At 42.7% G+C, this 104,973-nt stretch overlaps 1 protein-coding gene across 1 annotated transcript; it reads left to right on the plus strand.

Annotated features, from left to right (window-relative positions):
• Positions 1-942: 942 nt before the first annotated feature.
• On the plus strand, positions 943-84,049 carry APCDD1 (APC down-regulated 1). Its single transcript, XM_073679034.1, has 5 exons — positions 943-1,249; positions 51,798-51,981; positions 62,383-62,914; positions 82,095-82,416; positions 83,288-84,049. Exons 1-5 carry the CDS (start codon positions 1,186-1,188, stop codon positions 83,734-83,736), a joined length of 1,551 nt encoding a protein of 516 aa, XP_073535135.1. The 5' UTR covers positions 943-1,185; the 3' UTR covers positions 83,737-84,049.
• The last annotated feature ends 20,924 nt before the right edge of the window (positions 84,050-104,973 follow it).

A 104,973-nucleotide genomic window follows, 5' to 3' on the forward strand; every position in this document is an offset into this window, starting at 1 on the left:
TTTTTCCTCTATTTTTTCATGCAATGCTCTTCATGTTATTTTACATGCACCTGTGTTCCTGCAAGGTCTGGTTCCCTGCTTATCCCCTGCATTAAAGGGAGTATCTGTGGATGGTGCCAAGACACACCTTTGCTGCATATCACTAACAATTTTTCCTAACAACTTTACAAAAAATAAAGAATGGGATTTAAACATCTTACAATAGGACCTTCTCCCAATGATCCAAGAGCAATATGATGAACAATGTTTTTTCCAGAATGATGGAGACCATGTCACACGGCAAAAGTGATAAATAAGTTGCTCAGCGAACAAAACATTTTTTGCATCAAAGTCCAGGAAACTAACCAGATCTCAATCTCAATGAGAACCTGTGGTCACTCCTCAAAAATCTGATGGACAAACACAAACAGAGAAATTGTGATAAACTACAAGCACTGATTAGATGAGAATATGTTACCATCTGTCAGGATTTGGCCCAGAAGCTGATATCCAGCAGCCAGGGCGAATTGTAGAAGTCTTGAAAAATCAGGGACAACTCTGTAAATACTGAGTCTTTCCATAAACTTGATGTCTTTGTCAATAAAAAGGTAAAAACTTATGAAATGCTTACAATTGTGCTTCAGTAACCGTAGAAACATCTAATAGATTTAAAACACTGAATCAAACCAAAAGTTTGTGTCAGTGTCAAAACTTCTGGCCAAGACTGCAGATCGATAGATAACTACGAATATCCGCTATGAATTGGAAACACATTAGTATTTAACACACGAATCAAACCTGCAGGCGACCTGCTGAAATCTGTGTTCTGGCTAAAAGAACAACTTCACATTGGTATCTCCTCTATCACACAGAGAAGAGCAGGACAGCAGCAGTTTATCAGGGCTCTCCTGTAGACATGCCTGAGATGTCAGACTCCCCTCCCCCTATACGCCCCTCCATTTATATAGCAGTGCATAGGAAGGAGCTCAGTCAGTGAGAGGAGACAAGCTCATCCCTGCAGTAGTCTGTGCACACAGGAGGGAGTGAGGCTGGGGTGGGCTTTATAGAGCCAGTGTATGGATGGCTGGGAGTGATCTACACTGAGCCCTGGACATTGATTTCTCTCACCCAGGGGACTCCACTGCTGGATTATAATCTACATGCTTGGATTGTAAAGTGTCCACAGCTCAGTGAATGTGAGGAGCCATGGAGACCCCATGTCTATGGCTTGCAGCGCTCGCCTGTTTGCTCCCAGCGCTCATCGTGTCTGGTATGTGTGTGTATTCCTGGCTGCTGCACTTGTGTTACTTTGTTGTACATTAGAAATATTGTCTGACTTTTCATATATGTATCCCAATGTCTTGCGACATGTACCATGGCTCGGAGAATATTGTCAGTGGTGTCGAAGATACTGGTGCTACTAGTGGTCATGATAGATCAAAACAGGTTCTGATAAAGTGCAACTAACTCACTATGTGGTTATCACAGTAATATCCAAAAATGCAGGGGGATTGCCATATTACGACCAAACACGCATCTATTTACACACATCGCAATATGGGAACTAAGGCTTACAGCCAGGTGGTCCTGTGAAAGTTTATGTAGTCTGGAGAAATAACCTTGTTTACACTGGACTACAAGTTGCCCAATTTCGGTGTGCCCATCTGCCAGCAACAAGGTGACCCCATTATAGATGAGAACCTAAACTATCAAATTTACCTCTCCTGGTCAATTTTATCTTCTTGTATCTATCTAATTTATCAGTATATCTGTCCTATTTACCTATATTTGTATTGAAACCCCAATTTTGTTTTTATATCTTTCTGTCTATCTAAAAATGGAAAAAATGAAGCAGCACTTTTCCAAATACTATGGGTATGTTCACATGTGGCATTTTTGCTGCATATTTTAAGCAGTGTATTTTGTGTGGAAAATACGCAGCGTGATCCATGTAATTACTGAAATCTCCTGCACATTCTGCTTTTTTTCCGTACGTATTTTGAGTTCTGCCTCACACAGTATGTCATTTCTTTCAGCGTATTTGCAGAGCCTTTCTTCCACTCAACTGAATGGGTAAAAAACATAAGTAAAAACGCTGTGAAAATGCACGTAAAAATACTTCAAAAATGCGCGCATTGTATGCAGCGTTTTTCCTGTCATCATTTTGGTTTTTGGTACACTACAAATACGCAAAGTGTGAACATACCTTGATGGGTACAATGCCTCCAAGGTTGTCACCAAACACCTCTATAAACATAACAAACAAAAATAGGGGCAGCTTTCCAGAATTAAGTAACAAAAATACATACTTTAGTCCATGCAGCGACGGTTTGGTTCAAAGTATTGCAGGCTTTCTCAAGCAATTGATCTATCTCTATTTTATTTGGCTATAGATCTGTCTATATTCTACAGAGAAACATTGTGTTGCAATGAGTAATCTAAAACAGAGCATGAATACATCCATACTCCATACATATACCAGATCCTAGAAGAGATAATGGAACAGAGTGATTTGACAATTGGAAGGAATACTGCACTGTTGAAGTGTATGTCTAGAAAAGTTGATCAGAAATGTGAATTTTCTGTGTCTGCTGGTCCCTCTTTGTCTTCTTTCCTTAGAATTACCTTTTATAACCATTATTAGATCATTGCTGCATGTGTTTCGGCTATTTCAGATTATCATGTTTGAAAGATGATCCGTCTCTCAGTGTTCTTAGTACATTTTACTTATAATAGATTATACTAGTTTTATTAGGGTTTATTACTCATGCTGTAGTCATTGGTCCAGGAAGGCTGCTTTGAAGTTGAATTTAGAACATTATTGTCAGTTAGTTGTGGACTTGAGCTGTATGCCATCATATACAGGATTAAGAGGCTGAAATGGTATTAAACAGTATAAAATGCAAAATAATCCACATAACAAATAGATAGAATATTGATGTAATGCAGAATTACCATGCCTTTATTCCTTGTAATATTCATGCTTGTCCACCAACTGGTCCAAGTAATATTTGCCTTAGATGATATAAATAAAACAAAAATAACCTATCCAGCTAATCGATTATTACACTATGAATTGTATACAAATCATTACTTGTAGTATTTATACCAGAAGAAATACAGAAAAGTGACCTAAACTGTATGCAAACACTGCTAAGGTGAAGCAATAATTTGATATCCAAAGAACAATAATATATGACAGTTATTTGCTTTGAAATATAGAAGACCTTATAAAAAAGACGATTTGTAAGTGTGATTGACATGTCTCTCTTTAGAATATCCGTAAAGATACATTTATCATCTACACAGAGGTGACAAGTGCCTGATCACTGGGGGCCCCAACTGCAGGACCACAGTGAGTTCTATTCAAGGAATAAAACTGTCAGATGTTTTTTACCAGCCCTCTAGGTGTTAATGTTTACAACCTTATCATGTGGATAGGTGATAAATGTCAATTCTGGATGAACCTCTTTAAAGGACTAATATCTAGTGCTTTGACTTACTAATAAATATTTTGTTTTTTAGTGTTACCCTTAGTCCCTCACATCAGTACATGGGGGACAAATATTAAACACGAACGTCAGCTGCTAATATGTGTAAGGCTAATATTAAAACGCCATTATGTTCTAGTATAATTCACATACATTTATGTAAAACTTTCAGGAGGGTTAACAACTGGAAATATGTGTCATAAAGTAGACAACATGGGGGCAGACATTTTTCTAGATTTCCTGTCCAGAAATTGAAGATCAATTTGGTCAGCCCTTCTTCAGCCTAAAATGATGGCGTCCAGGCACAAATTGATGACATTCAACTATACAGTAAATAGAGATATACTCAAAGCTTCTAGCACCACCTCAGTATTTTTTTTATTATTTTACAGCTGGACTGGTGATTCTAATGTAAGGTCCTTGCCCCCCCAGCATTATACTTACCAGACACTGTCTTCATCTTTTATCAGCGCTGCTCCCATCAGTCTCCAGCAGTTTGTGAACTGCCGGATCGCTCTAGTGTTTTCTGGAGCGATCCGGAAGTCACAACTCAATGTAAGTGAGAGCCAGAAAGAGGTCAGAACGAGGTTCTCATAGACTTAGATGGTGGAGCAGTGCCGGAAAGAGCTGAAGACGACAGGTGGTGAGAATAATATCAGGTGCAGAGATCTTCCATTAGTAGCACCACTCCAGAGCTGAAATAAAAAAAATCCACTGGCGTAGTGTTTTAAAGGCCCCCCATACACAATAGACAGCTATCTCTCCTGACTACTCCATACACAGGAACACTCAACTCGGCTGAGCTCTCCTATATTCTCTATGAGACTCCTCTGGCAGCGACTTTTATTCAGGCAGAACAAAACATTCACCATTGAAATTCCATTGTGCCAATCCTTCTCAGGTGATATTGGTCAATCCAGCCAAGATCAGCTACACTTGCAGATCGCCAGTCGACTATCCAATGTATTTTGGGGGCCTCACAATTCTCCCCCAACAGATGATGTAGTGTTGGGGGAGAGAAGGAGCAAGCTTGTTCAATTTTTTTTCAACTCCTGATCCTTTTGTTCTTCTAAGAGATAGGCACTGCCCGAGGTGTCAATTATCGGCTTACTCCACTCTCCTTATGGAAAACACTTGCATGACCCGCTTTACCAAGTGTGCACGTCTATGGGGGAAGTCGACAAAGATTGCTGTCGATGGACAGTTATGTAGTCTTTATGTGTCCCAAATTAGAAAGATAACGGTGGCTCAGTGGTTAGCACTGCAGCCTTGCAGCGTTGGGGTACTGGGTTCAAATCTCACCAAGGACAACATCTGCAAGGAGTTTGTATGTTCTCCCCGTGTTTGCGTGGGTTTTCTTCGGGTTCTCCGGTTTCCTCCCACACTCCAAAGACCAAAAGATAGGGAATTTAGATTGTGAGCCCCAATGAGGACAGTGATGATGGTGTCTGTAAAGCGCTGTGGAATTAATGGCGATATCCTAGCTAGTATCTTCGAGACTCTTTCCCAACCAGCTCATTGCTTAGTCTTTAGAACACATGTTGTGCCTGCAGTGATCTATAGACGTATGGCATCATTTAGAAAATAGAAAGCATCCAGGGTAGATTTCAGAAAGTCTTTCCACATCACAATGTAATAACACATTTCCATGATGTAAATATTGAGCTCACGATAGATTGATAGAAGAAAAACTTGAGCGTAATCCCCTTGCTTGGTGCATTAGTATTCCCTGTGTAAGAGCGGGCTTACAGACCCTTAATAATGTTTTCTTAGGAAACCCTGTGTTGAGCCGCTGCATTGCTCCCATTGTCATTCCTCAATGACTTGATTTCCCTCAGTGTTTAGTGGAGTGAAAGAAATTTTGTCTCAGTATCTCACAAAACAAGTCAAGCATTTCTCACATGAGTCTAAAGGTAAAGTTCCCTGTGTCAGTTTGTTTGCAGTCTTTTCTTTGTAGTCATTGGGTTCAGTCAACACATATTTAGCAGCGTTTGAATGAAGAATATGATTTCAGTGAGAGCCATGAGAATCTCTGCTTGCCAGGAGCATGCTGTTTGACTTCACTTGTGCATTAATCCCGGCTGTTTATTCTCTGCTTTGTGATATCCAATCAATCTAGCAGGAACCTGTTTGCCAGAAACCGGTTCCAAATCTTTTTTTTTTCTGAACTTTGTGAAGTTTTCGTCTGTGCGTTTAGCTAATTCAGATCTCACAATTTGTTTTTCTTTTACTCTCTAGAAAAGTTATCTTGAGAAAATGTCCAGAAAGTTGTCTGAAAGAGATCAGATGTGCACGTGGGAACTGTGTCAGATTTATAACCTAGTAATGTCTGCTGTCCCCTTGTCCGTTGTTCACAGCAGAAGGCCAGATAAAAACATTATGTCTTCAGAGAGTTTTCATTTGTTCACACACAGGGCTGGCTAGGACCTAAACCCTTCTGATTGTTGCATACAGTATACTACAGGTGGCTCTTGAGTGCTGCATGCAATCCGTTTAGTCCAAAAAAGCAAATTGGTACAGCCATGGCCACTTGTCAAAACTAACAATGACTTCTGTGAATTATGGCAATTTTTCTTAATGTGTGTGTGTAAGCTAAAAAACAAAAAAAATACATCTGTCCTTATGGTGAGCATCACACACTGTACTGCACTTGAGGACAATGCCGATAGACACATTGTGCATCTCCTATTTTACACATTCTGCAACTTGGGAATCTAAGCTTTAAAGGGAATGTATAGTTAGAAAATGACTTAGCAAGTTTTTATGTTACATGTTGTTGTTATCGTTAACAATTTTATTATATCACAGTCTGTATTTAAAAGTAAAAAAGATAGTAATCTTGCAATATTTACACTTGCCTTTGAGGCTTTTGTAAGGGGATGAAGAAATGAAGAGACACACACAATAGTGCTTAAGTCAAGTATCTCCAAGTAAATATCGCCATCTCCTGATCAAAGATGATACAGAAAGTGAAACCAGAGAGAATTTCATTAGTAGGAACCCAACAGTGAAGTGCATGTTCCCTCAGGGAAGAGATTAGATAAGACACTGGATCTGCTGATAGCTGTGGCGCAGTTAGTAATTATAAAAGGCCCAGTAGAGCAGTGAAGGGGAGGAGTTGGTACACAAACCTGTAGCAGGACAGATGTGCGGTACAGCGAGTTAGCTTATAGCCATGATTATGAGAGTTCAAATGCTAGTGAAGAGCCGACCCGAGTAGTCAGATGTGAGTGAAGAACTGAGGGTCTAAATCCAGGTGATCAGAGGCCAGAGACGAGAGACCAGATCCATGAGAACTGAGCCGAGTGGGCAGAGACAAGAGACCAGATCCGTGAGATCTAAGTCGAGGGGGCCGAGTCGAAGCCAGAGACAAAATATCAGATCTGGGAGATCCAAATTGAGTGGGCCGAACCGAGGTCAGGGAGCAGAAACCAGATCAAGGAGAAATGAACCGAGCCAGCCGATTCTGGGCTGAGAGAGAGATTTGGCTGCAGAGAAAGGATGTTTCGTGTGAGCCATTAGTTTCTGCGTAGACGTACGGTAGTGGAGACCAGGGCAGGGCTTCAGGGAACGAAGGCGGCCAGTGTGACGAGCGGACAGTATACCATGTAACTCACCTATCTGGGACTTGCAGGCCTCATGTTAGGGCCTGTGTGACGTTGTGAGCCACCCAGAAGAAAGACATTAGTGATGGGCCCAGTAGTGAGAGTGACGCCCGTGTGCATATATTTATATTGTTGTATAGATATGTTGTTTAATTGTATTACTGTGTTCTGATTGTGCCATATTTTACTGTACTGTCATTGTTCAGTGTTACCCTTGACACCGTGCCTACATATATATAGATATTTGTGTTAGTTAAATAAATAGTTGTTTGTTAAGTACCACTGTCTCCGTATTGTCTGCATTGTTGCATCCATGTACCTGTTAACATTTGTTTTAGATTCATTATTCCTGTCCTTTCCGGAAGAGTTTTCAGCATTTTCATTATCATCAGAGACAGGATTATAATGACAGGTAACACCAGTTATTGTTGATAGCACAAGATCCACCAATCACAATACAGGTTCCTCTTTGTTCACAATGACCTTTGCTCATTAGATGCTTCAATACTAAAGATAGAATCTGGGTCAGCTAATGTCTCTATGTATTTCCTGAAACAGGATGTGCGCGTCTAAAATAGCCCCAGTGGCCAATGTGAAAATTGCAAGATTTGGATTTTAATAATAATCTAATAATAATCTTTATTTTTATATAGCCCTAACATATTTCACAGTGCTTTACATGCATTATCACCGCTGTCCTCATTGCGGCTCAATCTAAATTCCCTATCAGTATGTCTTTGGAGTGTGGGAGGAAACCGGAGAACCCGGCGGAAACCCACGCAAACACAGATTTTTTTTTTTAATACAGATTGTGATATGAAAAAAATATTATTCTTTTTAAAGAAGGTGTGAGTAACAGAATCACTGGAGTATAAAAACAGTATTTTTATTTTTGCATATTTAACTGCAAATAACTAATTTCTTAGCCTACACCTATTTGATGTTACTTTTTTTTAGGACACAAAGTTATTAATTTTGAAAGAAAAAAAAAACTTTTTATCCCATTCTTATACATTTTGAATTTTTTTTTAGCTGTAAGAAAAAAACTTGAGAAGAAATGTTTTTTTCTTTACCCTTGTATAAATAAAAAAAAGTGCAAAAAAAGTCTACATGTGAAAAATAATAAATATATATTTAGGCAGACAGATTAAAATGTATCTATATAAAACACGTCTTGTTGCATCTGTCGCTAATCTATATAAAACACGTCCTGTTGTATCTGTTGCTAATAAATTATTGGCAGATATTTTAAGTCCTATAAATTCCAAGTTGCCTCTATTGATTAGATTGAGATTGATTCCCATAATGCACACTGTGTCTGCTGGCTCGTCTTCTTCCCATTACATCCTGGAGCCATCTTTTCAACAGGTAACTTACCATATGGTGTAAAAAAGACAACATGATTCATCAGACCAGACCACCTATTCTTGCACCACATTTATTATACAGTACTTTAGACATGTTTTTGCAACATTTGAACCAACGTTTTCTGGGAGTAAAAAATGGTGCCAAAATTTGTCATAACTGTGTGGATCAAAGTGTGCCAACAAATTGTATAAACTTGTATATCTAGACTAAACAGTCTAGATATGCGTGAGATTTATCAATCAGCATGAGCTACTTTGAAAAATTTGGTGCAATTTAAGACTGTCAGTAAATCAGCCCAGTGTCTTTACTAGTAGACAGTAATGTGTTTGAATAATCATTCGGTTAGATGTCACATACAGTAACTATGGCAGTATATAAACAGTATATAGTAACTGAGCAATCAAAAAAAAATCCATATCATAAATATTGTGTCATAGAAAAACTATATAAATCAAAAATTGATACCCCTATAACCAGAGTCCTGGTGGGATAATCAAAGCATGAACACTACAAAAAATCTTGTCAAATATAAATTTTATTAGAACACTAAAATAACAATTATAAAATCAAGGTGCCTCAAATGCCTCAGGGCTCGCATTTCGTCAACACTTCCTCAGGGTGCGCCCTGAGGAAGTGTTAATGAAACGCGCATCAGGGTAGAGAGACGTCACATGTCTTCATGTCTTATTGAGCTGTTTTCTTTATCATTGACAGTGTCTCTGCAGTGTTAAAGGAATTCTATGGGATTACATCCAGTTGCCTTTGCACACTTAGTTTCCCCTTTGCTATAGGTATATTGTCTATGTTAATAATTTATCTATGCACTAGCATCTTTATGAAATTAGTGACTACTTGAGCTATTTATTTATGCAGCTTGCACTTTTTGTTGGAATTATTAATCCATGTGACCGTAAGCACTGTCACTTTATCTAACATAGGCTGATTAGAAAAATATCTGGGACAGCCCATTGGTAATTATACAAGCATATGCACTATTTTCACTTTAAATTGCCACCTGAGCTTTTATTAAAGATGAAATTTATTGCTATGCTTTTATATATTCACACTATATATTTATTTACAATAATGGGGTATTATATGGCTATTATGTTTACTGTGCCTATGTAGGGTATTGAATTTGTTCGTCCCTCACATTTGAGGCACCTTGATTTTATAATTGTTATTTTAGTGTTGTAATAAAATGTATATTTGACAAGATCTTTTGTAGTGTTCATGCTTTGATTATCCCACCAGGACTCTGGTTATAGGGGTATCTTGCTAGAATGGTGTAAAAGTGGGGATCTGCTTATGTTAGTACACAGAAGCAATGTTAGCCACAAACTTCTGTTCATTAAAAACCTGTCAAGTGACAGTGACATATATGCCAGCGCCTCCATATATACAGAGAGCTGAACAATGTGTGTATTCATGGGCTCTATGATTATGGCGACATGCTACAGAGACAGCGTTTACACTGCTTTTAAAGGTGAATTAACAGCAAATGTAAAGTGGAACTCACCATCATATGTGACTGCGGATTCAACAAATGTTTTATTTTTCATTCAAATTTTCATATGTCTTCTGAACAGATATAATATACTTGGCCATTGATGAGGAAGTGCGATATATGCCCAACAGTTTTCCACATCAATTCGGTTTATTAAACTTGCAGGAACCTGTACTACGTTCATTTACAACTAACAAATAAAGTAGCACTCTGCAATGCTAAGTATGCAAACATGAAATATATGACATTTGAATAGCATTATTGCTCTAGAAAATAGTAATAAATGAGAGATCTTAGCACATAAATTGGCCAATTCATGTGTACCTGGTAGCCACGGTAAGGTGTTTCTCGTTATACCAGGACCCTGCCAATGTGAACTCCTCTCTAAGAGACAAAAGTCTGCTTGTGTGTGGGAAAGCAAGATCCTCCTGCAATTAAAACCACCTGTGCATAGGCGGATTATAATGAGGGCAATCTGGGCTACCGCCCCGGGCCCGGGACTCCGGGGGCCCTTGGCCAGATTGCCCTCATTATAATATGTGCGGCGCATCGACGCCAATGTGGCAGACACCGGCAGACAGAGGCGGGCTCAGCCAGACACCGGCAGGCTCCCCCAGCAGCGGCGCAGGGCCGCTGATTCTTCTTCGGCCGGGCCAGCACTGCACCTATTAACCTCCCTGTGTGCTTGTGCTGGCCCAGCCGCGTCACAGCTAGGAGACACGGCCCTGTGCGCGGCCGTGTCTACTAGTGTGACGTCACACAGTGTGCGCCCTGCACTGCTGCACCGAAGAGGAGCCAGGGGATGGTGAGTGACGTGAGTTTGTGTGTGTGTGTGTGTGTGCGTGCGTGTCACAGTGTGTGTGTGCGTGCAGGCAGATATCATTGTGTGATGTCTTTATATGTATTTTTGTGTTTCAAATGTGTTTATGCGTGTATGTATATGTCTGTATATGTTTGTGTGTGTGTCCGTGACTGCGTGCAGCCTCCTCCCACTGTATCTGGGGGTTGCTGTGCGGCCTCCTCCTGCTGTATCTGGGGAGCGCCGTGCGGCCTCCTCCCGCTGTATCTGGGGGGCGCCATGCGGCCTCCTCCCGCTGTATCTGGGGGGTGCCGTGCAGCCTAATTCCGCTGTATCCGGGGGGCGCCGTGCGGCCTCCTCCCGCTGTATCTGGGGGGCGCTGTGCGGCCTCCTCCTGCTGTGTATAGATGGCGCCGTTCGGCCTCCCGCTGTGTATAGATGGCTACATGCAGCCTCCCGCTGAGTATAGATGGCACCGTGCGGCCTCCCGCTGAGTATAGATGGCTACGTGCGGCCTCCCGCTGAGTACAGATGGCTACGTGCGGCCTCCCGCTGAGTATAGATGGCTATGTGCGGCCTCCCACTGAGTATAGATGTCTACGTGTGGCCTCCCGCTGAGTATAGATGGCTACGTGCGGCCTCCCACTGAGTATAGATGGCTACGTGCGGCCTCCCGCTGTGTATAGATGGCTACGTGCGGCCTCCCGCTGTGTATAGATGGCTACGTGTGGCCTCCTGCTGTGTATAGATGGCGCCGTGCGGCCTCCTGCTGTGTATAGATGGCGCCGTGCGGCCTCCTGCTGTGTACAGATGGCTACATGCGGCCTCCCGCTGTGTATAGATGGCTACGTGCGGCCCCCTGCTGTGTATAGATGGCTACGTGCAGCCTCCTGCTGTGTATAGGAGGATTATGTGGCAGCTCATATTGTGTGTAGGGTCTCATACTGTATATAGGGGATGTCAGCATACTTAATTGTGCTCAATATTAAATCATACAATTAATGTAAAAAAATGATTATAATATATTAACATTGTGAAAAATTAATTTCATGTGAACTAACACATGATCTATCACATGTCACATGATACATCAGGCGTGTGTGTGTGAGGGGGGGCCCACGCCTTCTAAACTGCCCGGGGCCCTTGCTACTCTTAATCCATCCCTGCACCTGTGGCCTAGAGGCGGAGTGCTCAGTCAAAACTTATACATAGAAAAAACTGACAGGCACTTCCAAAACAAGAAATAGGTGTGTACAGGATGTGCCGGTCATTTTCTGTTTATATGTTCATTTGAAACCCCCCATAAAAGGGAACCAGACAGCTGATTTATACAGCCCGAACCACTGGCGGCATGAATCAGACACTGGCTCCATGATTTCAGACAAGTATGTTTTCTCTGAAGCGCTGTGGCATTTCAGAAAAAAACATACATTTAAAAACTAGCTGTGGGGCATGCGGCTCTGGTTACTACTCCAGGAGGCAAGTCCCCAGCCAGCGTTTCAGAGTAAAACACAGAGACAGAGTCTAATTCATGCCTCAGGTGGTTCGGGCAGCATTAATCAATTGTCTTTCCAAGTATATAGAAATTTAAGAGAAATTTAAAAGAAAATAAAAATGTGCGTCCTGAAGAGTCTGTCATTTCTTCTTCTGCAGTGAGAATATATTCCCAGGCAGTCTTCTCATTATCTAGCGTACATGCTAGTGCAATGCAGTTACTGCAACCTGTTCCTATAGATTGATTTCATTTTGCTAGAAGTTACTTGTCAATTTAGGTTTTTTTGCACTGTACACTTGAGACTAAGCGACTGCTTCCATATTTAGCTGAACATCCCTCCTATTTTCTAGAACTGTTTTTAATTAGGATCCTACCAGCCCATCGGTAAATCAGTTAGTGTAATTTCCCATCTAAATATATGAGCCCATCCCAGCCTTGTCACTGGCAGATGGGCTCATATATTTGATGACATTTTGCTAGGAGGTGCTTGCCAGTTTAGTTTCTTGCAGTCGTCTCATCAACTTCACATGGAGGATTACAATTAAAGGTATCATCAGGCTATGTGCCCACGTTGCGGACCTGAAGCATATTTTTTACGCCTCTCCCTGGCGGGAAAATCGCATGCGGATATTACATGCGGTTTTCCCGCCAGGTAGAAGCGTTTGTGAGGCGTCTTTGCATGCATTTCCGCATGCGGGTTTTCAAGCACTTCTCCAAGCATCACTTGGAAAAGTGCTTGACAACTTGTTCAGAATGGTAAAAATTAAAAAAATAAACTTTATACTCACCTTCCGATGCATTCTCTGCCCCGTCCGGAGTCTTGAGCGGCTCACGCTGTTGTGTGCAGGACCTGCGGTGATGTCATTGAGTCATGTGGTGGGTCACATGACTCAATGACGTGGCAGGTCCTTCAGACAACAGCGCGACGGAGGGAAAACATCAGAAGATAAGTATAAACTTTATTTTATTCTTTTTTTTCCTTTTTCTTTGGTACCCAGGTCTGGATGAGAGTCTCCTCTCCTCCAGACCTGGGTACCATCCGCACATTGATTCCGCTGCGCTTCCGCAAAATTAATGAACATGCTGCGGATTTTTGACTGCCGCATATACGCTGCGGAAAAATCCGCAGCATGGGCATTGACATTGCGGAATGCCATTGGGGACCATGGGGTGCGGATATACATGCGTTTTTCAAGCGTTTACGCTGCGGAAATTCCGCAGCATATACGCTTGAAAAACGCTACGTGGGCACGCAGCCTCACTATTATAAACCTTAAGGCAGATAATTCATCATTGTCAAAAGGTGAGGGACGCAGCACATATTCTTCCACCCCCTGACTCCTCTGTGAAGGTCCTAAAGTAAGATCACGAAACTCTTCCAGAGGATCAGGAAAAAAATAACGCAGGTCTGCAAGGGTAAAATTGTTTGAAAAGTAACAGGTGATTTTTATATACTTTCGATCACTGAACTCTGTAAAAATGTAAAAAAAATTCCATCACGTACAGTTTTTTCACAAACACTGCCTCCATAGGCTGTATCTTGCACCATACTTTGACCCCTTTGCATGACCTTTGGTGGATGATTTTGGTGTCATTAGATTGCTTCTGTACCATAAAAAAACATTTCTAACCAGAGAAAAGGAATTCCTTCCATACTTTTCTAAAGATGGTGCTCTTGTGTATTGCAGTGATGTTTCTGGGCTGATGGAAAATGTAACATTAAGTACAATGTGAGCGAGTGGAGACTCTTGAAATTTTCAAAAAAAAGTCTGAAAGCTGTGCTGCAGCACAATTACTGCAAGTATGCTTCAGTGCCTATAGGGCAATCTGTGGACTTGAAGGAAAGCTATGAAAATTTAGACTTTATTCTCAAGAAACAGAACTATGAGGATCAAGGATGGTCAATATGTGATGATCTGAAAGTTCTCTGTTTGCGCCTTGGGTAGCAAGGAAGATACACGAAGTACCCATGCTTTTTGTGTGAATGGGACAGCTGGGATAGGACTCATCACTTTAGCCAAAAAAGTTGGCCAACGAGAACATCTTTGCAACCTGGAATCAAGAACATAGTTAAGGAAAGTTTAGTTGATCCCACTAAGGTTCTGATACCACCACTCCACAGTAAGCTTGGACTGATGAAGCAGTTTGTAAAAGCTCTGCCGAAAAAAGGAGAGACTTTTAAGTGCCTGTGTACAAAGTTTCAGGGACTGTACGTAGCAAAACTGAAGGAAGGCATTTTTGTGGGTCCAGATATTTGGAAACTCATGAAGTACCATGTATTCGAAATAAAAATGAAAGCTGTTGAGAAAAGGGCTTGGGATTCTTTTAAAGAAGTCAGGAAGAAACTTCTAGGTAACAACAAAGATCCAAAATTTAAGTCCGTCTTGGAGAACATGCTGAAACGTTTCAAAGCCTTGGGTTGTCTGATGAATTTGAAGTTACATTTTTTACATTCCGATTTGGGCTACTTATCAAAAAACCTTGGCGCTGTTAGCGAACAGCAAGGAAAAAGATTTCATCAAGATACCAAGGTAGATGGAACGTGAACATAATAGGGGACTACTGCTGGATGCTTCACAGAGAAGATCCGTGGGCCTTCTATAAGAGAAAAGGTATCAAGAGAAGCTTTGACGAGAAAAGGAAAAAAAACACAAGAAAAATTTCCAATAAAGTTGCAGAATGAATGTTAAATAAATTTTTATATATAATATTGTGTACATTTTTGGCTACAATAAAGATTTTTCTTCTTCATCTCGCTTGTACGTAATTTCACGTGCGTTTTATGCAAAATACATAGGTGATGGTTAAAAAAAGTGTTTTTTGAAATCAGGATATAAGAATCAGTCATTGGATTTGAAACAGTTTTCAGAAATCCAAATTTTGCATACATGTGTAATTAGAAAAAAAGAATGTGTTTCAATATTTGGTTTTAATTAATACATCCCTTTAATGAGAACTTGATACTATAATTGCTCTCCTTAAAGACTATGAACATCATTAATTTCTACATATGTAAGTCGTTATTTTAAGTTTCACTGTACAATCTAAGTTCCCTAAACCCCCCCCTATCTTTTGGAGTGAAAACTCGAGTACATTTTTGGAAACCCATGCATCCCAGTAATACAGATCGATGTGAGCAATGTTTGTCTAGGATATAGTTGTCTTTTCTAGCAGTTATGTAATAGTAAGGCTGTGTGCCCACGATGCGTTTTTTAAGCTTTTTCGCAGCGGCAAAAACGCTGCAGAAACGCTTAAAAAACACATGGTAGAAAGCCTGACATGTTCCCCAATGATAATCCGCATGTGCTGTGCACATGCTGCGGAAATTTCCGCTGCGGATTATCATTGCGGAAAAAAACGCAGCACTACCAATTATTTTGCGGAAGTGCTGCATTTTCGCCGCCATTGACTTGCATTAGAATGCGCCAATTCCGTAAGACTGCATCTGTACTTGCGTAATTGGCGCGTTCTAATGTGCGGATGGTACCCAGGTGTAGAGGAAAGGAGACTGTCCTGCACACCCAGGTACCATTAAAAGCTGTAAAAAAAAGAATAAAATAAAAAATAAAGATTATATTCACCTTCCGACGGCCCCCGGACTCCTTCCCCGTGCTTGCCAATAGATCGCGCAGGACTGAAGGACCTGCGGTGATGTCAGTCATGTGACAGCAGGTCCTTCAGTACAGCGTACTGCGATCTGCCGGCAGCCAGTACAGGAGCGCAACAAGACAGCGCGGGTCATCGGAGGGTAAGTATACATTTATTTTTTATTTTTTGACATTCTCTCGGGTCACACTATATAAATTCATGCCGTTTGCATGGATTTATATAGTGTGACCGAGTTGTCAAGCACTTTCCAAGTGATGCTAAAATCGCTTGGAAAGAGCTTGACACCCGCATGCGGAAATGCAAGTGAAGAACGCTTCATTTCCGCATGTCCCTGGCAGGAAAAACGCATGTACAATCCGCATGTGTTTTTTTCTGCCAGGGAGATGCAGAAACGCTCAGGAAAAAATCCTGAGCATTTCTGCATTGTGGGCACATAGCCTTAAGATATATTTCTTCACTGTTTTTACCTGGTCTTCATCTTACTTGCCCTGCAATCTGGCATGGATGCCATTTTTCCTCTGTACACATAAAATCACCTTGTGTGATTTACCCCTCCCCGCAGACTTCTGATTTTGTTATTCTCCCTTATCTAAACTCTGATGCAGAGCAACTTGTGTGATCTGCTTTTGTGAAGACTTGGATACTTTCTTCCCTCTCCACACTCATATTTGCTTTGTACAATCTCTTTCTTTTCCCTTCTGGTACCTCTAACAATGATCTACTAAGAAAGCCATGAGCATTATCAAAAGCACCAGCATTGCTAGCTATGGAAAGGAGTTACTCAGACACTAAGGCTGCAAAATAATAGGAACATTTTTAAATGTGTAATTGACGCGCCCCCTGGGCCAGTGTTGTTTGGGGGATACCCGGAGCCGGATCAGATGGGGGTTGTAGTCTCCAAGTGGCGGTGACCCGGTCCGTGCCCAGGGTGTCAAGCTCAGTGTGTGGCAGTCCTTATAGATGTTACTAGATGTTCTTTTATGTCGACTACGCCACCCGTTGAATTGCGGTCAATACGGCCGCCGCTGCAGCAGGGTCCGCTGAGGCTGGTGATGTGTGTGCAGCTCAGGTAGTATAACCCCCAACGGGAGGGGTATAGCCTCAGGGGGTCAGGTGTAGAGGATGGTGGTTGTGGAGGTGCAGGGAGGATGGTAATGAGACTCAGAGTCGGGCTGTGCAGTTCAGGGTCTTTACTTACTGCTGTTGTTCTGGTCACTCCGGCCTTGAGTGACCGCCCGAGCCGTGCTACGTCCACCAGGTCCTGGACTCGGCCAACTCCCAAGTAATTCTGGAGCGTGATCCTGAGCTCCCTTTCTGACGTTCCTTCTCTCTGGCCTTCCCCACCAGGGATCCACCTAAGTCCGGCTCCCTCGGGCCTCTTGTTGGTAAACCCTTGTCTCTGGGTTCCCTGACCCTATTCTTGGTCTGCCTTCCGGGTGGATTTAGTGGGTGGTCGTGGCAGATCCTGCCCACGACCTCCGGTCTCTGGCTGAGGATTAGTGCCCTCCACCAGCTTGGGATCCGGTACCCTTGTGCCAACTCTTCACCCGCTGATCTAATCCTGGGTTCTTGGAGTTCTCTCTTCTCCCCCTCTGGGTCCTTCTTTCTCCTCTCTCTCTCTGGGCCTTGGAGCTGCTCTTCTCCTCTGCTCTCTTCCTCTGACTCTGCACAAAGACTTCTCTACAAAAGACCCTGTCCTAAGATGGTTCCCACCTTATATACTCCCTCTATGTGTGAGCTCAGGTGACCAGCACCCAATGAGCTCCTAGCATTACCCAGACTGCTCCCCCTATCTGCCCCTACACTACTGGGATGTTCCACCCCCCTCCCACTCCAGCCAGGGACAGACACTGTCGTACCTGCACATTTCTCTAGTGGGAGTACCATTGGTCTGTCCCCCGGAAATGGGATGTATGTAGTGCATGCAGCCTACTGAGCTCAGTTCCACACTCCATCCTTACCCGGGAGTGGAATACCACACCTCTGGCTGAGGTGCAATACCCCTGCAGCAGCCGAATCCTCAGGGTGCTACATAATAGTTAAAGAGTAGCTTGATTTTGCATTTAGAAAACAAAGGGTATGTCCACACTGTTTTTTTTCTTTTCTGCACTTTTTGGTACAGAAACTCTCAAAAAACTCTCAAAAAACCATGAAGAGTACAAAAACTATAGGTTTTGATTAGACAGTTGGAGATTTTCTGCTACAAAAACTTCTGAAAAAACTCAGTGTAATCATACCCTTAGGCTATGTCACCACAATAAGTATTTGGTGAGTTTTTGATGCTCCCGAATTTCTGCACCTGTTATTTAAATTAGGTTATTTGTGTTTTTTCATTGTGTTTTTGTGTGCGTTTTTTAACGTGTTTTTATCGCATTTTTTGTCTCTTGTTGGTGTGCCATGCTTTAAATAAAGCTGCTTTATTTTTGAAGCTTCCTGGTATTTTGCTTTGATTAAACTTTATTAACAAACAGTGGGGAAAAAAGTATTTAGTCAGCCACCAATTGTGCAAGTTCTTCCTCTTTAAAAAGATGACAGAGGCCTGTAATTGACATCATAGGTAGACCTCAACTATGTGAGACAAAATGAGGAAACAAATCCTGAAAATCACATTGTCTGATATAGTAAGTAAGTACGGTAAGTATAAGTATTTGGTCAATTACCAACAAGCAAGATTTCTGGCTCTCACAGACCTGTAACTTCTTCTTTAAGGCTGCGTGCACACGATGCGTTTTTCATGCGTTTATGCTGTGGAATTTCCGCAGCGGAAACGCATCAAAAACGCATGGTAATCCGCACCCCATGGTCCCCAATGGCATTCCGCAATGTCAATGCACATCCTGCGGATTTTTCCGCAGCGTTTCTGCAGCGCTCATAAATCCGCAGCATGTTCATTAATTTTGCGGAAGCGCCGCCATTGACTTGCATTGAGACGCATAGAATCCGTGTCTGTACATTTGTACAAGCGGATTATATGCGGTTCAATGTGCGGATGGTACCCAGTTCTGGAGGAGAGGAGACTCTCATCCAGACCTGGGTACCATTGTACCTGTGAAAAAAAAATAAATAAATTAAAAATAAAGTTTATATTTACCTGTCCGGCGGCCCCTGCAGCGCTTCTCCTTCCAGGACCTGAGATGACGTCGCGGTCATGTGATCGCAGGCTGTCTCGCGAGATGCCGGCAAGCCAGGAAGGAACCAGGGAGGAGCGCGACAGCACACGCGGCGGCATCGGAGGTAAGTATAGCTTTTATTTTTTTATTTTTACGGTCACACGGTATAAATCCATGCCGTTTGCATGGATTTATACAGTGTGACCTAGTTGTCCAGCACTTTCCAAGTGATGCTATCGCCTGGAAAGTGCTTGTCAGTCCGCATGCGGAAACACATGCGTTAACGCATGTCGATACGCATGTGAATCCGCATGTATTCCGCATGTATTCTGCAGGAAAAATGCATGCACAATCTGCATGCGTTTTTTCTGCCAGGGAGATGCAGAAATGCTGCAGAAATTTTCTGCTTCATTTCTTCATCGTGGGCACATAGCCTAAGAGGCTCCTCCGTCTTTCACTCATTACCTGTAATACTGGCACCTGTATGGCTAACTATGATGTCAATTACAGGCCTCTCTCATCATTTTAAGTGGGAGAACTTGCACAATTGGTGGCTGACTAAATACTTTTTTCCCCACTAGGTACGGATTACATGCGGTTTTGATGTGTTTCCTCTGCAGAAACACACTTAAAACACATGTGTGGTTTTTGCCTGCGGAATTTCCAAACCTAATGCAAGTCAATGGCGAAAATCCACACAGAAAACTCAGCGTACCCGCAAGAGAAGTTGGCATGCTGTGGATTTGAAACACGCACCACAGGTCAGTTTACGCTGAGTAAACAATAAAAGCACAGTGGGCATGAAAATTCTTTAAACCCCATCCAATATGTTGGAACTGTAAGATGCTGTGATTCTGACGCGGAAAAAACACCCAGCGTCAAAAACTCACCAAAAGCTCATCTTGGGAACGTAGCCTTAGAGGTGCTTACAGCCTTTATATTAGAAATTTAGTGTGATATCTTAATAGAGCTACTGTATATCATGCTAGTGAGTGGAATTACATCCACTCAACTGCCCTAAAGTGCAAAATGGGCTGCAAGAAGGAACTTCCTGGCTCAGCACATTCGCAGACGGTAAATTACACCATCCAGATCCTCTTACAAGTGTAAACGAATGATTTCTGCTACTGTGCAAGTCACTAACAATCAGACCAGTGCAATAGAAGCATCTTCTAACTAGTGTTGAGCCACCCCCGTAGTGTTCGAGTTCGGTTCGTCGAACACCCGTGTGTTCGCCGAACTGTTCGTCGAACTGTTCGTCGAACACCTTCGAACACCGTTAAAACCAATGGCAGGCAAACAAAAACACATAGAAACACATAGAAAACATCTTCAAAGGTGTCCAAAAGCTGACAAACTGCTCAGAAGACACAACTAACACATGGAAAAGTGACAAGTACATATAGTCATGCGAAAAGAAAAGAGGTGGAGGAGTAAAAGGAGGGGGAGACACAGATATAGGCATGTCATGCCCTTCTAAAATCCAAAAAGTGAGAAGCCGACACGTTCAGTCCGCTCCTGCCCGTGCCACCTCCGTGTCGCCGGGTTTGTGCCAGAGCCGCGGTGAACCCTGACGGCCAGCCCCCCTCTCCCAATACTGGTGCCTGTCCGCTGGTGGGTCGAGCGAGCCCCCCTGTGGTGGAGGCAGCTCTAAGCTTTTTAATTTAAATTGTCTCTCTAATTTGAATGAATACACTTTAAATCCATTTACAAGGATCTATTGGAGGGCAAGTCTCATGCCAGCAGCCGCGTAATTCCAGCTCCAGTAGCGTCCACTAAAGCTGCTGCAGTTAAAAAGCTTTTATAAGGATCGAGCTCGGCTGTCCACCGCAAGGCATCCTACTGCCAGTCCCAGCCCCTATGCCTTGGGGTGCCTCCTGATGCTCTTCACTGAGTATTCCGTGGTCCCGAAGCATTTCCTTTGAAAAAATTAAGTGTCCAAACTACAGGTGGTGTAGCTTGCTTAACAGCCGGGATAATCCGCTGACTAGCAGACACTGCTACTAGGCACAAAGTATTTCCTGGGCTAGATGCAGTTAAAAATTTGTAATTAGATACTCTCGTTGGATGCTGAGAAAGCATTCCATAGAGTCTCCTGGCACGCCATATATGATTCTCTTAAAAAGCTTGGGGTAGGGGTCTAGGGGACCCTTTTATAGCCAAAATCACAGCCCTGTATCACAATACGTCACCTAGGCTGAAGATAAATGGAACTGTAGCACCCTGGGGGCTCGGTTGCTACAGAGGTATTGCACCTCACCCAGAGGTGTGATATCTCACTCTCAGGTAAGGATGGAGTGTGGATCAGGACCCGACACCTGCATGCATTACACCACATTGCCGTGGGGCAGGGCGACCAATATGCCTCTGAGATGGGCACGACAGTCCCTGTCCCTGGCTGGAGTGGGGGGAGGGAACACTGAGGAAGGGGAACCCTGTAGTGCAGGAGCAGGGAGGAAGCAGTTCCTGGGTGCATTGAGAAGGGAGTATAAAAGGTGGGCACCATCTTAGTTCAGTGCAGAGAAGTCTGAGCAGAAGTGGCAGGGAGCAGGGGCTCTGCATGAGCTCTGCTCCGGAGGCGGGCCTAGTAACAGAGGCCCAGGCCTGGAAGAGGGAGAAGGAAGGAAGAGGAGCGGAGAAGGCTCCAGGAACGAGGAATGAAGGGATCCCAGGGGTGCGGACGGGCGAGTCGCCACCGCACGCCCGAATCCACCTGCGTGGAGGGGTCAGGCCAAAGGGGGAGACCGGTCCCCGAAACTAGTGGAGGCAGGAAATGACCCTCAGCTAGAAACCGGAGGCTGTGACATTTTATGTGGCGCAGCCCCTCGCTACACCCGCTAGGAAGGCACCACATAGGGTCAGGGAAACTGGCGCCAAGTTTACCAAGAGGAGGCCCGAGGCAGCCGGACAGAAGGGTTGGTAAGAAAGGCCAGACAAAGGACACACAAAGGGGGTCCTGTGAAGCGCTCCAAAGTTATCTGGGAGTTGTCTGAGCCCCTCACCTGGTGAGCACAGTACGACGTGGGCAGCCGTTACCTGCAGACGTGGTCTGGATAATAAGAACTGTGAGTAAAGGCCCTGGACTGCATCACTGACTCCGTGTCATTACTGCTGCTGCCCTGCACCATCACCCCCATCCTCTGCATACACTGCCCTGAGGCTATACTCCTCCCGTGGGGAGTTATGCTACGCTCTGCTGCACCCACAACACCAGCCTCAGCGGTCTGCCCTGCAGCGGCGGTTCACTCTGACCGCAATCCACGGGTGGCGTAGTCGGACATTTAAACATCAAAACCACATAAATAGTTCCGCCACTGGTTTGACCACCCTGAGCCACGGAACCGGGTCGCCGCCACGAAGACTACAACCACCAGCATCCACCAAAAAGGGTCCGGCTCCGGGTGTCCCAAGGCCCAGGGGGTGCATCAGAACATTTTCATCACCTTTCACAATCACCAATGGGACAAGGCAGGGATGTCCTCTGTCCCCTCTCTTATACATCCTAGTGACGGAGCACCTGCTCTCATCAATTCGCCATAACCCCAATATTAGGTGGATTGAGGTGGGAGGCACCGAGTACAAGTGCTCTCTATTTGCTGATGATGTCCTAGTATATATCACTCAATCACATATATCCATCCATGCTGTTATGGCTGAAATAGATCACTTTGTTACATGGTCAAATTTTAAAATCAATGCAGCGAAGTCTGAGGCCCTCGATGTCTCCCTCCCCAAATCCATATAGGATTCCATCCAGTCCAACTTTCCCTTTGCCTGGCCCTCACAGGGTATCAAATACTTAGGAATTCCTATTCATAGAGACCTCTCCCATCTATGTTATCTTAATTTTGGGCCCTTTATTGAACAACTCCATACAGACCACGGTTGGCAAGTTAGAACTGTAAGATTCACTACGTGAACCACTGGTGTTTTGTGGAAAAGCACATGTACACTGTGTTCCAAATTATTATGCAAAATGTGTTTAGGAGTGATAAGGGAAGAATTTGTTTGTTTGTCAGTTAAACTCATTGATGGTGATGTGTGTCAGGGCTCTTTATATCACTGTAAGCAATTGCAGACACCTGTGCTAATTAGTTTGGCAGGTGTGTCCAATGAAAGGCAAGACTACTTAAGAAGGCTGTCTCACATTATTAAGCAGCCTACATTTTCTGCCAAAATGGGAAAGAAAAAGGATGTGTCGGCTGCTGAGAAGCAACAAATTGTGGAGTGTTTAGGTCAAGGCATGACTACAATCAACATTGTGCGATGATCAGGATGAAGTGTCTTGGCAATCAAGAAGTATGTAGCTGATTCACAGTACACACGTGTGCGTGCTGATAAGGGCAAATTGAGGACTCTTTCCTACAGGCAATTACGTCAGGTTAAAAGAGCAGCGGCAAAAAAGCCTTGTCATAGCAGCAGACAAGTTTTTGAAGCTGCTGGTGCCTCCAACGTAACCCGAACAACAAGATGCAGGGTCCTTCAGAGGTTTGCAGCTGTGCATACGCCATCCTGTCGACCTCCTCTATCCACTTCACACAAGCAGAAACGGCTCCAGTGGGCCAAACATTACATGAAGACTGATTTCAAAACTGTTTTGTTCACGGATGAGTGCTGTGCAGCGCTCGATGGTCCAGATGGATGGAGTGGAGGATGGCTGGTTGATGGACACCCCACGCAAACACGGCTACAGCGCCAACAAGGAGGAGGTGGAGTAATGTTTTGGGCTGGAATCATGGGGAGAGAGATTGTCGGCCCCTTTAGGATCCCTGAAGGCGCTAAAGATGAACTCCATAATGTATGTGGATTTTCTCAAACAGCACTTCCTGCCATGGTTCAAGAAGAAGAACCGTGTATTTCACAGCAAGATCATTTTTTTGCATGATAATCTCATGCTGCACATAAAACATCTGCATCTCTGGCTGATATGGGCATAAAAGGGGACAAACTTATGGTGTGACCCCCATGCTCCCCTGACCTCTACCCCATTCAGAACCTCTGGAGCATCATCAAAAGGAGTGTCTATGATGGCGGGAGGCAGTTCACATCTAAGCAACAGCTCTGGGAGGGTATTCTGTCCTCATGCAAAACAATTGAAGCAGAAACCATCCAAAACCTGACAAATTCAATGGACGAGAGTGTTCAGAAGCTCCTTTAGAACAAGGGGTCCTATGTGAAAATGTAACATCACCTAGAATAAAGTTTTGAGTTGAAAACTGTTTGATTTCAGTTTCTAATAACCTGCTAATGCTTATAATTTCAAAAATGACCATTTTTTTGGTCTTTATTAAAATGAAAAGGTTGATCGAAAAGTTTGGGGGATCTAAGAGTGTGGCAACCCAGTAGCCATGATTACTTCGAATTCTGACAATATGAGGGTCATGTTGCAGGTAGTGCAGCAAGAAGGCACTTATGTGTCTTGCGCATCTCGGAGCCCCAAAATTATTTTCCGGGCTAGATGCAGCTAAAAAATTATTATTAATTTTAAATCTGGTGGAGCTTAGTATAGATGGCCTAATAGGATCAGTGCTGCACACTGCTACAAAGCCCAAATTATTTTCCAGCCAAGATACAGATAAACATGATTAGTAATTTGAAAGCTTAAAACGGTTGGTAGGGTGATTTTAACCAATCATCAAGCTTTTACTCTCCCCAGGATGACACAGGGGTAGAAAAGTCGTTTCGGATCCATGATTTGTTCATCTTTATGAACGTGAGTCTGTCTACATTATCAGTGGAGAGCCGCGTGCGCTTATCTGTCTGCACACCACCAGCAGCGCTGAACACACGTTCAGACAGAACGCTGGCTGCGGGGCATGACAAGATCTCCAAGGCGTAAGTGGCTAGCTCCGGCCATTTATCCAGATTGGAAGCCCAAAAAGAGCAAGGGTCCAGTGACACAGTCATGGCTTCAATGTTTACTTGGAGATACTCCTGTACCATCGTCTCTAGGCGTTGACTATGTGTCAGACTTCTTGTCTCCTGTGGCCTTGCAAAGGATGGGCTAAAAAAGTGGTGAAATGATTCCGCAAAATTGATGTTACCAGCAGATACTGTGGTTCTGTTACGGTTTGAGTGCTGAACACTTGACGGTCCCACGGTTGGCAAGTTGGAACTGTGAGATTCACTACGTGCACCACTGGTGTTTTGTGGAAAAGCACATGTAAGATTCTGCAACAGTCTCTGCTGATACTCCTGCATGCGTGCATCCCTTTCTATGGCAGGAATAATTTCTGCAAATTTACTGTTGTACCGGGGATCTAACAGTGTGGCAACCCAGTAGTCAGGATTATTTCTAATTCTCACAATTCGAGGGTCATGTTGCAGGTAGTGCAGCAAGAAGGCACTCATGTGTGTTGCGCATCCAGGAGCACCAAGTCCCTGTTGTGTTGGTGGCGAGGTAACAATCATGCTTCCTTCCTCTGTCCTCTCCCCCCAACCTCGCACAACAGAAATGTGATCAAGGTCTCCCTCATCTGATGAGTCTTCCATCAGTTCGTCCTCCACTTCTTCCTGGGCTCCTGCACCTTCCTCACTAGTTTGACTGCTACCATGCGCCCTGGTAAAACCATCTCCCCCACCCTCACATGCCTGCCGCCTTGGTGCTGCCGACCGTCTGGACCTTGCAGATGTTAGCCCTTCCACATACAACTCCTCCTCCTCTACTTCCTCCACCTCCTCTTGTGCCACCACCTGACTCCGAATTCTGTTTAACATGTGCTCCAGCATGTAAATCACCGGAATAGTCATGCTGATAATGGCATCGTCAGCACTAAACATCTTCGTCGCCATTTCAAAACTGTGCAGAAGGGTGCATAGGTCCCTGATCTGAGACCACTCCTCCAGCGTGATTTGCCCCACCTCTGGATCTCGTTGGCCCAGGCTATACATCAGAACGTATTGAACCAGGGCTTGTCGGTGCTGCCACAGTCGCTGCAACATGTGCAGAGTTGAATTCCACCGGGTAGGCACATCGCATTTTAGCCGGTGAAGTGGCAGGCCCAACAACTTCTGTAGAGATGTAAGTCGCTGAGCTGCGGGATGCGAACGGCGGAAGTGAGCACACAGCGACCGTGCCCTCTGCAGAAGGCCATCTAGTCTGGGATAGTGGGCTAAAAATTGCTGGACAACCAGGTTCAACACGTGAGCCATACAAGGCACGTGTGTGACATTGCCCCGGCGAAGGGCCGCACCCAGGTTTGCAGCATTGTCGCACACGGCCTTCCCTGGTTTCAGGTCCAGTGGAGACAACCATTCATGAAATTGGTTCTCCAGAGCTGACCACAACTCCTCAGCTGTGTGACTCACATTTCCCAGACATTTCAAAGTAAAAACCGCCTGATGACGTTGAGCCCTACTGACAGCATAGTAAGGAGGTGTGCAGGATCCCTTCTGCGCAGTTAGAAAGCTTGTGGCATGACCAGACAGGCTTTGGGTGCAGGTGGAAGACCGAGAGGAGGTTGAGGAGGCAGAAGCAGTGGAGGAACTTTGACATAAAGAGGATTGACGCACAACTCGTGGGGACGGCAAGACTTGGACAGCAGCCCCTTGTCCTGCTGTCACCATAGTTACCCAGTGCCCAGTCAGCGACATGTAATGCCCCTGTCCATGCCTACTCGTCCAAGTGTCTGTGGTGAAATGCACCCTGTCACACACAGAGTTTCTCAAAGAAGCGGTGATGTGTGCGACATGCTGGTGGAGCGCAGGCACACCTTTCTTTGAGAAGTAGTGCCGACTGGGCATCTGGTACTGGGGCACTGCGACGGACATAAGGTCTCGAAAATCCTCTGTGTCCACCAGGCGGAAAGGCAGCATTTCTGTAGCCAAGAGCTTGCAGATGGTGAAATTCAACCTCTTAGCTTTCTCATGGCTAGGAGGAAATGGTCTTTTACTTGTCCACATCTGAGGGACCGAGGGCTGGCTATTGTGCTTAGACGGGGTTGATAAGGGTGTCCCCGGCAAACTGCCGGTCTGTGAGGAAGATGCAGGCGGACATGTTAGGTTGCCTTGATCCAAAGGTGGTGCTATCGATGTCGGACAGCGCTCAACACCAGCTGGTGTTACCACCTCCAAAGAAAATGATGACCTGCCAATCACACTGGCTGTTGCGGGTAAAGAGGTGGCAGGTCTGCGCCCCAAAACAGGTGTGACTGCTGTCCCCCCAGTCACAGAGGATGAAGAGGCCGCGGATGCACAAGATATGGCAGATGGTGGTTGGCCCGGCCGGCTAGGCCGCATTGTAGCACACTGAGCTTCCCACTGCAACTTATGCTTCATGTCCATGTGCCGGTTCATGCATGAAGTACTCAAACTATGTATTTTTTGGCCTCTACTTAGCTTTTGCTGACAAATGTTACAGATAACACGAGTTGGGTCATCTTTATCGATCTGAAAAAATGCCCAGGCTATGCAAGGCTTAGCACCCATGCGACCTGAAGAGCCACCACGACTTGTGGTGAGAGGCAGAGTTGTGTTTGAGGATGCAGTTGTTGACGTGCTTCCAGTACTACGTCTCTGTCCAGGAAGGCGCAACCTGACCTCGTCGTCACTAGCATCTTCCTCCACCTCCTCTGCTGACCTCATCTCTTGGCTGACTGTGGGTTGACAGTAAGTGGGATCTCCAACCTCATCATCATCACCCTGTGCGTTATCACACCCGTCGTCCTCAGAGCCAACCTGTTCCTGCCCTGACAAAAAACTAAAGTTGTCGCTCCAATCAGGTATTTGAGTCTCATCATCGTCTTCCTCATTGTCTCCACCAACAGGAGTTACAGTTTGGGAATGAGGGTCTACATTATGGTCAGAACCTTCTGCGTCTGGTCCTGGATCCGACTCATAAAGATTCTGGGCATCAGTGCAGATCATTTCCTCGTCTGGATTCACAGAAGCGCTGGAGTCGACCTCTGATTCCCAGGCTATAGTATGAGTAAACAGCTCTGCAGACTCAACCATCTGTTCTACCTCATACTCAGACGGGCAGCTGGAGATTTGGGAGCTGTGAGGAAGCAAGTGCGATTGGGGTGACACCTTTGAGGACTGGAGTATTTGTGATTTTGAAGTTGATGTGGAGGAGAGCCCACTTAAAGGAGCACCTGATATCCGTTGAAGCACCTGCTGTTTTTGTGCCTCATCTGGAATTTGTAGCGATTGGCGTGGCCGTAAGAAAGGGATCTTATCACATTGTCCGCTAAAAGAAGTAGACATTTTAGTTTGGCTGGAAGATGGTCTTTCTTCTGCAGATGTTACTGTTGCTTTAACACCTACCCCACAGACACAACCTTTTTTCCCCTTCCCAACACACCTATTCCCCTTTCCACTCATTTTGGTGGTTAACTAATTCACAACTCTGGAGTTGTTTGCACAAAAAAACAATGGATGGGAACCGAGCAGAGCTGAGTGGCCAAACTGTGGTATTAGGCCAAAACAATTGGCTGGGTTAGATGCAGAAAAAAATTATATTCAATTTGCAACCTGATGGAGGTCAGTATAGATGGACTAATAGAACAAGTCCCACACACAGCTAGAAGGCCAAATATTTTTTCAGAGGTAGATGCAGAAAAAAAATATATTCAGTTTGCAACCTGATGGAGGTCAGTATAGATGGACTAATAGAGAAAGTCCCACACACTGCTAGAAGGCCAAATATTTTTTCAGAGCTAGATGCAGACAAAAAATTATTTTTAATTTGCAACCTGATGGAGGTCAGTATAGATGGACTAATAGAGAAAGTCCCACACACTGCTAGAAGGCCAAATATTTTTTCAGAGCTAGATGCAGAAACAGCGGTGCCGTCTAACACGCAGCTGCAGCAGTGAGAAAATGGTGGTGACGGGGAAAATGGCTTGGTCTTATAGGGCAAGGACATGTGACATACATTGCCAATGACACATGCCCTTGCTTGTGTGAAAAAAAGCACTTCGCTCCGTGTGTGCGCTGCTGATAGGCTGACAGATTGCACCTCCCCACTGTAAATGCGGAAAGAGAAAAAAAAATGGAGATCTTCATTATTCCTGCAGAGATCCATCCCCTGCCCCTCCCCCCACCCCGCTGTACACTCAAACTGCATATTAACATTAATTTTCATCATTACTGAGAAAAAATCCAGTTATGATTTTGGTGCACGAACAGTTATCGAACATAACCTCGAACAGCCGAATTTTTCTCAAATCGTTCGTGTTCGCCGAACGGCTCGAACACCGCCCAAAACAGCTCGAATTTGAGATTGGCGAACAGTTCGAGTCGAACAACGCTCATCTCTACTTCTAACCAGCACTCAGCACCTTAGTGCTTGTTCTGAGACAGTAAAGCTATGTTGACACATGTTGTGTTTTGCTGCGTATTTTGCAGCAGATTTTTATGCAAATTTTCAGCTGCGTCTGGCAGTACCAGCATAGTGTCTGACAAACCAGAATTCTCTGTTCACACATGCTGCTTTTTCTTTGCTGCGTATTTTTTTGCCTTGCTTGCGTATTTGGAAAATAGAGCATGTCCCTTCTTTCAGCATTTATGCAGCAGAAAAAGCATCTGCGTTTTTGCTGCATTTTTGCAGCATTTTTTCACCCATAGGAAGTAATGGGTGGTCAAAAAAACGGAGCAAAAAACTCAACAAAAAATGCACCAAAACCTGCGTTTTTAGCGCTGCTGTTTTCCTGCCAGAGAAAAGTTAGCAGTAGATTTTCAGCAGATTTGCAACAGAAAAAAACACAACGTGTGTGAACATAGCCTTACAAAAAGAACTGAAGGGGACACAATAATAAGTAACTAACAGCAATATCTAAAAGCATAAAATAATGATCAGGTTTGCCGAATTTAGGTTTCCGTAAAAGTTTGGTCTGAAAAGACAACATGTCTTAGCCTGGTTCTGTGGGCTTCATGTGTTCCATCTCAGCACGTCTGCTGCCCTGCAATGTGTCTCTGTACTAAAGTGTGAGTGCAGTGACGAACAGTTACTGGCTGCTTAGGGTGAGTAAATAGATTGATTTACTTTACTCGCTTATATAGCACCATCATATTCCACATACTTCATCATGCTGCTGCTTTTGATATCATAATGCTCACTGCTTTTTGGGGGCTTTAAGTGCTCTACCCCTCCATCACCCCTGTCCCCATTGGGACTCACAATCTAATTTCCCTATCAGTATGTCTTTAGAGTGTGGGAGGAAACTGGGGAACCTGGAGGAAACCCACGCAAACACTGGGAGAACATACAAACTCCTTGCAGATGTTGTCCTTGGTGGGATTTGAACCCAGGACTGCAAGGCAACAGCACTGAGCCACCGTGCTATGAAATGTCACCATGAAATATCCAAACCTATTCTAAACCATTCGATCCTTTGAGTATCAGAAGAACAGGATGAAAGTGCTACATTTGGGGTATGAGAACACAACATGATGTCAACAGTTAATGGCTTATCAAGGGGATTAGGTTTTCTTTCTTCTACACACAAATAACCTGTATGTATATGATGTCCTGTATATGAAAGGCTCATGATGTCATAATAATCGGCACCATGGGACCTACCAGCAGTGTAATACTACAGGTACTATAATTTATAATGAATAATATGTGTTCTCTACCATTCTCATGCCGCAGCATCTAACTGACACATGTCACTCAAATGAAAGCTGTAGATTGCTCAATTAGCCCTTGCTAGACTTTCAAGATGCCTAGGTACCTCTGTGATCACCCGCCTGGGATTCGAGATGAAGAGTCTGTGGTTAGAGGGTATGGAGAATAATTATAGGGCTGCTCGCTTAGGCCCATCTGCTTAGAATTACAGAGAAGTTTTAATCCCCGGCATAACCTTGAGACAATTCGGAGCCCGCAGATAGATCAAAACAACAGCTGCCAAATAGATGAAATGGGGAAACTATTCAGTGTTCAGCTAAAATATGAGTTCTGAAGGCAAACACGTATCTTAGACATTGCTGTCTTGTCTGGGATGGGGTCTCATGTCTTACAAGTAATGATGCAGAAAACCAAAGTTCTTACGATGCATCTGTATATTTTCTACCAGCAATGGATCTTGGCTTGCAGTTCTGCCTGCCATCTAATCCTGTGTTCCACAACAGTAGATTATATAATGAAGTAAATAGGACAGAATTAATTTACTTTGAGGCTAGGCATGTAATATTATCAAGCTGTCACATGTGCATCGCTTTAATATTACCCACATTTTACATCCCTAAAACATCTGCAGCCAGTTCACCTCCAGCGAAACATTTTCTTAGTGAATACGGTTTTAACTCAGAAGTATATTTGCTCAGTGATTTGTTGTATGTTTTCGTTTCCCATCTAAAATCCTGTTCTACCTGTGGGAATTGGGATATTTTAACTTAATTGCTATATTGTTCAACCAGCTCTGGGTCGTTTCTCCTGGAAAGTGTAGTAATGTAACACCTGCACGGTTAGAGGTTGTATAACCTTATGTATCAACACCAGGAGAAAATGACAGCAGTTGTGAATGGAGACTCATCTTACCAGCCCCAAAATAGATTCTTATAGAGCGCTAAGGTTAGAGCCCTACATGGCGGTCACCACTTCAGTCATTCTCTATGAAAAAAAGAGCTTGTGACTCCTTTGGGAGACACAAGATTGCAATAGACACAAAATGACTTGAAGTTTATTTTCCTGATAATGAAAAATGTATTTTTTTTCACAACCATAATTAAATGTGTTTCCTGCCTAATGTCATGTCACAGTGGAGCCTTAACCGTAGAGTGGGTGTACTTTGTAGATTTATAAATGATACATTCAATTAAAAATATATACCTATAATGGCTTATTATTGGAGCTCAAATGTCTTTCTGCTTCCATATAAAACAATTACTTCTATTGAAGATATACCTATAATGGGATTATTAATGGAAGCTCATTGTTTCCATATCAGCTGTTACTTTTACCGCAGCTTTGCTTTGCTTTGCTGTTGATGGAATACATATAATAGTATGGTAAATAATTCTACTGCTTATATGGTAAGTTTAAAACAGAATAGATTACAAAATATCAAATAATTCCACAATTTATGAACCCATTATTCAGAAGTTTTTCTGTTTTCCTCATGATAGCTGTAGACTGTTTCATAAAGGGAATTTGTGGTCTATATAGAATGACTACTAGGAATGATCGATGCTGGAGGCTACAGTCAATCAGATGTTAAAGAAGTTGTCCAGGACTTTTATATTGATGACCTATCCTTAGTACAGTTCATCAGTACAAGATGGGGGTCCAGTGGCGGCTGGTTGGAAACGGTGTATTGGGCAGATCCTCACAGCTCAGTAATCTGTTTAGTGACCTCTGCTCAGATTTTATTCTTTTCATTGGTTGAGACTTATTTAGATTTTGCTTTAAATATTTCACAAATTGTATCAGCCCTGTTTTTGTATTTCTCATTCTTCTTCTTCTGATACATCAGCAGATTACAGACTGCCTTTTATAGGAACTTGTGGGATCAGTGGATTACACAATTCAAGCTGTCATTAAACAGACTGAAATTGCTGATGGATCAGCTACACTGAGTTTAAGATATCCAGCAATCCTAGGAGCTAGTGCTGTTATGTTAGGAAATAACTAATTATGCCATTCCCTGCTACATCATTTATCAGCTGGAAGTTGAAGCTTGACTTAGAAGTCAACATCATCAGTTGTAAAATTTTGCACATAGAAAATATTACATTTGTTTCCACCACTTCAGTAGTTCAACCACAGAATAATACAATTCAGTCTAAGCACACCCAAAAAATTTGGCAGGAAAAACAAAAGAATGATAACTTTTCCTGACCTTTTGTGCATTAACTATGCCAACTGGAATAGTTCTATACTTTGAAAATTCAGACATCTTCAGGCCATTTCTTTATTTGATTAAGTAAACGTATGTATTCATACTATGAAATGTAGACGAAGCACACTTGATTGGAAGCAGCTCTCCCACGTTCATGAACCTGCCTTTTATAAAAAAGCAAACCTGTGTGCAATAATGCAGACAGCCCCTTAATGTTCAGCATGGTCTCCTTTGGGGAAAGGTTCCAAGTAAAAATATTGTAGATCCTGCATCGTGTCAGAGAATTTCAGCTGGAACGTGTCCATTATCACCCATTTCTATTGCTTATGTGAAATTCTATCTTAAAAGTCAACCATGAAAATCATTTATGCTAACTATTTTGTTGCTTGGGCATTTTCTAGACACTGCGTAACACAAGTTTTCTATTCAAACACTATCATGCAAGGTTCCTGATTTGCATTTGTACATGAGCAAAATTGCAAAGGTCATGTCTTACATCCTCATAAAAGAAAAATATGAATTTCCATTCACATAAAGGATCATATTCATCAATGCAACTACAAGAGCTTTCCGGCATATTTGCATTGAAGAAAAATGTTCCTTATGACCACCATTTCTACCAAGCCGAAGCCACAAAGCGGCTGGCACTAGATGTGTCAGTAGCAGAACAGAACTTATGATCTAAAAAAGGCTGCAAATGCATTTCTTATGAAAGCAATGTGCCGTCAGAAAGTGAACCTATTGTTTATAGGGGTTGTGTAAGCAAAATGAAAAGCTCAATGGTGGCTTGGAGTATAAAAAAAAAACTAAGCGAAACCTATAGGCACCCACCTGATTCCAGCTCGGGATGCTCTGTGGCCGTTCTTTTCTCTTCCTGTGTAAGCGCAGACCGCACTGGATCCTGGTGAGTGCCGGTTGGTGATATCACTTGGTTTGTTATTTTTTACAGTGCAAGCCACCAGTGAAGTTTTCATTTTGCCTCAGGGACAACCCCTTTAAATTAAGTTTTGTTAAACATATTATTTTAAGAAATTTTTGTTGATTTTTTTTTTTTTATTCAATTACTTTACTGAAAAAGAAAAATCTTACATTTTTCAATTTTCACTCTGACAGTAGTTATCACATTATCATCACAGGCAGGATTACAATGAAAGGTATTACTTATATATACTGTAGATAACAAAGAATCCAAAAAGTAACAAGGTAGTAGACCTCGAGTATATTAATGGAGTGCTAACCAAAATACGTGCAAAACTATTCTGTACATCACACTTTTTTCTTTATTGAATACTGTTTGACTTCACTTTAAGGGAAGAGTCTATTCATACCTATTTGTATGTTTGTATTTGTCTTATGTAGGTTTTTGTGTTTGTCACATAATAAATGTATTGTTTAAATTCAGCAAGAACAACTGATCTTTTGGAATTGCCTTTCATTTTTTTGTTAACGATAACACAGAATCCACCAATCACAATAGATGATGATCCCAACTCATCCTCCTCATCCTTGCACAGTGCCCTCTGCAGAGATCACAGAGCAAGCTAATAAAACTCTTCCATTAAAATTAAAGGGGTTGTCCAGTCAAAAGTGATAAGTCTGCAGTCACTCTGTGACTGCGGACTCATGAACCCCCCCAGCGCACGCACAGTGCGCTACGGGGATTTGCCGATATGAGACCCAGTAATGAAGGGTATATATGTGTTATACATACCCCCAGCCAGTGGGCCCGGCCTCGCTCTCCATACACTTGTATTGAGCGAGGCCGTGCCTGCTAGTCGGATGCACCCACTGGCAGTCCATGTCTCTAGACGGGACGTGGCCTCGCTCCATACGAGTGTATGGGGTGAGGCGGAGCTGAATGGCCGGGGGTATGTATAACGTATACATACCCTCCGTTACCGGGTCTGAAACTGGTGAATCCCCGCAGAGCACCATGCGTACACTGGGGGGATTCATAAGTCTCCAGTCACACAGAGTGACTGCGGACTTATCACTTTTGACTGGACAACCCCTTTATAGCACCACTCCAGCATTTTTTTTTTCACCGCTGGAGTAGTGCTTTAGACATAAGCCCCCTGACACTGGTCATATACTCTCCCTTCAGCGTCTTCACTGTTTTTCGATGCCGGTCCGGTCCCGCGGCTTCATCTTGTGAATGCAACTTCTGAGTGACCAGAACTCAGAAGCTATGTCACAACCTGTCAATGCAAGTCTATGAGAGCCAGAACAGAGTTTTCATAGACTTACATTGATTAGTGATCTCCGGCTCGCTCCATGAAACACTGAAGCAATCCGGCAGGTCGCAAACTGCAGGAGATCGACAGTAGCTGTGTCGAAAACAGATGAAAAGGGGCAGTGGACTTGGATTTTAAGCACTACTCCAGCGGTGAAATAAAAAAACGCTGGAGTGGTGCTTTAACTTCTATGGAAGAGTTTATCAGCTTGCTCTGTTACCTGTGCAGAGGTCATTGTGCAAGGATGAGGAGGATGCGTTGTGACCGTGATTATGTACAGAAAATAAAATGAAAAAACTTTCAACCGGGAAATAAAACCAGATCAGAAAAACTAAATTTTACATAATTTGTTTTTAATATTTTAAAAATAATATAGCAATGTCTAAGCAATATTGAAGAAATTGGTGGTATCACAATTTACATGTATTCATTGAAACCATTTGCGAGCGCAATACATATCTGTGACATTAAACATAAATATTTGGGAAAAAAAATTAGTATGCATTGTATTTTCATTCCATTCCATTGTGTAGACTCTTATTTAACACATTTTCAGAATAGGTTGAATATATAAACTTATCAGCACTAAATATATTAAAGGGGTTGTTTCCTTTCAGAAAATTTTCCTCCCTGCCTTCAATTTGTTATATAATAAGAAATCACTACTCACCGTTCCCGGGCCCAGCGCTGAGTCTCTGCCGCTGCTCACGGTGTCCATCATGTTTACAGTACGGCAGCCAATCAGTGAGCTCAGCAGTTCTTCCATCCCTCAGAGCCACTAACCTCAATGATTGGCCGTTGTCGGCCAATCCTGGGCACTTGGGGGCAGCCCCAGAGAACCAGCACCGGACCCGGGACGCTAAATAGAGAGCGGTATATTTTAAACCAAAATGGAAGCCGGGGATAAAGATTTTCTGAAAAGGGACAACCCCTGTAGGAGATACTATACAATGGGGTCCAATAAATGCAATAAATAATCAGACTTATCCTGGAACAATACTACTCATTCATGTTGATCTTTTGATATGTTCCAAAAAACAATCCTTCCAATAGGAAATTTATGACATAGAGATAAAGTATTTACCTCTTATTAAATTTGATAAATTTAAGTAATATCTGGCTATATATCTACATAGGTTTCCTCTCTCATCTCTCCAAGAGGTAATTTCTCTTCTCCTCTCTAAATAAGTTACTTTTGCTTTAAAATACTAAAACTAAATATTCTAATATTATATCAGAAAATCACGACTTATTATATACTGTATGTACTTATTATTGGTTTTATTGGCAGTTTTACTGGTTCAGTTGGTTTCCTTTGTGTAATGTGATATTTGTAGCACCAGTCATTCCCATATCAGTGTATCTTGAAGTAAAAGAAAGTGCAGGTGTCCATCAGGCCCACATAGAATGTAGCACTAAATAAGTGGTTTCTGCTTGAAAGCATTTCTGGATGGCACTTGTCCTTGAAGCTCTTCGCTACATTACATGTGGGTCAGTGCAAGACAAAACAATTAAACAGATATTGAACGTGTCGTTAAACCTGTGCCTGCAGTTAGCTGAAGAACCTTCTGGGGCCAAGGTGCTAAGGGAGACAACCATTGAAATCCCATGAACAGAAGAGGCAGGTGTCAGCCTTATAGCAAGGGGTGAGCAGGTCAGGTGGGTCTTGGACAAATCCTTGTTTGGGTCTCCAGAAGCACCCATGTAATATATCAGAGTGTAAACAGGTTTCATCTGTTTTACCTGGATAGAAAAGTTCACTGTATCTAAACAGTTTCTGCTCCAACAATCTCACACAATTATTGAAAATCTTTCTCATATGGGGAAAAACATTAATGCAAAATCAAATGCAGAGGAGTTACCTAAACTCCCAATTTTTGAAAATCTGAAGAAGAAACAGGCAATCCCAGGTGAGCAGTACCATTTTTTTAACAATGCCCCTTTTTCAAATACAATAGTATACTCTCCGCAGAGTGAACCATAGCAGCCAAACAGCCCAAAAAACTAATTCCCCATTAATACAGTCGTATTGTACAGTCGTACAGCCATTTACAAAAAGTTTTGAAAATTCTGAGAACACCGATACTGTTGCCTTCCTGTGCCAGGAACAGAAGCATATTATTCATAAAGATGACTAGGCTTAAACCTAGTGGTCCTGCAGGTACTAAGGGCCTGTCATTTATTTAGATGAGGATCTGTTACTTTTACCTTTGGACTTCAATGGTTGGCCTTAGGCTACAAGTCTGCAGTCTCTCTATGTGACTACAGACTTGTGAATCCTCACAGCGCGTGCACTGCACGCTATCAGGATTCTTCAGAACCGGCACCGGGAGCTGCAGACGCTTGATGACAAATATGCGATTTGCCTACACATGGTCACATGTCGACTAGATGGGTGCAACCTCGCTCAATACAAAAGTATTGAGCAAGGCCAGACACATCTAGTCAGAATGTGCCTGAAAGTATGCAAATCGCATACTTGCTAATACATGACCACCTGTTACTGGCAATAGAGAATCCTCACAGAGCGCTCATAGAATGACTGCAGACTTGTAGCTTAAGGCCAGACAACCCAATTAAAGTCACTTTCAATACATGCATATATATTTATCCCAGTGGACCTTTAGCACGATTGATTAAGGGTTGTGACATCATGCCTCTTCTTGACTTATTAGACCTCCAAGAGCAGCACAGTCTCGTTGTAACTTGGAGTATATATGATTGATCATGCCCATGGTCCACTGGGACCGGTCAAAACAGCTGTTAGTTATATATATGTTTAGAAATGCAAATATGGTAGCCAACAAATGCAAGAACAAGTCAGAATCTCAAAAGCGAAAAGAAAAAGAGGAATTATTGTACTGTGAGAAAAGACTTCTACTTTATATATGAAAAATGTGGATAGAATTTTTAAGGAGACCCTCACAATGGATATAGGGCTTTTTGATATGATTTAGTACCTACAATACCAGAGTAAGACTGTCACCTACAGTGAGGTGAAAGATGGTGCTGGAACGGGCCCAAAATACCTGAAAGCCTAGGGGTCTGGCCAGGGGTTAATACGGATCTGGCTAGAGACTTTAGGGTAAGCAAAATAGCAATTCTCCGGCCGAACTATATGTAACATTATAGTTCTCTGACTGACAAGAAAAATAGCAGTTTTTAGTGCTTTCTTACAGCGGGCGCTATTAATACATGCCCCTACGGCGCTCGCTAATATATTTAAACGACCTCAGCAATATTTCCATAACCTTATAAACACTGAGCCAGTTTTCACTGAGAAATTCTCTTTTAAGTAGTAAAATTAGAAAAAAATGTGACCATTTGGAAAACTGAGCCTGAAAGCTGTATTTAAGGACGTATGACTTCTCAAGGAATAGACACTCGAGGCTTTGAAGCTGTTAATCCACACCCTCAGCTGGAATAGTCGCATTGATAACTTGAGTAAGTTTAGCTTCCAGTCATCAGACTGACATATCCGAGAGGATATAGAATATGGTTTTAAGTACTACTGTATCTTGACTTCAAGACGAGCAAACAAATGCTTGTTAGTTCATAAAAGCTTCTCTTAAGAAGCCTCCACTATCACAAGTGCTGAGCTACATGTGCGTTATTTCGAGACAAAACATGCCTTTGTTCTTTGTATCAGCAGAGATCTACTTTAGAGAGAACTTGAGACAGAAATGTGCCTTTTATCTTTCACTTCTTGTCATCTTCAAGATGAGCCGGTTCTTATAATAAACAAGTGAGAAGCTTCTCATCCCCCCCGAAAAAAAGCAGAAAACCTCTCATCATAAATAGCACACTGATATTATCAAATGATTATTGATAAGTGCTGAAAGCTGTGTTCTCATTCACTGTTTTTGTTGCAATATATGCTATGTTTTGGGGGATGGGTGTCATGCTCAGGTCAGGAGAACTGTCAGCCAGTCCGAGCATTGGGATGCGACCGTCGCCCATGTTATATGGCCGTGTTATAAAGTCTATTTGCTGCCCCTATAGTAATAGCAGATGTATCACCTTGAATACAATGCTTCTTCACTAAATCCTCACTGAAATTTCTAAATGGCCAAAAAATTCTTCAACTCAGTAAATTTGCAAGCTGGTACAGTGCCTCTTCCTGGACCCTTTGTGTCTACATTGCAGTTAATTTATACAATAGTGTTTGAAAGTTAGCGAGCCCTTTAGATTATTCCACATTTCTATATACATTGACCTAAAACTACATCAGATTTTCACACAAGTCATAAAAGTAGATAAAGAGAACCAAATCAAGCAAATGAGTCACCACTAATTTCACCTTCAAAATTAGCTGTTAATTCTAAAAGTCCACATACTTTTTGCCACCCACTCAATTGATATTGGATAATTTTCCTCATTTAAAGCATGACTCCAGCATTTTTTTTTATTGCAGCGCTGGAGTGGTGCTTGTAATCTAAGGGCCCTGGCTCTTCTCCCATAATTACCATTCGCCGTCTTCACTTTCTATTGCCGCTGCTCCGGTCCGTCTCCAGCAGTTTGTGACCAGCTGGATCACTCCAGTGTTTCATAGAGCAAACCGGAGGTCACTTTTCAATGCAAGTCTATGAGAGCCTCGCTCTGCCTTCCATAGACTTACATTAAGAGCTTGTGACCGTTACTTCTGATTTCCGGGCCAATGAGAAGTTGCGGTCACAAGATGACGTCACGAGATCAGAGTGGCACCAATAAAAGGTGAAGATGACGGTGGGTAAGTATAAGACAGGGGTCAGGGAACTTACATTAGAAGCATCACTCCAACGCTGGAAAAAGAAAACGCTGGAATGGTGCTTTAAAGATGACAAATTATTCTCTTTAACATTAATCATCTAACTTTAGAACTTGTGTGAAAATTGAATGTAATTTTAGATCAAATTTATGCAGATATATGGAAAACTCTAAAAGGTTCACAAACTTTCAAGCCGGGCAGTATGCATAGTAAGGTAGTCATGCCTATCAGAGAGCTGTATCTCCTGGCATGCTTATTCATGCTTGGTTCAACTGAGCTTGCATGTGTTTTCTATCTTGCTTGGGAACTAAAGGATTAGGTGTTGAAATTCAACATGCCTGATCAATTTGTTTCCGTGACACAATCTATCAGGGGAGAGCCATGAGCCCCCATATATGAGATGGGTATCTACTCCCTCCAAAGCTTTGGTTGGTATAATTATATTTATGTGGCCACCTTTAGGGGTTCCCCTTTGTATTTTAGGAAGCTTTTACTTTTCCAATGCATTCCAATAATGTTAAATATATGAAGTGACCCTGCTTTCTGTCAGAAACATTTTTTAAGATTGCGTTAATATACTTTACCCCTTTACAACCTATGACATATAGGTACGTCATAGGTCGCCTCCTTGTTTGATGCGGGCTTCGGCGATGGGCCCGCATTCTTTCCAGCACATGACAGCTGATTTGATCAGCTGTAAAGTGCCCCTAACAGCCGTGAGTAGAATAGCAATCCACCCACGGCTGTTAACATGTTAAATGCCACTGTCAAACTCCGACAGCGGCATTTAAAATGGCTGCACCGGAAGCGCGTCACTAGCTCCACCCATTGGCGCCCTTGTCACATGATCGCGCAGATGGGTTGGAATGACAACCCGGGGTCTGCAGGAGACCCCTGTGGTTCTCATTGCCAAACTGCTATGAGTGCCGCCCCGTGGCCGGCACTCATAGCGGATGAGCATTTTTGCTGAAGCCCTGCTATGTGTAACGCAAGCGATCAGATGACCACAGCTTCAAGTCTCCTATTGAAGCAAGTAAAAAAAAAAAAGATTTTAAAAATATTTAAAACATTTTTAAAATATAAAAGTTCAAATCACCTCCGTTTTGCCCCATACAAAATAAAACAATTAAAAAAAAAATCAAAAATTCACATATTTGGTATAGCCATGTTCAGAAACTCCTGATCTATCAAAATGTAAAAAAAAATAATCTGATCAGTAAACGGCGTAACGGAAAAAAAAATCGAAACGCCAGAATTATGGTTTTTAGTCGCCGCAACATTGCAATAAAATGCAATAACTGACAATCAAAACATTGTATCTACCCTAAAATGGTATAAATAAAAACATCAGCTCAGCGTGCAAAAAATAAGCCCTCACCCTGCCCCAGATCCCGAAAATTGGAGATGTTACAGGTTTCAGAAAATGGCGCCATTTTTTTTTTTTTTAGACAAAGTTTGGATTTTTTTTACACCACTTAAATAAAAAAGAATCTATACATGTTTGGTATCTAAAAACTCGTAATGACCTGAAGAATCATAATGGCAGGTCAGTTTTATCATTTAGTGAACATGGTAAAAAAAACAAAAAAACAATTGTGGAGTTGCACTTTTTTTGCAATTTCACCATACTTGGAAAATGTTTCCCATTTTCCAGTACAGTATATGGTAAAATCAATGGTGTCGCTCAAAAGTACAACTCGTCCCGCACAAAAACAATCCCTCAGGTGGTCATATTGACGGAAAAATAAAAAAGTAATGGCTCTGGGAAGAAGGGGAGCAAAAAATTTAAACGGAAAAACAAAAGGTGGCGAAAGAGTTAATGGGGCATCGTTTTGGTTGGAGCTTAATCCTGCAAATTAAAGCACCACGTTTCCCAAAGAATTTTGTTTGTAACCTCTATGTGCACCCTGCCATACATGTCAGGAGCTGTGCCAGGGTAGATGCTGGCATATGCCCGAAACAGCAGCAATTGGTGCTAGCCACAATTGCTGCTGCTTTAACTATATAACATGCTGCTGTCAGTCACTGGCAGCGGCATTTAAATAACACAATCAAGGGTGTGCGTGCGAGCCAGTGCTCACCGACTTCCTGCGATGTGTTTGCGGTAGACCGATGGGTTATCCTCTGGTACTCCATTGAAGCTCAGCTATTGGCTGAGCTTTAAAGGAAACTGTAATATTGTGGTAATGCAGTATATAGTGTAAGTGATCAAACAAAAATCAGGTTAAAGTCCCCTAAAGAGGCTAAAAATTAAACAAAAAATAAAAATAAAATGTTTAAAAAAATGTAAAAAAAATATGAGTTTAAATCACCCCCCTTTTACCATTTTTAAAGTAAAAAAATAATAATCATAATTGATATCACTGCATCAGTAAAAGTCTGGCCTGTCAATATATTAAATTATTTAAAGCATATGATGAATGCCAGAAAAAAAAAATCAAAATGCGACTTGCGTTTTCAGTCACCGCAGTTCCCCCCAAAATTTGTATAAAATGTGATTAATATGTGGTATGTACTCCAAAATGGTATCAATGAAAACTGCAGCTTGGAAAGTTAAAAACAAACCCGCACACAGTTCCATCAACAGAAAAAGAAAAGTAATATACAGGTCTCAAAAAATGGCTACACCAACATTTTTTTTTTGCAAATTTCAGAATTAATATCACTGCTAAAATATAAAAAAAACTATACAAGTTTGGTTTGGCATCACGGTAATCATACTTACCTGAGGCATAATATTGCCAGTTTATTTTTACTGAACAATGAACACTGTGTAAGCAAAAGCTGAAAAGCAATGGCTGAATTGCAGTTTTTTCACAATTTCACCCCACTTGGAATTTTATTCCCATTTTTCAGTACATGATACGGTAAAATGAATGGTGTCATTCAAAACAATAACTCAACTCGCAAAGCACAATGTATAACTATATAACAAGTTTTGGCTCTTAGAAAAAAAGGGAGAAAAACATGAAAACGCAAAAATGAAAAATTGTATGATCCCAAAAGGGGTTATAACAATAAGCTCTGTGTGGTACATTTTTATGGTAGTCTATATTGGAGAGGTATCAGGTGCTCTGAGCAGGGGAAGTCCAACAGTGGTTGAAGCCCAGAGCATTAGGGGGCCAATACTGCAAATATGGGTATTAATATATAAGTATTCAACATATTTTTTTTCTTTTGTAAAAATATTTTTATATGCTACTCCGCCACTATTTTCTAAGTAATAAAAGATGATGTATTGTAGATTTCAGTAGCTAAATGTATAACAATTACTATGATAACAAGACACGATCCAAATCCAGGGTGAGATCATCTCAAAGGAACGCCATTACTGATATTGTTGGCAGGTATGTGTCTAATGTCATAGACTCATCATCATGTCAAATCTGTGTCTGAACATATGCACACAATAACACGGAGACTTTATATAACATTTCATAAAAGGGAGAAATCAGGTATTGCACAACATGTCAGAATATTATACTGAACACATTCAGTCATCATGAATTAAAATGAGAGATGGAGCATCAGTTCTTGTCCAAGCATTCAGTCAAGGGTCTATGGAAAAAAGACAGACCCTTTATTCTAACTTCAGACAACTCTTTAAGCCAAACATTTCTGGTTCCCTTCTGGAAATGCATTTTAGGTTTAAAAAAAAAATGCTACTATTTTCTTTGTTATGTGTTATTCTCTTCTTCTAACCATTTGATACAAGTTGTAACCAAGCTGCAGCTCTTTTGTGCAATGTGAAATGAAGACTTCAAATTCCCTGCATGTAGGAACTTCCATTTTAAAGGGGTTGTCCACTTCAAAAATATATATTTTGGTGTGACTGCCATATATAAATATATAGAACTTACTTATATACAATATTTACAAAGGTGCCATGATCTTCAGATATCATGATTTCCCATAAGTTCCACTTCTGAACTTCTGATTCCTTTTGCCAGCATGCAGGCTTGGACTAGCCCACAGCAGAACAGGAGAATCCTCAGGTGGGCCCCTATGCTGGAGTGGGCCAGCACCCTCTTATAAGGGCAGTACTTGGCACTATATACTTGAATCACTATGTACAGACAAAGGCAGCATCTCATTCATCTAACAATCTACCCAGTTCATTGTTATAGAAATTTGTGATTGAGGAAAATGTCACATTTGCATTTAGCTGAAAAGTGGGTCCTGGAGTTGGTTACTGGTGGGCCCTTGGCACCCCAGTCTGACACAGGCAGCATGGGACCAGTAATGTGTGTGAAGAGGGCTGGCTGACTGGCTCATTTTATTAGCTAAGCCAGTCCATTATCTTCAATGCATCAGCCATGGCAAAGAGGGCCACTAAAACGAGCTGGTCAGGCAGCCCCTTGTCTATGCACCAGGCATGACAGATAAGGGGACTGGATTAGTCATTACAATGAGCTGGTCAGCCAGCACTGAGGATGTGCAGACTCAGGAAATACTCTGCAATGTTAGGCACAAGCTGGAAGTGACCGGCACAGATACCTTCAGTTCGGGACACCTTTGGAAGTGCAAGTATTTTGATAATTGGTAAGTATTTATATTTCAAACACATCTGAAGATAAAAATGAATCAATAGAGGGCGAATGTGCAGTACCCAGCTGCGGCCACTATTCGTTGACGGAGCTGTGCTGTGCAGCTCCTGAACTCAGCACATCCAGATCGCAGCGGCACTGGGAACACTGGGGGTACCTGAGGACAGGCCATCATTATAAAAGTCCCAAGCAACACCTTTATAGATTTCGAATCAGAGCTATTTGGCTGTTGGTGAAACTTCAGCACGCCATAAGTGCATAGCTGATTTTTTTTTTCAGTACTTTTACAGGGGTGTAACTTGAAGCTTCAGGTCCCCAATATAAAATCTGTAGCAACATATCCTCTGCCACTTATAATAAGGTGGTCTTATTAAATTCCGGAAGGGCTATGCTGTAACTGCTACCCCCCACCTTGTAGTTACGTTCCTGGGGTTGTCATTTCTGTTTATAGTATATTAGGGGCCATTCCCATTGCATTTTGCCCCTTCTATCAAGTGTTCCATCTAAATCCCTGAAAAAAATAGGAAACAAAATGAGTTCAATTGAACTCTGAGCCATTTTCTGTCTTATGTCCATCTTTTGAGATGGACACATTAACATTGTCTACTACTTTTTTTGCGCATCTGAAAAGATGGACACCTCTGAAAATAAGCGCAGAGTTCATTTGTAGTTCTGAGTTCATTTTTTTTTAAGAATTTAGATGGAATACCCAACAGAAGGGGCAAACCCCAATGTGAGGGGCCTCTTACATTTCCACATACCGTGTGCGTGTTCCAAACACAGAAGAAATGAAAATGTGCAAGATGCGATTCTGTAGTGATGAGTCCAGAGCTTCAGGCAACGACTCAAACATGTCTCTGCAAAGTGAGACAAATAGGAGGGAGAAGCCTTTCCTTGGTTTTCGAGCTACTATTATTTTAACAATAGGAAGTTATATTTGGAAGTAATATAGCTGAGAGAAAGTAGCTTCTTCTTGTGTCAGACATTGACGGCAGAAGACTCTGGAGCACAAATGGCCGAGGGAGGCTACACAATTGAGCACGCATAGGGTATAGGGTGCACACTAGCATTTACATTCCATTTTTCTTTCATTTCCAGAGCAAAAAAAGAATGTAACTGATCAGTTTAACAACCAGTTGTTTTCAATAGATGCTTGAAATTGTTTATTATGTTGTTAAAATCGTTTTGTAAATTCATCTTCGTTCTGTTCATTTTCCATTTTCTTAAAATAAATTGCAGAGCTTGTTGCTCTTTTTCCTGTAAAAATAAATACAGAAATTAAATGGAATAGGCCAATCTTTTCTAGTTTACATTGAAGTCTATGGCAAACAGATGTAAATGGAAAGTGTTCTGTTTAATTTATTTCCATCCAATATGGCTTCCGTTTTTGATAAGAAAAAAATCTGTTTAAAACAGGAAATAATGTGAACGTAGCCTAAGTGATATTGTTAGTTATTATAAATTGTATAATATTTCAGATCTGTAGATCAGTTCTAAGAGCGGATAGGGATAAATTTAAAAGTAGGAACTTTCTCTTGAAAAGAGGCTCGTACGGCGAAAAGCATCGGGGTAACAGCTGTTCCCCACTAAAATCAAAGAATTGTTTATACGGCTAAAATTCAGCAGCATTTGGCCGTTGCAGTACAAGGCTACGTTGCTCCCACATCATGTCTGGCATACCCTAAAGGTACATTTACACTGCACGATTATTGTGAACGAGTGTTCCCAGGAACTTCCGATCACCAAACAATCGTGCAAAACACGAGCTCATTAGGTGAATTGATCTTTTAGTTTGCACAAAAGATCATCATTCTCGGCAGCACCTCGTCTTGTGAAAACAGGAGTTGTGCTGCCGAGAACAATGGCGGCCTGTGCGCACTGGATGATCTATTACAGATTGTTCAATGTGTATCTGAAGTGGGCTCTGCCTGTGTAAACAGACTATTAATCGACTGCTGACCAACGAGCATGTTACCAGTCGGAGGTTGTGTAACAATCCGATCACACGTTACGATCGGCCGCGCAGTCTATGAAATAAAACCGCTCTTTCCCAGCATGATTAAGCGATTGTGCAAGGAAACGGTGGAAAGACAGCAGCAACAGCAAGACCGTCGGACTGGGATGCCAAGAGCCCACCAGTAACCAGCTCCAGGGCCCCACTTTTCAGCTACATGCAAATGTGACATTTATCACAAATTTATGTAACAATGAACTGGGTAGACTGGTAAATGAATAAAACGCTGCCTTTGCCTGTACATAGTGATTGAAGTATATAGTTCCAAGTACTGCTCATATAAGAGGGTGGTGGTTCACTCTTGCAGAAGGGCCCACCAGAGGATTCTCCTGTTCTCCTGTGGGCCAGTCCAAGCCTGGCTGTATGTGATTGCAGACTTTCAGTACAACAGTTACATGACATTGGTGGTCATTGATTTTTTTGCATTTAATCTAACTACAGTGCTGGTCTCCAATTCTTCAACACATGACAACATGATGGACATGTGTGTTTAGATATTAGGGAAATTCTTTCCTAATGTGATTTGCTGCAGCTTTAAACCACATGATACTAATATCCAGCTGTCCTTTTCAGATTTTTGTATCTAGGATGGTTTCATCTCAAAAATGGTTCTTTTTCATGTTTTTTTTTATTGAAAGCCTATTCTTTGCTTATAAGAAGACAAGTTGCCACAGACTGAAGCTACAAATTATGGGTCCAATTTATTATTCACAGTGTTCTTTTTTTAAGTGACTTTTATCTTTTGTCTTGTGGTATTCGTTGCAGGTTTCGGCACCAAATTCTTCAAAATGGCTCATGCGGGTTGATGCATTTTTTGCACAAAATCATAAATTCTCTTTTTTTGCTTTTTACTTTGTGTGCATTTTTAAAGTAAAAAGTTGCAAGATTAAAATGTTATATATTACGCTTCAACTGTGCAAAAAAAAAATGTCATTTTGTACTCCATTAGAATACAATTATAAATGAGTACAAATACATTTTCACTCATAATAACAAGTAATATCTAAACATAGTAGAGATGAGTGAATAAATGTGCAGGACCCTGATCCAGCAGTCACATCAGTATTCCTTGGCTACTGGATGGTAGTAGCCCTGTGAACCTTCTCCTACCTGCCCACCGCCTCTTCTGAAATGTACTTGTTGCAATGTAACGCATGCATGATGTTATGTCTGGCCTTGAAATCAGAAGAGTCCTGGGGATGTCAGCAAGTTGCAGTTATTTCTTAGGGCTCCAATGGCCAGTGGCCATTGACTACTGATGTGGCCAGTGCACCAGTGTCTCACAAATTGATTAGCTTATCTCTAAAACGTAGCCATCTTAAAAGGTGGGAATAACCTTTAGGCCTCATTCACACATCAGTAGTTTTAATCAGTATTTCATCAGTATTTGTATGCCAAAACCAGGAGTCTCTCCAAAACACAGAACCAGTTTTTCTCTCTTAGGCTATGTGCCCACGATGCAGAAATGAAGCAGAAAATTTCTGCAGCATTTCTGCATCTCCCTGGCAGAAAAAACGCATGCAGATTGTTTATGCGTTTTTCCTGCAGAATACATGCGTATCCACATGCGTTAACGCATGTGTTTCCGCATGCGGACTGACAAGCACTTTCCAGGCGATAGCATCACTTGGAAAGTGCTTGACAACTAGGTCACACTGTATAAATCCATGCAAACGGCATGGATTTATCAAGTGTGACCGTAAAAATAAAAAAAATAAAGCTACAGTCATGGCCAAAAGTTTTGAGAATGACACCAAAATTATATTTTCACATGATCTGCTGGCCTCTGGTTTTTATTAGTGTTTGTCTGATGTTTATATCACATGCAGAAATATAATTGCAATCATATTATGAGTACCAATAGGTTATATTGACAGTTAGAATGAGTTAATGCAGCAAGTCAATATTTGCAGTGTTGCCCCTTCTTCTTCAAGACCTCTGTAATTCTCCCTGGCATGCTCTCAATCAACTTTTGGACCAAATCCTGACTGATAGCAGTCCATTCTTGCATAATCAATGCTTGCATTTTGCCAGAATTTGTTGGTTTTTGTTTGTCCACCCGTCTCTTGATGATTGACCACAAGTTCTCAATGGGATTAAGATCTGGGGAGTTTCCAGGCCATGGACCCAAAATCTCTATGTTTTGTTCCATGAGCCATTTAGTTATCACCTTTGCTTTATGGCAAGGTGCTCCATCATGCTGGAAAAGGCATTGTTGGGCGCCAAACTGCTCTTGGACGGTTGGGAGAAGTTGCTCTTGGAGGACATTCTGGTACCATTCTTTATTCATGGCTGTGTTTTTAGGCAAGACTGTGAGTGAGCCGATTCCCTTGGCTGAGAAGCAACCCCACACATGAATGGTTTCAGGATGCTTTACAGTTGGCATGAGACAAGACTGGTGGTAGCGCTCACCTCTTCTTCTCCGAATAAGCTGTTTTCCAGATGTCCCAAACAATCGAAAAGGGGATTCATCAGAGAAAATGACTTTGCCCCAGTCCTCAGCAGTCCACTCCCTGTACCTTTTGCAGAATATCAGTCGGCCCCTGATGTTTTTTCTGGAGAGAAGTGGCTTCTTTGCTGCCCTCCTTGAAACCAGCCCTTGCTCAAAGAGTCTCCGCCTCACAGTGCGTGCAGAAGCACTCACACCAGCCTGCTGCCATTCCTGAGCAAGCTCGGCACTGCTGGTAGTCCGATCCCGCAGCTGAAACAGTTTTAAGATACGGTCCTGGCGCTTGCTGGTCTTTCTTGGGCGCCCTGGAGCCTTTTTGACAACAATGGAAGCTCTCTCCTTGAAGTTCTTGATGATGCGATAGATTGTTGACTGAGGTGCAATCTTTGTAGCTGCCATACTCTTCCCTGTTAGGCCATTTTTGTGCAGTGCAATGATGGCTGCACGTGTTTCTTTAGAGATAACCATGGTTAACTGAAGAGAAACAATGATACCAAGAACCAGCCTCCTTTTAAAGTGTCCAGTGATGTCATTCTTACTTAATCATGACTGATTGATCGCCAGCCCTGACCTCATCAACACCCACACCTGTGTTAATGGATCAATCATTAAAACGATGTTAGCTGCTCCTTTTAAGGCAGAACTGCAATGATGTTGAAATGTGTTTTGGGGGTAAAAGTTCATTTTCTGGGCAAATATTGACATTGCAAGTACAGTAATTGCTGTTAAGCTGATCACTCTGACATTCAGGAGTATATGCAAATTGCCATTACAAAAAATGAAGCAGTAAACTTTGGAAAAATTACTATTTGTCTCGTTCTCAATACTTTTGGCCATGACTGTATACTCACCCCCGATGCCCCGGCGTGTGCTGTCGCGCTCGTCCTGCCTTCTTCCGGGTTGCCGGCACATCGTGAGACAGCCTGCGGTCACATGACCACAACGTCATCTCAGGTCCTGGAAGGAGAAGCGCTGCCGGGGCCGCCGGACAGGTGAATATAAACTTTATTTTATTCTTTTTTTTACAGGTACAATGGTACCCAGGTCTGGATGAGAGTCTCCTCTCCTCAAGAACTGGGTACCATCCGCACATTGAGACGCATGATATCCGCTTGTACAAATGTACAGACGCGGATATTATGCGTCTCAATGCAAGTCAATGGCGGCGCTTCCGCAAAATTAATGAACATGCTGCGGATTTATGAGCGCTGCAGAAACGCTGCGGAAAAATCCGCAGCATGTGCATTGACATTGCGGAATGCCATTGGGGACCATGGGGAGCGGATTACCATGCGTTTTTGAAACTTTTCTGCTGCGGAAACGCATGAAAAACGCATCGTGTGCACGCAGCCTTAGGCTTGCCAGCAGTGCTTCTCCTTCCAGGACCTGAGGTGACGTCGCGGTCATGTGACCGCAGGCTGTCTCGCGATGTGCCGGCAACACGGAAGAAGCCAGGACGAGCGCGACAGCACACGCCGAGGCATCGGGGGTGAATATAGCTTTATTTTTTTTATTTTTACGGTCACACTGTATAAATCCATGCCGTTTGCATGGATTTATACAGTGTGACCTAGTTGTCAAGCACTTTCCAAGTGATGCTATCGCCTGGAAAGTGTTTGTCAGTCCGCATGCGGAAACACATGCGTAAGGCTGGGTGCCCACGTAGCGTTTTTCAAGCGTTTATGCTGCGGAATTTCCGCAGCGGAAACGCTTGTAAAACGCTAGGTAATCCGCACCCCATGGTCCCCAAGGGGATTCCGCATGTTCTATGCACATGCTGCAGATTTTTCCGCAGCGTTTATGCTGCGTACAAAAATCCGCAGCATGTCATTTAATTTTGCGGAAGCGCAGCGGAACTCCCGCCATTGACTTGCATTGAAACACATAGAAACCGCGACTGTACATTTGTACAAGCGGCTTCTATGCGTCTCTATGTGCGGATGGTACCCAGTTCTGGAGGAGAGGAGACTCTCATCCAGACCTGGGTACCATTGTACCTGTAAAAAAAGAATAAAATAACAAATAAAGTTTATACTCACCTTTCCGAAGGCTTCTCTCTGAATGCCGGCATCGCTTGAGGACCTGCGGTGACGTCACAGTCATGTGACCGCAGGCCCTTCACCGCTCTGTCTCGCGATATGCCGGCAGCCGGGAACCAGACAGGAACGAGCGCTGCAGCCACGCCGGGGCCTCGGGGGTGAGTATAGCTTTATTTGTTTTAATTTTTACGGTTCACACTGTATAAATCCATGCCGTTTGCATGGATTTATACAGTGTGATCTAGTTGTCAAGCACTTTCCAAGTGATGCTATCGCCTGGAAAGCGCTTGTCAATCTGCATGCGGAAACGCATGTGAATCCGCATGTGGATCCGCATGTATTCTGCAGGAAAAACGCATGTACAATCCGCATGTACAATCTGCATGCGTTTTTTTCTGCCAGGGAGATGCAGAAATGCTGCAGAAATTTTCTGCTTCATTTCTGCATCGTGGGCACATAGCCTAAGTTTCACTCCTGGTTTTGGCATATAAACACTGATGAAATACTGATTAAATATTGACGTGTTAATGAGGCCTTAAAGGTGTTTGTTTGTTATCTGGTCTTTCGTGTGTCCTTCATATTAATATCTGTCAGAAGGAGTTCACCCTGGATGTCATTAATATTCAGCCAGTGACAGTTTTATCTTTTTACTTAATAAAACAAACCAAGTAATCAGTTAACATAGAGAAAAAGTGTAAGAAAGTCATAAAGTAGAGATAATAATATACACGATAATACTAGGTAAATATTTGTTTTATAGTTTATTGTTGCATAGCCAATATTATTGAGACCTTATCATTCCTCCTGTCACCATCACATTATAACAGCTAGTTACCTCTGTAATATTCCATATTCCCATATGTCCTGACACAGATTTCACTAATTAATTATTTAATAATTCAGAAGTATTGATGTAGAAGAACATAGAAATATAACTTTACAGATATGGACTATCCAGTGCACGATGGAATGAATTCATTTACTTGTTCCGTTTTGTTTCATACTTTTTCTCTTTGCACACAGGTGTCGGTGATGGATCCAGCGGATTCTTAAGTGACAGTAGGTCGCATCCCAGATCTCTGGAGAAAACAACATGGAGGACTTACAAAGAGTCACAGTGTCACCATATGCTGAAACATTTGCATAATGGAGCCCGAGTCACAGTGCAGATGCCTCCAACAATTGAGGGACATTGGGTTTCTACAGGGTAAAGACATCTATCTATCTGTCTATTATCTATCATTTATGTATATATATACAGTATGTATATATTTATATTATCTATCTGTCTGTCTATTATCTCTCTGTTTATCTATCCATATATCTATCTATTATCTATCATTTATCTCATATCTATCTATCATCTATCTCATGTCTATGTATCTCTATCCTATCTATCTATCATCTATCTCATATCTATCTATCATCTATCTATCATCTATCTATCTAATTGTTTGTTTCCAAGTTGCACTAATAAACTTTTCTCTCAGATCACATCTTTTCATTTCTCATCATAGATAAATTTAGTTTACCTAACTTTGTTTCTTAGGCATTCTAAACACAAACTATTTTTTTTAATGCTTGTAAAAAATATGAATTTATATCCATTTTTCATGTTTTTTTTTTAGATAAGTATTTTTACTTGCGTTTTTTATTATGAAGGTTTTTAAGTTCTAGACGTTTAATGTAGAAGTATATGGGTAACACCCCAGCAAAAACACCATACCAAGAGCATGTAACCATTTAAAAAGGACCTCTCTGCACCCTTCTATATTAGACTATGTTCCCACGTTGAATGTTACTTTATAATATGACATACCAAAAAGAGACAAAAAATGCAACATAAAAACATGATAAAAGCGCATGTAAAAACACTCAGAAACGCAATGAAAAAATGCAAGTAACTTAATTTAGGCGCCGAAATACTGCTGAAAATCTGCAACATCAAACATTCAACGTGGGAACATGGTCTAATATAGAAGGGTGCAGAGGGGTCCTTTTTAAATGATACATTTTTTTGATACATCCTGGTATTTGGCTTTGACAAAATTGTATAGATACCGTTATGTGCAGATTACATGCTTTTTTTAATGCATTTCCACAACAGAAATTAAATTCTATGGAGAAATGAGCAGCACGGTGGCTCAGTGGTTAGCACTGTAGCCTTGTAGCACTGGGGTCCTGGGTTCAAATCCCACCAAGAACAACATCTGCAAGGAGTTTGTATGTTCTCCCCGTGTTTGTGTGGCTTTCCTCCAGGGTCTCCAGTTTGTACCCACACTCCAAAGACATACTGATAGGGAATCTAGATTGTGAGCCCCAATGGGGAGAGTGACGATAACGTCTATAAATTGTCTGAATTGTAAAGTGCTGTGGAATATGTTGGCGCTATATAAATAAAAAGATTACTTTTATATAAAAACTCAATGTACCCGCAAGAGTACAAACATATTGCAGTTTCAAATAAGCACCACAGGTCAGTTTACACAGCATCAAGAAAAGATCACAATGGGCATGAGATTTCTATAAATCCCATCTACTTTGCTGAAACTATAAGACGCTGCATTTTTGGCAGGGAAACCCTTACCAAGCTCTGCCCCTTTTTTGTTTTTGTTTTGTTTTTTTCAACTCAAAATGTTTTGAAAATATTTGGAAAACACTGACTCCCAAAATGCCAGAAAAATGCTAAAAATGTGCATGTAGTAAAGGCAGTAATAATTGAATCCATAAACACATGTCCTAATAATGAAAAAGTATCAAAGGAGTACACCTATCTAAAATAGTTATGGCATATCCTCTTTTAGTCCTTGGCTATTTTCCAAGTTCCCATAGAAGTAAAATGTCACGTCTCCATTTACAGGGGCAGAAGACGGGGGGCCCTGTACTGAAGATAGGTGCACATCCTTTGGATATCTCATAAATGTCCCAGATGATAATACAGCTTAAATGTTCACCTGATGGGTGTATATCATTACATTTATGAACGCAAGCCACCTTTTGAGCTTAAAATATTGTATTGAATTTAGCGTTGTATGGAATTATTGTCCTCCTAGATTTAATATTTTTTTAGCAGCATTAAAGAAGCCCTCCTAGCTATACTTTTTTTTATTAAATGCGTGTATATGTGAATGTAATATAATGTGAGTGCATTAATATACTCGCCTACCCCCACTTTGTCCGGTATCCAGCGCCGTTCTGCTCCTCTTCTCAGTGACATCACCGCTCTGCAGACTCTCCGTAACAAACTGCGCTCTGCGTGAGTGGCTTTTACAATATAAGTCTACGGAGCATCAGAACAAGGCCTCATAGGCTTTTATTGTTAAAGATACTTCTGGGTCACACATAGAGAGAGCTGGCTCGTTGGAATTGCGGTGATGTCACTGAGAAGCAAAGGAGAACAGCACTGGACACCGGAGAGAGCAGCGGTAGATGAGTTTTTTGAATACATTCACACATTACATGTAAATATACACACATTTAATAAAAACATATATAGATGGGAGCTCTTCTTTAAGCCTGATGAATATTAGGAACTTTACCCCTGACCACTAAAAATGCACAAGTCTGCAGTTTCTGCTGATACCTGACTGGCCTGTCATACATTGCTTACCAACAGCTATCGGTCAAGGCTCTCTCTTCACAATTTTACAATTTCACCCTCAAAATGACATGAACTTAAAGGGGTTTTCCCACAAACAAAAGTTCATTTTCATCAATAGATCTTGGAATAATAATAATTTCCACACTTAACTGTATTTAACCCCTTAATGACCTGAGCATTTTCCATTTTTGCGTTTTCGTTTTTTGCTCTCCTGGTTCCCAGGGCCATAACGTTTTTATTTTTTTGTCAATATGGCCATGTGAGGGCTCATTTTTTGTGAAACGAGTTGTACTTTCGAACGACATCACTGGTTTTACCATATCGTGTATTAGAAAATGGGAAAAAAAATCCAAATGCGGTGAAATTGCAAAAAAAAGTGCAATACCACAGTTGTTTGTTTTGTTTTTTGTTTTTTTTTACCACGTTCACCGAATGCTAAAACTGACCTGCCATTATTATTCTCCAGGTTATTACGAGTTTGTAGACACCAAGCATGTATAGCTTCTTTTTTATTTAAGTGGTGAAAAAAAAATCCAAAGCTTGCTAAAAAAAAAAGTCACCATTTTCCGAGACTTATAGCGTCTCCATTTTTCTTGATCTGGGGCTGGGTTAGGGCTTATTTTTTGCGCACCGAGCTAACATTTTTATTAATACCATTTCGGGGTAGATCCGATGTTTTGATCGCCTGTTATTGCATTTAATTGCAATGTTACGGCGACCAAAAAAATGTAATTCTGGCGTTTAGAATTTTTTCTCATTACGCCGTTTACCGATCGGATTAATTCTTTTTTTATATTGATAGATCGGGAGATTCTGAACGCGATGATACCAAATATGTGTATGTGGGTTTTTTTTTTATTGCTTTATTTTGAATGGTGCGAGATGGGGGTGATTTCAACTTTTATTTATTTTTTTTTTTTTTAAATATTTTTGAAAACATTTTTTTTACACTTTCTGCTTGCTTCAATAGTCTCCATGGGAGACTAGAAGAAGCAGTTATCTGATCTCCTCTGCTACATACAGGGGATGAGCAGATCGCCTGTATGTAGCAGAAATGCTCACTTGCTATGAGTGCCGACCACTGGGCAGCGCTCATAGCAATCTAGACATGACAACCACAGGGGTCTGCTGCAGACCCCGGGTTGTCATGCCAACCCACGTGATGGGGTTACCGATGGGCGGAGTCAGTGACGCACTTCCCGGAAGCGCCAGTTAAATGCCGATGGTTAACAGCCGTGGGTGGATTGCTATTGCACCCGCGGCTGTTGCGGGCACAGGTCAGCTGTATAAATTGGCTGACATATGCCCGGTTCAGTGCAGGCTCAGCGCCGGAGCCCGCGCAGAACCGGGGGTTCCGACGTGGTGCATACTAATACGCAGCACGTCGGAAAGGGGTTAAATAAAATTTCCCTGCGCTGAGATAATCTTATAAATGTGTTCCTGCTATGTACTGTGTAATGGCTGTGTCTAACCGTGCAGAAACATGGTCTGATCATACCACATCTCCTAGGCAGAGGTGGAGAAAAAGAGTATACAGACATTACAGCACGGGATCACAGCTGATTCTTTCTTTGAAGTAAAACATTGTTTAAAAACAGGCAGAGAAATGTTTTACCTCACAGAAAAAATCAGCTGTGATCCTGTGCTGTGCTGTAATGTCTGTATACTCTTTTGCTTCCTCCCCTGCCCAGGAGCTGTGGTATGATCAGACCATGTCCCTGCACGGTCAGACACAGCCATTACACAGTACACAGCAGGGGCACATTTATAAGATTATCTCAGCACAAGAAGATTTTATTTAAACACATCTAATGGTGGAAATTATTATTATTCCAAGATCTATTGATTAAAATGTATTTTCGTTCGTGGGAAAACCCCTTTAAGTATCTCAACCAGGACTGTTGTGTGATGACAGGATAAAGTTTCATGATCACATTTCTGCCATACCCTACATGTCTTCTCACTGATTTCTTCTCTACTAAAACTTTTCCAATAATTGCTCTACAGCTTTTAACATGTCTGTTTAGACATATGACATCAATAGCCAAAAATAGTGATCCCTGCTGACCGTCACTGTCAGAATGTTTACCTGCGTCATCTCCAGTTCAACCACCAAAATAACCCCATGACACTGTCTTAGCACTTGCTTTGGTTTGAAGATTCCTTAGTCCGCTCGTGAAGTGATGGAGGCTGCAGCCACAACAAGCTGTCTCCAGTTTCCTTGTGGTCTGGCATTGGACACACTAGGGGAAACCTGTCTATAGAGAGTTTCCTTGCTGTCTGGCCCTAAAAGAACTTGGCGAACCATTGCTGTTTCTTTTACATTTATATTTAGAATCAAGTACATTCATTCCTTATGAGGCTGTAACTCACATGTTTTAATTTTGTTGTCAGAGGGGGGCTCTTTGTGGAATGTACAACCCGCCTTATTATGCTTTGTGGCTATTAATGTATCTGCACTTTCATTAAAAGCTGCATTCCCCACAATTGACATACCACTCAGATTGGATTATATAAACACTTCAATGTTGTGGTTCCATAGAAGAATAAGAGATTGTGTTCATGTTTCAGGGAAAAAATAATCTATGGGTTCACTGAAACAAGACAAAACAACAATGGTAAAACTTCAAAGCGCAGACATAGACTATCAGTAATGGTTGTCATGATCAGTAATGATTTACAACGTTTACCTGTTATTACACAGATTTATTTTTTTTTCTTTTTCATTATTTTAGATTTAATTTCTTACTGCAAAGTACAAAACCAACAAAAAATAAAGCCCACTAGACTGATATACCCACCTATCCTACCCTCCATGGAATTCCTGCCTGACCATTCTATTCTATTGGGTATAAGCATTTGTCTACTGTTATTAGTTTATTACTTAATTACAAATTCTTAATTATTTGTTATGGGTGAACAATATATACATTGTTAATGTCACATCTGGTGTTTACTTGCATAGTTTATACTCAGTTAATTATTTCCATTTGTTAGAAAAGTCCCTTAAAAAATAGCTGATCCCATAGTTTATCTTGCTGCTAGAATAGCGGCAATCAGCTGTAATTTCCACGTGAACCAGGCAGCAAGAATTGAATTCTTTACAGCATCACCACAGAAGAAATGAAGAACTACAATGTAGCCATTTACATAAATAAGGTGTCTAAGTAACACACAAACCTGCTGGGTCTTCCAGAGCAGGAGATTCTTTTTGTAGCCACTATTTGTAGCCAACTAATTGATAAAGTGGTCGAATGAGGGATTGCCCTCCATTGATTTCCAATATCCTAATAAGGTTTTTGGAAATATATTTTCTAAACTAGGCAGACTTTCCTGACATTGCCTATGTGATCCAAAGAGCACCATAAACATCATAATCAGGAGCAGACATACCATTGGTGGAACCTGTGTAGCCACATGGGGCCAAGAGGTATGGGGTCCCATTTCCACCTCTAAAGAAGATAATATTGTGCATTATGTTGAGTTATTGGGCTGCAAAGGAAAGGATCTATATACAGTTCTTGCATAGGGGCCCTTTTCTGTCTGTGTCCACCAGTGATGGTAATTAGGGAATGTCCATGTACAGTGGGTATGGAAAGTATTCAGACCCCTTTAAATTTTTCACTCTTTGTTTCATTGCAGCCATTTGATAAATTCTAAAAAGTTCATTTTTTTCTCATTAAAGTACACTCTGCACCCCATCTTGACTGAAAAAAACACAAATGTAGAAATTTTTGCAAATTTATTAAAAAAGAAAAACTGAAATATCACATGGTCATAAGTATTCAGACCCTTTGCTAAGACACTTATATTTAAGTCACATGCTGTCCATTTCCTTGTGATCCTCCTTGAGATGGTTCTACTCCTTCATTGGAGTCCAGCTGTGTTCTAACTGATAGGACTTGATTTGGAAAGGCACACACCTGTCTATATAAGACCTCACAGCTCACAGTGCATGTCAGACTAAATGAGAATCATGAGCTCAAAAGAACTGCCCAAGGAGCTTAGAGACAGAATTGTGGCAAGGCACCGATCTGGCCAAGGTTACAAAAGAATTTCTGCATTACTTAAGGTTCCTAAGAGCACAGTGACTTCCATAATCCTTAAATAGAAGAAGTTTAGGACCACCAGAAGTCTTCCTAGACCTGGCCGTCCAGCCAAATTGAGCAATCGTGGGAGAAGAGCCTTGGTGAGAGGGGTAAAGAAGAACCCCAAGATCACTGTGGCTGAGCTCCAGAGATGCAGTAGGGAGATGAGAGAAAGTTCCACAATGTCAACTATCACTGCAGCCCTCCACCAGTCGGGCCTTTATGGCAGAGTGGCCCGATGGAAGCCTCTTCTCAGTGCAAGACATATGAAAGCCTGCATAGAGTTTGCTCAAAAACACATGAAGGACTCCCAGACTATGAGAAATAAGATTCTCTGGTCTGATGAAACGAAGTTAGAACTTTTTGGTGATAATTCTTAGCAGTACGTATGTGTGGAGAAAACCAGGCACTGCTCATCACCTGCCCAATACAATGCCAACAGTGACACATGGTGGTGGTATCGTCATGCTAGGGGGGTATTTTTCAGCTGCAGGAACAGGACGACTGGTTGCAATTGAAGCAAACATGAATGCGGCCAAGTACAGAGATATCCTGCATGAAAACCTCTTCCAGAGTGCTCTGGACCTCAGACTTGGCCGAAGGTTCGTCTTCCAACAAGATAATGACTCTAAACACACAGCTAAAATAACAAAGGAGTGGCTTCAGAACACTCTGTAACCATTCTTGACTGGCCCAGCCAGAGCCCTGACCTAAACCCAATTGAACATCTCTGGAGAGACCTGAAAATGGCTGTCCACCAACGTTCACCATCCAACCTGACGGAACTGGAGAGGATCTGCAAGGAAGAATGGCAGAGAATCCCCAAATCCAGGTGTGAAAAACTTGTTGCATCATTCCCAAGAAGACTCATCACTGTACTAGCTCAAAAGGGTGTTTCTACTCAATACTGAGCAAAGGGTCTGAATACTTATGACCATGTGACATTTCAGTTTTTCTTTTTTAATAAATTTGCAAAAATTTCTACATTTCTGTTTTTTTTTTCAGTCATGATTGGGTGCAGTGTGTACTTTAATGAGGAAAAAATGACCTTTTTAAAATTTACCAAATGTCTGCAATGAAACAAAGAGTGAAACATTTAAATGGGTCTGAATACTTTCCGTACCCACTGTATCTTCAAGATTCATCTGTCAGAGTGACACATGAGATTTAGAGGAGATCTTCTCCTTGGGTAATGTTTGGTAATAACCAGCATTAAATTGCATTAGGCAATAATATGCTGGCTCAAAAAAACAAATCTTAGGGCATGAATTATATCTGAACTGTGAAGCATGAAGCAGTGAAATGTGTCACGGATACATAGACAGTAAATTGTTACGTATTTTCTTTAGTTAGAGGAATCCTAAATATTACTCTTGAATTAGAAGAATTAATATTGGATGATTATGTGTGCTTCATTGTTGTTAAAATAATTACTAACTTTAGCAAGCCTCACCAAAGCCTTCTGTTGCTCATTGTCAACACAAAAGAAGCAATCCAAAAAAGATACTGAAATAGTTGGTTTTGTAACATCCAGTAGGCTCTGTCCACACCTGCATCATGTTTTCTTTAAGCCCAACAGCATGTAGCTGAATTCATCACAAGATGCCAACAGCGTTTGGTAGATACCTCCAGTACCCAATGGACCCTCTGTTTTTTTTTAGTTTCCATTGGGTTTCTCTGTGGTGTTCATTGTTTTGATGGAAAACATACCGATGCTTGCGGTGCTATTTCCCCTGTCAAACCTGAAAGCATTTGTGTTGGAAGCTCCAAAAACAGTTTCCGAAGCAAATTTGTAAATTGAACATGACAATCATTTGCCTGGTTACATAGTCACATAAGTAGAAAAAGACAGTTCAATCAAGTTCAACCTTTGTCTATCAATTATACATTATCTATCACTAGATTATTTATATCCTACAATGCCATTTGTCATGAGAAGAGCATCTAGCCTTTTTTAAATGCTGATACAGTGTCTGCCATTACTACTTTTTGTGGTAGGATATTTCAGTCTGATTACTCTGAAGACCCCCATATACATTAGACTATTGACGGATTATTACTATATCTTAGAACATATATGTCAAACTCTGGCCCGCAGGGTGGTTTTATTTGGCCCGCGACATCAGAACCACCTCCCCTATGTGAGTCCATTATTCTGTATGGAGGACCATGTGGGGCCATTATTCTGTGTGGAGGACTATATGTGGACACTATACTGTATGGAGGACTATGTGGGGCCATTATTCTGTATGGAGGACTATGTGGGGCCTATGATATTGCATGGAAAGCTATGTGGGGTCCATTATACTGTATGGAGGACTATGTGGGGTCATTATTCTGTGTGGAGGACTATATGTGGCCATTATACTGTATGGAGGACTATGTGGGGCCATTATTCTGTATGGAGGACTATGTGGGGGATATTATATTGTATGGAAAGCTATATGGGGTCCATTATACTGTATGGAGGACTATGTGGGGCCATTATTCTGTGTGGAGGACTATATGTGGCCATTATACTGTATGGAGGACGATGTGGGGCCATTATTCTGTATGGAGGACTATGTGGGGCCTATTATATTGTATGGAAAGCTATGTGAGGTCCATTATACTGTATGGAAAGCTATGTGAGGTCATTATGCTCTTTGGAGGACTATGTGGAGCCCATTATTTTGTATGGAGGACTGTGTAGGGCCTATTATACTGTATGGAAAGCTATGTGGGGCCATTATGCTCTTTATGTGGGCCCATTATTTTGTACGGAGGACTGTGTGGGGCCTATTATCCTGTATACTGGCTGGCCCTCGACTTTGTCCAAGTTTTTTATTTTGGCCCTCTGTGTGTTTTGAGTTCAGCCGACAGTCTAATGTGTATGGGAGCACTGAACAGTTTTTGTTTAAGGGAAATATTGATCCGGCATGTCCAAGTTGGGACTGATGATCACATTGTCTCCCAAAGATAACATGTCTGGTGACAGCTCTTTCAAAGAAAAATAGTCAATTGAGCGCTCCTGCATTTGGGATAGCCGGCCAAGATGGCTGGTGGCTAAACCATTGGCCGAATGATGGTTCGACCAACAATAATCTAATGTGTACAGCGGTCTTTACTGTAAAGAGCCCTTTCCTATTTAGCTGCCAGAATCACCTTTCCTCTGCACATAATGAATGTTCCCTAATTCTTTATAAGGAAAAAGTCATGTGTCATTCCTTTAAAGGGGTATTCCCATCTCCAAGGTTCTATCCCAAAATGTAGTAGGTGTAATAATATTAGCAAATACCTCCAATTAGAAATGTAGTATTGTTCTTCTGATTCACTATGTCTCTTTCCTCATGTGCAGGCATTGCAGGACCTTACATATCCATGGATCCGACCACTGATATAGTGACGGTTAGTTAGCTAGTTGCTAGTGGTCGTAACCATGGATACCTGAGGTCCTGCAATGCCTGCACATGAGGGAGGAGACATAGAGAATCAGAAAAACTATACTAAATTTCTAGTTGGAGGTATTTGCTAATATTATTATTATTACACCTCCTACATATTGGGAGAGGATCTTGGAGATGGGAATACCCCTTTAAGTTCACCACACATATATTTATACAAATAAATGTGATCGCCTCTGAGACGTCTTTTTCCTATGATGATCATGCCCAGCTTTTCTAACCTCTCACTATAAGACAGACCTTCAGTCCTATGTAATAATCTAGTTGCCCGCCTATTTCTCTAGCTGTAATTGCTTTTCTGTTGCCAGCACAAGTTTCTTTACTATAGCCTACAAAGCTGGCTATGCAATGACTTTTTGGTTTAAATGAAATTTAGACTAAATTAATTTGGTGAAATTTGTATTAACAACCTAGGAGCACATTTTTGTTATTTAATATATATATTTTATTAATTCTAAATTATTTTAACAATTCAGATGTGAAGTTCGGTCGGGACCTGAATTCATCACAAGATCCTACAATTTTTATACCAATAATACCTTCAAAGCATATCAGTTCTACTATGGAGGCAACCACTGTACGAATCCCACCTACACTCTGGTTATTCGGGGAAAAATACGTCTTCGACAGGCATCATGGATTGTCCGTGGTGGGACTGAGGCTGATTACCAACTTCATCGTGTGCAAGTAGTACTTCACAGTGAAACCGTAGCTGAGAACCTCACATGGTTGGTGAATCAGACATGTCCTGGGATCATACCCTCAGATAAGTCCTGGAAAACTGATGTCAGTTATGACCTGTGGAGAGAAGACAACAGTATTAAGTGTTTGGAGGCTCTCAATTTTGCAATGCATGAACTTCAGCTTATCCGTGTGGAAAAGCAGTACCTGCATCATAACCTGGACCATCTGGTGGAGGAACTGTTCCTTGGAGATATTCACACGGACATCACTCATAGAATGTATTACAGACCTTCCAGTTATCAACCAGCTCTGCAGAACGCCAAGGTAGATCTCATTTCTCCTTATTTCAAATACTAATATTAGACTATTGTCAATTTAACACTTGTCACAGTCACTTTCTTGGCTAGCCTAAAGCAGCAAAAGCTCCATGTCTAGATACAGCAAACATTTTTTGATCTTTCAGATCAGATCATTCTAGGAGACTTTGTCAAGAAGACAGACATAATTGGGATAGAAGGTAAAATAAAAAGCATCAGGTGCCTTAGAAAACTTTTGAGAGTAGTAGTTTCCACTAAACCCTCAATTTGGGTGCCATAGAGTAGCCCATGTTATATCACAAAAAATGTATTACCCAGCTGTTTGGTTTAAAAGAGCCATTAAAAGGAATCTGTCAGCAGATATTTGCTACCTCATCTGAGAGCAGCATAAAATAGACCCTGAATCCAACGACGTGTCGCTTAGTTTACTGGGTGCAGCAGTACTGATGCAATCAGAGCTTCTAGATTTAGAATGAAGCAGAGCTGAGAAGTTGCCTCCGCCCAGGCTCTGTATATATAATGTCTATAGACAGTGGAGTGCTTCTCACAGGAGGTGGTGTTGCCGGACTAATGTAGTCCAGCAATGGTAATCTCTTAGTGATAAATCCTTCACAGTAAGTAAACAACAGCATGCACTTTGACAAGTGACACATCCCTGAATTCTGTGTTTCAGCCTCTATCTTCTGCTGTCTGTGGGACTGCTCGAAAGAGAGTTTTGAACTTGTGTTTCTCCAGCAGACCCAGTATCAATGAATAGAACTGAGGTCGAGCACCTCCGATTCATTGAAGACGAGGCCATGCAGAGGCCCGTTCTCTGGGTTCCAGAACCTTGTTCTTGGGATCATTTGTAGTCCCAGCGGTCAGTCTCCTGACGATCAACAAGTTATCCCATATCTTATGGGTCGAGAATAATATAATTTGCTGTTTTGGAAATAACCTTTTTCAGACCTTTGATTAGCACTTCAAAGGAGTTAGGAGCTGCTGTGCTTTTTTTTATTTATTCTATTGGTTTAGGATTTATAGAGGGCCTAATATAAAGAGGTAACAGATCCATTTCACAAAACAATTGGCATCTAAGAGATGCTGCCACATCCATGGGCAGCATGTATGAGACATTGGCTGTATGATTTTAGTCAGGTATGTTTGACTCTGAAACACTGCGGCATTTCAGAGAAAAACATACTTTGAAAGCCATGGGGGATCGAGCTCTTTAGGTCAATCATCGGAAAGGCAGTCCCCGGCTGCTTCTTCCCGCTTACTTCCCTTGGGTCTCTCCCCGTATATATAGAAAGAAACCTGCCAGTCATTGGCAGCGGGCAGAGAGAAGCTGCCAGGGACTGGAATTTCTGACTAGACACTTGTGCGGTTTGGTACTTAGCTGATTTTTAATTTTGTTTTTCTCTGAAACGCTGCAGTGTTTCAGAGTCAAACATACCTGACTGAGACCATACAGCCACGGCCCAATACATGTTGACCATGGATCAGCCAGCATGTGTGACGCCTCATTCTCGAAAGAGCCCTTTTAGTTTTGAGTTTACCCTGGGTGATGGGGGACTCGGTGTCGGGTCCTTTGATGAAGAGATGGGATGTAGCCGTGGCCCGGACCCGACCCGTGCTCAGGGCCGTCACATGAAAAGGAAGATGTTGTGGGCTCGTCCGGGATGAGTGGCTTATTTAACGACTACGCCACCTGTGGTGCCTGCTGAAGGGTCACCAGCGCCGCTGCAGTCCACCGAGGCCCGGTGTCATTGCGGCCAAAGTTCTCACTGCTCCCCACAGGCGGAGCAAGGCCTCAGGGCAGGCAGACAGGATGGAGGGGGTAGTAGTGCGTGGAGTACGGGCACCGCGTCGCATGGTATGGCGCATAATGAACAGTCCGGAGGCCGTAGGGGTGAACTTCCAAGGCGAAGATGACAAGATGACAGCGGGAAGGCGACTCCCTGCTCCCCGCGGAGTCCTGCGGCTACCAGGGACGGGGATCCGACTACCTCCGAGAAAGTCCAGCATTCAGTCGTGTCCCTTCACCAGAGTGTTCCTGCACTATAGACTTCACCCTTTTCCGTCTGTGAGTGTGTAGATAGGCCGGGTCTCCCTCTGAGCTCCTCTCAGGACTAGGACACGGGTGGCAATTCCTCTCCATCCGATGCCCGGTGGGATCCTCAGGGCCTACCGGGCTTTCCCGACCAGGACATGGAGTGCAAGGTCGGGTGTCGGGGGCCGGTACTCCTCTTGCAGCCGGAATCCCTCTGAATAGATCAGGTAGGCGAGGACAGGTGGCGAGCTCCGCTCCGTCTGCATCCTCCCTGGGACCCATTTGCTGTGGAGCCACACTCTAGAGCTCCCGGGCCTTCTTGATCCTGGTCCTTGGCCGGGTTGAGACATTCCTGGTCTACAACCTACCTCTCGTCCCAAGGCCAGGGTACGAGGGCTGTGTCCCTTGCCGGTGCAGGCCCACACAGGATCTGCGCTCCCGGAGGGAAGTCACATTACACACAGTACTTTGACAGCACAGAGACGGCCGACAGACTAGCAAAGGCTAGACAAAAGGACGGACCAAGATCAAAGATGGCTTTTTATTAAATATGAAATTTAAGGAGTAACTAACTTGTAATTCCTCCACCCTCACCCACTAACTGGTTCCTACCACTTTGTGTTCACCAGTCTCCCTGTAACCAGGGGAAATCCAAAGGCGGTGAAAGTAGAGATATATGTCCGCGCCGCTGAAAGATCCTCAAGTCAGGAACATGTAATAATATCCTTGTTTATTGGTAAATGCCTACGCGTTTCTGGGTGTTCCACACTCCTTCATCAGGGCACCAACAGATATATCAATGTATGCACTGAAACACTCCATTTATATACAGACAGCAAATGAAAAAAAAGGGTTCAAAAAGGAAGAGCAGAAAAAAACCAAACATAACCTTTGCACCTGAGGCCGTGTGCAAAAGAGAGAAAAAAAAAAAAAGGGGGCAAAAAGATAATGTTGGACAGAAAAGTATAAATAATCAAAGGTATCAGTCAAATGGAGTAATTACATAAAAGCAATATTACTTACTAACAAGTAAGTGTACACATTAGGTAAGAACAAAATAAATATGTGTATAACATTAAAAACTCTAATGAGAATACACCCATCAGATATCGTTCCATAAAGGGAGATGGAACTGGAAAGAACAAAATAAAATAAAAAAAAATAAAAAGTACCCCCATATAAAATATAGCTAGTAGTATCCTCTGTCAACGGAGGAATAGTGCAAGGAACAGGTTATCTGACATATGTCATGTAGTGACGTAGAGACCTAATGTGTAGTAATAGGATCCTGAGAAAACGCCGCAATGTAGTGTAACCAGGGGAGCAGCACCTAGTGCATACTAGCTCCCTCTGGTGGAGAATGTGGTGTTGGATGCAAGGGCTGGGTCACGACTATCACACTGGCCTTACCTCAGAGGAGGAACACTACACTCCATTAGAGAAGTGCAGCATGCCTGTGGCGGTCGAACCCTCAGGGGCGCCACACATGTATCATTGATCAGGTTCCTTTTTAAAATGAATGTCTGTTTTCCTCCAGAAACAGTGTCACACTCCCACACTCCAAAGACCTACTGAGAGGGAATCTAGATTGGGAGCCCTAATGGGGACAGTGTAGATAATGTCTGTAAAGTGCTGTGGAATATGATCGTGCTATATAAGCAAAGCATGATAATACAGAACTGGTAGATCCACAGCAGATAAAACAGTGATGTTATCAAAACTGCAGCAAGCAGCCCAGTAAGAGATACATCGTTGGAATCAGGGTATCTGCTCCTACATCATGGTGCTCTCAGATGGGGTAGCAAAAACCTGGTGACAGATTCCCTTTAAGACATCACCAGCAGACATTTACAAAGTGGCCTTCACTACTGCTAGTCTCCTTTTATTGAATCTAATTACTGCTCCCCTGGGACAACACTTAGTAACTGGACACTAATCTCAGTAACAATATTCAGACACATGCGTGCTTCCTTAAGCTCTTAACTTCCCCCTCGGGTAATGTGAACATGATAAGACATAGCATGAAGTGAGGTGCACTGTTTGTCTTTGTGCTGTTATGATTTCATTAAGTTTACTAAAATAATTATATTCATCGTTCAGGCAAAAATAATCAGAGGAAGGAATTAAAAAAACAAGCACTCAGAGACTAAGCATTTAGATTGCTGAGCTGGGGAATGATCAGCGGTGTCTAATTCTCCACTTGCTTGTGGCTTCACTTGTGGCTGGAAATGAGTGATAATGAAAGGCCCGGGCTTGCCATGATGTGGAGGGCTGCCAGAACCACAAAATCAGCCGTCAGGAAAACTGGCCACACTCCAGACTCTCGCAGTCCTGATCTGACTTCAAGGTGATAAATTCACCTCTCATGCTAAATATAAAGAAAAGCAGGTTGTGCTCCACTCCAAGATTCCATATTATTTTATTTCTTGGTTTTCTAATTACTAAATATAAATTAAATTCAACACTGACCGTTGCGGTTGCTTCAACTCTTTCACTATCTTGAGTGTCTGGTGGCAAGACATTATGGAGACTTCTGTCTTGCCTAAGGGTCCATGGGTTTGGCTAGTCTGTGTGCACTGCCCCATACCGGGTGTCATGATGTGGGTCTTTACAGGGCTCCAAATTCTCCCCTAGAAGCTTTGCGTCCAGGGAATAATTCCTCTGTAATAAGATATACATTACAACATGCCATATTTTTCCGTAAAGGAAACCTACAAAACCTGGAGGCACTTCAAAATACAGTTTTTAGATGGAGGCACTATTTGAGGCACTGCAAAATACAGTGTGGGCTCATATGCTGTAGATTCACATAAGCACATTCATGATGTTACCAAATACAGCGATATTGGTAAAAGGGTGAGATCATTAGCAGGGCTCGCGTGCCATGACATGTCTGTGCATTATTTCAGTGCTAATAACTGACTGCTCACAGGATTCTGGGTCTGTACCTTTGTTGAGAGCATTATTCTTGCACTCTGCTATCACTTTGTGCATTATTCCTTATACTACGATGCCACTGTGCACGCTATCCCTGTAGCATTACTTCACTGTGTGCATGATGGGGCAATTTCAGGCAACACAATCCTAACCTTGTCATTTGCAGACCTCTCTTGCTACTGAAGTGGTCTTGAATGCACTTTCTTCAATACTTCTTGACTTTTTCACTTTTCACTGTTGGTTTTCTGAAGACAATCACGTGACTTTTCATGAAGTGTTTGCAATGAAGTTTTTCCTCCATTCGGCACATTACTACCCAGCCAAATCTAGGGCGATTATTTCTTTAGATATTGATTGAGATCCCCATAATACTAGACGCTTTTTTTTTATGTTCTGGATATAAATTATTTTGTTTGATCTCTGTGCTCTTAGCAATGTAGAAGTCAGTCTGGTTCACAGCTCTACACATTTTAATGATTCGATAGACCTTGCTAGTTACAACAGGAACCTTTCAGATCAAGGTAACCCATATGCTGCACTAAAGTTGCCCTTTCAAAGTCAAAAATTTAATTTTTTTTTTACAAGGATATCAGAAGAATATTTATGCTAGCGGACTCTATGTCATAAATGAGAATTGAAAGGAAAAGAGAAACCCCATAGTCCCGAACTGTATAAATAGAAATTTATTCCTATGAACTTTATAAACTTATTATATGTTATAGTGTTGCAGCTGATAAAAAATATTACAGGAGAGAAGGTTCATAATGTAATAAGGTAACTGAGCACATTGATGTTACATCTACATGGCATGTGCATTTGAAGTGTGTCTCTGACATTTACTGTATTTCTATACACTTGCATGTCTGTCTTTGGCTACTATTATAAAAGAAAAATCAGTCTTATATTGAAAAGTGTAGTATATGACAATAAGAATGTGTGCCAAAAGTCATATAAAGAGGAAAAGGGACACTAATCTGGCATAAAGTTGGCTATTAAGGTCTTTTTTTATATCAGTGTTGATGAACAGTGCGGTGGAGTAAGATAATAATAATAATTTTTATTTCTATAGCGCCAATATATTCCGCTGCTCCAAATTCATTAAGAAATCTGTGCCTCTTAATGATTTTAGTGAATCTTTCAGAGACAAGAAGGCATTGCAGTCAAATTTCTGTATTACTTTACACCACTTTTTTCACATAAATTATGATGAACGTGTCGGCTCTGCTTGGACTCTGTCTCCCATCTGAGCTCTGTCCACTTTTTGAAAACTTTGCGCAGCTTGCCTGAACTTGTGTGAAAATTCCAAAAGTCACATAATTTTATGCCAGGAAATTGGCAAAAGACATGATGAATTGGAGCCTTTCCATGGTTTCATCAGGACATGTGTCAAAAGAACATCACTTGTGATAAACTAGGGATTGACAAAAAGCGCACATAGGGCATTAAGCAAATAACATGCTGTTGTATTGCATTATTTTGCACTCACATTGTGATGCTGTGAAACCATAGTCTTAGATAACAGTGCCCCAGCTGCTGCTGCTCCGCTGGTTGGATAAAACCAATGTCGACATAAACTAAAAGGGAGAAATGCAGGAAGGAATGTTGTGTTATGTCAATTTGGATCTTCCAATGCTAAAACCACAAAACAAGTCAGCAGGACAGCGACTAAATCTGAAGCATGAAAAGTGTTGTTAATGTTATCAGAAAACAAAGTCACCAAAGACAAAGCAGGAAAATGGTGAAAAAAAGTGCAAAATGTGTTGATGACAGAAGAATAAAAAGGATTCTACTCGAAGACAGAAGAATGTCATCTTAGGTCATCAGAGGTGGACTGGGTGTTTCTGTCAATTCAAGAACAATAATGAATAGTCCATTAGGTCTATTTTTTTCCCCCAAAAAAAAGCCGTATGTTAACCTACATCAGTACCATAAATTATTACAGTGGGCAAAAGAAAACATTAAATAGACAGAAGATCAGAAGATGAGTAGAAGTAAATTGTTTGGAGCGATGAAAGTAAGATTTTGTAACTATGGGTGAATATATGAGAGACCCACTAATCAAAATTCAAATCACCCCAGGGGGGCAATTATCAAAAAAAACCTCAAAGAAGCAAAACCCGACTGAAAACGATACCTGTATTTCATCACTATTGAAACCATTTTTATTGTATCAAAGACACAATAAAACCTGGCAAGGAAATGGTATAATCTATAGCACCAGTGACAAATAACCAGTATGAGCATATTAAATAAATATAATTAGGGGCATCAATAGGTATACCCAGATAGATGTGACCAGGTACAGGGATTCAGTAAAGAAAGGAATCCCAATATATTAAATATTACTCACGCTATAGGTTCTAAAATATAAGAGGAGTAGTAGTAAAAACTATCCATCTCAAACCTTATATCATGACCCTGCCTGACCTTGGAGTTTGGTACTCTAAGTGATATGATATGGCGCCCACCTCGACATAGGCTATCCCTAAATCACTCTCGTGAGGTCCCTAGCACAGATATTAAATTTCATGATCCTGATAAATAAATGAAAATGCTCATCATATAATCCCAATAAACTCTGTCCTATAGAAATATATGGAAAACTCACACAAAACCCTGATGCACTGTGTCCCATTGTATGTACTGTATGTACCATTGACTGTGGGACATTGCATTAGTAATAGGAGATTTATTGTGGTGTACAGTCCTCCTGGATGATCAGATTTAATATCTTTGTCATGATGGACAAATAAGGATAGACCACATTGAGCAGTAGCGCCATATTGCATCATCTGGGTGCCAACCTCCGCTGTCAGGCAGTGTCACAATATAAAGTTTAATGGGGATAGTTTTTACTGCTACTCCGCTTACTTTTAGAACCTTTAGTGAAAAAAGCTAATATATTGGGGTTCCTTTCTTTACTGAACCCCTGTAACTGGTCACATGTATCTGCATTTATCTATTGATGCCCCTATTTGTTTAACATGCTTATACTGGTTATTTGTCAGTGGTACTCGTGATTATACAATTTCCTTGCCAGGTTCTGCTGTGTTTTTTATACTAGAAAAAATAGTTCAGAGTCTCATCCAGAAAAGTGGGGCGATTTTTTTTCTCACTTGTCATCCGTATGCAACCCGTTTTTTACAGCAGCAGCTATTAATCATTTACACGACCATTTATAGTTTCCTATGTTACAGAATTGCAATGTATTGTAAAAAGCGGATGCTACACTGTGTCTAAGTATGGCATCTGATTTTTTCACGCACCCATAGACTTGATTGAGTCTCATTCGATTTTCGAAAGAAACTAGTACATGCTGCAATTTTTTTCACACACAGATTCGGTCAGTGAAATAAATCTCATCTGCCCCATTGAATAACAATCGTCTGAGTGCTGTCTGTTTTTTTTCAACAACAGCACTTGGAGCAAAAATACGGTTGTGTGACGATATTGAGATCGATTCATCATGAGGGGGCGTACGAGAGTCACACACTCCAGATTCATGAAGAGGTGTATGCCTCTTCTTGAATCTGGAGAGTCTGACGAATGACATGCCCCTCAATGTGCTACGCCAGAAATCTCACTCCAGTCAGGTAGGAAACACCACAGCTCATAAATTAGATGAGCTGGCCGTCCCTTCCTCGCCATGGCCCCTGTCCCATCTCAGCCTTAACCATTTTGGCGGAGCTGGAAGAAACTAGTGTAAAGACACCAAAAGTTGCAAAATTTAGGCGCATCTCCAAATTGCGCCTTCCTTTTTGCGAGGTTTATTCCAAGATTTTATGCTAGAATTCTGCTATGAAAGCTTTGATGAATGCCATTATTTTTAGTTTTTTTTTTTCTTTGAGGTTTTCTGAATATATGCAAGACTTAGTATAGAAGAACAGCTACATCCTGCTTGTATTGGGGCCAATGCAATGTCCCCAATAGGTGGTATGATTTGGCTTCTATATCAGTAGATGGTATTGCCATTTACTTGTTGACCTAGCCAGGAAACAGTCGAGACCTTAACCCTGTAGGAAATTTGAGGCAGTAATTGAAAATCTTTGATCAAATAAAAGTCAAATAATTGAGGCTATATTTGCTTCTTGCCACCATAAAATAGCTAAGGAAGAACTTCAAAGACTTGTTGGCTCAATGATACATCACTTTGATCCTGTTTTGAAGAAAAAAGGCTACCCTAGTGATATACCCACTGTGTATTCTTTGCCTAAAGTGATACAAAGTACATTCAGTGGTCTCCATGTCTAAATGGTCAGCTGCCATCTTCAGTCTACATATCAAGGTTATCCCATGTAGTATGAGAAATCAATTGTATTATTAGCTGAAGGTTCATACTGATAGCCATACATGTTTGGGAAAAAAATCAAACATGTCCCATTCTTCAAAGGATGTTTGGAAGCCCCTATACAGAATACCTTATTATTAGATCCTTTTGATTTTGGTGAGAAACATTAATATTAAGGTAATATGTATACACAGCTTAAGTGATGTGTGGTGATAGGTATTATAGGTAGGGATTTATATGGTGGAGTATGGGCTACATATAGTATCTGTCGAGTTAATATAGTAAACAGTCGGTACAATACATTACCTGTTTATCTGATTGTGAATTAGAATGTTCTATATTGTCGTAGATCCATAAGAAATCGATAGTTTGACTAATCAGAATTTATACACTCACATGATCACTACTTTATAGAAAGGATTCACCTCAATTCAATGTCTTCATTCATTTAACTAAGAAAATATTTGCTTTCCACTGTGACCGGTATAACCGCTCGTTGGTTCTCTTTCCATTTGTCTTCCGCTAACTGTTTTGTCTCTCAAGGATACAGGATATCCTCAGTGATACTACTCATTACAGAACATCAAAAGCCCTAATATTGGCACTTCTTTATTTAAATTGTATCTATTATCCGCTGCTGCCAAAAATATGCAAAGTTCCACTGATCATACAAAGGTCTTTCTAAACTGCAACCAAGCCAATAGATACAGAGCGGACCCGTCCAACGGGTTTACTGGGCAACGGTTCATGGACGGAGCTGACATTTTTAGTTAAGCAAAGTCCAGAGCACACCGCAGAGCATATCCATATTCTTACAACCGCTTCAGGAGAATGAATATAGTACTCCATTTCCATTCATTTACCTAAGAGTTGGGCATTACTAAAAGGGAATATGTAAAAAAAATGCTATTAACCTGCTGATATGGGGGTTAATATGCAGGTTAAAACCATTTAGAGGCCATGCAGCCGCTACACTGACAGCACAGCTTCCAGGAGGAAATTAACTTTATTCCTCACAGCTGCTGTAACCACATCCCCGGCACTGACTGACAGTCGGCTCAGCACTGAAACACGGCTAGGTTGGCTGTCAGTTAGTGCAGGGGGCGCAATTACAGCCACCGCTCACTATGTATTCAGCTGACTGAAGCCGCGCTGGCAGCACCTCTATGACAGAAAGCCTGAGGCTGCTGTTCAGTGTGTACTGAGCGGTGACTGTCGCCACACCGGCCGCGCCTCTATGTCTGAAAGCCCAAGGCTGCCGGGAGTTCATTTGCTCCTGGCAGCCAGGCTTCAGTGTTGTGGCCGCACAGCTTCAGAATACTGTTAATCTGCACATTAGCCCCATATCTGCAGATTAATAGTATTTTTGACATAACAGGTTCCCTTTAAAGTGAGTTTTTTCATGAGGCGTACGCGTCCATAGGCTATCAGAGAATATGAGCATCGTTGAGACTGAGTTTCCCATTCTACCCAACTTTTCTCTGTAAGCATGACTTTCCCTCTGTTAAACATGGCTTATCATTGTATTATATTTCAGGGATGTCAAACTGAAATATACAGAGGGCCAAAATTAAAAACTTGGACAAAGTCACAGGCCAACCTTGATATTTATAACATTAATCATGACAGAAAAAAGGGGGGGGGGAGATGGGTTGGGGGAATCTGCATAGGGTAGTGAGCATCCCAATACTACAGGTGAAGTTAGGGTTATGGGGATGGTAGATAGCAGTATACAGAGGAATGCAAAGGGTGTGGAGTCTCAAATAAAATTTAATGTAGGGAAGTAAAGAACATCAGAAGTACATAAACAGCACTAAAACAATAATATTAGCTGAGTCAAGATGGTAGCGAGTGAACCAAAAGGGTAAGATCTCAATACATAGGAAAAGGATAACAATGTGCAAAAAAAAAACAAAATGGAGAATACATGTCCAAATAGATCTTTAAAATAAATCCTGGCTCAATAGCATCTGTGCCCAGCTTGTGGAGGAGATAGAGGGTAGTAGATGCTATGTGCGCTGAGATGTATGGGAGAGCACAAGGGGAGCGCGCTGATGTAGGGAGAAGAGGAGGAACTTCCGGGTCAGGTGAATGCCGGTCAAGAAGTGTCATAGCTGGCGAGCGTGTTACAGCCTTGTAGTAACCTGGGAGCGTGCTGGACCAGAAACTCAGGATTTTTAGTATTAGTGGTGCATGCACTTTCTACCGGTGGGCCAGCTCTAGTAGACAGTTGTCATTTTCTTACGGACCAAATATAATTACGTTGCGGTCCAGATTTGGCCCGCAGGCCTGAGTGTGACACATCTGTGTATTACATTGACAGTCAATCAATGCAGGGGAAATGTCTGGCAACATGCATTTTTCAACATGGATAAAAGTTGATCACGGGATTTAAGAACGTTCATTCATAAGAAGCGCACTTATAGTTCATGTTACATGTAAATGAAAACAAATGATCGTCAGACCACTTCCTATATCACCAATTAGCACTAGTTATAGGCAGCTTATAGGAACCTTAGGGAAGCTGGACCTGGCGATCAGCTAGTATTTGAAAAGATGTCCTCTTCATGAGGCAGTCATTTTAAAAACATTCATTCATCTACATGAAGGGAAGAGTCATGATGCATAAGTATAGCCTCTCTTTGATCTAAGTATTTGGTCCAGAAACAAATTCCAGTATTCATTAGATACATCTTCTTAAAAGAAATTCAGAACACTTTTGCTCCCAGTTTGTTTAATATTTTTTAGTACATTCAAAATGAAAAAAGTGAGGCAAGATAATAAATATCATATTTTTCATAGCATACAGCTCCTTTATAGGCTTATCATGTAGATTCAGATCACGCAGAGACTTTTAAGTTTGCAATCAAAGACACTCATAAGATGGCCTTGGAGATATATAAAAATATGATTGAAAAAAATCATCCTAGACGAGAAATATCCCAATGACCTAGTTGAACACATACTCTGAACAGTAGCTCAACTAAAAGTACCTTTTTGCATAAAAGTCAGACATATAGAAAATGTGTTGCATATACTGTGCAAAAGTTTTAGGCAGGTGTGGAAAAAATGCTGCAAAGTTTATTTTTATCAATTAACAAAGTGGAAAGAGAATGAATAAAATCTAAATTAAATCAATATTTGGTATGACCAGCCTTTGCCTTCAAAACTGCATGAAAGCATCAATTCTTCACTTGCACTTAGTTTTTGAAGTAACCCGGTAGGTAGGTTGTTCCAGACATCTTAAAAAAAACTAATCACAGATGTTCTGTGGGTGTAGAGTTGCACAAATCCTTCTGTCTCTTTATGCAATCACTGATAGACTTAAAGAATCACTCCCATTAAAGTTTTTATCCTCTTAATATACTGTATTGCAGTCATCACATGATATAGCACTGTGTACGTACAAGTGCTCATTTTGCCTTTCTACCCAGTTAAAGAGGTTGTCCACTACTTTAGCACTGATGACCTATCCTTAGGATAGGCCATCAATGTCTGATTAGCCGGGGTCCGACGCCCGGCACCCTCGCCGTTCACCAGTTATCGTGCCGGCGGCTGCCGGCCGGAAGTACTTTCTTGCCGAGCTTGGCCATCTACTTATAGTGGCTGCTGCGGGGTATTGCACATCCATCTGCTGTTGATTTGAATAGCAGGCAGATGTGCAGTAACAAGCCCCGGCCACTACAAGTAGGCGGAGCAGCTCGGTAAGTAAGTACCTTCATCCAGCGGCCGCCGCCGACACCGATAACAGCTGATCGACTTGGATGCCGGGTGTCGGACCCAGGCCGATCAGATAGTGGTGACCTATCCTAAGGATAGGTATACAGAGAGTTAGAAAAAAGCAGAACTCACCGATCCTTATAAAAACAGTCCTTTATTCCTTAATATGGGGCGACAAGTAGTAGACAATCTCTTTAATTCTTCTCTTTTCTCTGCTCTATGTAGAAACAGGAAGTCTCTTGTCCCTGCATTTATCTTTCCTCTCTTCAACTCCTGACCCAGCTGCTCTGCTTCTCCCCCCTGCCATTGACGTTTGCAGTGACTGATGAGTTATACAGGGAAAATTGACCTCCTGTTTCTACATAGAACTTAGAAGGCTTCAGCTGGTCAATTTTTAATCAAATGATGTCACAGACCTAATGGAAAAGAGACAAGTTAAGTGGGTAGAAAGGCAAAATGAGCAATTGTAAGTACACAGTGCTATATAATATAATGACTGCAATATATTAAGAGGATAAAAATTTTGATGGGAGCAGTGCTTCTTTAACGGTGTTGAGATTATGGCTCTGTGGGGGCTATACTATCAGTTTTAGAACTCCTTGTTCTTCTTTTCACTCAAGATGGTTCTTAATGCCATTGGTTGTATGTTTTGAGTCATTGGTTTGCTGTGGAATAAATATGGAGCCAATTGGACAATGGTGCTGTTTGATTGATAAATATTTGCATATATTTCTCATGATTGAAGAAAGAAATTTAGTGCAGCAGATGGAAGACACATTATACTTACTTCACTTTGAAATCTCAAGATTTTTAGCAGTGCCATCAGCGCAGAACTGGCAGCAACTAGTGGGAGCCAGCTATACCCAACTACAGTGACGTCTGCCCAGAAGACATTTCTTTAATTCATTCACTTTGCATTTTGCGAATTGATAAAATCAACTATTAACCCTTCTATTTTGCAACACATTCTTACTTCAGACAGTACGGTTGCTCAGTGGTTAGCACTGCAGCCTTGCAGCACTGGGGTCCTGGGTTCAAATCCCACCAAGGACAATATCTGCAGGGAGTTTGTATGTTCAGACACATATTATATATATGTTTGGACATGTTTATGTGTGTTATGGGCTTCCTCCCATATTCCAAAGAAATACTAATAGGGAATTTAGATTGTGAGCCTCATTGTGGAAAGCGATGATGCTGTCTGTAAAGCGCTGCAGATTATGATGGTGCTATATAAGCAAAGCATGATAATTACTTTGCACTATTTTTTCCACATATGCCTAAAACTTTTGCACAGCACTGTAATATTTTTGGTCTAGGTTTTTGTTTTTAAATGTTAAGTAATGTTAATCAGAACAGCTTATTATAATTGTTTTTTCATTATTAGTAGTAAGATATTTGTGACTAATATATATGAAATAATTTTTTTAGGTTAAACCTAAAACATTTTTGCCTTCTGTCATTCATATTGGATTATAAGAGCGCTACATGTGACAATTTATAGTGATACAGATCTTGCAGACAAACATTTCCTTTATGGAAAAGCAGCACAATATTCTAATCAAGATCAAAGAGGGCTTTGATACAACATCAAACACAGCCTTTTCCTTAATCTTAACCTCCTCAGCACTGAAGTGCCCTAACAAGCACATGCCAAGCTGTAGTATCTGGCCACACAAAGCTTAACCATGTTATGGCTGTTTTTCTTTAGAACATGGGTATTGGATATTAATGTGTTTCATGGTTGTTTCAGTAAATGACATAATCATTGTAAGATACTTTTTAGTAGATTTGCAAGAATACTGTTATTTTCATGTGACTAAATGATCATAGTTTCAGATAGCAAAGAAGACAAGAAAGTGAATGCAAGTATAATGCTGACCCATAGAGAGTGTTTGGTGCCGTACATGGTCTCTGCATGTTCAATTGAAACTAGAAGTTTACATACACTATATAAAAAGACACATATGCATGTTTTTCTCAATATCTGACATGAAATCAGAATAAACCTTTCCCGTTTTAAGTCAATTAGGATTATCATAATTTTTAATATTTGCCAAATGCCAGAATAATGAGAGCGAGGGAATATTTTAAGGCATTTTTATTACTTACTGCAAAGTCGAAAGTTTACATACACTAAGATTACTATGCCTTTAAACAATTCTGGACTGCCCATATTATGATGTCATGTGTTTGGAAGCTTCGGATAGTTTTTTTTGGCAACATCTGAGTTAATTTGAGACACACCTGTGGATGTATTTTAATGCACACCTGGAATACACTGCTTCTTTGTGTAGCATCATGGGAAAGTCTAAGGAAATCAGCCAAGATATCAGGAAGAGAATTGTGGACTTGCACAAGTCAGGCTCATCCTTGGGTATTCAGTGGGTACGGAAAGTATTCAGACCCCTTTAAATGTTTCACTCTTTGTTTCATTGCAGTTATTTGGTAAATTCTAAAAAGTTCATTTTTTTCTCATTAGAGTACACTCTGCACCCCATCTTGACTGAAAAAAACAAATGTAGAAATTTTTGCAAATTTATTAAAAAAGAAAAATTTAAATATCACATGGTCATAACTATTCAGACCCTTTGCTCAGACACTCATATTTAAGTCACATGCTGTCAATTTCCTTGTGATCCTCCTTGACATGGTTCTACTCCTTCATTGGAGTCCAGCTGTGTTTAATTAAACTGATAGGACTTGATTTGGAAAGGCACACACCTGTCTATATAAGACCTCATAGCTCACAGTGCATGTCAAACCAAATGAGAATCATAAGCTCAAAGGAACTGCCCAAGTAGCTCAGAGACAGAATGGTGGCAAGGCACAGATCTGGCCAAGGTTACAAAATAATTCTGCATTACTCAAGGTTCCTAAGAGCACAGTGGCCTCCATAATCCTTAAATGGAAGAAGTTTTGGACCACCAGAAGTCTTCCTAGACCTGGCCGTCCAGCCAAACTGAGCAATCGTGGGAGAAGAGCCTTGATGAGAGAGGTAGAAGAACCCCAAGATCACTGTGGCTGAGCTCCAGAGATGCAGTAGGGAGTTGGGAGAAAGTTCCATAATGTCAACTATCACTGCAGCCCTCCACCAGTTGGGCCTTTATGGCAGAGTGGCCAGACGGAAGCCTCTCCTCAGTGCAAGACATATGAAAGCCCGCATAGAGTTTACTCAAAGACACATGAAGAACTCCCAGACTATGATAAATAAGATTCTCTGGTCTGATGAGATGAAGATAGAACTTTTTGGTGATAATTCTAAGTGGTATGTGTGGAGAAAGCCAGGCACTGCTCATCACCTGCCCAATACAATCCCAACAGTGAAACATGGTAGTGGCAGCATCATGCTATGGGGGTGTTTTTCAGCTGCAGGGACAGGACGACTGGTTGCAATTGAAGGAAACATGAATGCGGCCAAGTACAGAGATATCCTGGATGAAAACCTCTTCCAGAGTGCTCTGGACCTCAGACTAGGCCGAAGGTTCACCTTCCAACAAGACAATGACCCTAGGCACACAGCTAAAATAACAAAGGAGTGGCTTCAGAACAACTCTGTGACCATTCTTAACTGGCCCAGCCAGAGCCCTGACTTAGACCCAATTGAGAATCTCTGGAGAGACCTGAAAATGGCTGTCCACCAACGTTCACCATCCAACCTGACGGAACTGGAGAGGATCTGCAAGGAAGAATCCCCAAATCCAGGAGTGAAAAACTTGTTGCATCATTCCCAAGAAGACTCATGGCTGTACTAGATCAAAAGGGTGCTTCTACTCAATACTGAGCAAAGAGTCTAAATACTTATGACCATGTGATATTTCAGTTTTTCTATTTTAATAAATTTGCAAAAATTTCTACATTTCTGGTGTTTTTCAGTCAAGATGGGGTGCAAAGTGTACTTTTAATGAGAAAAAAAATGAACTTTTTAGGATTCAACAAATGAATACAATGAAACAAAGAGTGAAAAATTTAAAGGGGTCTGAAAACTTTCCGTACCCACTGGAATTTCAAGATACCTGAAGGTGCCTCATTCATCTGTACAAACAATTATATGAAAGTACAAACAACATGGGAATTTCCAGCCATCATACCGCTCAGGAAGGAGACGGGTTCTGTGTCCCAGAGAAGAACGTGCTTTGGTCCGACATGTGCATATCAACTCAAGGACAAAAGCAAACGACCTTGTGAAGATCATGGTGGAAGCTCGTAAGATTGTGTCAATATCCAGAGTGAAACGAGTACTGTATAAACATGGGCTGAAAGGCCACTCTGCCAGGAAGAATCCATTACTTCAAAAGAAACATAAAAAAGCCAGATTCATGTTTGCAAATGCACATAGGAACAAAGACCTTAATTTTTTGAGACATGTCCTGTGGTCTGATGAAACTAAAATTGAACTTTTTGGGCATAATGACCATCCTTATGTTTGGAGGAAAAATGGAGAAGCTTGGAAGCCTAAGAACACCATCCCAACTGTGAAACACGGGGGTGGCAGCCTCATGTTGTGAGGTTGTTTTGCTGCAGGAGGGACTGGTGCACTTCACAAAATAGATGGCATCATGAGAAAAGAAGGTTATGTGGCAATACTGAAGCAACATCTCAAGACATCAGCCAGGAAGTTAAAGCTTGGGCGGAAATGGGTCTTCCAAATGGACAATAGAAAATAAATCGCTGCACTACTGGACGGAGGTGCTCGAGTACTACAAATAAGAATAACCTCGGCACTCAATAGTTCAAGGTGAAATAAATGTAATGCACTTCAAAATTCAAAATTACACGTTTCGGTCTAATTGACCTTCAAAGAGATGTGTAAAGGAGAAATTGACCACAGGTCTCAGGGTGCTGGGGTCTGGAGCCACGAGTTGTCATGTGTAGAGGAACTGCACTGGTGGCACATGGAAGAACACGGCATCCACCGCTTGTTCTGGGTGCTCTCTAGATCGAAACGTTTAATTTTGAACTGCATTCAATTTATTTCACCTTGAACTATTGAGTGCCGCGGTTATTCTTACTTCCAAATGGACAATGACCCGAAGCATACTGCCAAAATGGTAACAATATGGCTAAAGGATAACAAAGTCAATATTTTGGAGTGGCCATCACAAAGCCCTGATCTCAATCCTCTTGAAAATTTATGGACAAAGCTGAAAAGGCAGGTGCATGTAAGGCGACCTACAAACCTAGATCAGTTACACCAGTTTTGTCAGGAGGAATGGGCTCAAATTCCGACCAACTATTGTGAGAAGCTTGTGGAAGGATATCCCAAACGTTTGACCCAAGTCATTCAGTTTAAGGGCAATGGTACCAAATACTAATGAAATGTATGTAAACTTCTGACTTTGCAGCAAGTAATAAAAATACCTTAAAACATTCTCTCTCTCATTATTCTGGCATTTGGCAAATATTAAAAATTATGGTAATCCTAAGTGACCTAAATCAGAAAGGTTTATTCTGATTTCATGTCAGATATTGAGAAAAACATGCATATGTGTCTTTTTTATATAGTGTACACTGTATGTAAACTTCTGGTTTCAGCTGTACATTTGCCATGCAAAATGCTTAGAATGTAAATGTAATTTTGTTCCTTAAAGGTACACATGGGTTGAATATGCAGCAGATTTACACCATGGCTTTGTGTGGAGAAAATCCATTGTGTATACCAGCAACAGCAAAACAGATGAGAATTCTTAAAATTTCAAACACATGCAGTGTAAAGAGTCTGCAGCATAATTTGTCCTACGCGTCTTCATTTATACTGTGGATTATCAAAGTGGATTTAAATCTGCGGCAAATCTGCAGCATTAAGATCCTCATAATTTAGTGCAGATTTTGCTACTAGGGATTTCACTTCAGAAAAAACATGGCAAATAAGAAAAAAAATTGTAAAAATTAAAAAGTTTAAATACTTTTCTCCCTCAGAAAACCTCCATAATCTCATAGATGGATCTCTAGATTAGGGAGCAATTCATACTTTGGGATCCAGAAAAATATAAGTAAATAGAGAGTATCTTTAGTTCATATATCTTATATAAATATATTACATATATATTAAATATAAAGAAACAAAATGTACTATTATCTATGGTGGGGCAAGGAAAATTAACTGATGAGTAGACTACGCAAAATTTTTACATTTTCCAAAATTTGAATGAGGATGATTTAAAAAGGCCTTAAATATTGTGTATCTAAGCTTCTATCCTTATGTTTCAGAATCATGAGCAGACCTGCATTGCCTGTAGAATCATCTTCCGGTCAGACGAGCATCATCCCCCAATATTACCACCTAAAGCGGACTTGACTATTGGGCTAAATGGAGAATGGGTCAGCCAGCGTTGTGAAGTGCGCCCAGAAGTCCTATTTCTCACAAGATATTTTATCTTCCATGACAAAAACCATACATGGGAAGGCTATTACTATCACTACTCTGACCCAATATGCAAACATCCTACATTCACCATCTATGCCAAGGGTCGGTACAGCAGAGGTGTACATTCAACAAAGGTCATGGGAGGAACAGAATTTGTCTTCAAAGGTGAGTAAACCTTGAGAGAAAGGATATTACTTTTTCATAGTTTATTTTTTATCTTTCAGCATACCAGAAAAATACAGACATAACTATAATTCATAGGGGATGCTAAAACAGAGTGAGGAATTGTAAGGTTCCCTTTGGCTGAGTGTAGTTTGGAAACACTAAACACCAGTGATAAACGTGAAGTGGAGACAGTTCCTACCCTCACACCACCTACTGCTGCCTTGGAAGCCGGTGACAATGGCAAGGGATGTAGTGTGGTGAAGGTGACAGGCAAGGAAGCCGGAGAGGCCGTTACAGTTAAGAACAGAACGTTTTTTTTACTGAGGTAGATGAACTTGGAAAGACATAACAGATAACAGGCATCAGGCTTGATGGTTCTCACAGATGACATTGACAGAGATTGCTCACAAAAGGTTACACGTGGCAGCATTTTACACTTCTTCTTCAATTCAAGCTCAAAATGACTTTTACTTTTTGCAAACTAGCTGCAACAGATGCCTTTACATAAGCCCTCATGAGGCAAGAAATAGACTTTCTTCTCTAAATCTTCCACAATAAGCTGGCACCTTGCAGTCCACCACTGTCGCAGGAAGACACTATTCATCCACCAGTGGTCTAAGGACCCCCTCGCTGAGCCACCAAAGAATGAAAAGTAGAGTCATATATCTTAATCACCTTATCTTAATAACGAGCAGGACATTATCATAAAAATGAACAACTTTTCTTCTCGGAAATCGGCCTTCTTTTGCCACTGAACCACATATCAATTGCTAAGGCTACACCCATTTCTTTAGTGTATTATGATGCATTTTGGAATGATATTTGTATGAGATAAAACATTCTTAAATTACTCTTTTTTTTTTTTCTCCAGTAAATCACATGAAGGTGACTCCTATGGACTATGCTACAGCTTCTCTACTAAATGTTTTCAATGGAAATGAGTGTGGAGCAGAGAAATCATGGAAAGTCGGTGTGGAGCAAGATGTCACTAACACCAATGGTTGCGTAGCTTTAGGAATAAGGCTCCCTCACACGGAATATGAGCTCTTTAGGATGGAACAAGATTCTCAAGGAAGATACTTGCTTTATAACGGCCAAAGACCAAGCGATGGCTCAAGCCCAGACAGACCTGAAAAAAGGGCAACATCATACCAAGTGCCATTGGTCAAATGTTCCTCCTCAGTCTTAAGACCAGAAGGTTCAATTGAGGAAAACCTGAAAATGAGATCTGGAACGTCCTTAAGTTCAATATCCGTGTTTATGAGGATTCCTATGCCTTATTGGTGTTTACTTGCATTTACATACATGTGGACTAGATGAATGAAAGGCAGAAGAAATATTCTTTGCATTTTATATCATGGGACCAAGGAACTGTTGTCGTTTGAAGACACCGAATTTGTTTACTTGACGCACTTGGATGCCTGAGAACTGATGCCCTCATAACTATTCCTTCCCTCTATAGTCTACGGCGCCCCTTTCTGTAAATTTCAAAACCATCTGAAACTTGATCTCTGGACTTCACCAAGCCTTACCCTGCCTTATTTGACTGCACAACAGTAATTGCACTTTACGCCAGAAGACATTTTGTATTAATATATTCTAGAGAGAAAACTATTTTATGCACCACTGAAGTCTGGGTCTCGTCTGTGCCATATTACTGTTGTGCTCTTAATATGTTCCAAAATGTTGTGTCATTTTTAACAGTGTTGACAAATCAGGATATATTTTATTTGCCGCTAACCTAAAGACTGTACCCTCAATTCTGTCACTCCTTTATGGTGAGCGGGTTTATGTATCCCTCCATGATGGAAATGTGTTGTATATATCTGCATACTGTACATAAATGTATATGAAAGATACTTTGATTTATATTAACATATTCCACATTATACACCAAAGAATAAAGTCTTGACAAGTTCTAGATAAAGATAATAATTGTTGATATGTCAAACCTACACTCATCCTCAACCTCCCCCTGCAGGCCTAATCTCTTCAATGCATTCCAATTTGTCTCATTCCTCACGTTGAATAGACATTTAACTTTTGTTTCCAAATGGGAATCCTCTCTAACTCAACACCAATGGTCTCAGATCTGTTCTTCTAGTACAAAAGACACCCTTAATACCTTGATGATTGAAACCAACCTCAAAGTATTGATGAGATAGCATCTCACACCAGCCTGCATTGCCCATGCAGTGCCTAGATATTCCCCAAGTTGCTGCATGGGTTGCTTCACCATGGGTGATATACTTCGTAATTCGCGAACCTGCCCAAAGGTTAAAAGATTATGGATCAGATGCTATATATAGATTTATTCTTTAATAGGATACAACATCTCCAAAGATCCATGGGAGACCCTCCTAAATAAATGCTTTATACATATTTCTGGCACATTCAAGCCTTCATTTTCTATGTTTTATAAGCTCTACTGTATCACATCGTAGTCACCAACAAAACGTCCCTGCCCTGTGATCCTAAACTTCGTCCTCCTCCCTTCTTTTGCACACACTCAGAAGGAAAGGTGAGGAGTGACATCAGACACATGGAGCAGATCCTGTCCACATTTACTACAGACTTAATGCAAGATAGCAGTCCAAGAGGTTTTTTATAACAAATGTCAGCAGCTGCTCCCCATAGTGTTTAAAAGTTACAAACATCAAACTTTTTAAATCATTTTTCAGATTTGATACAATTAAAAAATGTTAAATATATATTTTTTAAAAAGTGCCCCATGTAAATGTACTACTTACAAGACAAAATGCAATCTTTGTGCACTCTAGATGATAAAATTGCTCCCTAGAAAATATTAATGCCCAGTACTAGTGCCCTAGAAAACAGTGTCCACATTTTAACCCTAGAATGTAATAATGCACCATTGACAATCACAATACCCTAAGTACCGCAATAATAATAAGTGCCCAAAAGCATGTAATAATGTCCCCTGAGTCCGCATATGTACAGCTCTTCTATACACAGTATGATGGGCCCACAGCTTCCCTCTACATAGTATGATGTCCCCACAGATCTCCTCCACACAGTATGATGTTACCATAGCTCCCCTCTAGACAGTATGATGGACCCATGGCTCCCCTCTACACAGTATGATGTCCCCACGGCTCCCCTCTACATAGTATGATGTCCCCACAGCTCCCTTATACACAGTATAATGTCACCACAGTTCCCCTATATACGGTAAGGTAGGCTCACACCTCCCCTCTAGACAGTATGATGTCTTCACAGCTCCCTATACACAGTATGATGTCCCCACAGCTCCCTATATGCAGTATGATGTCACCAAAGCTCCCTTATACACAGTATAATGTCACCACAGTTCCCCTATATATGGTAAGGTAGGCCCACAGCTCCCCTCTATACAGTATGATGTCCTCATAGCTCCCTATACACAGTATGATGTCCCCACAGCTCCCTTATACATAGTATGATGGGCCCACAGCTCCCCTATACAGTATGATGTCCTCACAGCTCCCTCTATATACACAGTATAACGCCCCTCAAACTGTATGATTCCCCCACATTAGTCCCCACACTGTATGATGGGGCCCACAGTAGTCGCAATTCTGTATGATGGCTCCACAGTAGCCCCCACACAGTATGATGTCTTCACAGTAGCCCCCACACTGTATGATTGCACCATAGTAGCTCCCACACTGTATAATGGCACCATAGTAGCCCACACACTATATAATGGCCACCACAGTAACCCACACTGTATAATGGCTCCCACAGCAGTCCCCACACTGTATGATGGCCCTCACACAGTATGATGGCCCCCTTAGCAGCCCCCACACAGTATGATGGCTCCATGAATAGCCCACACCTTGTATCCTAGCCCCTTAGTAATTCCCACTCTGTATGACGGTCCACTTAGTAGCCAACACTCTGTATGAAGCCCCACTTAGTAGCCCCCTTCTGTATGGTGGCCACATTAGTAGCCCCCGCACTATATCAAGGCCCCCTTAGTAGACTCACATCTGTATGAGGGCCTCCTTAGCAGCCCTCAGACTGTATGATGGCCAACACACAATATTAAAATAAAAAATATACATATACTCACTTAACCCCGCGGCTAGGTGCAGGCTGACCGACGAGAAGATATCTTGACGCCAGTGCACGTACAGGACGTTAGAGTCCCATCGTGACTAAATCATCACGTTATTCCGCCCAGGATCATCCGTTCTGCAGGCCACAGGCTTAAAGTAACCTGCGGCCTACAGAATGGAGTGCAGCAGTGCATGGAGATCATGTCTCCCTGCTCTACCGCAGAGTTTAACTGTAAATTGAGGGTGGCGATCACTTTGAGTGGGCCCCTCCGAGTCGGGGGCCTGAAGCGACCATCCTCTCCATCTCCGGTAGCTTCGCTACTAAGTCTTACCTTTGAGTCTGCAATGCTTAGATCACAGTAATTACATAGTTCAGCAGTCAGTATCACATATGATTGAATTAAAGGGAATCTGTCACCCCTCTGGACTTTTCAGACCTCTACTATGGCCATACAGGTGGCAGAAATGTAAATCTATACATACCTGTATGTCCCATATTAGAGGTATGCTTGTTTTGAAATTGCTTTTTATTAAATTAGTTTTGACATGCTTCTTCGCGGGACGCGAGGAAATCTCTGCCTATTAACTTAGTTTCCACTCGCTTACAGCAATGTAGCCAGGAAGAGTGCAGATAGATGGGGAGGCCTACAACTCCACCTGGCCAGGGGAACTCCTATTTGTTCACAGACTGACCAGGCCCCTTATGCTAGCCAGTACTCCCGGGAGAGTCTGCCTTATCATCATCAGTAAAGACCCTGAACTGCACTGCAAAGACTCTGAGTCGTTCCTGCTTCACCCGTGCACCATCGCTCCCATCATCCACACTCACTGCCCTGAGGCTATACTCCTCCCGTGGGGAGTTGTCCCATCCTCTGCTGCGCACACCACATCAGCCTCAGCGGTCTGCCTCGCAGCAGCGGTACACCCTGACCGCAATCCACGGGTGGCGTAGTCGGACATTAAATCATAAAAACCCTATAAAAGACAGCCACTGGTCTGACCACCCTGAGCCACGGACCGGGTCACCGCCACGGAGACTACAACCCCCAGAGACCCGGCTCCGGGTAACCCACACACGTGCACACACGGCCCAGGGGGCGCGTCAACTTTTTGGTGTAGTCGGCAGGATTGTGACCAACCCGCCACAAATGGGTATTGCGTGCCTGAAAAAGACTTTGTACTTACCTGAGTGAAGTTTCCCGCCATCAGGAGCCGTTTCCCGCCTTCTTCGGTCGTTTCCCGCCGTCTTCAGCCGTTTTCCCGCCATCGGACGCCATCTTCAGGACGCCGCGCGGGAAGAAGAGGGGCGTGGACGTCCAAACCGCGCGAGACCTGAAGCCCCGCCCTACGCACCGACGCTGCGCAAGGTCCTGGAGGGAGAGAGAGCGACGCTGACATCACCTGGACACGATGCAAGGTCCTCGCCCGGAGCAGCACCAGCGGAGCCGCGGCCTACGGAGGAAAAGCAACAAAAGGTAGGCCACAGTTAACTAGGGGGGGCGGAAGATACCAGGAATGGAGGGAGCTCCCACCGCCAGCGCAGCCGCTGCCGCAGTAATGCCATTTACAATGCCTTACATCCCTGGAGCGGCCTGGCTGCCCCAATACTTAGGGGAGTCGCATACCCTAAGTGACTTTAAAGAGAAACTATACAGCCTATTTAAAGTGTACCCCCTGACGGAGGGAGAAAAAGTGAGCATATTGGTAGGCCAGCTAACCGGCGCAGCCCAACGTGAAGTAAAGTCCTGGTCAGTCAGGGACAAGGAGACCGTGAAGGAGATCTTAGCCCGTCTGAAGGACACTTTTGATACCCGTACCTCAGCAGAGATCAAAATGAGATTTTATGGGTGCAAGCAGCGGGCCCAAGACAGTATAAGAGCCTATGCCTTGAATTTGCAGGAGGCCCTGGGAGCCATTAAACAGGCAGACCCTGACAGTGTGCGGAATGCAGATGAACTGTTGACTGAGCAGTTCATTGAGGGTCTGCTGTCCAACGCTCACCAAACCCAGTTACGTGCAATGGCCTTGCAGAACCCTGGGTTAGACTTTGCAAAGTTCAAAGACAGGGCCATCCGGGTGCTCCAAGAACTGGCACCGGCTAGCGCTCTAACCCACCGGTGCCCTGCTATTACCAATCGCCAGGAGGCGGCGCCCTTGTCTGCAGAGCCTGTGGGAGCTGGTGCGCAGGCTTTGGATAAAGACCAGGCTGCAGACCTGCACCATCAGGTCCAAGAACTGACCAAAAGTATTCCGCATTAACCAGGACTGTGCAGTCGTTACAGGTATCCTCTCCAGGAAGGATCAAGCTGGCCACCAGTCCGGAGGACGTCGCGTGGCACCGACAGAGGAGGATCCCATCGTCCAGAGGAAGACCCAGCGACAGATACAACGAGGATGGACAACCCATCTGCCGCCGCTGCAATCAACCCGGACATATGGCAAGGTACTGTCATTTAAACGGGCACAACCTGGGGCAGAGGGCCAATCCCCAGGAGTAAGATCATCAGGCCCATCGAACTGGCGTGATAAATACGTAGGGGGACGTCCAGTCTTGCCTGTGGTACTGGATGGCATTCCTATGAGTGCCCTACTAGACACCGGGTCACAGGTAACTACCATCCCTTATGTGCTCTTTAAGCGGTACTGGAATGACTCGGACATAACCCGCTACCCAGATGACGACCTGAGTATCATCGCCAGCAATGGTCAGCCCGTGCCGCAGGCGGGATTCAAAGAGGTGACCATTAAAATCGGTAAGGTCGAACTGGCGGCACAAGGACTGATTATTGTGGACATTGATCGTCGTGAAAGTCACCCTAAAATAACCTTGGGTACTAACGTTATTGAGAATTGCCTTTCAGAAGTAATTGCCATTTTACAGCAGGTTGCCATGAACGCCAGCTCCGGCCAGCAGCGGGTCCTACAAAAGGAGATCAGGGCACTGATGAAACGGCAACAGGTAGAACTGTCGGGTGGTGAGATTGGTAGCATTAGGATGAGTGACCCGTTCCCTATCGCTATGCCCCCAAAGAGTGAGATGATGATCTGGTGCCGGGCAGCTATTGGTCTGAGAGGTAGAGGCTACCAAGCAATGGTAGAACCCGTCTACTCAGACAGTAGGCCCACCATTTTGACAGCACGGGGGGTGGTCAATGTACGCCATGGGAGGGTACCCGTCCGCATCATAAATATCGGGGAGAGAGAAGTATACCTGCCCCGGTATGCCACGCTAGCCAAATTGTTCACCATAACCCAAAATTCTGTAAAGGCCGTAGAACCCTTGCCTCCATCTCAACCAGAGGAAGGTAACGGCTCTAAGAAACAAATGGAGGACTGGTGTCAGCAGCTGCATTTGGGTACTGACTCCACTCCCTCACACCAAAAACAGGGAGTCTATCGGGTGGTTCAGGAGTTTTAAAAAGTCTTTAGTAAACACCCGCTAGACTTCGGGCGAGTAAAGGGGGTAGAGCATCACATCCCCACAGAAGACCATCCACCCATAAAGGAAAGATACCGACCTGTACCCCCTGCACACTATCAGCATGCAAAGGGGATGTTGCGAGACATGAAGGAGGCTGGGGTAATCAGGGACAGCTGTAGCCCCTGGGCAGCTCCACTAGTTCTAGTGAAAAAGAAAGACAACACAATGAGAATGTACGTAGACTACAGAAAGGTCAACCGTATCACACATAAAGATGTGTACCCGTTACCTAGGATAGAAGAATCTTTAGCTGCATTAAAATCTGCTAACTTCTTCTCCACTTTGGATCTTACTAGCGGGTACTGGCAGGTTCCTGTAGCAGAGGCGGACAAGGAGAAGACTGCGTTCACCACCCTGATGGGTCTCAGCGAATTCAACTGTATGCCTTTCGGGCTCACACCAGGAACCTTCCAGCGGTTGATGGAATGCTGTCTGGGACACCGGAATTTCAAGACGGTCCTGTTATACCTGGACGATGTCATCGTTTATTCCAAAACCTACGAGGACCATCTGAAACACCTGGCAGAGGTGTTTGACGCCCTGGCAAGCTACGGCCTAAAGGTGAAACCCTCCAAGTGTCATCTGCTGAAACCAAAGGTACAGTACCTGGGACACGTGGTGAGTGCCGACGGAGTGGCTCCCGACCCCAATAAGATCACCGTTATTAAGGACTGGCCAAGACCCTCCAACATAAAGGAAGTGCGGCAGTTCCTCGGGTTGGTAGGCTACTACCGAAGATTCATTCCCGGTTTCACCAAAATGGCAGCTCCTATGCAGGACCTCCTGATAGGTCAATCCAGGAAGGCCAAAAACCAGAAGCCACCCTTCAGGTGGGAAAAGCTGGAAGAGGAGTCCATCCGCCAGCTGAAGATGGCCCTCACGGGGGATGAAATCCTGGCGTACCCTGACTACAGCCAGCCCTTTATCCTCCACACGGACGCGAGCAACATCGGGCTAGGAGCCGCACTGTCCCAGATCCAGCAGGGGAGAGTACGGGTAATCGCTTACGCCAGCCGAAAACTACGGCCCACAGAGAGAAACCCTGAGAATTATAGCTCATTCAAGCTAGAGTTCCTGGCAGTGGTGTGGGCAGTGACGGAATGTTTCAAGCATTACCTTGCCTCCTCCAAGTTCACCGTGTACACGGACAACAACCCGTTGACACATCTGGACACTGCAAATCTTGGTGCCCTGGAGCAGAGATGGATGGCCCGCCTGTCCAACTATGAATTCACCATCAAATGCCGGACGGGACGCTCAAATGCCAACGCAGATGCCCTGTCCAGGATGCCGAACTTACCGGACGGAGGGGAAGATCCAGAGGAACTGGAAGAGATCGAACTCCCTGCGTTTCACCGTCATGGGATTAGCCTGTATTCCCACCGTGTAAGGGACAGGCACTCTGCTATGTTCAATCCCTTACCCCACTACAGCTGGGCAGAGACTCAAGACAGTGACCACGCAGTCCGTCTGGTGAAGGAGATGCTGACACAGGCTGATGCCCGCCTTGACCCAGACGCCCCGGAGGAGACCAAACAGCTGTGGAAGGAGAAGAGTAAACTGTTTCTCTACAAGGGGAAGCTGTGCCGGAGAACTGTCAACTCCCGGACACATGAGCTGACCTGGCAGGTAGTGGTCCCGAGACGGGACGCGGCTATGGTCCTGGAGGCATACCACGACAGAGCAGGGCACTTCGGATGGAAGAAGCTGGAGTTCCTGTTGCGTGACCGGTTCTTCTGGGTAGACATGAGAGGGGCCATTGAGAGATGGTGCAGAGACTGCGGCCCGTGCAACCTGAGGAGGAAGGACCGTGCCAGCCAGAAGACCCCCCTGCAGCCCATCATCACGAAGCAACCACTAGAACTGGTAGCCCTGGACCATGTGAAGCTGGCTCCGAGTAGGTCCGGGTACATCTACACCCTCACCATCGTAGACCACTACTCCCGGTTCCTGGTGGTGGTCCCTGTCAAGGACTTAACGGCTCAAACAGCAGCTGGAGCCTTCCAGCAGCACTTCTGCCGTCCACATGGGTATCCAGAGCAAGTGTTGACTGACCAAGGTCCAGCCTTCGAAGCGGAGGTCTTCCAGGAGTTCTGCAATTTGTATGGCTGCAAGAAGATAAGGACAACGCCTTGCCACCCCCAAACCAACGGGCTGTGTGAGAAAATGAACAATATCGTCATTGATCTCCTCAAGACGTTGCCCCTGGAAGAACGCAGCCTGTGGCCGGAGAAGCTGCCAGAGCTGATTGACTTGTACAACCATATCCCGGTGAATGCTACAAATTTCACCCTGGCTTACCTGATGCGCGCCAGACCAGGTAAGCTGCCAATTGACCTGGAGATGGGAGTCCTGACACCCGAGGACACCTCACCAGAAGCAGACTGGGACACGGAACGGCAGCAGCAGTACCGGAAAGTACAGGAGACCGTGGAGCGAAGTCTGTCTCAAGCAAGAGGAAGGCAAGAGAGGACTTATAACCAACATGCTCCCGCTGTTCCCCTGGCACCTGGAGAGCAGGTCTTGAAGAGGAAGAGATGGCTCCACAAGTTGGATGACCAGTGGGAGAAGGACCCGTACACCGTACTGCCCTCAAGCCATGAGAACCCAAAAGTATGTGTCATCAGTAAGGATGGGGGAGAGACCACAGCCACTGTCTCCAAAGACCACCTGAAAGAGTGTCCCGAGCAGCTACAAGGTGCTGAAGATGACCAGGATATCCTTCAACCCGCAGAGGGAAAGGAAGAAATGATCAGTACCGTACTCGGAGACTTTCCCCGGTCCTGGACTCAAATCAACAACGCAGTCGTGGTACCCGTCCTCACCTTTCTCCAGCCAGCCCCTCGAGGCCCTACTGAAGAACAGGGAGTGTTCTGCCCAGGAGGCAGAAGGATCCATACAAGCAGCCCAGGAGAATCAACCCTCTGCTAGTAGTGAGCCTGTCGTGCCCCTAGTAAGCCAAAGAGTACGCAGGAAGCTGCCAGGCCTACCCGCAACACCTCCTACACCCTGTAGTGCAGAGCCAGATAGTGGGTTACGTAGGTCCACCAGGAGCACTAGAGGACAGATGTCCGCTCGCTGAAGAATCTAAAACGTAATGTGAAGTTGCCTGTAAATTGCCAATGTTGAAAATGGTTTATGTTTTTGTTGCCTGTTTATTGATTATGTTTCTCTAGTTATCCTGCAGGTTTATTTTTAACTGACAGGTTATGGACGCTGAATAACCGGAACTACATTGTAAATAGTTGCACTTGGTGCCTCTTGCGAAGACGGCCACGGAAGAAAAACCTGTCTGGCGTAGCCCCGTGTGGTCCAAAGAAATTAGCTTCGCCTTGCAGCCACGCCCAGGGCCAACGTTTGGGGTTTGCTTTGGACAGGTCCCCTATTCCTTTCTAAAACTTCACCTTGGGTGATATGGACACCCGGTTACGGAAATGCCGTGACCATCAAGACAAAATTTACTTTTTCCTGTTATTGTTTATACCCTTGTATTTGTGTTTTTCTTAAAAATGTGTTTAGTCCCGGAGTACTAAATTTTACTAGGGGGGAATGTGGCACCCCAGGGGTCTGGTTGCCACAGTGATAGAAATATCACGTGTAAGAGCAAGTGGGAGGTTCCCTGGTCGGGAGCCCTGGAGCATGCAACACCTCCTGTCCCAGACCAGATAGGGGAGGAATCTGCCCTATATAAACTGGGTCTGGGGCGGGGTTAGGGGAGAGAACAAGGAGACACAGGGAAAGCAACAGCTAGGAGCTCTGTAGGAGCAGGAGCTGAGTGCCAGGGACTGGAAGCAGATATTGCTCGTCCTGGCTGAAGACACTGCGACCGGACAACGGAGTCCGAGGCTGTAAGGATCTCTAAGTCCAGCAGCAAAAACCAGCCGGCAGGGGATTTCAGGTCCTCTGGCCATAGGAAGCCCGGAGGCTCAGTCACACACAAAGGACTGGTACCGCCATCGAGGAGCGGAAGCTACCAGAGGGTCCAAGTCAACCGCCATACGGGTGAGCACCACACAGTATACTCAGGGACGTGGGCTACTTCCACTCGCTTACAGCAATGTAGCCAGGAAGATTGTAGATAGACGGGGAGGCCTACAACTCCACCTGGCCAGGGGAACTCCTGTTTGTTCACAGACTGACCAGGCCCCTTATGCTAGCCAGTACTCCCGGGAGGGTCTGCCTTATCATCATCAGTAAAGACCCTGAACTGCACTGCAAAGACTCTGAGTTGTTCCTGCTTCACCCGTGCACCATCACTCCCATCATCCACACTCACTGCCCTGAGGCTATACTCCTCCCGTGGGGAGTTGTCCCATCCTCTGCTGCGCACACCACACCAGCCTCAGCGGTCTGCCTCGCAGCGGCGGTACACCCTGACCACAATCCACGGGTGGCGTAGTCGGACATTAAATCATAAAAACCCTATAAAAGAAGGCCACTGGTCTGACCACCCTGAGCCACGGACCGGGTCACCGCCACGGAGACTACAACCCCCAGAGACCCGGCTCCGGGTAACCCACACACGTGCACACACGGCCCAGGGGGCGTGTCAGATACATGTCTCTGCGGACTGTATCTCACATGACAGTATTAGATACACGGCTCAACAGACTGTATCACACATGATATGATTATATACATGGCTCTGCAAACTGTATCGCATATGAAAACAGGGTCGGACCGGCCCACCGGGGGACCGGAGGATTCTCCACTGGGCCCAGGCACTGACATCTGCTGGCACAGTGAACATACGTCACACGTGCAAGTGATGCGTGTACTGACCGCTCTCCCCGGTTGTCTAAGTGGGAAAAGCGGTGATATAAGAAGCTATCAGGGTGCAACAGTGCTCTGTTACTTACAACTAGCAGTCTACAACAGGTGAGCGTGTCTTCAGTGTTATCAGTGATGCGTGCTGTGCTCTCCCGAGTTACTCTGGGAGGAGCCGCCAGCAGGACGTCATTACTCCTCGCTGCTCCTACCAGAGTTACACAACCCGGGCGGGAGAGCACAGTGCACATCACTGAACACTGAGGACAAGCTCCCCTGTTTCAGACTGCTAGTTGTAAGTAATAGACTGTTGATGCACCCTGATAGCTTCCTATGTCACCGCTCTTCCCTGCCTTGAACAAGCAAAGAGAGCGGTGCAGCTCTTGGTAAGGCTAACACTGATTAGCCGAAACGCAGCTAATCAGTGTTAGCTTTGTGTGTGTCCTCCCTCCCCGGCTGTGCAGCACAGCCTGTGATTCACACAGTGCCTGCTCCCCTCCCGCACAGTGTCAGCAGCAGAGGGAGATCGACGACTCTCGAAACAGCTGCAGTGATTGAAGGAGGCCCCCCTGCCAGCCTAATAGTAAGTGCAATAGGGGGCCTTTAGTCAGGGGTGATAGAGGGGGAGGGGGCTAAGTTACTTAAGGATGAATGAAGGCCCTATTCCCTCATCCCTCTTATCACCTCTGACTGCACCCCCTGCCTGCATCACCCCTAACTGCACCCCCTCACCCTATATAACCCCTGACTGATCCGCATCCCCTTACATCACCCTGACAGCACCCTCTTCCCCCCTTATCACCCCTGCTGTGCAGCCTCCCTGCATCACCCCTAACTGCACCCCATCACCCTATATCAATCCTGACTGATCACCATCGCCTTACATCACCCTTGACAGCACCCTCTTCCCCCCATATCACCCCTGACTGCGCCCCCTCTCCCTGTACCACCCCTGACTGTGCCCCCTCTCTCTGTATCACCCCTGACTGATCCCCCTCTCCCTGTATCACCTCTCACTGAACCCCTCTCCCTGTATCACCTCTCACTGCGTCCCCTCTCCATGTATCACCTCTCACTGCGCCCCTCTCCCTGTATCATCTCTCACTGCACCCCCTCACCCTGTATCACTCCTGACTGAGCCCCCTCTCCGTGTATCACCCCTGACTGAGCCCCCTCTCCATGTATCACCTCTCACTTAGTGCCCTCTCCCTGTATCACCTCTGACTGAGCCCCCTCTCCCTGTATCACCTTTGACGAGCCCCCTCTCCCTCTGTCACCCCGGACTGAGCCCCCTCTCTCTCTATCACCCCTGACTGAGCCTCCTCTCCCTTTGTCAACCCCGACTGAGCCCCCCTCCCTCTGTCACCCCTGACTGAGCCCCCTCTCCCTCTGTCACCCCTGACTGAGCCCCCTTTCCCTCTGTCATCCCTGACTGAGCCCCCTTTCCCTCTGTCATCCCTGACTGTGACCCCTGACTGAGCCCCCTCTCCCTCTGTCACCCCTGACTGAGCCCCCTTTACCTCTGTCATCCCTGACTGTGACCCCTGACTGAGCCCCCTCTCCCTCTGTCACCCCTGACTGAGCCTCCTCTCTCTCTGTCACACCTGACTGAGCCCCCTCCCCCTGTATCACCCCTCACTGCGCCCCCTCACCCTGTATCACCCCTGATTGAGCCCCCTCTCCTTCTATCACCCCTGACTGCGCCCCCTCTCCCTCTATCACCCCTGTCTGATTAAAAGGTGTTTTTTTCCACACTACTAACAAAATGAGGCCCTTCATAAAAAGTTATGACCGTAAATGTGGCAGAGTGATTTCCGTAAAAAGTGTATGGGTGATGTGAGGGAAAGCATTTTCAATATCACTCCAATGTCATACATCAGTGATTTAGGGCCCCCACTACTATTAGAGGGTATATTCACAATGTATTTGCTGCTTAATTTCTACAATGGAAATCCAACGGCAAATTAACAGTGGTAATATCCACACAGATATTGTGCAGATATTGCTGTGTTTACTACTGATGCACCTTTTCCACTGACTTGATCCACAAGTGGTGGTCTTGTATTTATTTCTATGTAGCTACATAGTGGGCCCCAAGAATGATTTTCTCTGGTGGGCCCAATGTACTCCAGTCCGACGCTGTATGAAAGGATTAGATACATGGCTCTGAGGATGGTTTCATGATAGGAATAGATACACAGCTCAGTGGACAACTACTGTGATCTGAGCACAGCAGTTATATCATTGCAGCAGCAGCTCTCATATCACAGTAATCACCAGGGAGCGCTCACCAGGTCCGGGGGCTAGGGCTGCAGCGGCGACTTCATCCATCCTGTGCTCATGACTCACTGGTAATTACTGTGATCTGAGCACCGCAAAGACATGATGACTCTTCTCAGTCTCTCAGATGACAATAATTACAGGTCACAGAGGGATATTGTAGCCCAACACATAGCCTGGGCTACAATAAAATGGCACCTTTTTCCAACTGCAGCTGTGAATAAGGGGGCATGTCAAGATCACAGATGAGGCAGGCACAGTGTAGGACATAGGGTTGGACAATGACTGCTGTCTCTTATGGCCTGTATGTGCTGCATTTGTGTTATGGCCTGTATGTGCTGCATTTGTGGTGTATAAGTGTCGTGCTTTGACACTTACACACATCAAATAAAAATGTCAGAGTTAAAAAGTTATAAAAAAGAATTACACCATTTAATTTTACTTAATTTTACACACTTATTAATAAACTGTTTTAACATATTCAAAACATTAAAAAATAAATACGTTTGTGACACATTTCTTTTAATATTTACTTAACGTTACTTTAATAATGTGTGTTGATAGGAAAGTAGTGTGTGGCCACCAGCCCAGGAGAATTTGTTAAAGTACAAAAAAAAAGAACCACAACATTTAAAAAGAGAAAAGACTCATAGGCCCCATTTTTTGCGCATTGTGAAGCTGCTCAAAAGTATTGCCACTTTTGACATTTTCAGCCAAGCTACAACAAAGTGAGCAAAGCTTGGGCAGAATGGGGGGCGCCAAAAACACTGGTCTTGATGAACTGAGGCCATTATTTCTCCTCTACCTGCTTAATAAAACTAAAATTAGTTTTAAAGTTGTTTACAGTGTAAAATATATGATACTCCCTATTACTGTATTCCTTATCTACATGCTGAGCATCTTTAAGAAGGCTGAGATTTCCCCTCAACAGATTTTCACCTCCAAATTGGGAATTGCTGCAGTATACACATGTATACATAATTACTAATACATAGTATGTATATTTTCAATCAAAATTATTCAAACCTCATTATAAATTAGGTTTACTAGCAAACAAACTCTGCTGTTAGCAATAAACCAATGAAACAGGAACAATCTAAATACCTCAACACAACTAATATAACAAGTGGTTTCTCCATAATTCAGCACAAAATTCCACTTTAATGAGGTCTCTTTGGGTTGTTATAACCTGCTAAAAACATGATACATAGCCACACAAAAATTTCTAGTAGACTTCCTGAGGAATCTTAGGCTATTCCTTATTGGCATGGCCTACAGTTCACTAATATACTTGGGTTTCTGTGCCGTAACCTACTTCTTCAAATCTCATCAAATATTTTCAAGACATGTGACTGTGATGGGCCCTACAGAATCTTACAGGACTTCTCCTGATACCAAGCCTTGGAGGACTGTGCTTGGGATCATTGTCCTTTTGGAAGGTCCAATGATGCCCAAGCTTAAGCTTCCTCACAGAAGGCAAGATGTTTTCTCCTAATATTTCATATTTCATTCAATCCACGTTGTACTCCACACTCCAAACGCTTCACTCCACACTCCAAATGCATGTTTCCAGTGCCAGAGGAAGCAAAGTAGCCCCAGAGCATCATCGAGCCCCCACCATGCTACACTGTATGCAGGGTGCTCTTTTTAGCATTTGCTTTGTGGTAACACAAACACCATTACTCAACAATACGCTTGCGAGCAGGACCCTCACTCCTTTTAATGTCTGAGTTATGCTTATTTGGTATTGTCTTTTGTCTGTTCAAGCCCCCCCCCCCTTAAAATTGTAAAGTGCTGCGGAATATGTTGGCGCTATAAAAATAAAAATGATCATTATTATTATACCTGAATAAATAAAATACCGACACTAAAATTTTGGACAAAATAATGATGCAATTTTTAATTGAAGGAAATTAACAATGTTAACCAAATAAACTTGTAATAAATAATGATTCAATGAACTATAATTTGAAAGAATCATGCTAAATAACTATATTCCCCACATGAAGAGATTAGTCCACCCAGTATTAACTGGTCAAATAACTCCTTCTAACTGACCTTGCACGTTCAGGAGCTGGAACGCTGGCTGCTCTGCCCTTTAATAGCAGAATTTTCCTGACGAAAATGCTTCTGATCAAATTAACATTAAGTACATCAAGATATTTTTAGCAATTTGTTTCCATTTTTTTACCATTTGTATATCATTGACATGCTTATCAATCCTGTGATTTCAATAATTCCACCACTTTTCCTTCTTGGTGATGCATTTTAATCCATTATAAAGACAAAAGGCTGGCCGCTATATTACACTTTCATCAAAATCAGGTCACAAACAGGACAGTGTTCTGGTGATGACGCGTTTCAACTTGAACAGTCTTAGTCGTAACATGTCCCTTTTATGTTGTTTCCTCATTTAAAAAACATTAACACACTCCCCCCTCAGTGACATCACTAGAATTAATTAATTATATGCAAACACAGGTGTAGTGGACCAATAGATTCAAATGGCAAAACATACACAATATTCCAAAATACAAACAATGTTTCACATAGCAAAAGAAGCAAACGAAAAAAAAAAGCAAACAAAAAAAATTAAATTACATTTTTATTTTTATTTTTTTTTTGTTTGCTTCAATTGCTATGTGAAACTATGTTTATATTTTGGAATATTGTGTATGTTATGCCATTTAAATCTATTGATCCACTACACGTGTTTGCATATAATTAATCAATTCTAAGTCACTGCGGGAGGAGTGTATTAATGTTTTTAAATGAGGAAACAGCATACAAGAGACATGTCATGATTAAGACTGTTCGAAACTCGTCAACACCAGAGCACTGTCCCGTTTGTGAACTGATTTTAATGAAAGTGTAATAAAGCTGCCAAGATTTTTTCAGAGATTTTTTGTCTTTATATTGGATTTACTTGCCCGGGCCGAGGGGCTTGCTGGACCTGTGAAACCTATGAGATGATGGATATACCTACAATGGTGAGCTCATCTAGATTTCTGCTTATGCATTTTTAATGTTGAGGAGTATAGTTTTTTTTCCTATGAAAAAATATTACTAACAAATGCACTTAAAGCGGGTCTGTCACCCCTGAAATGTACATTAAATTGATTAAACAGTTAAATAGGGGACTTAGTCACTAAAAAAATCATAATCAAAATTGTATGATTTTATAAATGTAGGAAAACACCTGCAACCTGTACAGTGTGAATAGTGGAGTTTGCTTCCAGCCTTTCCTTAATGTAGTCATTCACATGCGGCTGCCAGTCTTTCATTCACACAATAGTCTCATTTATAAAGTAACTGACACAGACAGCTTCTGTCTTCGTCACAGTAGCAGCTACTTAGGTCTACCTGGTCATAACAGACAGCACAGAGTATCAGAGATGCCTATCACAGCAGGAGGACTAGGAAAGTGACAGCACATTAATCACCAGAGCTGATAAACACATTTGTTACTGGCTTATTCAATATTATCTACAAAATGTCAAAGGAGATACTGAAATGGTGAAGGGAAAAGACATCAAACTTGGGAAAATGTCACATAAGCCCAAGTCATAATTTCACTTTTAGTGGATATCACTTGGGTCCTAGTGGGAATGCTCAGTCACCTGCTTAGTAGGGCCAAAAAGAAAGTTTCCTGTATACGATAAATCCACAAGTCGAGTATACAGCTGTTTCTATGGATGTCAGAGTTACAAGTACATTTCAAGACAACCCAAAAAGTTAGTGATGTACACTATATGTCTTTATTTTAACCCAATCTTACAGTTTGAGCTTAAATCTGAGGATTTATTTGATAAGTTAAAAACTAGAGGACATGCACCATCATTTTGAAAAAAGCTATAGAAAGACCCATATCCAGGGCCGGCTCCAGGTTTTTCTGGGCGAAAGAGTCTCAGTGGGCCCCTTTAACACATACCACGATTCATGATGCACAGATACCGCAGAGAAATCTGGGTATAGTACAATGCAAAGATTTCACTTCTTACATTACATGAGTGATATCTATTGTAAATTCCACAATAGCTCAGAAACCGGCGAATCGCTCCACACAGTATATTGGCCCCCATAAAATGCTCCATACAGAATACTGGAACCATAAAATGCTCAATACGGAATACTGGCCCCCATATAACGCTCCATACGGAATACTGGCCCCCTTATAATGCTCCATACAGAATACTGGCCCCCATATAACGCTCCATACAGGATACTGGCCCCCATATAACTCTCCGTACAGGATACTGGCCCCCATAGAACGCTCCATACAAGATACTGGCCCCCATATAATGCCCTATGCAGGCCGTTCCCCCCTTATAATGCCCCATGCAGGCTGTTCCCCCTCTTATAATGCCCCATGCAGGATGTCACTCCCCCCATATAATGCCCCATGCAGGATGTCACCCCCCATATAATGCCCCATGTAGGATGTCACCCCCCATATATTGCCCCATGCAGGATGTCACCCCCATATAATGCCCCATGCAGGATGTCCCTTTCTCCCCCATATAATGCCGCATGCAGGATGTCCCTTTCCCCCCCATATAATGCCCCATGTAGGATGTCTCTTTCCCCCACCTTATAATGCCCCATGCAGGCTGTCACCTTCCCCCCCATATACAGTATATGCCCCATGCAGGATGTCCCTTTCCCCCACCATATAATGCCCCATGCAGAATATCACCCCCCTCTCTTTAAAATGCCCCATGCAGGATGTCACCCCCCCCCCCCATATAATGCCTCATGCCTCCATACATTAAAAAAAAAAAAATCAAATACTTACCTCACTTCTCCTCACCTGCTGCCGCTGCTCAGGTCCGGACTCCAGCTTCGCCGGCGTCTTCCCGCTCTGCGCTGCCTGTGATGGCTCAGGGGAGGGCACGGTGGAAAGACATCACTGCACCCTCTGACCTGAGACGTCACAGGGAGCGTACGGCAGGAAGACAGCGGATCTGCGGAGGCACGGGGAGGGGTAAGTATCCGGCTGCCGGGGCCCTGAGCAAGCGGGAGAGAAGGGCGGGCGCTGGCACCGCTCTCCACCCATTTCCCGGTGAGGTGCCCGACCGCAAGTGGACCCCCCGCCTGCTCAGGGCCCCGGCACTTGCCCGGGTGCACCGGGTGCTGACGCCGGCCGTGCCCATATCTTGTAATGATGTCATTAAAGAACAACAGACCAAGGTATACGGTTGAAATATACAAAATTGCAAGACTATTTTTGTCACAACTTATAATAGACAATTTTCTTAAATCATACACATAAATACAAAATATCTTCCAGTTTTTTATCAAGACAGTGATCTCAAGAAGATTTTGGACCAGATACAAGTAGCATCTAAACGACCACCTACTTTGGGTACTGTCCTAGTACCTAATATGTTTGCAGAACTGGAGGTCGAGCAGAAGACTCCTTAGTTGCCTAATGTAGGTTTTCATAGTTGTGAATATAATAGATGCAATGTATGCCAGCATGCTCTTGTCGGAAACAAATTTACTTCTGCAGTAAATCAGAAATCATCTACATATGATATATAATTTCAGTAATTACAATTTGACACAGGAGTATTTGGCAACATGCAAGACATTGCAAGATGTTGGTTGCACCAGAAACTCTGGAAAAGTAACATGTTAGGCAACATCTAAATGATACGGGTAATCTAGATATTTTTAATGTATTCATGTTATTACACAATTTTCAAATACAATATAAGGGTAACGCCTCTACTTTGCAATTTACTGGTATAAGAAAAGTGTTTCACCTATGGGGAAGGTGATCAAAAACGTAAATTGTTCGATCGAGAATCATTTAGAATTTTTGTTTGGGGCAAACTCAAGTCACATGTCGCGATTGCAAGATTGTTTCTGATACATGCAAATTAAATATGGTTGTCCAGCCTTTCTACAATGTACATAGATTATAGAAATATGATTAGAAAGAAGTGAAATATGTTATTGTGCATATTCACACGACATGTTTTTATTGTGCTAGAAGTCTGTTTAGAAAGACGTGAAACGTGTTGTGATGCTATTCACATTATACATCCAGATGTGTTCTCTCTTAGGAGTACTATTTTAGCTGTAGTTTTATAATGGTGGCTGTATATTTTAGATCCCCGCTAAAGTGTTATTTATTTATATAGTTATTTAAATTGTTGTATCCTACAAAGTTCAATTCTGTCACTACTGTAATTTTTCATGATCGGAGTGGAGGTCTTTTTGTTTATTTTACATACATTACGATATAAAGGTTTTTTCATGGATTACACTGTAGTGGCAATGAAACACTATAATACTCTAAACCAGGAATTTTATGCAATATAATCTCGTGATATAGAATATATCGGTGATATCTAACTGCCCCTTATGGAGTTTAGCAGGGCAGACGTTTGAATTAGTGGTGGACAACGCGTTCTTGCCCCAGGTCACCCAGCCACTGGAGACACAGATCTGAGCCCTCACAACTAGAGACACTGCATCCATCCTCCCCCTCCTCACCTGATTCTACCAGGCAGTCAGATTACACTGATGAAGGCCTGAAGTGGCCGAAACGTTTGTTATTGTTTTGGACAGCATTAAAATTTACTGCAAAATTATCCTTCTGAGTGCCGAGGTTTTTCACATACAAGTTTGGGTTTGGACCCTACTCGAGCACCTTTCCGGTAGTGCAGCGTTCTCTGTCAAATTCCTTATGGAGTTTATGGCATGGATAAAAAAACGGAAATATATTTTTTTAACTTCAGTGTTCCATCTGTTTCGCACTGTCCTATTGTTAAGATTCAATGGATAAATAGAAAGTTAGGATATACAGAAAAATAAAAAAGAACAAAAATGTGTCAAAAACTAGAACAAAAACATAATAATCACAAGTACATTCAAAGTATATGCGAAAATATCTTGCAATATACAATCACCTGATGTCCAATTACCCTTTAAGTGAAATGGTACGTTAAGAAATAAGTAATATATATATATATATATATATATATATATATATATATATATATATATATTGTAATGCAGCGACTTGCTGGCATTACGGTAATGGTCTAGGATGTGTTTTACCTGACCATATACCTTCCCCCTCAGGTGACTGGTCACATGACTGTGACATCACACAGGTCCTGTATGCACAGTAAAGGTCTGTACACATGACTGGGACAGCACACAGGACCTATACACACAGCTGACTGATCACATGACTGTGACATCAGCAAGGTCCTGTCAGTATGTGTGTGTGTGTGTGCACAGGATATATTAACCCTGGTAATTTGAGACAGGTGTGTTCGGTGTGAGGCGTGAGGCCTGTGCTCCGTGTGTGTGGGACACCGTTTGTGAGAGGCCTAGGAAGGCCGAGAGTGAAGCCTGGCAGCCTGAAAGGCCGAGCCTGGATTCTGTGCGTGGATGTCAGTGGCCTTTGAGGGAAAGCCGGCTTGGTGAAGAACCCTGAAAGGCGCAGGCTGGATGTCAAGTGTGGAAGACATACCAGCAGCCTACGAGGGGACGACGGCTAGAGACCCCCACCTGGGAAAGCCGCAAAGCCACAGTGGTGGCGGAATAAACGGACTGTAGCAGCCAAAACCCGCTAAAGGTAAAACGCTGCGTTATATGAACATTTATGTTGTTGCCTAGCCGAGGGCTATAACGGGAGTCAAGTGGACATATCTGTCGCTGGAAAGGCTCCCGAATTGTGATGTGTGTAATATGCCGGTCTGCCACTTGAGAAGCTCCCGGAGGTGATAGGTGTAAACATGCCGGGCGTATACTAAGATGGACTGTGTGATTAGCGGTTTATGACGAAATAATAAACTGCATTGTGAAATATCGGAAGGACATTGCTTATGTGCCTTAATTGACCCAGTGCAGCGAGTATCCCCCATTATGATGACTAGCGCTGCCTTACATATGGTTCGAGAATGCGGGCAACGGCAGCCCGGTTGCTAGCGGCAACGACAACCCAGT

The sequence above is a fragment of the Phyllobates terribilis genome, unplaced genomic scaffold (assembly GCF_046119375.1).
Source record: "Phyllobates terribilis strain yellow unplaced genomic scaffold, ASM4611937v1 Scaffold_4__5_contigs__length_816908805, whole genome shotgun sequence".
Taxonomy (NCBI): domain Eukaryota; kingdom Metazoa; phylum Chordata; class Amphibia; order Anura; family Dendrobatidae; genus Phyllobates; species Phyllobates terribilis.

Excerpts from the sequence above, each read along its gene's own strand:
- APCDD1 (XM_073679034.1), top strand. The coding sequence starts at position 1,186 with ATGGAGACCCCATGTCTATGGCTTGCAGCGCTCGCCTGTTTGCTCCCA. Across the intron at positions 1,250-51,797 it reads CCCAGCGCTCATCGTGTCTG|GTGTCGGTGATGGATCCAGC; the intron begins GTATGTGTGTGT and ends CTTTGCACACAG. Across the intron at positions 82,417-83,287 it reads AACAGAATTTGTCTTCAAAG|TAAATCACATGAAGGTGACT; the intron begins GTGAGTAAACCT and ends TTTTTTCTCCAG.